This window comes from Papio anubis, chromosome 8, assembly GCF_008728515.1.
Source record: "Papio anubis isolate 15944 chromosome 8, Panubis1.0, whole genome shotgun sequence".
Lineage (NCBI taxonomy): Eukaryota > Metazoa > Chordata > Mammalia > Primates > Cercopithecidae > Papio > Papio anubis.
In genome coordinates this window covers 1,714,410-1,858,588 of record NC_044983.1, presented here as the reverse complement: position 1 = coordinate 1,858,588, position 144,179 = coordinate 1,714,410, and the positions used below count along the sequence as shown (strand labels likewise).

Sequence of the window (144,179 nt, the reverse complement as noted above, 5' to 3'; positions counted from 1 at the left end):
TACCATGCTGCCATCACCAGCATCACTACCATCACCAGCATCACTACCATCACCAGCATCATCATCATCACCATCATCACCACCATTACCATCACCATCATCACCATCATCATCATCGCCATTCAGTAATTGCGCCGTCGTCACCGTTGCCATCATCGTAGGTACCATCATCTGCCATTACCGTCACCGTCATCGCCATCGTCGTCGTAAAGCAATCATCATCGCCGTTATTCGTCGCCGCCGGTGTCTTCGCGAGTATTAGCGCGTAAAGTCATGCGTGCCAGAATAAATCGCTGCCAGCCCGGCGTCGCTGCCGTCGCCGGTAACGCGTCGCCGAGCGTCGTCGTCGTCATAAATCGTCGCCTGCATTGCGTCGCCGTCGTCGCCGTCGTCGTCGTGTAGATTTGATAAGTTACGCCACCATTATGCCATTACCATCATCATCGTGCCATCATCATAAATTGCCATCCGCAAATCATCGCCATCATCATCCTGCCATCATCCGCCATCCGCCACCATCCGCATCGTCAATCGTCACGCCGTTGTCATCCTGCACCGTCGTCACCATCATCATCACCGCCATTCATCGCATTGCCGTCGTCGCCGTTGCCCGTCAGTGCGTCGCGGGATCGCCGTCATTCATCACCATCGCCACCGTTATCGCCGCCACCATCGTCACCATTGCCATCATCTTTCTCACCATCCGCCATCATCATCACTTAATCGTGCCACCATTATTATCACCACCATCATCATCATCATCACTCCCATTACCATCCACCAGCATCATCATCACCATCCTCCACGGCACCATCATCACTGTCATCATCATCACCTTCACCATCAACACTATCATTATCATCACCATCATCACCATTATCACCATTATTATAATCATCACTGTCATCCTTGCACCGTTGTCACTGACCCGTCACTTACCGTCGTTGTCGTCGTCGCCGTCGTTGTCATTAAGCTGATTACATCGCGTCATCGGCGCCACCGTCGTCACTTTCAATGGTAATGCCGCATAAATGCCTTCATCCGACACTATCAGGTATCGTCATCATCGCCATTATCGCCATTATTGTAATCAAGTAAGTATTCGCGCATAATGCACCCCAACCACATCACCACCATCATTATCATCATCACCATCATTATCATCATAATTATCACCATCATCAGCACCACCATCGTACGTGCTGTCGTCATCACCGCCGCCATCGCGGCTGCCGTACCTTCCTTCCTCCATTATCCATCCATCCACCCTATCCCCTCCACTTCCTCCCTACCATCCTTCCATCCATCCTTCCTTCCTTCCTTTCCTTCTTCTGTCCATTTATATCATCCTCCACCACTATTCCCCATCCACTCCCACATACATCTGTCCCTCCATTATCATCATCCACCATCACCACCACCATCACCCGTGGTAATATATGCCCGTGGCATGCCATCAGCACCAATGCCTGCCAGCATCATCATCACCATTCTCATGACCATCATCATTTTCATTATTGTCATCATCATCACCATTATCACTATCTTCATCATCAAATCCTATGCCAGGTTCTCTTAAACACTAGATATTAACTTTCTTACTATTTCTCTCAGCAACCTATGTAATAAGTACTACTGTCATCTTCAGCGAGAAAATTGAAGCTAAGGAGTTGCTAAGTAAACTTCCCAAGATTCCAGAGTTTGTTACAGGGAGCTATCAAAATTTTTTAATGTTCATAAAAGCCCAAATTACAATCACATTCACAGTATATTTCCAAATAAACAAATGACAAAAACACAAGCAGCTCACCAAAGATGACCTACATATATATCATAGGCCCTATGTAACAAATCGACAAGCAAATATAACAGCCCCATTAAAAAGTATCAAAAGGACAGAAACAGACACTTCTTAAAAGAAGCCATACAAGCAGCCAACAAGAATATGAACAAAATGCTCCACATCACTAATCATCAGAAAAAAATGCAAATCAAAACCATAAGATACCATCTCACATCAGAATGGCTATTATTAAAAAGTAAAAAAATAAAATAAAATAAAATAAAAAGATGCTGGCAGAGAAAAGGGAACGCTTACACACCAGTGTTGGGAATGTAAATTAGTTCTGCCATGGTGGAAAGCAGTTTGGAAATTTCTCAAAGAAGTAAGAATTGAACTAGCATTTAACCCAGCAATCTCATTGCTGAGTATACATTCATAAAAAAAAAATAATTCTACCAAAAGGATACATGCACTCTTATGTGCATCGCAGCACAATTCACGATACCAAAGACCTAGAGTCAAACTTGGTGCCTACCAATGGTGGACTGGATAAAGAAAATGTGGTGCATATATACCACAGAATACTACACAGCGCTAAAAATTGAAGAAATCATGTTCTTTGCAGCCACATGGATGCAGATGGAGGCTATCATCCTAAGTGAATTAATGCAGGAACAGAAAACCAAATAACACATTCTCATTTGTAAGGGAGCTATACATCAGGTACCCATGGATATAAAGATGGAAATAACAGACACTGGGGACTACTAGATGGTGGAGGGAAGGAAGGGAGCAAGGGTTGAAAAACTAACTGTTGGTTACTATGCTCACTTCCTGGGTGACAAGTTGAATTGTACTCCAGACCTCAGCATCATGCATATACCCATGTAACAAACTGCACAGATACCCTCTGAATTGAAAATGAAAGTCAAAATTATTTTTTAATCTACATACTGTAAACTATAGCTACCACCTGGACTAGTTATTTTGCAAATAAATTTTGCTAATTAAATAATAGAAATTTCTATTTAAATAAGTGAAAATTACCAGACTATCCCTGTTACTCTGTCAAAATCCTAAGTGTTCAGAGCAAAAAGTAAGTTTTCAAAAAACTAACTGAAAATGAATTTCCAATGGCAGAAGAAAGGCAATATAAATTATGGCACATGGAGTAGCCTGGCTCATTCTATTACATGCATGATTGTTACATCTGTAGAAAGATAGAAAAGTGTATGCACAATATTGCGATGTGAAAAAAATAGTTGGAAGCACAGAACACATACATGTTACAGTTCCCATAAAAACACAGATGACTGTACATTATGGATTCAACAATAACATTAATTGTGACATAATTGGTGGAAGAGGTGGAATTATAGATTGGTAATTCTTTTATCTTAGTAAAACTTGTCTATTTTTAAATAGCTATTATTGCAAAATTCTGGAGAATTCTGTCATCAATCTCTACTGGACCTTTTATATTTATTTTCATCCATTTTCTAAATGCCTTCTTCTTATCCTAATTCTGACCCTAGAACAGGGATCTGCCTTTCAGAAGTAAATACCAAGGTGCAAAGCTTTCTTCCATACACGATTGCAGGTGCAAGGGTGCATGAAGATCAGGTGGCCAAAATTTTCCCCCACCACACATACATGTTATCCTGGCTTACAAATGCCTTCCACACATCTTGAGAAAAGGAGCTTAGAGCTCAGATTTCTGCTTTGGTGGGATGGATGTTCCTTATGGGCACTTTGATCTTCAAGACTTCACTTGACTAGCCACGTTGTTACTGTCTAATTGCCAAATAACAGCGCATTTTCACTCTTCAGTTTAATGAAGAAGGAGCATTTTAGAGTTGGGGCTGGAGTAAGAGAAGTGCAGAACATTCAAGAGGAATAAGCTATAATGGCATGAAAGAAGTAATGCTCCCTTAGCCAAGATCATTATTTATCTGAATACCTTTCTTCCCTTTTGTTTGTCTCTGCTTACACCAGAAGTGTGGCTTTATCTGTATGTGGCTGTGTTTACAGCACAGGGCAATCAGTCACCTGCAGTTGTGGCCCTGCCAATTGACATTAATGAAGTTGCTGTTCACCCCAACCCTAGTGACCATCAACAACTTCTGTGAAGCAAAGCCCTGCTTTCCCAGAGCTGACTTTGTCAGGTGGCTTCCTAGCTCCTATGTGTCTAAATATTTTTGTTTTGTTTTTTCTTATTGTCATTGACACATTCCAACACTGTGAAATGGCTGGATGACAAGCCAGGTGGTTGTTGACTGAATCACACTGAGATATGTGCATTTCTGTATAGTGTCTTCCATTTTCTGCCTAGCAAATGTCCTCCAGGTGAGAAGGTGTCTGTCTACAGCTTCTTCAGGGGCAGGACCTTGCATTATCTAGCTTCCATTCCCAGTTCCTTTTGAATATTAGAGCCTCAGTAAAGGATGTTTACTATTCTTTTTTCATTCTTCAAAAAAGTCTGTCGCTCAACAAGGTTCAAATCAACTGAATTGATAGATGACCTTTCATTATATTCTAGTCATCTCTTTCTGACACATTATTCTGGTCTCTTGGTCTCTTGGTGTTGCCTTGCGTGTCATCTCACCCTTGCTCATGGTTAATCTCATTCTTGTGGCTGATTTTTCAGCAATTTCAATTTCAGAAGATAAACTTGTTCCCAAATTTCAGTTTAGTCACCGTGTTAGAAATCATTAACTTGCCTGTTCTCCCTGCCCTGAAAATGCTGCTCTCTCCAAAATAAAAACCATTCTCATCCAGATGTGTGCTTAGGCTCTGGAACCATTCACATCCCAGGTGAGATGGGGAAGCCAGGTCCACGCTCAGGGAATCGCTCTTGGTTGGGAGTGCTCCCAAGTCCTTGTGGCCCAGATGTAGTAAATGGTCATGGTTTTGTTCTTAGGTTGCTCCCACACCACCATCAAGTTCTGCAGGTGAGTCACATATTATTCTCTGCACTTGAGTTTCTTTATGATTGCTCTCTCAACTTCCACCAGCGGCCCCCCTCCCCCCACCCCACCAGGAATTCTTGTACTGGGATTCTGGGGCTGGGGTGCTGATATCTCCTGGCCAGTTTGTCTATTATGATCCCCTACCTGATGCATCTCTCAGTAGCCCTTGTTCCCAGTTTGCCTGTTGGGAAACCCCATGAGACATTTCCGACACTAAGTGCTTCCTGGAATCCCACCTGTCATTTGAGACCATCATTTCTGGTTTACTAAATTTTGCCTGCCTGGCTTGACATTTTTCCATCCTCAGCAGTTGGGTCTGTTCCCCGCGATAGGTGGATGAACACTAAATCCTAGCTCTTTTCACTTGGCCCAAAGCTTGCAGCCAATTAATTCCTTCACGCCTGGCCAGATCACAAAGTATACCACAGATGTGTTTCGGGAAATCAGTGATTTGCATGGTTCTGTATATCCTCTCATAAAACAGGCAAAGTTGGGCAAGGGTAGACATGGAGATACACAAGTCATATTAGTAAATATTTTAAAGTTAAAATCAAGTTAAGGAGCAGTGAAGCAGAATGATCTAGAAACTCCTGCCCTTTAAAAACATACTTTCACAATGTTCAGATATCCCATATTTTCCCTGAGAGCTGTCTGTGTCCTCGTACTCCGCCTCTGAAAGTGGTGGCTTCCTGCAGGAAAGCGGGCATGTGGCCTCACCCAGCCCCTGTGTCAATGCCCACAGCGGAACATCCAAGCTCCAGCCACCTGCCCATCCCTGCCAGCAGGTGCCTTCTGGGTGTACACTAGTAAACAGATGTGTCCCTTAACCAAGGAACCCAGGAAGAGGCCCAGAATCCCCAGAACCAGGTCCAATTCATCAGGGAGTTTCAGGGCCCAGGCACATCCCCTGGCCCTGCTGATCCCTCATCATGTGGGTCATAGGAGAGCGTGGGAGAGCCAGGGCAGAGACCAAGGCAGCTCCTGCCTGGATCCCAGGGCACAGCTGCTCTCAGAGACAGGGTTTGCTAGCAGGAAAGGTGCTAGGACCATTGAGGGTATAACCTTGCTCCGTCCCTCAAAAAGAGGAAAGGCAGCACCATAGAGATCACTAAGGGAGTCTCCTTGGAGGGAACTCACCTGAATCACTGAATATTAACTTCCATTTAAAACCAATGCACCCAAAACAGAAAGTCTATGTACTCAGACCCTTTGTGTCGGTTAAAGGGGAAGAAGGGTGTAGATTCCCGGGCTCAGAGGGAAAGGAATGGCGGATGTGGGTCCGTGTTCAGGCAGCCCTGGGTCCAGCAGGGGCTGCCTTAGCATAAAGAAGTCAACAAGAAACATTGTACCCACAGGATCCAGGAGGGAAGCTGGCCAAGGTGGCAGCAAGGACATCGAGGTCCCCCACCCACAGCAGCTCTTGCAGGCTCTCCATCAGGAAGACAGGGTTTCCAGGGTTCCCAGCCCTGGCCCATTATGAACTGAGGGAAGCAGAAACCTGTGGCTTGTGCTCATCCCAATGGTCTCCCCAGCACATGCGGGGGTCAGGAGGGTTTCCTTGGATTGCCGCAGCCTGTGGGAATCTTGAGCATTTCAGAGGGTGAGAAAACCCTCAAAGTGGAGGTAGAGAGAGGGACGTCCCTCCAGATAATCTGCTGCAGCTTTGAAGTCAGGCCAGTCATAACCCATGGGGGCAGCAGACGCTGTGGTGCCAAGAGACACACACTCTTCCTTTCCTGGATATGTGTTTCATCAAACGCTTCAAATCTTTCTCAAAGTCAGTTGAATCATCACCGACCTTGAGGATGTACGTGATGTGTGTAGATTTCGCCGAGCTGTGCACTTTGAGAGCTTGAGTTTGTTTGGTGGGGTTTGGTTTTGTAATATTTCACCCCTCACATGTGGGGTATGAAATCCTTTCTGTTCAGCACTGTGGGGACATCATTAACCGTGACACCCCGGGTAATAAGCCTCCAGCACCACTGCCATAGCCTGCCTGCCGACGTGCACTGTAGCCATGCATTTTTGCACAGATGTCCCTGTGGCACCTGTGGATGACGTACAAAGATTAAGCACAAGGTGTTCCATGAATAAAACTTGATTTTAAACCTAAAAAGATTATATATAAGAACAAAGAAGACATTAACGGTCTTTGTAAAACAGCTAAAAGAACTGCTAGCACTAACACCACATCAAATGAGCTGTGAAAAATATGTCACTTTTCACTTTTATTTCATGCTTCTGGAGCTGACATTTCATTCAATACATACTTTTGGACACCGGAATGTGGTTCAAGGGAATCCAGTCCACCGGTTTTACTGGTTTTTAAAAAAAATTTAATTAAACATATTCTGAGTTTGCCAAGATCAAACCTACTTTTCCTTTTGTTGCACTCCCCAAACCATCCAAGCACTCAGCACACAGGATCCCTTCAGCTTTTCCTTCATACCTGCTCATGTCCTTTGTTGTCTTTGGATGCTACCGAGCTCAGAAGCAAATCTGTTTTCATCTTTAGTCACTGTGTAGGATCTCACCAGGGCACTCGCTTCTGTGTGCTCAGTTTTTTACTTAACTGTCCATCTTCGTTTTCTCTTTGACTTAACTTTCCTATGCCTTATGTTACTGTACTACATACATCATTTGTAAATTTTCCTCTAAACAGTTTTGAAATGAGGGAGAGCACAGATTGACTGACTGGGCGGTTGAATAATAGATTATAGCTGATATAAATAGATAGATGATAGATAGTAGATAGATAGATGAATGGATGGATGAATAGATGGATGGATGGATGGATAATGGATAGATAGATGGATAGATGGTAGATTAGATAGATGATAGATAATAGAATATTTAAGATGTTATTAATCATCTACACCTAAGTTGAAAAAAATAAACCAAATTTTACCATTGGTTACCAAGTTTGAGAGTTGAGGAAGAGAGTACAAGAGAGAGAGTTGGAATAAAATTAAGCAGGAAATTAATTTTTATCACTCTCCAAAATTTTTTTTTACAATAAGCACTTACTACTCTCAATGTCCTAAAAATGTAAAAAAATGTCAACACATATGTTCTATAACAAGAAATTTTAAATGAAGCATTAGACATGCAAATAAATGTAAAGCAAATATGAGGCTGACATGTAATGTGTCCTTAAAATTTCCCTATAAAATGCTGTGAAACACATAAACATATGGAAATTTATGGAGGCTCAATTATTGGTTTGCTTCATGCCGAAGTAAAAGGAAGTTAATTCATTAATTCCTAACGCATGTTCGGTAGTTATACCACGCTGCTGCTGGGGATATAAGGGAGACAATGTCAAGTCCTCGCACCCAGGATGTCTCACATGTTAACATCTGTTTAAACCAAGAACTAGGATTTCAACAAGACTCATGTGAATCAGGATGAGCCAAAAGCCTACTTTCTGATCTACTGTAAGACTCCTCAATAGACACCTTCGTGATATACCAGCCTTGCATTTGGAAGACAGGAACGCGAATATGGCATCTGAGATTGGAGGTGGAGCAGAGAGTGACCGGGATGGTTTTTAACCCACTCTCCACAATATAAGCTAAACATCTACAACTTTCGGTACATTGATAATGGTACATTAATTTTAATTTATAGTGGAATATTATAGCACATTCATTAGCTGTTTCTATCAAATGATTTCATATTTGTCTGCATAGTAGATATAATCCACGGTAAATTTAAATAAAGTACAGGAGATTTTTAAACAAAATATATTAATAATGTAGAAATAGGTGCTGTATGTGTAAATAGTGAAAACTAATGAAATCTACAGGGCAAATTCAATATGCATGAAATAAAACATGGACTCTAATAATGATGCACATACACACACTTCTCGCTGCCTTCTTTTTCTCTTTTCTCCACTTTCACCTACTTTGACACAGATTCCATGAATAAAACTTGATTTTAAATATTGTTCTAAACTAAGTATTTTTTCTAAGATATGATCTTGCTATTTTGCTCAGGCTGAGCTTAAACTCCTGAGCCTCGTGCCTCAGCCTCCCAAAGTGCTGGGATTACAGGGGTGAGTCACCGCACCTGGCCTAGGAAAGCAGCTGTTAAGCAGGTAAAGCAGCTGACAAAATTATTCTTAATTTAAGGAACAACAATTATACTGAGTTGCAAAAACGACCCAGGAGGAAGAGGCTTTTGGTTTTAAAACGATGATTATCCCGGAGTTCTGAGGCCAAGCAAGGAGTCCCTCATAGGCTGGAGTGTTAGAGAACTCGAGTTCTAAAAACATTACTCCCAAATTTAAGAGTATTTATAGACTATTGAGTTTCATAAGACACATAAAGATAAATGTCATTGGGAAAGAACACTGACGGGTGTGTTATCTCCATTGGAACTGGGCAGGACACCTGCTGTGTGCAAGGATCCTTTCTGCCGGTTGCACAATTTCCAGCTACAGTCGTCAGCTACACCCTTTCCTCTCTTGGTCACTGCCACCTGTCGGCACAAAACGTCCAACACTCAGCAGTTCTTCATTATCCCTCACAACCAGGACCATCGCTGTTCTGGAGACAAAGCTCTATCACCCTTGCGTTCTGAGAAACAGACACAACAACAGCACTACACAAAGGCTCATCTCTCACAGCCACTAACATTTTCAAGAAGACAAACATCACCTTCAAAATCAAAAATATTGTTCTAACGTATTTTTTCTAAGATAGGATCTTGCTATTTTGCTCAGGCAGAGCTTAAACTCCTGAGCTGGAGTGATCCTCCTGCCTCAGCCTCCCAAAGTGCCGGGATTACGGGTGTGAGCCACCGCACCTGGCCTAGGAAAGGACTTTTCGCAGCAGGTAAAGAAGCTGACAAAATTATGCTTAAGGAACTGAATTTAAAATAAATCAGCATCTGCCCTTGGGGAAAACATTTATGCTTATTAAAAATAGAATGAAGATGACAGTCCACCAGCAGTCTAGGTAAGTCACAATTTCCCAGAAATGTTTGAAGCAGAGTTCAGTCTGAGGATGTAAAACAAAGTTCCCATTAAATCTGAAATTGATGAAGTGTGAAAATCCACAACCGGTGAGGTCCATGCCCTTCAAAGACCCGGTTGGATAGCCATCAGGTTCCACATCACACCTGCCCCAACTGTCCTCGGTGAAGGTGGGCAAGATAGTTATTTAATCTCATAATCAACCCTGTGGAAGAGCTACTGCCTCAACCTCACAAATAAGGAAGCGAAGTCAGACTGCAGAAGAGCCACTGTCTCACCCTAAGGAAGCGAAGTCAGAGAGAAGCGAGATCATTTTACTTCAGGGCTCTGGCACTGATCACGACACTGTCATGAGTAAATAATCAGCTTAGATCATTTTCATTGCTGAAACATATTGTGGTTGGAGCAAACAGGGATTGAATATTTTGTACTGAACTCTCAGTACTTGGAACTTAAATAAAATCAGCTGATTAGAGCAGCAATCAATGAACTTGAATTTATTTCACTCCACCAGCCAATGAGATGTTGATGACATGGAGACAGACCAAAATGTTTTAGGCGATCCTAGAAACAGTCCACTCCACCCAGAAACAAATAAATCTTGCCTACCAAATAGAATAATTGAGGATATTCTCTCTCCACAAGATCACTATATAACAATTTTCCTACCATCCTACTAAAAATAAGATACGAGATGTTCCAGTAACCATTGGGTACAGTAGGGAAGCTACTGGCCCTCTGATTTGGGAAGACAGCAGGTGAATGAATGAACAATAGGTCAGCGATACTTTCTGGAGAGCATCTGCTTGTTTGCTGAATGAAGCCTTGGGCCAACCGTGGAAAAATGAACCAAGTTCTAATGTTCACTTTGCCTCACAAAAGCCAACCTTTTATTATGTGGGGATAACTGTATCCTTTGTGTAAATTTAAATGCATTTCCTAAATACTAAACCTGTGCCAACATTTCCCCTCTTCTAGTTACCCTTTCCCCTTTTCATGCAAACCACGTCACTGTTCACAGAACACATCAAAGTAAATGGCTGGTGGGTCTCCCCTGCCAGCCTGCCTCAAGGTTACCACCCCTACATCCTTGCTTCTGAGGCTCTACTCTGTACCTCTGCTGTGACACCCCTCTTAGCATGTTACCTCCTTGATTTTTCACATATCTGCCTCCCAACTAGAGAGACGGGCTTTGTTATGAGGAATAAATGATAAAATGCCTCAAACAGCAACATGGTGGATACGGTCAAATGAGGCAAATAATTGACGCTATAAACACCTGTCCCAAAGCAGGACACCATGTAAGCCCGTTACTGGAGGAGGAAGGAAGAAAGGCTGCAGGTTGTCCCCTGGTTGGGGAGGGGCTGGTGGGTTAACCAGTCTCAGGAGGTCAGCAAAAGGAGGAGACCACTGGCCTCCCTTCCCCACCCCCCCACCCCCGCAGTTCCCTGGGCCACTAGAAGGAAAAGGCAAGGGGAAAATAATGGTGGGGAAGTCCCAGCTTCAAGGGAGTTTTGCAAATGTCTGCTTCCTGAAATTTCTGTTGGGGACAATGAAGCTCTGGGCTCAGGAGAGCACTTTTCCCTGAGACTGTGGGAGGGAGAGATGAGAAAACTGCATGTGGCTTATCCAGGAAGTGGCACTGTCTGCATGCTGTGGGAGGAACTGAGAGCATGCAGTGAACTTCTTTGCAGTTTTGGCTAATTTTGACATAAGCACCTATCTTCAAGTTGCTGTGCCTGTGTATAGGACAAACCACACCTCACTCCACTGAAAACTAATGTTTCAGTCGCCATGCGTGCTGGACATTCTAATGCTTGTGTTCAGCTCGTGTTTTACAGTTTAAGAATTTACTTGTCTCACCTGAAAGGATGTTTTACTTGTTTTTAACTCCTCGACCAAATAAGCCCTTGCAAATTGGGTCTCATCAGGTCTCATGTTAAAGAAATAAGATAAAGTAGCCTTTCAGAAAGACTGTTATAAACATGAGAGAGATAATTATAAGGTATCAAGCGTGAAACTGATTAGGTTAATTGTTCCAGGCAGTATACGGTGTTGCACTGTGTTTTAATTAAACTCATAATCCTAAAATGTTCTGCCGGTGGGATATGAAGTAACCAGAAGAAAAGATTCTGAAAGCTATTTAAAATCAAGAACAAAAACACATAAAGTTTCTTATCCCATAGACCCTTTAAAGAATAGTGATGTTTCAGTGCATATAATAAATACCAAATTTATATGGAAAACATACACACACACATTAAATATTTAAAAGAAGAGACAATGATTCAACAAAGAGAGATCTTGCCATGGCCAGGTGATGGTGGATGGCTTTGTGAAAGGCTAGATCCTGAACAGGCAGGTGCAGAAATTCCTCAGAATGCCAAAATATACTGCATCTGCCCATGATTACAGCCAGTTCCCAGGGACAAGGCACTGCATAGCCTTAGAGGTCCTCAATGAGTGTAGGTACTCAGAAAATAACAGTTTTTTAACCCACTGTTCTCAAATAATATGCAAACGTTTATTAAACTGAAATTGTAGAAACTTGACAAAAAGAGTGACCTGTTCAATGGAACTATGAATTAAATTGTCATAATTGACATGTAAATAATACCATAACTTTGACAAAGCACTTTCATGAATATTTTTCTTATTCTAGATATCAAATGCATTGAAGGGAATATAAATAAACTTGCTGAGACTTAGCCCAGATATCTGCTATCCTGGTGGGATTTTTCTGTCTTTGATTAGATATGATAGTATTTGATGTATTCTTTCATCCTTTTGACCTTGCAAGTAATATTAGGCAACAACCACATCTTTGTCATGTATTGACAATTTTGCTTAAACATTATTATGTACGTAAATAAGAGTCTAAGTCCCTCCTTTCCTTGGAAAGTCCTCATTTTACTTAAATTACTCAAGCAACCATCAAGTTCCACCTCTTGGGCATAGCAAACAATCTTGGCAAACTCTGGAGTGGCTAATTTTACCATCCTGCAGATGAGAAAATGAGAGTCACTGGCTCATACCTGACATTGCTGCCGTCTTTGAAACTCAAGACTTTCTGGTTCCAAGACCTCTAGACTTTGTCCTTGCCTTCACATTGGATGGCACCCAAACAACAAAAATATTAAAATATTGCAAAATGTTAATTTATACCACTCCTTAAGCTATTCTTATAAGGCAGGTCTAGTGGTGATAAGCTTCCTTAGCTTTTATCTATCTGAGAAAATCTTTATCTATCTTTCATTTTTGAATGGCAGAATTGCTGAGCGTACTATTCTTGATCAGAAGGTATTTTTTTATTTCATCAGTTTGGCTATATCATCACACTAACTTCTAGCCTGCAAAGTTTCTCCTTATAGTCTTATGAGAGTTCCTTTGTACACACCAAGTCACTTTTTCCCACTACTTTGAAAATTCTCCCTGTCTATTGGCAATTTGATTATAATGTGTGTCAGTGTGGATCTCTTTGTATTCATATGACTTGCTGTTTGACTTCTCAGATTAAGGTTTCTATTTCTTTCTCCATGTCTCAGAAGTGTTCACCCATTATTTTCATGAATCAGCTTCCTGCCCTGTTCTCTTCTCCTTCTTGAACTCCAGTAATGTGTGCATCCACTTGATGGTGTCCCACAGGTCCCTTAAGCTATCTCCACTCTTACTCCTTATTAATTTTTTCTCCTCAGATTGATTTCCAATGCACTCTCTTCAAGTTTGCTGATTCTCTCTTCTGATTGATATCATTTGCTATTGAAGCCCTCTATCGAATATATTAGTTCAGTTGTTTAGCTCTATGATTTCTGTTTAGCACTTTTCAATATTTTCTCTTTGTTGAAATTCTCACTTTGTGCATGCATTGCCCTCCTGACCCCAGTTAGCATTCTTATCACTGTTATTTCAAATTCCCTATTGGGCAAATCACTTATCTCCATTTCATAAGGGTCAGTTTCTAAAAATGTATCTTGTTCTTTTATTTGGAACATATTTCCCTGTCTCTTTATTTTCCTCAACTCTCCATGTTGGTTTCTGTGCATTGGATAAGACAACTACCTCTCCCATTCTTGTCAGAATGGCCTTTTGTAGAAGATGAACCTCACCAATCAGCCTGATCAGAGATTCTAGGTGCCTTTCAAAACTTTGTGCTTGTCTAGCTGCTCTCTTTGCTCATAATAGCCCTTATGAGATTGGTGTAGGCAACATCCTGTCAGCCCTACAATAGTCAGGAAAGAAGCTGGTCCCTCAGGACACAGCTGGGAAAGCTGGAGTGGTAGATGTGTGCTCCAGTACTTTTGATCCTCAGGGAGAAGCTGAGAGCTGGAGTTTATCTCCCACTTATTCTGCATTAAGCCTGGGAGGGGATCTGTGGCATATGGCTGCACCCTCATTCAGACCACACACTCTGATCCTAGGTGGTGTAGCCACTGGACACGCTTGCACACCTGTTTAAAACGGACACACTTGTTCTCTGTGATCTAGGGAGACTTGTGAATTCCAGGTACCTTTTGCTTCCAAAGCTAGGCAATTTAGGAGGCAGTTCCTCAGGTGGGAGCTGTAAAAGTTGGGATAACCAATCTGTGGGAAAAAAAAAAGAAAGAAAACTTCCAGGGAGAATCTGGATTTATTACTAGAATGAGCCAGGGAAGAAAATGTAAAAGTTCACCAATTCCTGTTCAGGCTCCTTCATACCCTCTTGTTTATCTGCCCTGTAGACTCTCAGATGCAGGCTAGTGAAAGCCTGACCCTCAGGTATGTGCAGAAAATCCCCTCCCAGGAAGAAAATGGGAGCCGTGCATTTTAGTCTCTTCTCTGCACTAATTCTGGGGTGCGTTGTCCCTGAAAAGTCCTCAAAATGCTCCCTTAAAACCACCTCTTTGCTCTCTGTGGTCTAGGAATGCTCACAAACGCCCAGTCCCTTTTGCTTTTAGAGCTAGGTGACTTACAAAACAAAGCCTCCAGGAGAACCACAAAAGCTGGAGCACCATATGTGTAGTTGAAGCCTTTCACTCCTCAGGAGTGGTTGGGAGCTGGGGGTTCCTTTTTGATTATATTGCGCAGGGCTTGGGGAGGGACTTGTGCCTGGATAGGGCTCATCTTTTCCTACGTGTTTTGATGCAGATGTTTTCTCAGTGACCCATGGTGTAGGAGTGTCTCAGCCAGTTTCTGAATTCTCCCAGAGGAAATGTTCCACATGTAGATGCTTATTTAGTGCACCCATGGGAGGAGGTAAAGCCAGCAGCCTCATTCTGTAACTCTCCCGACACCCTTCCTCCTGCTGTATTTTTCCATTAGTGGAATTAGGGGCCTCTAAGCAGCATTTTTGTCTGTCTGTGTGGTTTGTTGTTGATGCTGTTGTTTGTTTTTGCTTTCTTTCTGATAAGACAGGTGGTCCAACACCAGCAAACATTTAGGCAATGCCTACAGTGTGCCAAGGACTGCACTAAACCCTCATATGCTTCTTCAGCAACAGTATCTCTTTAGTATAGAAAAAGACAAGATTCAGCTGATCATTTTTTTTTCCCGTTGGGCAAGAAAATATTTAAGCCTTTATCTTCAGCTTACTCATATCTGGGAAGACTGTTATCTTAAATCTTTCTTTTCCCGGTTAAAAAAAAAAAAAAAAGTAGCCATGAAAAAGATTTCCATAACCCTTAGGTTTGATTTGTTCCCAGGTTAGTAATAGGTGTTCTGTTGAGAATCCCCTTACTAGAGTCTACCAAAAGAAACACTATTTATTACTTTCCTTCTATTTCTATGGTCAGCAAATCGGTGTTAAGAGTACCATGTAGGTGCTGGGAAAATTGGCTAGCCATAAGTAGAAAGCTGAAACTGGATCCTTTCCTTACTCCTTATACGAAAATTAATTCAAGATGGATTCGAGACTTAAATGTTAGACCTAATACCATAAAAACCCTAGAGGAAAACCTAGGTAGTACCATTCAGGACATAGGCATGGGCAAAGACTTCATGTCTAAAACACCAAAAGCAATGGCAGCCAGCAAAAGCCAAAATTGACAAATGGGATATAATTAAACTAAAAAGCATCTGCACAGCAAAAGAAACTACCATCAGAGTGAACAGGCAACCTACAGAATGGGAGAAAATTTTTGCAATCTACTCATCTGACAAAGGGCTAATACCCAGAACCTACAAAGAACTCAAACAAATTTACAAGAAAAAAACAAACAACCCCATCAAAAAGTGGGCAAAGGATATGAACCGACATTTCTGAAAAGAAGACATTCATACAGCCAACAGACACATGAAAAAATGCTCTTCATCACTGGCCATCAGAGAAATGCAAATCAAAACCACAATGAGATACCATCTCACACCAGTTAGAATGGTAGTCATTAAAAAGTCAGGAAACAACAGGTGCTGGAGAGGATGTGGAGAAATAGGAACACTTTTACACTGTTGGTGGGACTGTAAACTAGTTCAACCATTATGGAAAACAGTATGGCGATTCCTTAAGGATCTAGAACTAGATGTACCATATGACCCAGCCATCCCATTACTGGGTATATACCCAAAGGATTATAAATCATGCTGCTATAAAGACACATGCACACATATGTTTATTGCGGCACTATTCACAATAGCAAAGACTTGGAATCAACCCAAATGTCCATCAGTGACAGACTGGATTAAGAAAATGTGGCACATATACACCATGGAATGCTATGCAGCCATAAAAAAGGATGAGTTTGTGTCCTTTGTAGGGACATGGATGCAGCTGGAAACCATCATTCTTAGCAAACTATCACAAGAACAGAAAACCAAACACCGCATGTTCTCACTCATAGGTGGGAACTGAATAATGAGATCACTTGGACTCGGGAAGGGGAACATCACACACCGGGGCCTATCATGGGGAGGGGGGAGGAGGGAGGGATTGCATTGGGAGTTATACCTGATGTAAATGACGAGTTGATGGCTGCTGACAAGTTGATGGGTGCAGCACAGCAACATGGCACAAGTGTACATATGTAACAAACCTGCACGTTATGCACATGTACCCTAGAACTTAGAGTATAATAATAATAATAATAATAAAAAAGAGTACCATGTAAGGAAATATATTTTATTTGCATTAATTTAAAAAAGTTATCCAACCTCGATGTAAATGTCTGCAATAACCCATTCCTATGGCATGGAGGTGGTTTTGTGGTTAAAGGATATGAGGATATGTGGCCTCATTTTCAGTCCTCACACCAGTGACATGGAGTTGGCTTTGTGTTTGTGTAAAAGGGAGCTGATGGGAGACTGAGCAAGGTGAACCCCAGGCCTTCTCAAGGAAGCACACACTTCCCCAGAGAAGTGCCTGGACACGCAACTGATCCACTTCCAGTTTCTCAGAGGTGGAATGGGAGAACAGGTCCCATCTCATGGAGTCATGAACGCCAACCACAGAGGTGACTTAAGGCTTCCACGGCCAGCCTGTCAGTGCTGCAGCCCCTCCTGGGAGTCCCTCTGCTCTGCTGACCGCTGGACATTACCTCCCACGAGCAAAGGAGGTCCTCTGTGGTTGGCCTACCCTTTCCTTCCATTTCTTCCCTTTCTTGCTCCTATTTTCATAAGGAGCAAGTTCAATCACACACCTAGGTAAACTTGTAGTAAGCATCAACCAAATACCCTGAATCTAAAATAAAAGTATAAATATATCTAAATATTTCAGTTCTCAAGTTTCCATTCACTTTTAGCAACTAGTGACTTGTTTCTTCTAACATACAAAATGTCTGATACTCCAATCAGGATAATGATTTAAAAGCAATGTTTATGGGATCCTATCATGTGACATGCCCCGAGTTAAGTATTTTACAAACGCAATCTCATATATTCCTCATGGAAATCGGAGGAAAAGGTGACATCAGCCCCAATATACAGTAAGGAGCCCAACGAAAGCCCTTTCGAGGCCAACGAAAGGGGCCCGCAGCCCTGGTCACAAAGCCAACCAGATCAAAGCCAGCCTTGTCAACGTGAATATCCACATGCTTTCACTGAAAAGTTTTGTTTTCTCACAGATCCAACTTCCCTGACTTATATTATTGTTTTGTGCTGGGTACCTAAATCATATTTCTTCTTTGCCAAGGCCAGAGTGAATTTTCACTGAAAATAAAGACAAGTTGACTTGAGTACAAATCTTGAATCAGGTTAAGGGAAATACCACCTATTATGGTCAAAACCTTAAATATATACAATTTTTATATTTCAATTACACCTCAACAGAGCTGGAAAAATAAGATTACTACAACCTCAGCATCAATGTTTCTACCCAATTCCAGTGAAGAACACATGATCCTTTAGACAGATAAAAGGGGCACTAACTTTCTTCCTAGTAATGTTTGTTTCTCGTGTGTATTTTCCCTTTATCTCAGTTGTCTTGTTTACTTTTACACAATTTTATAATAATAGGAGCTCTTCTTGGAATAAATATATATATGACAGACATGACAGCAACAACTTCTGGGAAGCAACTTGCTGATCAAATGACTATATATTTATAGAATTCTGTTCCATTAATGCCATTTTGGTGCTTAATGTGTGTCACAGAAATATTTGAGGAAAGATGGCTGAATATCAAGGCATTTCTGTTTTCTAAAGCTCCACAGTAAATAATGAACTCACAAATTAAAGCCACCTAAGGGGAATATTTGAGTCTGAATTGAAGGCAAATGACATGTTGATTGAGAAGCACTTTCAACAAAAATCAATGAGAATAAAAGTGTTCAAGGCAGCAGAAAACTCAATGGATCCCTGGAGGACCACACCCTCCAGCTCCCTCGGAGATGGATCATTTAGCTCAAACTTCCTATCAATTACTGAGTAATATCATTGAGATACACTACGATACAGTTTCTGTCTGCTACATTAAGTATTAATGTCCCCACCCAAATCTCATATCGAATTGTAATCCCTAATGTTGGAAGAGGGGCCTGGTGGGAGGTGACTGAATCACCAAGGTGGATTTTTCCTTGCTGTTCTTGTGATAGAGTTCTCAGAGCAGCTGGTAGTTTAAAAGTATGTAGCATCCTCCCCTGCCTTCACTCTCTTCCTCCTGCTCCAGCCATGTAGGACTTGCCTGCTTCCCCTTCGCCTTCCACCATGACTGTAAGTTTCCTGAGGCCTCCCCAGCCATGCTTCCTGTACAGCCTGAGGAACCATAAGCCAATTAAACCTCTTTTCTTTATCAATTACCCAGTTTGGGGCACTGTTTGAGAGCAGTGTGAGAAAGGACTAATACAACACCTTTCATCCACCAGGTCAGCACCATTATCCAGTAGATACTTGGGACCAGCTGATCTAGTTCATTTGTGGGATTATCATTGGGTCTTTATTTTCTATCTTCACAAACTATAATAAGATTTAGCCAAATATTATATGTAACATATATTTATATAATAAATATATATTTTATATGATTAATAATATATATTTTTATAAATATATAAAATTATATTTATACAATTTTTGAAATAGATGCACTTATTGGAATATATATATATACACAAGAGCACCTATTATTTCAAAAATTATGTGAAAGTAACCAAGAAAACAGATAAAGGGAAAATAGGATAGAAGAAAAATGAACAGTACTAGGGAGAAAGTTAGTGCCCCACGTATCTAAGGGATCATGTATTCTTCACATGAATTGGGTAGAAACATTGATGCTGAGGTTATAGTAACCAAATCTTATTTTTCCAGCTTTGTTGAAGTATAATTGTATCATTGAAAAATAAAAATCATATATATTTAAGGTGAACAACTTTACATTTTATATGCATGTACTCTGTGAGGTAATTACCATGCTCAAGCCAATTAACATATCCATTCCCTCACATGGTCACCATGTCCTGGTTTTTAGGGTGAATAATTACGTTTTAAATGGCCATTTGTAAAGAAAGCAATGTCTGTGTTAGCATATTGATACACCTCAATGGAATCCATGATTACAATTTTTGGGAAAAAACCCATTTTCTTTATCAGATTAACTTGAGACAACATCATCTTAGAAAAGCTGCTAGTTGGCTTGAACATAAAAATCAAAAAGAAGTATGTTCCCGGGGGAAAAAAAAAAGGGCGATAGAAGTGAAACCTCAGGAAAATAGATTCAAAACATGGGGGAAAAGCACATATAGGAAAACCATAAATCTTCTCCAGCCCAACATGTGGGCAGGACATGAATGAGATAAGTGGGACAGGTAGAGATCGATTTGAATTCTAAGACTTTTCAGCTTCTTCGTGTTGTCCTCTAAATAGGGATCTTTTCAGGCGAGAAACCCAGTAAAATTTGGCAGACGGCATTCCAAAGACACGTGGTTCTGTGGCAGTTACATGAGGAACCAAAAGTGAGCTGAGAGCCAGGTTCTCCTGGTATGACTGACCCCTCCCAGGGGCTTTGATCCTGCCACCCTGAGGCACAGAGGATGCTCAGACAGGTCCAGAACCTCTCCCGAACTGAGTTGAGGGGAGCGGGGGATGGCATCGGGCAAGGTCCCAAACACTCTCCTGAACTGGGAGTTGCGGAGGGCGGGGATTAACATCAGACAGGTCCCCAGAACCTCTCCCGAACTGAGTTGAGGGGGCGGGGGGATAGCTGTCAGGACAGGTCCCCAGAACCTCTCCTGAACTGAGTTGAGGGGAGCGGGGGATAACATCGGACAGGTCCCCAGAACCTCTCCCGAACTGAGTTGAGGGGAGTGGGGGTAACCTACAAAGTACAGAAAAGATGCAGAATGGCAAAAAGAAGTGGGAAGATCACAGAGGTCTCTCTCCTCTGAGGTCTTCCATGCTGCTCCATCTCATGTCCCCTTAGAAAGCATGGCTCTCCCTTCAAGAAGCTCAGGGAACAGACAACCCTTGAGACCAACAGCATTATCACTGTAGAAGGGAAACTACCTAACAAGCAGAATCCTGTAGTTGAATAACGTACACTTTGATAGCTTAAAAAGTAAGCTCCATACGGAAACTGATGCTCATCTTTGGGGAGCGTCTTAGACACGTATCAGGGTTAAAGAACACACATGCCAGATATTACTACTCGTAACCATGTCTGCAGCCTAGAAAACAGAATTAACTCGACTGCTGCAAGTACCACGTCACCCATGAAGGAATCTGGACCTATGAATAAAGATGCCTCTGCCTCACCCTTCAAAAAACCATTACTTACTGAAAGACACATTCACACGGCCCTTTCCCATAAACATTCCCGATGCTTCCCCTTTGAGGAAAATGGCAGACAACGATAGACAAATTCCTCCCTACTAAAACAGCCTAGAAATACTGTTTAAACATGGTGGTTTGGTTTTGTTTTGCCTTGCTTGTGAATTCTTGAAGACCGTGGGAGAGTCCTCGATTCGCGGGAGAGAAGGTTGGAACTGGAGAAGAGCTGGGGAATGTCTGAGCACAGGCTGTAATGGCCGACGATGTGTGTGCTAACAAAGATGAGCACAGGATCTAGAGACCATAAAGGGACAGGTCCAGCATCACGCATAATTAGAATGGGGCCAGAAGTCAGGGACCTGGCAACCTCCGGCGAGGGGTTGTGGGCAACGAATCTCACTTTCCACTGTGGGAGACACAACCAGTTTGTGTAGGAAGACACTATGAAAACTGCCTAAGAATACAAATAGACTTTATTCCATACAATCTGGCAGTCAATTGTAATGAGTTGGATAAACCTATACAAAATGATCATTTTTAAAATATACAATTGTCTCAAAATAAATAAAAATAACTAGTCCTATAACCTTTTATGAAAGCAAACCACAAAAGCTCTAGATCACATTACAAGTGATTTCCACCAAACTTTCAAGGAAGACATAATCCATGATCGATACCCAAACCAGAAATGGTAGAACTTTAATCACAGGAAAGATAAATGCAAACATTTCCAATAAAACATTTGCAAGATATGTAAATAGCGTTTATTTATACACAGGTATTGGCCAATGGTTTAACAATAAAGTATTCATGAATATAATTTAATACATTAACCAGACTAAAAGAGAAAATAGGAAGATAAGTATTGCAGTAGCTCCGATAAAATATTGAAGAAATTTAACAACTATTTGTCACTTTTAAATGAACACAAGCAACTCAGCCACTTAGGGCGGGAAGGGAACACCATTACATGCAGGCGGGGGACACGAAGCTTGCCGGGAGCCTGCGCCATTGGCATTAGAGCACTTGCACCAGGGTGCTTGCTGCAATGCTCTGTCCTCTTGGCTATCGCACTGGACGTTTAACCTGAGAATGTAACACGAAAAATAAAACTCATGAGAATCGTGAAGAAGGAAAGGAAATTGTTACTTGCAGGCAAGATGGTCATCGACATAGAAAAGTAAAGCAGATCAAACGTCATTGGCCATGTGACAAGTGGCTCTTGAAACAAGGACAACGCCATCCCGGAGTCGTCAGCCGAGTCACATGCGTCCGCTGTGTTCAAGAACGCAGAGACCTCTGTGTGTGCACACAGAAGCGACAGGGAGCCCAGGAGGGCCTCCTTAGCCTTTCCAGAAACGATTACGACGTCCTGCTGAAGCAGGGAACAAAGTAGAACAGCAGTCCTGCTGAGCTGGTGCATCATTTCTTCCACCCAGCAGTTCCACGTTGACAAGCTTCTCGCGTATTCACAAAGACATTATGAAGATGTCTACTGAATTCTACTACGGTATCAAAGTGAAACGCTAAAATTACTATTTCTCAGTAGAAAAATATCAGAACTACTTGAGCAGATAAATAAAAAAGGGGCTGGGCGTGGTGGCTCAGCCTGTAATCCCAACACTGGGAGGAGGCCGAGATGGGCAGATCACTTACAGGGTCAGGAGTTCGAGACCAGCCTGAAGGCGAACAGAGGGTTCTGAGAACAAACCCGTCTGTACAAAAATACAAAAAAGAATTGAGGCCAGGAGGCGTGGTGGCTTGGGCCTGTAATCCCAGCTACTCAGGAGAATGAGGCAGAGATGTGCTTTAAACAGGGGATGGAGGGTTACGAGGTGAGCTGAGTCTGCCATGGACCCAGGCTGGGCAACAGGGCGGGGGAGAAGGAAGGAAGGAGGAAGGAGGAGGAAGGAGGGAGGAGCGTGCGCAAACTGGCTGGGCATGCCGGCGCCGGCGCGCTCGCTCGCTGCCGCTCGCTTCCAGCATCCGCCAGCTCGTCAGTCAGACGCTTGAATCAGTCGATCAAATAAAATTCTAAGTGTTTTAAATTTTTAATTATAAAACTATAAAACTGAGATAGATCAATGCATAGCAAGCACCGAAGGGAGAGAAGGAGAAATGGAGGGAAGAAAAATAAAGAGAAGAGAGTACCCCAGCAAAAATTTCCAAAATTATCCTTTAAAATTTACAAAGTGGCACAGTTGTTCTTGATTTGTCTATATATACAGAGAGAATAAGCTCATCTGGGTTGATAAATTATAATATATGCAGTCATGTTTGCTTTAATATGTATCAGGGCTGATTCACAGGTTATTTTTAACTAGATATTTCCTCAAATGTCTCTAGTCCTGCCAGGTGGACTAATAAGAACAAATCTAGCAGAGGCTCTGACGTGATTTGCTTTGATTTGTTTACACTTTAGGTAATATTGGTGAAGCACCTGTTGTGGGCCAGGCAGGACTCTCAGAGCCAAGGTGCAGCTGTGAAGAACACAGGTGTGCTGCCCTCATGGCACCACGGCACATAAATACCACGGATTCCGTGCGTTAATTGCCGCATGTTTGCAATAGTGCTGTAAGTTTACCGGAAAACAGAGTTAGTGAGTGTAAACATTTCTTCTATGACCTTGTTCACGTTCACTCTTTTGCTCAGTAAATCTTTTGCTTATGGATAATTCTAAACAAAATTTACATTGGTGCCAAACTAAGTTATCTCACACTTCACGGTAAAGGGCCCAAAGAAAGTAAGATTGTACCAGCATTGTGTAGATCCGTCAATAACGTGAACTCTTGCTGTGATAAATGCAGTGTCCACCCACTGACGGACTGCTTGATTCTATCCCCTAGTGAGCAGCTATTCTGTGCACTGACGGCACTAAGAGGCAGCGGAGCCCAGGACTGGGTGGTCTCAAATGCTCGGGGAATGAGCGATGGAATGAATGAATGGTGTCACTGCTGGATAGAGGCAGGACGTATTTTCTCAAAACACTGTAAAGCAGGTAGCAATGGTGTAGACATGGAACATTTTTTAAAAGCTTGCTTATGGCCGGGCACAGTGACTAACACCTGTAATCCTTGGGAGGTGTTACAAGGTAGCACCTTGGGAGGTCGAGGCCTGCAGATAGCTTCAGCCCAGGAGAGACCAGCCTGGGCAACATGGTGAAACCCCATCTCTACTAAAAATACAAGAACTAGCCGGGCACGGTGGTGCGTGCCTGTAATCCCAGCTACTCTGGAGGCTGAGGCATGAGGATCGCTTGAGCCTGAGAGGCAGAGGTTGCAGGGAGCCCAGACTGAGCCACTGCACTCCAGCCTGGGCAACAGAGGGAGACTCTGTCTCAAAATAAATAAGTAAATATAAAAATAAAAGCCTCCTTGTACTCAGGTAGCCTAGTTGACAGATAAATAGAAGGACGTGGGTTTTTTCTTTGTTTTAATCTTTAAAAAAAAAAAAAAAAAAAAAAACATGGAAATACATACCTGCAAGTTTTCCTCTATTTGGCCAAAAGAACTGAAGCCATACTGAAAACAGCCACTCTGTGACAGCAAACGGCAGCCTGGAGGTGGGGCTGGAAGGTGCCCACTTCTGGAGCAGGCTCTGCTGATGCAGGCCCCACCCACCTGGTGCAGCTGACCACGCCCACCTGCTGAAGCATGTCCCTGGGCTCCTGTCCCTCTGGCAGGCTGCAGCCTGGCTGAGGCTACCACAACCAGCATACACTCCCTTTCCCAGTCAAAGGGCAAGAAGGTCGGTGCTGGACCCAGGCTCCCTTCCATGCCACCAGGGAGCTTTGAGGTCGCTGGTGCCAGAGCTCTAGAAGATTTAGTCTTATTTTCCTCCTAGGTCTACACCCTGTTGCTGTCCCACTGTCCTGACATCCAGTCTGGCACTTCCTCAGCACCTGCCTGGGAGGCACTCTCTGCCTCATTAGCGAGCTCACCTGGGCTGGGTCCTGGGTGCCGCTCCCTCCTGTCTGGGCCTGATTTCTGCCAGTTGCAGGTGAGTCCTGCAGTATCAGGATTAACCTGCTCAAACACCACCTGATTCTTAGTTTCTCACTGAGTGGGGGCTTGGAGACCCGCCATCCTCATTAGTATGGTGATCTGTTTCTTTAAACGTTGTTAATGGTTTGACTAGGATATGGGAATGAAGAGGAAACAGACAAATGGTGAGGGCTGCTGTTACAGCCGTGTGTCTGAACTGATGGTGCAGCCTCTGCTATCACTGAACCAAGAGAAGATCTCTAATAGACTTGAGATTTCTGCAAAATGACTTGGACAAGGAGCCATGAGTGGTCAGTGCAGAAGGCCAAGGGCAAGGGGTGTGTTTATTTCCAGACACTCACCTGATGGGCACAGCTGCCTTCAGCCCTCAGCACATCTAAAGGTTAGGAGCAGAGATTTTGAATTTGCTAGTAATCAAAATGAGAAAGACAGAAATTGTAATGCCTTAATTTTAAGATCTGAGAAGCAGAAAACTGCTGAGCGACATGATTCTACCTGAAAACAAAGACCAGAACCTTTGGGAGAGGATTCTTGTGGGAAAAGGCAACATACAAGACAAAACAAACACGGGGGTGTGACGAGGGGGTGTGACTGGGGGGTGTGACTGGGGAGTGTGACCAAGGGGTGTGACCGGGGGGTGTGACTGGGGAGGTGTGACCAAGGGGTGTGACGGGGGCGTGACCAGGGTGTGACCAGGGGGTGTGACTGCGGGGTGTGACTGGTGAGTGTGACCAAGGGGGTGTGACTGGGGGAGTGTGACCAAGGGGGTTGTGACGGGGGTGTGACTGGGGGTGTGACCAAGGGGGTATGACTGCGGGGTGTGACTGGGGTGTGACCAGGGGTGTGACCTGGGGGTGTGACTGGGGAGAATGTAACAAAGAGTGTAACCAAAGTGTATTAAAGGCTCAAAGGTAAACAAGAGACATAAACAAAGGAAATATAACAAAATATTATCTAAAATGTAACTAAAATAAACAAAGGAAATATAACACAAAAGTGTAACAAAGGAAATGGCTCACGAAATTAACACAAAAATTAACTAAAGGAGAAGTGTAAACAAAAGTATAACTGAAATTAACTAAAAGGAAATGTAACTCAAAAGAGTATAACCAAAGGTGTAACTAAAGAGACAAACAAAAAGGAAGTATGAGAAACTAAAGTGTAACAGAGAGTATAACTAGAAATGTAACAAAATTATAACTTTCATGTCTGTTTCCTTAAATCTTAATAAAATCTCTTTCAGGAAGGTGGGGGCCACAGAGAAGAAAACAGGCTCAGAAAAAGAAAAGCCATTTGTCCAAGGGTGCAGTATTAGTCTGTTTTCATACTGCTATGAGGACTGCCTGAGACTGGGTAATTTATAAAGAGAGAGGTTTCACTGCCTCACAGCTCAGCACGTCTTGGGAGGCCTCAGGAAAGTTACAATCATGGCAGAAGGTGAAGGGGAAGCCAGGTGCCCTCTTCACAAGGCGGCAGGAAGGAGAAGTGCCGAGTGAAGGGGGAAGAGCCCCTTGCAAAACCATCAGATCTCGTGAGAACTCACTATCAGGAGAACGGCATGGGGGAAACCAACCCCGTGATTCAATCACCTCCACCTGGTCCCTCTCTTGACACGTGGGGACTATGGGCATTCTGGGGTGATAATTCAAGATGAGATTTGGGTGGGGACACAAAGGTGAACCCTATCAGGTGCACAGCCCAGGCTCCAACAGAGCCAGGACCAAAGCTGGATTCCGTGTTCTTCCTGGTGCACTTGAGGTTCACTGTTTTTTGTCAGCAATATATTAAAAGAAGTGATGTTTGTGTTCCTGGGAAGTAGACTCACATCTTAGTAACACAAAAGCAGATACGAATGAATGTGAATGATGAACCAGAGTGGACACAAGGAATTAAAGAAGCACAGGGGGTGGGGGGGGGAGCTGGGTGTTTCTTTTGGTGTCATAAAGTTCAATCAGTTTGGGATTGTCTATTTTAATTTTCACTTTAATGTACCTTTCTAATATTCCCTTTTATTATTCCCTTCAATATACCTTTTAAATATGCCTGCTTTGTTTAAAAAATATGGTCATGATCCTACAGGTAAAATGATGTCTACATAGAATATTCATCTATTTTTAAGCCAGTGAAAAATGACACTATTACATGCAATCTTTCTCTCCATTCATTATTTAACTGCAGCTCAAAAAGGCAATTTAAAAAATAAAGACCACCAGTGTTGACCACGTTTAGCCTCTACAAAACAAAGGATGAGAGAAGTTTCTAATGGCTCCCAGCCACTGCTGTATCCCAAACATGAGAAAGTCTTTTTGAAAATTGAGAGGCAGAACCACCACGGAGAAAATGTTCAAGGGCAGATCAGGACACTGGGGTGAACACAGCTCCCTGAAGACCCAGAATCTCCTGACTCAGGTCCTGCCTCGCCCTGTGATAGCTTTGCAGCATCATATGCTGAATGCGAAGTATTTCAATGCTGTAATTTACTGCTTTGAAAAATGAGTGAGCCTGCTCCCTTTGACATGCCTCTTTGAAACATGGAATATTTAAAATTCATACCCAAACTTAATGTATAGATAGACCACACATTTTTATGACTTCACTGGTGTAATAAGAGCCTTGTAATATCTCAAAAGATACGTTTTATCCCTCCTAATGTGTATCATGTGCAGATTAAGAAGCTATATTATTGCCTTCAAAATGACCTGCTATTTCCTGGAAACTGTAATTTGCTGGACCTGTCCTTGTCACTGGGGTGAGTATAATGCCTTTAATAATCTTCCATTCACTAAGTGATGTGTTTGCATCAAAAAGACGGATCTGGCTTGGCGGTGGGGCAGGCACTCCGTGTCTGTTCTCCCAGTGACATCTAGAGGCTTCACAGGGCCTGCAGCAGAGGGAAGCAGGTGGGAGGACTTTTCTCCAGGTTCACTGAATTTACTCATAAGAATGTTTTAAAGGCTGAGAATGACAGCATTTCAGGGCACAATTGCCTCACAGCATGACTCCCAAGGGGCGCAGAGAGAGCAACCGGGTGAGAGGCAGCGTCCACAGGAAGGGGTCTGGGCAAATCGTATGAAGACACAGAGAAGCCACTGAGAGCTCTCCCATAAAACGCCACCCTCAGTTGAGCTCGAAACTCCAAGCCACTGCGAACCGGCCTCGGAAGGGCTTTTATACAGAGTTCCTTTCCTAACAAGGTGGGCATCAAAGGTGATCTAAGCGAAGCAAATGTGTTTTTAAAACATCCTCATGCCTGTTTTCCCAGCACTATGGGAGCCCTGGGCAGGTGGATCACCTTAGGTCAAGAGTTCAAGACCAGCCTGGCCAACATGGTGAAATCCTATCTCTACTAAAAATACAAAAAATTAGCCAGATGTGGGGGCAGGCCCCTGTAATCCCAGCGACTTCGGAAGCTGAGGCAGAAGAATCGCTTGAACCCAGGAGGCAGAGGTTGCAGTGAGCCGAGATCAAGCACTCCAGCCTGGGCAACAGAGTGAGACTCTGTCAAAAAAAAAAAACAAAAAACAAAACAGCAACAACAACAAAAAAACCCACCCCAAGTGGCCCGTGCTTTCAGCCCGAGAGTCTCAGAAGAAAGCGCAGAGGTCCGTGTGATTGGCCAACGTCCAGCCCACCTGCCCCAGGCCACACTGTGCTTGAGAGCGAGCCGGAGCGGCCAGTAGGGGCATCTCAGCACCAGGGCTATCAGCTGGAGTTGACTGCAAGCCAAGGGCTCCACACTGAGTCACCTCCTGTGTGCTGTGGTGCGCGTGTGCCCTGATAGACAAAGGTAAACCTGGGTGTTGGTGATTTACTTTATGTGGGAATCACAAATGTCATCTATAGTTTTATCTAGACATTTGTGATGGAGATACATACTTTGACTGGTTGTGTTAATTATTGCCAGCAATGTATGCAGAAGTCAACTTTCTACTCCTAGGGGTACAAAACAATTTTGAAAGCAATGAGGAACAAGCCCAACTTTCCCACAGCCTCATTTTAAAAAGGATGTGAAGAGGAAGCCTAAGGACAGAACGGTCCCTCAACATCGGTAAGACCACATACAAGCGGGACAGGAGGAGAGACCCAGATGCCACATAAAAACTTCCATGAAGATAAATGGTAAACAGTGAAACAGGAGAGGGAGCCCCGAAACACACCCGCACACGTGTGGTTGATGGTTTTTGACAAAGGTGCCGAGAACACACAATGGAGAAGAGACAGTGTCCTCAATCAACGGTGTTGGGGAAACTGGATCTCCACAGGCACAGGGTGAAATTGGCCATTATCAGACACCACATGCAAAAATCAACTCAAAATAGATTAAAGACTTCAATGTAAGACCTGAAACTGTGAAGCTCCTAAAAGAAAACAGGGGAAAGCTCCATGACACTGGTCCAGGCAAAGATGTTTTTGGATATGACCCCAAAAGTATAGGCAATAAAAGCAAAAATAAACAAATGAGATTACATTAAACGGAAAAGCTTCTGCACAGCAATGGAAACAACAGAACAAAGAGGCCGAGGCAGTTGGATCACCTGAGGTCAGGAGTTCAAGACCAGCCTGGCCAATATGGTGAAATCCCATCTCTACTAAAAATACAAAATTTAGCCGAGCGTGGTGGCAGGTGCCTGTAGTCCCAGCTACTCGGGAGACTGAGGCAGGAGAATCACTTGAACCTGGGAGGTGGAGGTTGCAGTGAGACAAGATCGTGCCACTGTACTCCAGCCTGGTCGACAGAGTGAGACTCTGTCTCAATAAAAAAAAAGAAAGAAAGAAAGAAAGAAAAAGAAAAGAAAATATTTGCAAACCATTTATCTGACAAGGGACTATTATCCAAAAATACATAAGGAACTCAAACACCTCAGTAACAATAAAAGAAATAACTCAATTAAAAACTGGGGCAAAGGCTCTGAGCAGATATATCTCAAAAGAAGATATTGGAATGGCCAATCAGAATAAAATGCTCAACATCACTAATCATCAGGGAAATGCAAATTAAAACCATAATGCGCTGTCACTCACACACACCTGTTCAGATGCTGTTGTTGAAAAGAGACGCCACATGTTGGTGAGGGTGTGCAGAGGAGGAACCCCTTGTGCTTTGTCAGTGGGGATGTAAATTAATACAGCCATCCTGAAGAGCAGTGTGGAAATTCCTCAAAACACTACAAATAGAATTACCATACGACCCAGCCATCCCATTTCTGGCTACGTACCCAACGGAAATGAAATGAGTGTGTGGAAGAGAACCTGCACCCCCGTGTTCATGCAGCGCTGTTCACGGCACCCCAGACAGAAAATCAACCTCAGTGTCTATCAAAGGATGAGAGGATAATGGAAATGTAGAAATGGAATACCAAAGTGAGTCTTAAAAAAAGGAACTCCTGTCCTTCGCGGTAACATGGATAAGCTGGAAGACATTCCACTAGGTGAAATAAATCAGGCTGAGGAAGACAAATACCACATCTTCTCATTCATATGTGGAATCTAAAGAAGTCAGACTCATACAAGTAGAGGGTAGAATGGTGGTTAAATAGTAGTTACTGGAGGCTGAGGTGAGGGCTGGATGGAGAAAGGAGAGATGACGGTCATAGGGTACAAAGTTTCAGTAGGACAGGAGGGATAAGCTTAGAGATTGATTGCACGGAATGGCCAGTATCATAGATAATAATGCATTGTATATTTCAAAATTGCTGAAAGAGCAGAATGTCAATGTTTTCACCACAAAAAAAAAATGGCTAGTATGTGAGGTGATGGATGTGTGAATTAGCCCGATTAGTCACTCCACATGGTAAACATATAGCAAAACTTCACAGCACACCCTATAAATATATACTACAGTTATTATTTGTCAATTAAAAATATTAAAAAATAATCACATAGACACACACGCACAAAGAGGAATGGTAAAGAATGGCCTAAAATTGGAAGGGTGAGGTGGCTCACACCTGTAATCCCAGCACTTTGGGAGGCTGAGGCAGGTGGATCACTTGAGGTCAGGAGTTTGAGACCATCCTGGCTAACACGGTGAAACCCTGTCTCTACTAAAAATACAAAAATTAGCCAGGCGTGGTGGTGGATGCCTGTAATCCCAGCTATTCGGGAGGCTGAGGCAGGAGAATCGCTTGAACCCGGGAGACACAGTTTGCAGTGAGCTGAGATTGTACAACTATACTCCAGCCTGGGTGACAGAGTAAGACTTTGCCCAAGAAAAAAAAAAAAAGTATGCACAAGTATGCATCTGTTCCTTTGTTGAATATCATCATTACTGCAAGTGTACTTTTTTGAAATTTAATTCCTAAATCTGCTTATGGTTTTTAATTTTCTAAGTCCTTAAAGTTCCCATGATGACTCCCACTGTACTCCTGGGTTAAAGGTTTTGTGGGGGGAAAAAAATACACGCTTGACCGGGCGTGGTGCTTCACGTCTCTAATCCCAGCATTTTGGGAGGCTGAGGCGGGCAGATCACTTGAGGTCAGGAGTTCAAGACCAGCCTGGCCAGCATGGCAAAACCCTGTCTCTACTAAAAATATAAAAATCAGCCGGGCGTGGTGGTGGACGCCTATAGTCCCAGCTACCTGGGAGGAGAAGGCTTGAACCCGGGAGGCACAGGTTGCAGTGAGCCGAGATCAATCATGCCATTGCACTCCAGCCTGGGCAACAGGGTGAGACACCATCTCACAAAAAAAAAAAAAAAAAAAAAAAAAGAAAGAAAGAAAAAGAAAAAAAGAAAAAAAATGCATGCCCTGCCATCAGCCACATATTAGTCACCCATGGAGTGAGGCTGGCGTGTTCCATGCAAGCCCTGTCTGTGGTGTGTATTTTCACTCTCAGCCATCGAAACACATATAGAATGATCCTCCTTTTCCGAAAATGGAAGTGCAGTTGTGATACAGTATAAGGAACAGGTCTTGGCTTAACGTTTGTACAGTAAAGAAACCTTGTGTGAATCCTTCAGAAAGTAGCCAACTTTTAAATAAATGGTATAAATGCCTCTTCGTTTATCTGCAGTACATCTCCCTGTTCCATATCCATTTAACGTAAAATGAGGTCTACTTAATCCTACAAAATAAATGGTGTATGTTCCTGGGTTTCTCTCTCTCTGCTCAAAGCAGCACTTCCTCCAACATGCCCTTCTGAGGCTTGGGAAAAAAAACGTGGTTCCCAGTAAGGGATCTTGGGCTCATTTTCTAATCTTACAGTTTCATTCTGGCGAGGCCTGAGAAGGTAGAGTTGAAATGAATTAATTGGCTTCAAATTTATTTCTTAAAAATGGGATATGATCACTTCTCTGCCTTTGGCTAAAATCAAGCCTAAAAATTAGTCTATGGGCAGTCTTACTTTCTTACTTTTGTAAAATGCAAAATCCTTCTGTTTCTCATATGAGCTGAACACACTAGCACATTCTCCAGGAAATAAGCAGGAATGAGTTAGTCTGCAAAAAATGTTTGTCTCACTCTTGTTAGCCCTCGCCTCCGTTTTGGAAGCCAACGACTCCTAACATTGTCAGTTTGATGAACTATTGGGTTTTTTTTTTCATGCTGAGTCAAATTTCCACTATTTCCACTCCCACAGATACAACTTTTACTTTCTTGGGCTCAGCATCTCCCAGGAAGATCACTTCTTCAGCTGGGTGTCAGCAACTTTTATCTAACGATTCTCAAGAGGTGGCCACAGAAGTTGTTGAACTGATAGACATTTTTAGCAGATACTTGATTTATTTAAACAGCCTCACTTCCACACCCAAGCCCCACATTTCATAATCATGTGAATGCCAAACTCATCCTTTCTGTAACTGAGCTCTCAGAGTACACGTGCGGTCACACACCCGGGATACAGTCACACCCCCAGGATACGCAGCCCCGATGGAGTCAGGAGGAGCCCTCGGCAGGCCCGGGAAGGAGAACTGCTCTGTGGAACCACTGGCCTGTGCGCTCCAAAATTACCCACGTGACTAATGACAAAGAAGGATCTTCCAGAGAAAGAAAGCTGTGGCAACTAAACCCAACACGTGAGCCTAAACTGCATCCTGAACTCCAGCTGGGGAACCCCTCCAGGGACGCTGTCGGGATGACTGGCGAGGTTAGCCTATGGATTACAGATGGCGCTGCTCTGTGACGGTCAGTCCCTCAATGTTGAGAGCTGTGCTGTGGAAACACAAGGCAACGCTCTGCTCCTTGTTCCTGGGAAACAACTAAGACAGAGAAGTGTGACGCCGACGACGTATGAAATGTATTTCCAAATGGCTCTAGGAAAAGTTAATTTTTTTTTTTTCACAGAATCAAGACCTCGGCAAAGGACTCTGTACCCTCCCGGCTTCATCCTCACAGCTGTCAAATGAAACGACTCAAGCGACGAACTCCGACCACCGCCCTCCCCGTGCTGAGCCTTTGCTGCCTCCCCTGCCACATGCACGGATTCTTAACAAGCGACGAAAGGGGCCGGGCGCGGTGGCTCACGCCTGTAATCCCAGCACTTTGGGAGGCCGAGGTGGGCAGATCACCTGAGGTCAGGAGATCGAGATCATTCTGGCTAATACGGTGAAACCCCGTCTCTACTAAAAAAAAAAAAAAAAATACAAAAAACTAGCCGGGTGCGGTGGCGGCGCCCGTAGTCCCAGCTACTCGGGAGGCTGAGGCAGGAGAATGGCGGGAACCCGGGAGGCGGAGCTTGCAGTGAGCTGGCTCCAGCCACTGCACTCCAGCCTGGGCAGCAGAGCAAGACTCCATCTCAAAAAATAAAAATAAAAAAATAAAAAAATAAAAAAGCGACAAAAGGGCGGAACACTTCCTCCGAGAGAGATAAGCCCAGTATTTCCAGGGACAAGCAGTGGGCGACCTAGATGCCTTTCCAGGTGCCCAGTTCTCCGCTCTGCCCTGAGGGAGCCGTGGGTGATCCGAGTGGCATCACCTATATCTTGAGACATTCATTTGCATAAACACAGCAGCACCCAGATCTTGGCTTCTAATCCCACCCTCCAGTAAAAGGAACCAGGGGTCGTTGGAGAAATGGGTCTAGGACCAGAGCAGGGAACACACAGATGAGCCTGGGTGTCCTGCAGTGCCAGAAAATCAGGCTGTGCCCAAAGATGAAGCTGTGAACAGACGCAGGAGACTGGCAGAAAAGGGCTCCCCATGGCCAACACTGGAAAAACCTGAGCAAGAAAGTAGGCTGGGCATGGTGGCTCACGCCTGTAATCCCAGCACTTTGGGCGGCTGAGGCAGGCGGATCACCTGAGGTCAGGAGTTCAAGAACAGCCTGGCCAACAAGGTGAAACCCCATCTCTACTAAAAATACAAAAGTTAGCTGGGTGTGGTGGCAGTTGCTTGTAATCCCAGCTACTCAGGAGTCTGAGGCGGGAGAACTGCTTGAACCTGGGAGGCGGAGGTTGCAGTGAGTCGAGATTGTGCCACTGCTCTTCAGCCTGAGTAACAAAGGGAGACTCTGTCTCAAGGGGGAAAAAAAAAGGAAAGAAAGAAAAAGAAAGGAGGGAGGGAAGGAAGGAAGGAAAACGCACGGCGGAGCATGGGTCACATCTCAGAGATGAAACAGAGCACACGAGTCCATGCAGGTGTCAGTAAATGACGGGATAAATAAATAAATCGGGAGAGGAGACAATCTTTCTTGCAGAATTATAAATAACAGAGGTAGATGCTCCTGCTCCGAGAGGTGGATGTGATTCCACGCTCTTCCTTCTTTGAGGGTGGCCTGGGCTGAGACAGGCTCCCAAGGAATAGAGGGAGAAGAGGAACAAACAGGCATTTCATGGGAGACAGCAGGCAGACATCACCTGAGCCAGTGACGAAGGTCAGTGGATGTTGGGCGCCATGGTGTCATGTGACTCGTCTTCCCAAAATCACACACCCCCAATCTCACCACGGGAAGATCGTCTTCCGTGGACTGGGGACCTCGACTGGGGAACATCCTACCAGATACCCAGCAAGCCTCCTCCAAGCCAGTAAGGTCATGAAAGGCAAGGACAGGCAGAAACCGTCACACGCCGGAGGGGCTGGGAGACGTGACCAGCAAATGCATGTGGTGTCCTCGACGGGTCCTGGGACAGAGAGAGGGCACTGGGGAAACCCAGCAAGGTCCAAAGGCCGCCTGGAGGTGAGGCCATCGTCTCGCCCCACAGCGACACGAGAGGTGAACAACAGGAAGACTGTGTGGAGTCCACTGGGGCTCTCTGCACTGTTGTAAAGACACTTCGCTGCATGTCTGAGACTATTCATTAAAAAAAAAAAACTTATTTAAAAAATATTATAACTCAAAATTATGGAGGCAGTAAAATGCTCAGGGGTTGAAGGGAAGATTTTTAGGGCAGAGAAAAGACTGTGCATGATGCAACAGTGGTGGACATGAGTCCTCATCACCCAACCAAACCCACAGAGCCGACAGCGCCAGGAGCGAGCCCGGGGGAAACTCCAGCCCCCCGCAGTGGTGAGGCTTCAGTGTGGGTGCAGCGGTTGTAACAAGCGCCAGGAGTGAGCCCGGGGTAAACTCCAGCCCCCGGCAGTGGTGAGGCTTCAGTGTGGGTGCAGCGGTTGTAGCAAGCACCAAGAGCAAGCCCAGGGTAAACTCTGCCCCGTGGCGATGGTGATGTGTCAGTGTGAGTGCAGTGGGTGTAACAAGCACACCCCTCTGGTGGGAGGTGTTGGTCGTGGGGGAAGCTGTGGTTGGGGCAGGGGCTGGAGTGGAGATCTCTACCTTCCCTTTAACTTTGCTGTGAACCTAAAACTGCTCAAAAAGGGGATCTATTAAAAATAGTATATATGGCTTTAAGAAATTTACAACCATTTGAATTCTTTCCCATGAACCACAATTGCTAAACAAAAACGACTGTTTAAACTGGAAAATAAACAAAATCTGTTTACCTGAATCAAGGTCAAATGGAGACAAGTCTGTCTGTGCCTACCCTCGCCAAGCCGCTTTGGAAAATGCGGCTCCACCAGGCAGTAAGAACAAACTCTGCTAAAGTTCACCTGCTTGACAGAGAAGGGAGAAATAATAAAAATAAAATTCTTGCTGACACTCACTTTACTGCCATGGAAACCAGCTCAGCCAGCTTTGTTATTGGGGATATATTTAATTCTCAGGATTTGTATTATTACCTTAGAAAAATATAACAAAATCTCGTAAAATTTGGATTGCCCTTAATGAGACAGAAAGGTAAAACATTCTTAATTATCAAAGCTTTTCCTGTTATAAAGCAACAATAAAACTAAAATACTGAAATGGGATTTTTATGCCAGAAGAATTTCAGCCTCTTTCCAAAGGAAGAAAAAGTTCAAAGAGAGGGTATGTTCCTCCTAAACATGTTTTTTAACTTCACCAAGAGGCCTTGTGTAGGCCGCCAAGTTTTTATTTTTCCTCCATGGCTACTACAGTGATCATTCCAAACGAGTGCCTTTTTTCTTTTGATATCCCTTCCTAATTCATTAGCACACTAAAAAAGAACAGAGCCATCTATGCATTTTGTTTTCCCCGTGGTATAATCACTAGGTGACCTTTCTAAGCCTTGCACAAAACGCACACTTCTTAAGACTGGTGCTGTCTTGGGTGCCGCTTGGGGCTGGCAGCCCCGCCCCGCAGGTCGGAGGGGCTTTGGAGGTATGATTCATCATGCCCTGCCCTCTGGAGTGTGAGTGCGCCGTCTGCACCCCACCAGCCGTGAAAGTGCATGATACCCCATAATTAAACAAGCCAGGAGGGTGAGCAGGTGCAGGTAGGTGTGATTTGGTACAGGAAAACCACAACAAGGTGATTTTTAAAGTTTTATTTGCCTAAAGCAAGAAAAAACAAGCTTAACCAGGTAACACATGCTTCAAAGGCTCCGCAGCCAAGATTTCAGAGCTGCTAGATCCCGTGGCTCCCAAAGAGCAGCACGGCAGCTTCTCGGTGGCTTCACACAGACCGCCACATGCTCCACACGTCCGGGTGCCGCGCCCATGTGCCCACACCCGTGCAAATGTTAGTGTGTGATCTGCCAACCCACTCTCTGTCAGGTGCCTGCCGTCTACCCTCATGTAAACACGTTGTTCTGTCTTGTGGAAAATGTTAGCTTTCTCCCTTAGACGGGTATAATCATCACCAAACGCAAAAATCAAAAGCACAATGTGTGATCAACTACCAGCCCACACAGGACGCCACTCGGACGCCGGCTGCTCCTCTGGAACAAGCACACAGCACTCCTGTCTTTGCCAAGCATATTTTCCCCTCTCCAGGCCGGGAAAACGCCTTCACTGGCCTGGCGCCGAGGCAGACGCCGGGATGAGCTTGGGTTTGGCTTGCTGGGGTGGGGCCACGTCCGGGATCTTCTCCCCGTGTTTGTACACGCTCACCGTCACATCGATCTTCTCCCCGCCATACTTGTTCTTGACGTTGATGCTGTACTTGCCCGAGTCCTCAGAGGTCACGCCTTTGATGGTCATGCTGACGTACTTGGCCTGCTCCACCTTCACCGAGAAGTGCTCGCTGAGCTCGATGTCCTGGTCGTTCTTGAACCAAACCACTTCGGGGTCGGGGTTTCCAAACACCGTGCAGGTAAGATTCAAGGTCTTTGGAAGGAAGAGGTTGGTGGAGAAGGAAGAGTTAGAAAAGGGAAAGTCCTATCACCGCCTCAGACAGTGTGCTCCAGGTCACACTCAGTGACACGTACTGGTCCTTCAATGGTTTGTTTAGCAACAAGGCTTTATGTACATAAGCACCACTCTAGACAGAGCAGCCAGAGGACAGTAGGGAACAGGTTCACTGTGTCACAGGGGAGCTCATAAAAAAATCAGTGAGCACATGTCCTATTTATTCTCAGCTTTTATCCATAGCCTAAGTCAATTAACTAATTTGAAAGTAATTTAATTAAGCTCTATGTTTTATAGTAGATACATCCAGCCTGCTCCCAAATTCCTTTCTATTTAGACGTATGGGTCCCTCTTACCAGTTCCTCTGGCGGACCCCATGAATATATTGTCTTATAACTGGTAAACTGGAGGCAAAAAAAATGCATTCTTGAAGCTTAGTTAAAATATGCTTTCAGCCTAGGATAAAGTGAAACGATTGCTAATTTCTCAATTACATCCTAAGATGACATCTCAAGGCTCTCTAGGCTTTTCCTTTAACTGCTAAAGAAGAAGTCTATACACTTTTGTCTTCTGGCCTAATAAAATTCTCTCAAGTATCTCTGTCCCTGTGACATTGAGTTAGACCCACTGAAGCAACCAGAAAAGTATCAATTAGATATCAATAATTCTCCTGACAGGCAACAAATTACACTCCAGTAAGCGGCTTCCGCGATGTGTTCCACAGTGACCTTGAGAGTGGGAGCAGAGATTTTCTTCTTCCGTGTAGTAAAAGCTGTGTTCTCTTACACGGGAAGAGGGGGCCTGCACCTTCACACAGGCAGGCAGGCCATGGCGGGTGTGGCCGCCTCGTCCTGCACTAGCTCCTCTGGGTGAATGGCCACAGGGGCAGGTGGCACCAGACCCTGGCAGACCCTGAGGGCCTACAAACACCCATAGCCACAGCACCTGCCTTGAGGTGCCCAAGTGGCACGATGTGTTCCTGTGACCACAGGTTTGTGGATTCAGAATGTTACGCGATTCCTTCCTTGGAGAATACAGGGGTTATCCCAGGCCGTCAAGGAGGGGCAGGAAAGTGGGGGGGACTCTGGGTTCCCTGCAGGCTGAGTGAGGACACAGAAGCCCCTCGCTGGGTTCCCTCTGCTCTGCCCCAAGAGGAGGGGCTGCATGCACTGCACCGCGCTGACACCCCACCCCGGCCGAGTTTAGAATCCTCACCTTCCCTTCCATGATGGTCACCACATCAGGCAAGCCGCCAATCAACCTGCCACGATCTGCAATGGGAAAGGGAAAGCGCCTCAGTTGGGAAAACATCTGTGAGGCGTTCCCGCCGAGCGGGGGCCGTGTAAGCAGCAGCGGGTACCAAGGTGAACATGGGGAGGAGTTTATGCCCAGGAGAGAGAGCACCAAAGAAAAAGATTTATATGTTGACAGTTGAGGGATAAACCAAAGCCAAGGGAAGGTAGGTGAGGAGATAATAGACTCTGTGAAGGGGCGGGGGGTGAAACACTCCAGAGGAAATGTGAGATAGGGGCTGGTCTTGAAGGGTGAAGAATTCACCAAGGACTGAAAGCCTGGAGAGCCGCGTCTGTCCGAGTTGGGCAGAAAGTGAAGGGGTCCTGGCCGTGCGTGGTGGCTCACGCCTGTAATCCCAACATTTTGGGAGGCCAAGGTGGGCAGATCATCTGAGGTCAGGAGTTAGAGACCAGCCTGGCCAATATGGTGAAACCCTGTCTCTACTAAAACTACAAAAACTAGCCGGGCATGATGGCAGGTGCCTGTAATCTCAGCTACTCAGGAAGCTGAGGCAAGAGAATCGCTTGAACCCAGGAGGCAGAGGTTGCAGTGAGCCAAGATCACGCCACTGCACTCCCGCCTGGGTGATAGAGCAAGGCTCTGTCAAAAAAAAAGAAAAAGAGAGAAGAGAAGAGAAAAAGGGACAGGGACAGGGAGGGGAGGGAAGGGAATGGAAGGGAAGGGAAAGAAAAGTGAAAGGGCCCTGGGTGTCTGGGCTGCAGATCCTGCAAGGGAAGACAGAGGACAGGAGTGAAAGTGGGGGCCCGAGGGGTGACGGGGCTAAGGCCAAAAGCAGTGCAGGGACCAGTAGTGCAGGACGTGGGGCTCCAGGACAGGGTGCAGTGTTGCTAGCATTGTTACATCAGGGTGGGGGGTTGCTGGTTATTTAATACACAAAGTTGGTACTCTAAAATATAGACCTTTTTGCCCCACCCAAAACAATTTACCATCCTGGTTACAATCTAACAGGTACTTACTCTTCTCTGCAAAAGCAGCAGCTCTAAAAGTTAAAGGGGACAGAGAGGAGAGAACGAAAAGAGAGTATGAGAAAGTACTTCCAACAAAATGTACAGCTGAGAGACTCACTAGTGATGAGAGCAAAAGAAAGAAGGAAATACGTCTGCATTCTCTTAGAGGAACACGTTCAGATCACAGGATCCCAGCATGGATATCACTGCTTTTTCCTGATGGTTCCCACTGCCCATTTTGAGGTGGAAAATGCCCTATTATCCAGATGCTAAAACCCACAGAAAAGTTTAGCATTCCAGTTCACAGGTTGAAGAGATTTTTTTTTTTTTTCCACAAATTCACCAGAGACTTGAGATATTTTTGGAACTTGTCAGTTTCTGATCTATCTTGCTCATCCCTGTACCCAATCAACAAATGTTTATTAAATAAGCTAGCACAGGCCAAGGACTGTGGTCAGCTTTGGATGTGCGAAAACTCGATCGTGCATTTGAAAACCCTGAATTTTCCTTAAAAAGTTGTTCTGTGTAATGTGCAGACTGATGATAACTGACAGCAGCAGCATCACCATCTTGGACTAGCATCGCCATTTTAAGTTTTCCTTGATTAGAAACCACCTAAGTCCAGCTCAAAAACATCAGCTTAAAGGCTAATGTCAGCATGACCATAAACCACAAATGACACCTCCAACGAAAAACATACCAACCTTGGGATAACCTACCCTCCAATCAAAAACATTCCAACCCTTAGATAACCTCCCCTCCAAACAGAGGCATTCCAACCCCACAAAAAAACTCTCCTTCACACAGAAACATTCCTAGCCTGAACCAGAACCTTTAAATACCCTTAGTCTGTAAGAGAAAATGCTTCTGACCGAAATCTGCCAGAAGCACCACTAAGGTCTATTCTCCAAAATAAACCTGTCTTTGACTGTTAAGCTGCTTTGCGTGTTTCTTTCCTCTTTCTTCAACTCTTACAATAATGATTTTCGAAATTCATCCGGGGTTCCGATGACCCTGGACAGTCCGTTGATAAACGCATTTCTGGTTTAGGAGAATGCCCACCCCTCCACATACTGCATTGCTTAAATTGCCACTTCTGTCCCAGGAATGGCTCTTTCTTTGGGTCACCCAGGCTTCCATACAGATTCCCACATGCAGCCAAATTGACTGGGACTCAACTGCCCCCAGGATGATCTCATAGTAACCAAATACACAAATCTTACTTGAGTTGCTGGAATTCTGCAAACGCTTCATCAAAAGCTGTAAGGAAATAGTTCTTATGTTAGTAACCATTTCAGTGTTCAGATTTTATTTATTCACTCAAATATTCTACCAGTAAATCTGGTTCATGAAAACTGATATACTGAAAGAATGAATAAAGTGATTTTTTCACTTTCTCTAAATGAAAATCGTAAATTCATATTGTCTCCTGTATTCATATCGTATTCCCTCCCTTCAGCATCTAAATGGATTTCTAAATAGAGATTATTAAATGCTAAAGAAGAATTCTCTTACCTTGTCCAGACAGGTCGAGGGAGCGTTGATGGTTATCTTTGCCATCAAAAATCTCAAAAGTGTATTTTCCTTTATCCTTCTCCGTCGGCTCACATATCTGCAGCCAGGCCATCTCTTCACTCCCCCCAATTCTCATATGCTCACTGGATGAGATCTTAGCATCTCTTTAAAATAGCAACCGGAACGTATCCAAGTTAGGGTCTCCATGTCACACGCACAATGTCTACGGGGCAATGTCCTGCTGCTGTGACAGCCTTCTCTAACTTGCTGATGCCAATATCACAATAGATTATTCTGGCTGTTACGAATGTATTGACCACATCAGTAAATCAGATCTGAAAACCTTCTAACATTAAATGTATCTTAATTTTCAAAGGTATATTATTATTTAATATATACTTGTCACAACATAATGGACTTAACATTATTCTATACAGTATGGCAGTTCCTCAAAAAATTAAATCTAGAACTATTATATGATCCATTAATTGCACTTCTCCGTAGATGCCCTGAAGAATTGAATGCAGGGTCTTGGAGAGAGATTGTCACACCACATCCTTAGTAGCATCCTTCACGACAGCCCTGGTGGGGAAGCAGCCCAAGCGTCCATTGGTGATGAGTGGATCAACAGATTGTGGCCCATAAATACATGAGGGAAATCCCAACGCCTGCTGCAATGTGGATGAACCCTAAGGACATTTTGCTGAATAAAATAAGCTTGTCACAAAGAGACAAACATGTACTCCTATGAAGGGCTTAGGTAGTCAGATTCACAGAGACAGGAAGTAGAACTGTGGGTACCAGGGGCTGGGGGAGAGGAATGGAGAGTGAGGGTTTAATGGGAACAGAGTTTCGGTTTGGGAGGATGAAAAGGTCCTGGGTGGTGGTGGTGGCTACACAATGATGTGAATGTACTTAACACCACTGAACAGTACCCTTAAAGATGGTTAAAATGCTCACTTTTACAGTATGTGTATTATGCCACAATTTTTTAAAGTTTAGATAAAAACAAGGTGCTCATACCATTCCTGCCTTCTAAGATTCCCATATCTGCAACGTATAAGGCCAACCTGTTTACTGCAGACAAATGTGTATAAGTTATTTCCCAACATTACTTCAGTTTAGAGGGAGCCTGAGAGATTTGTGGAAGTTGTAGTCACGGGCGCATGAAAACAGGACTGACTCCAGGGCCACACAAGAGCTGGAATGTGGACCCGTTTCTCTCAGGCACCAGCTCCAGAACAGCTGGAGCTCAGGGAAACGGGCTGTGTTAGCTGCACAGAGAGCCAGCTGTGGTGCTTGTGGCATCTTTCATTACCCTTGCTGGCAACCCAGAATGCCTTGAGTTCCATCAGGAAAAAGAATTCTCCAGCCCTCCTCACCATCATGGCCTTTTTCTCTGTTATTCTTCCCTTCAACAAATATATCTTAAGCCTATAATAAATGCACAGCTTGGGCCAGGTGCAGTGGCTCATGCCTGTAGCCCCAGCACTTTGGGAGGCCGAGGTAGGAGGATCACATGAGCCCAGGAGTTTGAGACCACCCTGGACAACAAAGCAAGACTGTCTCTACAAAAACACAAAAATTAGCCGGGCATAGTGGCAAGCACCTGTAGTCTCAGCTACTCAGGAGACGGAGGCAGGAGGACTGCCTGAGCCAGAGAAAGTCAAGGCTGCAGTGAGCTGTGATTACACCATCACACTCCAGCCTGGCCGACAGAGTGAGACCCTGTCTCAAAAAGTATATATGTAAAAATAAATGCTTGGCTCTGTGTCCTGGTCTCTGGTGGTGGTGCTGGCAGTGTGTGTCAGAATCGAGTCTGTCCAGATAGCAAGTGGGAGCTCCATGAGGGCACAGCAGGATCCTGGTGCACACTAAGCCTGAGAGGACGGAACGGCTGCTCCCAGGGATGGTTGTGTGGGATTGGCTTCGGCCTGAGACTTAGCGTCTCGGATCCTGGACAGAGAAGGGAGGATCTAACACTGCCCATGTGGGGTTGTTTTAGGAATCCAAGAAGATATGATCAACATCTATTGAAGCAACTCTGGAACATAATTGATACACATTTGTCTACAGTCATCAGGTCGGCCTCCCCTGTTGCCGATGAGGGACAAGCTCGTGCTGCCTTAGAAGGCAGGGCAGTGTGAGCACTTGATTTCTACCTAAACTTTTAAAAACGGTGTTAGAACGCACATAATGTAAAAGGGACCCCTTTAGCCCTTCACAGTATGTTAATTATCTCCCTTTTCCCATGAGCTGCCCCTCCCCGGAAAGCGGCAGGAGAATCGGACCGGCCAATCCTTCAGGAATCTCAGTCCCACATCTGGAATTCTGTACGTTGCTGACCCGGGAGCCTCACAAAGGCTGACCCTGCAACAGAGCCCCATGCTCTGCCCAGCTGCTCTCAGTCCACAGTCAGCACGGGCTGCTTGGGGAGCAGGAGAGGGAAGGAGAAGCGATAAGGCCAGGACCCCAGGACCCCAGCACTCAGAAGCCAGAGAGGGCCAGGCGACAGTGCCATGTTTGCAAGCTGCAGGCTGGCGCTCACATTCCAGGCGACACGGACTCGCCAGGTTCTCCATCCGTGGTGTGGCCAAGGGCAGGTGAGCATCAGTGGCCACACCGGCCGTCCTGTGAGCTCACAGCAGGTCGCCAGTACTAAAGTGATTGATGGGCCATTCCAGCACTCAGACCTACTCATCCCTGTGTACAAAAGGGAAATCAGACTTTACACGGTGATTCTCAGCTCTGCAGAAAAGAAAAACCTTGCACAGAACATACACCAAGCAGCGGATTAGCCAGTCAATCCCAAACCCTGGCGTGCGAGCAGCAGCAAGAAAGCCCATCTGTGCAGAGACCTGAAGGTAAAGAGACACTGACACACTGTAGGGACCTCACAGCTTGATGAAGAAAGACTTCTTCATCCCCCCACCCCCCGCCCGTATGCACTTACAGTTGAACACTTCACAGACCAATCAGCGGATTGGAAGTTACAGATCAGTGGGGAACTGAGCCCGCTGTAATCGTTTATTGACTAAATGTACCCCATTAAAGGAAACAGGGTTCAACAAGGGTGTGGAATTCTTCTGGTGAGAGTCAGAAAAACTTGTTTTGCCAACACTGATGGGCCTTGGTCATCTTGTCACCCTCTCTTGTTGGAACTGATGAGGGTCAAAGTTCTAACAAATGCGCGCACACACACACACAACCAGGCACTGCCAACTTGGCTATATGTGCTTCCTGCACACACAAAGACCCATGGAGCAGGATTCCAGCCTGGGACTCCACACATCAATAAGGCCCTCGGTCCTGCCCGGCCCCACCCTGCTTCCCTGCCCTGCAAAGCCTGGACGCTGCTTGGGGACTTGTGATGAGCTCCCTGCTTGTGGATAAGGGGACGATTTTTGTCATGCCTGGTGTCTTGAATCCTGCACCAAACGCTGTGTTTGTGCTGACGCTGGTCAGTCTCACCGAGAGGACGCAACAATCGCTGCCGCCCTGTGTGAGCTCATCCCCCTGTGTGAGCTCATCCCCCTGTGTGAGCTCATCCTCCCACATGCCACGTGAGTGTTAGGGAGAAGACAGCGTTTTCTTGATCTCCATTAACTCAAATATGTCTTCTTCAAAGAGCTAAATTATGTGCCAAACCTGTTGCATCCTACATGTATAGACGAAGATGTTCAAACCTCTGCTCTGTGTGTGTGTATGTGTGTTTGTGTGTGTGTGAGAAAGAGAGAGAGACTAGAATTTCTTCCATGGGGTAAAACTGCAAACAGCCCCGAAATCTCACTGTTTAGACTTGGAGCCATGAAGCAAAGCTAGTGAAGTTTCCACCGTATCAGCCACGTCGTACACAGCTTTGTCCAACAGGTGAAATTCACTGGGCCGCTAAGTCACCTTGCAAATGCTTCATGAAGTGGTGACATTTTAGCCTTTGCGGCGTTTATGTTCTGCTGGACTATGTCCCATTCCGATGGTGATCCGTTCTACTCACACAATTAGTAACTTGCTTATAGACAAAAGAAAGATAATTTTATTTTTATATAGGTGACAAGGGAAAAAGGTACGCCTTCACACGAGCATTCATAAAATGGCCGTAAATGTGTCCAACCGGCCTCCTGGCTTTGGTGTAACTGGACACACTGGCTGGGCAGCAGTGAAGACAAGGGCCCCACTGCAAGCAATTGCTTCACTGGCCTCACGTTGACGGCCCTAGGCCTTTGGAGACGTATCATTCAAGTTTCACGTTTAAAAAGTGACCCTCTACTTCAATGAGGGATTCTTTACAACAGCCACACAATTTGGGGAAAGAACACTTGAACCCAAATCTCAGCCAGTGACAAAGGGTAAAAACCACTGTAATGAAGGAATGGTGTCCACTGAACACCAGATCACACATTGGCCCACTTGGTGCCCTTCTCGGAACCCACATGCTTCTGGCCCCACCTCCTTCGTCACAGCTGCGGCCTCTGCTGCCACCCTGGGATCTGGGTAAACATGCACGCATGCGAGATGCCCTGAGCCAGGACCCCATAGCCTGCAGCTGGGACACTACCCTTCCCTGAGCTGCAGCTGCAGAAAGGTAGCCGTGAGCCTGGGATCAGGAGCCTGCCTTAAACCCCAACCCCAGCCTCGAGCTGCCCATGTTGGTGTTCTGACCCTGGCTTCTCTTGCATCACACACACTTCTCTTGGACTGGGTTCTAAGTCTGTTCCCTCAATATGACTCAGACAAAGTCACTCACAGAACATGGAGAGCCATTAGCAGAGGCTCCTGCTGTCCCTGATGTCTGCAACCCTGGCTGCTCACCGTGAGGGCAAATGCTGGTTTCCAGCTTCCTACTCCCAGCTTCAGGGTCTCACCCTAGACCCCACGCCCTCTCATTTGGCTTCCCCTGAACGAGCAACTTAAAAGAGGGCCGAACACGTCCTAGTGCTCAAAAATAGCTGTTCACTTCTTTGACTATCTGGTTGCTGAATTAATTATAACTGTTGTCTTACCTAGACAATGACTTGGACATACAGGGATTTTTAAATTATTATTATTGTTGTTTGAGACATAAATGAGCCCAATATGACAAAACCTCTCCTTCGTATTACTTGATTGCAAAACATGACCAAATTCCTTCATTCCAAACTAAAGTGAAAATAGTTTGTATTAATACAAGACAGTGGAGGATAGAAGAAAGCACACGTTTCTGCTCCTTCGTGCAAAAGTAACCAGCAGTTCAGTCGCCTGTGACAGGGTAGGTGGGAAGGAGACAGGTAAGGGGCATGGGGGCAGGTGAGCAGGGAGGAGGAGGGAAGGTCTGGCCTCAAGTTCTGTAGCTCAGACTCTTGCAACCACACTGCCTTTCACATTTCCCAAAATAAATGAGGAACATCAGCGTGAAAGCAAGGGGAACCCAAAAGAAAATACGAACAGTAACAAACGAACATAACGATGTCGCAAATGAATTGCTTATCACCCAGAACACAAAGAAATACAGTAGCTTTGGAAAGCAATATTTTGATTTGATACTGTATGGCTAAAGATGAAAGGAATTAATTGCAGGAAACACTGAACTCTAGTTTGCACATTTCTTTCTCACAGAGATATGAGTTACTAATTCTAAACTGCTTGACGTAAATACTAGGATTAGGAAAAAAAAAAAAAAACAATAGATGAGAGCCAGGCTTCTCGCTGGGGAACCGAGTTACAGCTCAGGAAAGGGGCAAGGCTTGAATGAAGCCTGTGGAGTTGGACTGGACTGGGATCCTATCAGATTCTAGTACACAGATGGTGAGATGCAGAAGTGGACACGGATGTACAAGTGTGTGCCTCCGTGTGCACCCACATGTCACCCAGTCCTGTCTCCAGAGCGTGTAAGACCTGCGGCTCCCTGAGACACTGACAGTCTCTGATGCCACCCTTGGTCCAGGAGCCAGGCCTTCTGGGATTGTAGAACTGGGGCAGAAAATACAAGATGAGTTGGGAATGTTTTACGGACTCAGAAAATAAGACATTGCTGCTAAGAAGATGCAGGCACGCACGCTGGAGCAAGCAGGTGACAACCGGAAGGAGCTCCCAAAGGCCAGAGCTGGAACAATATGAGCAAAGTAACAGCTCACAAAATAAAATCAGCATCCCTGAGTCCAAACGGATGCAGCCGAGCAGCTGAATGAGGAGGTACACAGAGGAGAGGCCAGCGCCTCCCAGCAGAACAATCATAGGAGGAAGAGGGAACTAGAAGATTACCCTCTACTCAGCCCCTCAGAAATCAGTGCTGCAGGCCAGATTCACTGCTGAACCTCAAATCTCAGCACACAGGTCTGCGGGGGGACAAGAGACTTGCCAAGTCCTAAAGTATTTACTAATTACCAAAGGAAAAATAATAACGTTCCCAAGAAGAGACAGGGCAGACATTGCCTTAACCCAGTGATCAGATATCAGCATGGCTTTTGTTGTATTCCAGCTAAAACTGAGTCACCAACCCAATCATGGGAAACACCAGATAAACCCAGATGGAGGGGCATGCTTCAAAGTGACAGACAAGCTTCAAGGCACCCAGGCCAAGAGAGACGAGGAGAGCCTGAGGAACTGTCCTAGATAGGGGGAAACCAGGAGCCAGGACACCTGATTGCAACATGGGACCTGAGATTCAACACAAGAACACGGAAAAGGGCATTCCTGGAAAAACAGGTGCAATCTGAACTGGTCTGAAGCGGAGTTAATAGCATTACATCATCATTCAGCTCCTGGTTTTGATGGTTGTAAGGTGGCTAGACAAGATGTTAACCGGAGGGGAAGAGGATGGAGGATATAAGGGAACGCCATACTTCCTTCCCAACTTTTTTATGAGTCTAAAATTATTTCACAGTGAATGATTTGGAAATATTATATATTTGTAACTGAATATTATATATAGTAAAATAAATGGTTGGAACTAACACAAGTGCACAAATCTAAAAACTAAGTCTGAGATCAATAATGGCTGAGAGACCAGGCGTGGTCGCTCATGCCTGTAATCCCAGCACTTTGGGAAGCCGAAGTGGGTGGATCACCTGAGGTCAGGAGTTTCAGACCGGCCTGGCCAACATGGTGAAACCCCATCTCTACTAAAAATACAAAAATTAGCCAGGTGTGGTGGCACATGCCTGTAATCCCAGCTACTCAGGAGGCTGAGGCGGGAGAATCACTTGAACCCAGGAGGCGGAGGTTGCAGTGAGTCGAGATCACGCCACTGTACTCCAACCTGGGTGACAGAGCAAGACTCCGAATCAAAAAAATAAAAACTAAAAAATAATAATAATAACGACTGACAGAGGCAGGTAGATGGAAGCACAAGAACAGAGCTGCAGCCTCAGAGGCAGTGCTTCCGTCGAGTCCACTGAAGGTTGTTACTGATGATAGCCCTGAGGTTTCAACAGCACTGTGGTGTCGGAGCTGGAAAGGCAGACTTTAGCTCTTCTCAGTGCGGTCTGACATTCAAGCGAACTCCACCCAGATCCCGCTCCCCTTTTGAAGGGAAATGTAGATAAAACGGGAAAATTCCCAAAAGCTAGGAAATATTTGCTTCTAGGCTGGAGAAGACAGTATTGAGGAATGCAGACCTCCTTCGGGAAGAGCCCCACAAGACGGGACAGCCTGCAGGGACCTTAACATACCCAGCAGCCTTTTGCTACTGCTGTCTAAATAGTGAACATCAGAACACATGCAGAGAACGGGAGATGCCCTGCGCTTTCTGAGAGGGGACTGGACACACCTGGAACTCCCACCCCTGCAGCTGTCACAGGCCAGGACGGCAAGGCAGCCCACAGGTTGGCTGAAGCCACCCTCAGGCCAGAGCGAAGGCCCCATCACTGCCCCAGCCCTTCCAAGGACCGCAAGGCAGCCCACACATCGGCTGATGCCACACCCAGGCCACAGGGAAGGCCCCATCACAGCCCAGCCCTTCCCACTGGAGACACAGCCAGCCACGGCCCCTCCCACCCTGTGGACATAAGGACGAAAATGTGCCAGGGAAGGCGCCTGGGGTGTCAGGCAGGCCTCTCTCCTCCCAGTTAGTTCAATTTAGTTGAGATTTTAGGAGAGCATTTACAAAGCCAGGCTCTGTGTGTGGAATCTCCTGAATTGAATTAAAATACACATTTGGAGTTTGAAGCATGCTCTTATTTTTATGCCATAAAGACACTGTGGGGCATGTGAGGTGGCTCATGCGTGTAATTCCAGGGTTTTAAGAAGCCAAGGCAGGAGGATCACTTGAGCCCAGGAGTTAAAGACCAGCCTAGAAAACATAGCAAGACCCTGTCTCTACAAAAAATCTAAAACTTAGCCAGGCATGGTGGTGCGCACTTGTGATCCCAGCTACTCAGGAGGCTGAGGCAGGAGAATCACTTGATCCCAGGAAATCAAGGCTACCATGAGCTAGAATGGCACCACTGCACTCCAGCCTGGGTGACAGAGCAAGACTCTTGTCTCAAAAACAGAGAGAGAGAGAGAGAGAAAGAGAGACTGAAATTTCTTTAGTTTCTGAGATACTTTCAAGACTTCAGTGGTCAATATGTTAAGAATTTGAGATCTAGCCATGTCTAGATGATATATTAATCTCACTTTTGAGTAGGAGGACAAAATCTCTTTTCTGAAGAACATTTTTGCTGAATTCCTCTTTGCCTGCTTCTAACTCATGTTGATTAAGTTTCTAACCTTCCCTTAAAGTGACATCTTCTATAGCCTCTGATGTATTACTCAGCATTTTAAACTAAAGAACAATTGTCTTTGCTTATGTCTGCATTTCACAAAATTCTCATTGCACTCTATTGATTCCATGTCACCCATTAACACAAAATATTCCAGGACCCACAGCACCAGTCTTTGGCAGCTCCATTCCCTGGCTTCATAGGTTTTGTGAAGTGAATTATTTAGCCTCAAATGGCTAAAGTATATTTCAACAAATTTTCCAACAAATTTTCGTATTATTCTTTTTTTCCAGTTGCTATCTAGTAAGAACGCATTTAGTCATCAAGCAGTGAATTACAATCATATATAATGGCTACCTAATATAGTTTCACATTGTTTAATAGTCAAATAGTAAGAAGTTAAGGTCTTAAAGTTATAGTTTAGTTACAAAGGTGCTAAAGAAATGCCTGTTTTGTTGTATAATGAATTTGTTTGGGGAAGAGAAAAGAGAAATAATGTTACTTTTACAAGTCTGTGGAATTTACAATAACACCTCCTTCCCTTTTTGTATCTAGGGATGCTTTCTACTGATCCAGGGTCACTGAAGAGTCAGATGCATGAGCTGTGCCCCCATCTGCCTGCCTGTCCAGGACCCATCTCCTCCAATGGGCTTGGAGCTTCTCGGGAGAGCACTGATTAGAACCAGACCAGCCAGCATTCTAATCCCTGCTCTTTCACTTAGCAGGGCTGTGACTGACAAAATGACATGTTTCTCTCCCTGAACCCCAGTTTCCACATCTATAAAATGTGGGCATAAATACCTAACTCACAGGGCATTTGTGAGGAGTAGATAAAATAACAAGCATTGAATGTGTAACACAAAGTACCTGCTTGTTAACACTAACATGACCTATATCTACACACTCATTTCCTGTGTGTTCACACACATACACAGGGCGTGTGTTTAATCCTGTGTGTAGACGTGTGTTTAATCTCTGTACCTCCCAGACCCAGCACAGTGCATGGCCTGTACTACAAACCCCACAAGGCTGAAGAGGTGGGTGGCCTCTCCCAGAAGATGAACATGTTCACGACGGATGGCAGGACACACATTACAACTGTGTACAACTTACAGCAAGACAATATGCTGTAAATAACAACGAAGCTCAAAGATGCTGATGATTAATTCTCCTTTTCTAGGGGAAGGTTTGATTCAGCTAGAAACATAGATTTACTCATTGTCCTACAAAATAAATCCTGATAAACAACTATATCACAAAAATACACCAGAGTTCCAGTCCTGTAAGCTCCTGTTATCACAGTCCTTTAAAAAAAGACCCTGCCTTTAATACACTTTCCTAACAAATCCCTTAACATGGGATCTATAGTGACTTCATTTGAGTTTGAATACCAGACTAGTAAACTTAAAAGACGTGCGAGATTCCAAGCACGGATGTACTGACTCCATTACAAGATGAAAGCATAGTATGTCAAAATTGACATAGGAAAAAAAGCTAAGAACATATACGCTTTCAACACTTGAGTTTACTTGCAAATACAGTCACCTAAGCAAACCAGTGATATTAGGGCTGTTAACATTTGGGTGCCTTGGCACCATCAAATAATTGGCCTGAACACGTCATCCTTTGGAAAGCGAAGAGATCGATGAAAAGCCACCATCCCTGCTCTGTCTGTACTTCCCACCCACCTGAAGTCCACTTTTATCTGCAGGGATGTCTAAGGGGTTGGTGACCCTGATGCGAGTCCTGTTTTCGGGGACTCCTCAATTCAGCCAGCGGATTACCTGGTTGTTTCAGATGTTGGCTTGTGCTTTGGCTGGGAAGGAACCAGATCCCCGGGGCAGGGCAGCAGGGACCTGCCCAGTGCTATGGATTGCATGAGAAGTCTCTGGTAGTTTTCTCAGTGACCCGTACTAACCCAGAGAAGCATGAAATACAGAAAACCTTGCTGTGTCTTCAGACTTAGTCTTGTTTTCTTCCTTTTTTAATTTTAATGATTGGGCTTGTTTTGGTCCTTTTACTTTTAATCAAATCTAGTGGGAATCCAACAGACTGGAAATTTGGAGTCTGGTTTCTACACATTATTTATTAGTTCTGCCTCAGCTCTCTGTTCGCTTCCAGAGAAAATGTGTGTTACTAGCAAAGCCACCTTTGGTGACTGAGACATTGGAGAAATTTGTCTGTAACACTGTCAGGAATTTCGCCTCTGCCTCCTTCTTCCACGTCCTCCCCACTGCCATGAGGGACCCCTTCCCTGAGCTAAAAGTTGTCATCACTGCTCAAAATTATAAAATTTTGAGAGGAAATGGCAGTGCCTTGATGTTCCCCAGGGAACGCCTGGTCCCAGCTGTGCGCCCTGGACAGCCCCGTCTCCGGCATGGCTTCCATCGGCTGCTGTCACACTTACCTGTGTTGCCAGTTCACTTTCATTTCTTCTGTAAAATACTTCATGAAACACTGAAGTCGTATTCCTTCTGGGGTGCAGAGTATCTTCAGTGGAGAAGCAGATTTCCCTGCAGAAAATAAAACATCCTCAGATCTAGGAAAAGGAGGGCTTGCTGTGCGATCACAGAAGGCGTCGCTGCGGCAAGCCCTCCTGTCCCCACCTGCAATCCTGTTCACACGTGTGTCTCTCATAAAGTTGGCCAGGCACAAATTGTTATACTTTATTCCCATGCTGTATCCATTCATTAAACAAGCTCTTATCATGCTAGAATTTTCTGAAAAGCTCTTTGCAGAATACTGTGAAAGACATAGAATTGTCTAAAAAGATTCAGCATCTGCCCCTCAGCAGCTTTGCTTAAGAAAAGGAGGCAAAGTAACAACAGCGCATGGCAAATGCTATGTCAGTTGACCCCACGCTGAAGTATTGTAGAAAATCCGCAAAAGGATTTAGCAGGACTCTTTCAGGTGGCAGTCAAGGAGACGGGAGCACCTCGGTTGGTTCTTCAAGACCAATGAAGCTTGGGTCAGAGGAAGGAAAGCAGAAGAAAGCCCAGAGGCCACAAGAAAATGCAAGAAACGAGAACACATAAAGTGTGCTTGGAATAAAAATGTAGACTAATTCGAGAGAGGTAGGTGATCTATGGGTCAGATGTCAGAAAGGAGAAGATAAGGAAGTAGCATTGATGAACGCAGAAGCTCTGAACTGGGTAGAGATTGTTATCAGATATTCAACCTTTGGAAATTTACATTCACATACAGTTACCTAGAAAACTAGATTTACATAATTAGCACAGATAATGGAAAATAAGATGGTCACCAACTGTTGCGGAGGATATTGTAGCAAACAGCCATTTTAAATAGTATTTTTTCATTTTAGTAAGCAACTTGAAATTTATATTATGAATCTTAAAATTATTCTTAGTTTTCTACGTAGTTATTGTGCTTCTAGTTCACTCAAAGAACATACTCCTAAATATTGAAAGAGCCTTTTCTTGCCCAAAGATGTGCATTGTACAATTATTTAAAGTAACGAAAACTCATTAATTTCTCAATAGAAAAGAGCTTAAACCATGATATTGTGATTCATGAAACAATAATTATTTTCAAAAGTTAATGTGAATGTAACATCTATATAAAACAAAGAAAATTATAATAAAACATGTGGGGGAAAAAACAAAAAATGAACGCTATTTGTGAGTCCAACTATGCAAAGAAATAAAACCAAAATAAAAACGGTTGTGATGGTGAAGCTCTTTGTTTTCCTTTTATCCTTAAATGCACATGAGGAAAGAAAGAACATCAACCAAAAATAAATAAATAAAGACCCCTTCCGTGACAGAGTTGGGGAAGAATGAAGAGATCGTGCGTGAGGTTCTCTGCGGCTGCGTCACCGCGTCACGCCAGGGTACTGCCTGCCTGCGGCCGCGTCACCACGTCACGTCGAGGTACTGCCTGCCTGCGGCTGCGTCACCACCTCACACCATAGTATGCCACGTCACCGCGTCTAGCCTGGGTACTGCCTGCCTGCGGCTGCGTCACCGCGTCACACCATAGTATGCCGCCTGCGGCTGCGTTACCGCGTCATGCCGAGGTACTGCCCACCTGCGGCTGCGTCACCGCGTCTCGCTTGGGTACTGCCTGGCTGCGGTTGCGTCACCGCGTCACACCATAGTACTGCCGCCTGCAGCTGCCTCACCGCGTCAGGCCGACGTACTGCCTGCCTGCGGCTGCGTCACAGCGTCACAGCCCGGTACTGCCGCCTGCGGCTGCGTCACCGCGTCATGCCGAGGTACTGCCTGCCTGCGCCTGCGTCACCGCGTCAGGCCGACGTACTGCCTGCCTGCGGCTGCGTCACTGCGTCACACCCCAGTACTGCCGCCTGCGGCTGCGTCACAGCGTCACACCCCAGTACTGCCTGCGGCTGCGTCACCACGTCACATCCCAGTACTGCCGCCTGCGGCTGCGTCACAGCGTCACACCCCAATACTGCCTGCGGCTGCGTCACCGCGTCACACCCCAGTACTGCCGCCTGCGGCTGCGTCACCGCGTCATGCCGAGGTACTGCCTGCCTGGACCTCCACACCTCCCTAAACCCCGCTAGTCCACTGCAAGGGAGGAAAGCACCCAGGAACCCGAGGGACAACAGGGGAGGAAATGGCAGACTTTGAGCCCATCCCCAGCGCTTCCGGAGGTGGAGGGAGGGGCATGAGGTCTAGGGAACTGTGCGGGGCTAAGAAAGCCAAGAAGCGCCCAGGGAATGGAGTGAGCTCAGGACTCGGAGGGTCCCCGCATCTGGGCCGGCTGCAGACAAGAGGGTTATTGAAAATCTGTAAGAAGCAGAGATCCATGACCACCATCTCCCCTCCCCAATCAGGTGGGACTCTGTTTCCTCTACCAAGAGACAGCAGTTCACCCTTCAAGGAATCACAGCTTGAAAAACAGCTTGGGAACTGGGTGAAGTTAACAGACTGCAGAGCCGTAGTCCCCCACCCGACCCCATTCCCTCCGCTCAAATTCCCTGACACTGACTCATGAGACCACCACCACCCTATCCAGGCGGAACACGGGAGGGTCGGAGCAGCCTGAGAGCAAAGCACACAGACCAGAAGCAACTCCCCCAACCTCCATCAGCCTCTCCCAGTGCTCCCCCATCCTCCCCCAGTATTCCTCCAGCCTCTATCAGCCTCTTCCAGTGCTCCCCCAGACTTGATCAGCCTGTCCCAGGGCTCCCCCAGTTTCCATCAGCCTCTCCCAGTGCTTCTCCATCCTCCCCCAGTGCTCCCCCAGCCTCCATCAGCTTCTCCCAGTGCTCCCCCATCCTCCCCCAGTGTTCCTCCAGCCTCTATCAGCCTCTTCCAGTGCTTCCCCAGCCTCTATTAGCCTTCCCCAGGGCTCCCAGTCTCCATCAGCCTCTCCCAGTGCTTCTCCATCATCCCCCAGTGCTCCCCCAGCCTCCATCAGCCTCTCCCAGTGCTTCCCCAACCTCCCCCAGTGCTCCCCCAGCCTTCATCAGCCTTTCCCAGTGCTTCCCCAGTCTCCCCCAGGGCTTCCCCAGCCTCCATCAGCCTCTCCCAGTGCTTCCCCAGCCTCTATCAGCTTCCCCCAGTGCTCTCCCAGCCTCCCAGGGCTCCTGTGTATGAGTCTGTATGCATCGGTGTGTGAGAGTCCACATAAGTGTGTGCCCATATGAGTATGTGAGTGTGTGTATGAGTGTGTGGGCGTCAGTGTGTGAGAGTTCACATGTGAGTGCATGTATAAGTGTGTGTGTGTCGGGTGTGGGTATACTGGTGTGTGTGTGTATGAGTGTGAGTGGGAAATCGTGTGTGTGAGACTGCTGTGTGAGTGTGGGGATGTAAGTGTGTGTGTGAGTGTGTGGGTGTGAGTGTGTTGACAACGTGGCTTCCACTTCTTTCATTCTGATAAGTCAGGGAGAGACTACGGCCCACGGTGTCCGGTTTCCCATGAGAATAAAGGTTCCCTAGTGATGTGGGAAGTTCTGGGCCTGTCCCCTCTGTCCCTGTCCAACTCCCAACATAATGTGTATGTCCCCTCAGCGGCTGCATCTCTGCCTCGAGGTGACGAGCACACAGTGAGGACTCTGCCTTTTGCATTTGCCTTATACACACTCACTCTTCAAGACCTTCTGGTCAGTTCTGTTATCCATGAGTGACCCTTGGGCACATTATGAGATATTTTAACACAAAATAATTTCATGAGTATAAGAGTAAAGCCACATTTTTACTACCCAAAACAATCTAAAGATTTAATGCAATTCTTATCAAGATTTCAATGTTGTTTTTCACAGAAATAGAAAAATAATCCTTGGCCAGGCACAGTGGTTCAAGCATGTAATTGGGGAGTCTGCAGCAGGCGGATCACATGGTCAGGAAATGGAGACCATCCTGGCCAGTGTGGTGAAACCCGGACTCTACTAAAAATACAAAAAAATTAGCTGGGCGTGGTGGTGCGTGCCTGTAGTCCCAGCTACTCTGGAGGCTGAGATAGGAAAATTGCTTGAACCTGGGAGATGGAGGTTGTAGTGAGCTGAGATTGACCCACTGCACTACAGCCTGGCGACAGGGAAGGACTCCATCTCAAAAAAAAGAAAAAATAATCCTAAAAGTTATATGCAATCAGGAAAGCCTAAGTCTAAGCAATCTTGAGGACAAAGAACAAAGCTGGAGGCATCGACTCCTTGATTTCAAAATATATAGTTACAGAAACCAAAACAGCATGGCACTGACATGAGAACAGACAGATCAGCCAATGGAACAGCATAAAGAGCCCAGAAATAAAACTAAACATTGATGGTCAATTGGTTTTCAACAAAGATGCCAAGAAGACACAATAGGAAAAGACAGTCTCTTTAATAAATGGTGCTGGGAACACTGAATATCCACATGCAGAAGAGTGAAATTGGTGCTTTAACTTACGCCACAAGGGAAAATTAACTCAAATTGGATAAAAGACTTAAACGTAAGACCTGAAACTGCGAAGCCACTGGAAGGAAGCTTGGAAGAGACCCTTCACCCCATTGATCTGGGCAGTGATCGCTTGGATAGGACGCCAAAAATAAAGGCAGCAAAAGCAAAAGTAAATAAATGTGACTGCACAAAACTAAAAAAGCTTCTGCACAGCAAAGGAAACAATTGACAGAATGAAGAAAGAACCCATGGATTGGGAGAAAAAATATATTCAAGCTGTGCATTAGCTAAGGGACTAATACTTAAAATCCATAAGGAACTGAACTCCACAGGAAGAAAACAAATAACCCATTAAAAACGGGCAAAGGATCTGAATAGATATTTCTCAAAAGAAGACAGAAAAATGGCCAACAGATACATGAAAAATACTGAACATATCTAATCATCAGGGAAATGCAAATTAAAACTGCAGTGAGATATCATCTCACACCTGTTAGAATGGCTATTATCAAAAAGACAAAAGATAAAATACTGGCAAGGAGAGAAGGCTACGCTTGTGCACGGTTGGTGGCATGTAAATTAATACAGCCATTATGAAAAACAGTGTAGAGGTTCCTCCAAAAACAAGCTGAACTGACATGTGATCCAGCAATCCCACCTCTGGGCATTTACTTGTAAAGATAACATATGGTTTAACGTGTACGACGCAAAGTGAGAGGTGTAAAAATTCATTACGGCTATTCAACACGTGTACAAAGCCGCTCACAGCAATTGTGTACAAAGCAATCATGTCAGTTAACCTAAGGCAGGATAGAAGAAGTGGCTAATCAGGAAGTCCAGACAGTTTCTTAAAGTAAAACTCAAACTCCAGACAAAACTGTGGGAAGTCCTTGAAAAAGCCTCATGGGCAGCAGATCACCACCCTGCCCTTCAATCCAGGGCCTCACACAGAACACCCACCGCAGCGCCATCGTGCCCTCTTTTGCAGCAGTCACTGCTCATCTCAGGAAATAGTGATTTCGGCACCCCAAATGACTTGAAAATTAAAAGGCATTTACTTACCACAGACTCTACTCATTGCCAAAATCATATCGTCGTACACTGAAAATGAGAAGGGATACGCACCATTACGACATGTAATTTTAACAGAAAGCCGCATTTTCAATGTTTAATTAAATGGATACAGGAAATTGTGATGTTCAGTTGAAAAATGAATCATTAAAATGGCAATCTTTATCCATAAAAGGCTTATGTGTGCAATAAATCCTTCTAACTTATTCACTTTTAAACAAGGATCCAGAACGTTTTACTTAACATAAATCCAACTCTACATTTAACTGAATCACTGCCTCAGTGTTTCTATCATTTTAACTGCATTAGTAATGGGCTACTTGGCTTCTGATGATGGACCGAAATGACATTTCATATAAACCCAGAGTAATATCGTGCATTATTCTAAAACACTGAAAAAACTCTGAAGGCAACCAAAGAACAAATATATTTTCTTGTACAGTGTTGCTGCTAAAGAAACAAGGTGTGCTATAGCTGAGGCTAGAGATAGACCTGCCTTTAGAACACATCGCATCCTGTTGGTGAAAGGAATTTCTTGTTCCCAGAACAAAGGTTTTCTTTTACCTTTGCCAGCTATTTCAAGGATGGACGCATCTTGGCCTCTGTCATCTTTCAGGGTTGCCTTGTATTCACCATGGTCCTTCTTTGACAACTAAAAATAAAACACATTCCATATTTACATAAAATCAATACAGCAATAGGAAGTATAATAAACTCTAATACATTTTCTTTGCAAACCACTGAAATTCAGGATGCAAATTAGAGGAATGCAGAATTTCGAGTTATTTGAAAGTGCCATTTTTGTTTTGCTTTCGTCTTGTATTACTCAATGCCTGATACCTTTGGGATGAGCAGCTGACAGGTTCCCCTCTCCAGGTCAGGCGATGTCTCCGTTTCATATAGAACGTCATCCTTGAGCCATTTGAAAACGGTTTCTTTCTTGGTGTTTGCAACCTATGAAATAGAAATCTTAAGTTTAGTATGTAAATCATTCTGACTCATGAGAAAAAGAAAGTCTATTAGAATTTTAAATCACAGAGCCCCCTCAAAAAACCTTAATTTTTACTATAGACAGTCTCAGATGAAGGCTTATGGAAAAGCTGTCACTCGTAATAACGTCAAACACATTTCTAAATTCCAGCTTCTAAAGTTATTAAGTCCTCACAGTTGCTCACAGAAGGACAAATGATTCTCGTCATTCTAGTCCATGAAATTAGAGGGCATAAAGATCTTTGGTCTATATGAAATGTCATTAACAAAGACAAGTCTTAAGCAATATATATAGGGATTTCTAAATAATATAGAATATTCTGAGGGTCTATAAAGCTGCTTGGCTGCTGCTCTTTTAGCGGCATCACATTTCAGGTACAGGGACACAAAGGAAATGAAAACATTTTCACCTGGCCATGCAGCACTTCACTCCGAAGTCCCTCCCTGCCAGCGGCACCAAGTCATTTGCTTTCCCTCTGAACTCTCTGATGGTTTCTGCTCAATAATCCCAGAGCTGCTCTCCTCTTCTCCTCTGACAATCTGAATTTTCCAGAATGCCCCAATTGTTTGTGATGTTCCTGTCTCTAAAGGCTGTCCTTTGGCAGCTTGACTCACTTGCGTCATGTCCGCAGCCAAGCATTCCCGATACCTCATGAATCCACACCCAATATCTCATGAATCCACGTGCTCCAGTTGACTTTCCCATTGCTGCCAGGTTCACATGTCCCGTTGTGAGCTGGTTATGCCTTATTGCCCATTCCACGGATATAACTAAATCTTTGTGAAATTGAATGTATTCTCAAAACCCTAAAACTTGGCCCTCCCCATACAGTGCTGATCTCAAGTAATATCACACCCACTCAGTCCTTCCCTCTCACCCACACCCACCTACTTGCCAACTCCTGCTGGTTTTAACTGCTGGATGTTTATCCTAAATCTCCTTCTTTCTGTGGATATGAAACTGCCCTGCTGGAGTTACCCTCTCTCAGCAGCCTGCTGAAGCATCGTCCTCCAGCCCTGCCACCTCCAGCCTTCCTTGTCAACAAGCAGCCCATGTCACTGCACTCACATCCCTCAGGTGCTCTGCACCCTCTCAGACCATGGCCAGCCTCTGGGTCCTGCAGGAGAATGCCCCACTTGCCCATCAGCCTTGGATTGTTTTTTTTTATTTTTAAGTGCAGAGTTCAGCTTCTCTGTCCCTCCCTGCTTCTCTGTCCCTCCCTGCTGCTGGATCTCCCTGCTTCTCTGTCCCTCCCTGCTTCTCTGTCCCTCCTTGCTTCTCTGTCCCTCTCTGCTTCTCTGTCCTTCCCTGCTGCTCTGTCCCTCCCTGCTGCTGGATCTTCCTGGAACCATCTTTTCCCACTCACTGGCCTGCATAATTCTTAGTCCCCCTGGCACACGCAGCTCAGGAATCATCTCTTTATTGAAACTATCTGTTTACTTTTCTCTCTTATCCAGTAGACAATAAGAAACTAGTTTGGGGGTAAAAATAATGCATTATTGATATTTTTCCCCCATCCCCCCATCCTGAGACAGTCAAATACTAGGCGGTTATTAAATTGAAGGTTTGCTGCTTAAAAAACAGATTTTTATATTTAGTAATAAAACATTTCATTATTACATTGTTAAATGAAACTGAAAAAAGCATCTTGTCTCCAAAGCATGCCTTTTCTTTCCTGATGAACTCGTATGAGCAGCACCTCCAGTGTATTTCAGCAGGGCACTCTTTCTCATAAACTCAATAATGGTTTAAGTAAAATTTTTGTAATCCAACCTTCCGTTGCATCCCATAACACTGTAATCTTTTCATGAAGAAGAAAAGACAAGCACTAAAGTCCAAGTAACAAAAACTCCACAGGACCCAAAAGCCACTCTGCCCATCCGCAGTTACACAGACACCACACGTTTCATCACCAGCGTCACAGATTTGGCCACAGCTGCTCCCTGAAAGGCCCCTCTGATAGTAACCAGAATGAGACTTATTGTTTCCCTGTTAGAACCAGGTTTCTCACCTTGCAAACAAGTCGAACTTCACATTCTTCTGTGACGTCCCAGTGCAAGTACTCAGCAAAATGAGGGCCTAAGGAGGAAAAAAGGAAAAACAACTTTTTAAAAAGGAAAAAGGAAGTAAACAAATAAATATATAGCTATTATATCTATACCTACACATATATGCATGGTGTGTATATATAATACAAAAACATGTATTATATATATTTATGTAATGCATTTTTGGCAGAAGACAATAGCTGTGCAGAATGAAACTGAGATAGTTTTCAGGCGTGGGATGTCGACACGTGTTAACACTGATTCTCCACTGGAATCTGTGCTTCCTGGTAGGAGCACACCATCTGATGGCTCCTCCTTACTGACATCTCATATCTATTGCTCTTTAGAAAGGAGACTATTGAAATAATTATATTTTGTTTCCCAAAGTATATGTCTAACCGAACATTCAACAACACGGTAAATAATATCTTTAATAAGAGCATAGACATGAGATGAAGAAATAACAGTTTGACCTAGCAATTGTGTAAAACACATTTTCTTTAGATAGCATTCAAAATCAAAGATGGGTTTATGTAGGGTTTTTTTAAAATGTTAATCATTTTTATTTAAAATACATGTAGGAATAAGTCATACACTAATACCCTTTTGCCATTCAATGCAAAACTACAAAGCAGAGTTGGAAAGTATGTGTTGACTTCTTTCATATACATGAATACATCCTACAAAGTTGGCCAAAAAATGTTCATAATGCAGAAATAAGTAAAATAAAATATTTGTGACTATTAGAAATAAAAACAATGAAAAATAATAAAAATGAATGTTTTGATTTTATGTTTCATACTTCATATTCTAATTTTTTCAAGAAGTATAGAAATCCCATATATAAAAATATTATTTGAATAAACCCTTGGGGTATGTTTGAGAATCTAAAATGTATTCATTTTCCTTTGTATCTAGTTAACATGTATTTGTAAAAGCAATCTAGTTAAAATATATTGTTTGTCGTTAGAAAATTTAAAAGCTCCCACAATTTTAAGTAGAATGAACAATTTCCTGGTGATAGGAATAGCCTCTACTGCCTTCTCTACATTTCAAAGCCGAATGATGCCCCTGCCTCCTCCACCCCCATTCTTTATTCTTTTTCATTAAAATTGCTGGACTCTGTCTGGACATTAAAGCTAGAGGCACGCTTTTCTCATCACTCATGGCTATCAAGTAGGTTCCTTTCCCATGCAGTTGGTAAGCCCCACGCATCTACGGGATGCTCAGCCCCATAAGAAATATTAGGAATTCGACAAACAATGGAAGAGCCGGCCTGTCCTCTGAGTGCAGGGTAACATCCAGCCCCTCACAAAGGCTCAGAGCCCACGAAAGGAACAGCCGGGGCCCCTGCAGTCAGGGAAGGCCACAGTGGGAGGCCACAGGGAGATGGAAAGACCCACTTTGGACTTGAGATTGGAAAGACCTCAAGAGAGACAAGACCACAGAGACAGGCATGGACGCCCAGGAAGGGACAAGGTGAAGAAATCAGTCCGGCCCATCCAGGAAGTTGTCCCCATGGTGGGAAATAAGATCTGGTTAAGCAGTGGGTGCAGATTGTGGAAAGCCTGCGTTTATCTGATGCATGCTTTATGGGGCTATTAAAGCGTTTTATGCAAAGGGGCGCCTAAAAGAAATAAGTGTATCGGAAGAACCACCTCCCGGCAGCATATAGAAGAGAGTAGTTAGTCAGCAAGTCAGTCACAGATCCTGGTTAGACTGATGGTTTCTTTGACTTAAGATAGTAACAGGAAATGTGAACATTAAACAGAAGAGTCTGGGGCTTTTAAAGGTAGAAGCATTTTTTAAAATGCAGGCAAAATACATGTAAAGGACAAAGAACAGAAAAGTATACACATTTCTAGTGCTAAGAAATGGCAATGGTCTAACTTTTCTTTTCTTTTTTTTTTTTTTTTCTTTTTTTGAGACAAGATCTCACCTGTTGCCCAGGCTGAAGTGCAGTGGCATGATCATAGCTCACTCCAGCTTCAACCTTGGGATCAAGCTAGGACTACAGGCATGCGCCAACATGCCCAGCTTCTTTTGATTTTTTTTTTTTTTTTTTTTTTTTTTTTTTAAAGACAGGTTCTGCCTATGTTGCTCAGGCTGGTTTTGAACTCCCGGGTTCTGGTGATCCTCCCACCTCAGCCTCCCAAAGTACTGGGATTACGAGCATGAGCCACCATGCCTGGCCTGGCCTAACCTTTAATCATTTAGAACAGCCTTTAGGGTCGCTTGGGATCACGTAGGATCTGCTTCTGACAAATACTCCAATCGTAAGTCTTTGCTTTATGCTGGGGGCAGAGGAGCAGGTCAGTGACTCACCTTGTTTCCTGAGAAATTCTTTCCTTTGAAACTCAGCCTCTTCCAGCACAGTCCTGAATGCTAAATTCAATATTTAAAAAAAATACATATGAAACATGTTTGCTTCTCTCCAAAAGAATTTAATTTGAATTATCTTTTATGGACATATGGAAATATTCGATATAGCATACCATCTCCAATAAGGACTAGAGAAGACTGACTTTTGGCTTTTCCGTCATGAATCTGCACAGTGTAGGTCCCCTCATTGTCAATAGTAAATCGATCCATCACCATCTCAATAATGCCAGTAGCTTTGTCACATTTAATTCTGTGTATCTGCAAGCAAAACAAGGGAAATGGAGAATTAGACAAGGAAATCTCTCCTAGTTTTCCTTCTCAGCATTTAACAATTGCATCTGCCATGAGATCTTAAGGGATTATGACAGGAAGAAACCAAAATGAAATTTTATCAAGGAAACCTCCCGGTGAACACGGATCAAACTTGTGGGTATGAGCTGTCACTCACAAAGCCTGGCTGTGTGAGGAGATCTGAGAGTCCAAACCAGGTACCTTCTAGGCAGACTCCACACCTACCCAAGAATGAGTTACTAACGTGAAGCAGATAAAATTCACAGGAGAAAAAAATGATATGCAATTGATATAAATTACAACGATCGCCAGCTGATGACAAAATCCCACATGGATAGCAGCAACAGGCAATGTCCACAGCCACTGTCAGCTTCAGTTCCTGAGACATAGCACCCACAAGCCCCAACCTGCTTCTGTCCATCAGGATGCAGGGGTTTCAGGTGAGGAAAGGATAAATGGACCTCCAACAGGTGTTGACTTTTTAAATCACTTTTGATTTCTTTTATTTTTTAAATGTTTCATTTTATTCTACAGTACATGCACAGATACATATGAACACATTTTATTTAGGTAATCCTACAAGTCGAAGAACAAGTGTTTCTCTAACACACAGATGCATCAAACGAATTTGATCTTTTTTTTCCCTCTGATTTTGTGATGTTTATTAAATTTTTAACTTCACTAAAACCATTTTCCCTACCTTTATTAATGTTTATTTCTCTTTATTTCTCTTTTTTATTTTTTATTTTTATTTTTTTATTTTTATTTATTTATTTATTTATTTTTTGCTGGTTTCCTTATTTGGAGGTTTGATATTTTTACCTTTTTGTGCTTGATAATTATTAAAATTATTATAAATTAATATTAGTAGTTACATTTCACTTTTTCATTTAAATAACTCTAATTCTAATGGAATCTTTCAAAACATCAATCAGTCTGTGTAAATTTTAGAACCGTTTCAAACCAATTTCATATGATATTGGTCTTTGCCAATATATGTTCTTAATATATTCAACCATCTCTTCTTTGTAATTCTGAAAACAGGTTTTCCTTTGTAACAGTATATAAATTTGTCACATCTCTGTGATCCCAGCTACAGAGGAGGCTGGGGCAGGAGGATCGTTTGGGCGACAGAGAAAGACCCTGTCTCAAAAAAATAAAAAGAAATTTTGTTGGGCTGGGTACAGTGGCTCACACCTGTAATCCCAGCACTTTGGGAGGCCAAGGCGGGCAGATCACCTGAGGTCAGGAGTTCCAGACCAGCCTGGCCAACATGGTGAAACCCCATCTCTACTAAAAATACAAGAATTAGCCAGGCATGGTGGCGCATGCTTGTAATCCCAGCTACTCAGAAGGCTGAGGCATGAGAATCGCTTGAACTCAGGAGGCAGAGGTTGCAGTGAGCCGAGATCACACCACTGCACTCCAGCCTGGGCAACAGAGTGAGACTCTGTCTCAGAAAAAGGGGGAAAAAAGAAATTTTGTCATATATAGTGCATATGACCAAACTACAAACATTTGCCCACACAATTCCCCCTTCCTGCCTGCAGTGCAGCTATCTTATTGCTAAGATGGGAGAAAGATTGGGAGGGGAGGCTGTTGGTTGCTCTGAGAACATTAAACTGCATCGCTTCATGATTTCTAGGTTTTACTGTATGATGGGAACAGTCCACAGAAGCCTGGACTACCTGCCTCTCTGCTGCTTTGGGGATGAATGTAGGGATACATTTCATGCCTTGGAGTTCCCCGAGGGCCATGCCTCACAGTTCTGAGCTCGCAGGCCTCTCTGCAACCATGCAGCAGCTTCTGCCCATCCTTGCCGTGGCCACCTCACCCAAATGCAGCCCTTGTGACTGGCTCCAAGGGAGACTTCCCTGATGTCCCGGGGTGAGGCTTGGTGTTTTCTGGGGTTTCCACAGCCGTGCCTCCCCTCCCCCAGCAGCACCCTGCCCTTGGGAGCACCCTCCCCAGCCTACCTATCCTCCTGCCATCTGTCTCACTAGACAATGAGCCCCTAGGAGCAGGCACGGCCTTACTCATCCCTGCAGCGTCACGCCGTGCCTAGCATCACGCCTGGCAGTGAGAAACACCAAACACACGTCTGTCGAGGTCCTGATGAGAACGTCAGCTGGAGGGGGCTTAACTCATCCTGCCATCCGTGGTGTTGAGTGGCTGTGGTCTCTGACACTACTGAGTGACACTGAGCAATTTTAGAAGATAATTATCCTTCTAAGTGAGAGCCCACGGACGTGGTCAGGACCAGAGCATCCTTCCCAGTGCAGACCCAGGAAGCCTTCTTGATCAACTGAGACCTTCCCCTCCTGATCAGTCATTGGCTGAAACTACAAACCTGTCCCAGCCAGTCCTTCCTCCATCCCTGGCTGCACCTGTCACCTCCCTTCCTTCAACAGCTAACCCCCTGCGCCACCCTCTTTGACCTCCCTGCACTGGTGCAGCCATGCCTTGGGCACAGAAGCCCCAACCCAGGCAGCATCTGGGGTAGAGGCCTCCCAAGGCCATCGCCTGCTCCCAGCTCACCTTCCCCATGCCTCTGCTCGCTCAGCGTTTGGGATGCGCTAAGATACTGAAAGGTTTTATGGCTGCTAGTGGATTGCATTGTACTCTACCTGGATGATACAATGTCTGACATTGAGCAGGGTCTTGACAGTAGAAAGACCACATCCCAGTGTGTGACTTGTCCTAAATGCAGCAGTAATGCAGGGCAGAACGGCGTTGAGGGCATCCAGTGTCCAATGCGGGACTCACCCCAGCCATGCCACCGTAGAATCACGGGAGTCTGGACGCCCGGCCTCGGCTTCCTCGTGCCCAGAGTTAGCAATATGGCAGTCTCAGCTGCTGTCAATATTTTCTGCAGATCTTCATCTACCTTTGGATTGATCCCAGCTGGAATTGGGGCAAAGGCTTTGCAGCCTGAATAATGATCTTACCGAGGACCCAGAGAGGCTCTTGGAGCCTCATGAGCAAAACAAAACACCAATAGTCTGTGGCGCTCAGCAAATGAGGCAGCAAAGGAGACTCCGTCAGCCCTTAGAACCACACTCCTCTTACAACCCTTGCCTTAGCAGCAATACTACAGAGAATTTCTATCTGCAGGTGACAACGTAAGTTTGGCCAGAAAATCAGCAACCTTCTTCTGATAAATCACATGCATTTATTTTCACAATGTTCTTCTTTCTGAGTTTACATTTCTGATATTGCAAATGCCAGTGCCACCAGAAAGGCTTTAGAAGAGGAAAATTAGCAAACTAGCCACTTGGTTCAGGTTCTCTCTCTCTGTTCATTTTCTTCAGCATTGTTTCTAAGTTCTTCTGCCTGACATTCAAAGCCTGTATCTTCTGACCCATTCCATTCCCAAAAATATTTCCTAAGATCACTCAGGCAAACAGCCCCCTCTGTCGAGCCCACCCCTCCACTTCCCTGTGTCCCTATTCCCTGATCATTCCTGGCTCTCTGTGCACTTGAGCGGCTTGGAATGTCTCATTCTCTCCCTCCCATCCCCAACCCCCACCCCTCGAGCCCCGATTTCTACCTCCTTGACACCCATTTATTTCAATAACCCTCTACCCTTGAAATCCTTCCTGACTACTTCAGCCTCTTCAACTCTCTGCCTTCTCTGAATTCTGAGAGTGTTTACTGCACTGTTTTAATAGAACCTGGGTTCTATCTTTCTTCTCTGTCCTCCTCTCCTTGAAGGTGTATTTCTTTGACCCATGACAGTCTCTGTAAGGGCAGCTTCATATCTGACTATTCTGTCCCTGCTGGTGCGTTGGCCAAGCGGATATTCACCAGGTGACGTACAGGATGGGTGCTGCCATCCACTGGGAAGGGAACAGGACCGCCCAGGCTCCCAACAGCTCCCAGGGATGCTGCAATTGTTGCTTCATTGAATCTGACTTTCAGGGTTTACGTGAATAAAGTCTGCTCCACTCCTACCCCAGGTTTTGATTTCCCATAAACATAAAAATCACCTTCACAATTAGAAATTCCAATATTACATCAGAGATGTAGATCACACAATGTATACTGTGTCAGATCACTGAGACTTTTTCTAAACAGAAAACTGGCACAGGAAATTGGTACATCTAAAATGATAGAAAGAGACAGAAATGGATGAGAAGGCATGACCTCAGACTGTTTTTGAGGGAGGGAGATTATTTTAAGAAATGGCTCAGCTGGGCGCGGTGGCTCACGCCTGTAATCCCAGCACTTTGGGAGGCCGAGACGGGCGGATCACGAGGTCAGGAGTTCGAGACCATCCTGGCTAACACGGTGAAACCCCATCTCTACTAAAAATACATAAAAAAAAAATTAGCTGGGCGCGGTGGCGGCGCCTGTAGTCCCAGCTATTCGGGAGGCTGAGGCAAGAGAATGGTGTGAACCCAGGAGGCGGAGCTTGCAGTGAGCCAAGATCGCGCCACTGCACTCCAGCCTGGGTGACAGAGCGAGACTCCGTCTCAAAAAAAAAAAATGGCTCAATTGCAGGAAGCACAACAACTTTGCCCCCATCCCTGGAGACTGATGTCGCTCTTGGAGGTGCCATGAGCAGGAGAGGGACCTGCGATTCCAGTGGATACACTGTCCCATGGACCTCGAGTTTCTTTACAGTGCAGAGTGTTTACTTTCAAATATCAAAAGTAAACTTCAGGTTGATCAGACAAATGCACTGTCCTTGTTTGTACGACATTATCCTCACTTCGAACATCTATGAGAATGAATGATAGAAACTTACTCTAACTGGTTCTGAGTAAGAAAAACGTATGATTCTCATCAACTAGATTCTTAGCAATATAGCAGCTTTTTCCATTTTCTTAGCTGCTGTGCTGCAATGTCTGGGTAGGTTTTAGAAAATAATTAGGCTTCTTGCTAATGCCATTATGTGGCAAGATGAAGTTAAATGATTTTACGAGTGTCATAAATACAGGCTTTCATATGGCTTCCACAAAATAGCATCAATCTTCAAATGTAAAAGGCACCTGTGGATTGTTAATTGAAGAAGTAAAATATATTCCAAAAGATTAGCCATGGAGCCAGGGCACCCATCCTGAAAGGAAGCTCTATACAGCAGGTAGGAAATGTTCATCAAAAGATATCCCACAAATAAAGTGCACTTCCCCTAAATTCCATTTCATTTCATAGCATGGTCTCTGCTCAAAGAAGATTTCTCCAATTACCTGGATCAGAAACTAAGTCTCCCATAGGCAATAGTTATATTATTTGCTTTTTTGCAGCCCAAAGCTAGATGTTTTCTACTTTCTAGCCGGCTCTCCCATGTAGGAGTGAGTCTTAAAGTGTGTCATGATTCTCATGGAAAAGATTGACTGAAGAAGAAAATTCTATGATCCTTGTCCATGCAAGACTTCTGTCTGATCAACATTCATCTAACTGAGTCCTGCTAAATGCCCATCAGACACAAAGGCTGGACTACAATGAGGGGTCCCGCTTAGAAATATAGTAGGTGGGCTGCCTGGGAGAGTGAGAGGCTCCTGCATCCTACGGTTCCCCTAAAACTTGTGTAATGAACAAACCAATCAACACTGAGGACTTAGTAGGCAGCTAAGGTTGCCAACCAGACTCTACACTGGGCACTAAGGGAAAAAGGCAGAAGCAGTAAAGATGGGGCCTCTGAGAAAGCCCCAAGTCACCACTGAACAATAAAGTCCCCATGAAATAGGGCTGTCCTTTAACTGTGTCCCAGGCATGCTGTACTTAGAAAAGAGGAAATTTATCGAAACACAACCAATGGCTTCTCAAATATTCTCCGGACGAATAAGGAGTACCTATCATAATTGTTAGGATTCATTTTATACAATCAAAAGCAGAACCCAGGTGGTGTCTGGACCGTGACATAACATGTGCCTTTTTTGTTGTTGTTTTTGAGACAGAGCCTTGCTGTCACCCAGGCTAGAGTGCAGTAGTTCAATCGTAACTCACTGCAGCTCGGACCTCCCAGGCTCCAGTGATCCTCCCACATCAGCCTCCTAAGTAGCTGGGACTACAGGCAAGCACCACCATGCCCAACTAATTTCTTAATTTTTTGTAGAGATGGGATCTCTTTATGTTGTCCGGCTGGTCTTGAACTCCTGGGATCAAGCAATCCTCCCACCTTGGCCTCCCAAAGTGCCGAGGTTACAAGTGAGAGCCGCCGTGCCTGGCCAGAACATCGCTCTTGACAGCCACACTGTCAGATCAGTCTGCCACACCAAGATTACTGCCCAAACAGGTAGGGAAGCCACAGAAACTTATTCCTCAGGGATGCCTTCCATGGGAAGCTGTCAGCAGGGGGAGAATGCAGGGAGGCCTCTCTCACAATGGAGCAAAAAATAGATACCTTCAAAACCATTATCAAGAATAAGTGGACTGATTCATCAAGGATATTTTCCCCACCTGACCTGAACCTTTTTCACAAAAACAAGCTCAAAGTCATTTTTAATTCCAACGGGCTCAGATTTTAAAGACTCCTGATGTCTCCTGTCACCCAGACCAAACCTTTGAACATTGTAAGAATCAACCATCTCCATTCATCTTGTCAACCTTCCACGCCCCAACCTTAAAGGCTCAAAAAGGGATGGAAACAGACAGAGTGTTGACACTCAGTAACTGACCTACCACAACAAAGGTGGGCTCCCTGCAAGGCCACAGATCACTCACACAGGAACTCACCTCACTGTCAGAGACTTCTCTGTCGTTAATAATAAATCGGTAGCTGGCGTCTGGTGATAAGTGCTCAGCCTGGAGCCAGAAGCGAACCTGCCCCTTATCAAAAATCTCATAAGCTAATTCTGATTTCAGAGGAATTGCTACAGGAAGAAAAGAAATCGCAAGTCAATAATGCATGAATCCTTGTGAGGAAGAATAGCTGCAAATTGTAGGGAAATATCAATCCTAGTTATTAAATTTTTTGAGAACGCGAAACCCTGGAGTATTAGCTTATGGAAGCCAAAAATAAAACATAAAACTTGAGTTAGCCTGTTGTCGCCTCTAAAGCCTCATACCACGTGAGTTCTCAGTTAGCTTTCCGGACGTGTTTGATGAGTAAAGATGCCTGGATTATTTCTATATTTAATGCAATTCAATAACAGATTTCACTTGATAGGAAATGAAATCTTGGATTTCACTTGGATTAGGAACAGCTATACTAAACCCAAAATTCAAATCACTCTGTACGCAATGCCAAGTTTCAACAAGCTATAATATAAGCTAATATTTGTTTTAAATCAATAGGTTTCAATCCTGTGAGCTGGGATCAGGAAATGAGGCCATCCTTTCCCCAAAGCTGTTCCTCCAAGAGCTCATGCATTAATGAACACGGCTCTCCAGCCAGCGGCTGTAAGCAGAGGTGCAGGGCTGGAGGCTTACTTACTGGGGTTCTTTATTTCATTGCTCAATGCCATCAAACGTTCGAGCTCTGAAACAAAGAAAAAGTATTTCAATTGATTTGGACCTGCATATTGAGAGGTTTGTAGACATCAGCAAGGCTACACACGAGCAAGATTGGAAACCCCAAGGATTTAATTGGAGGACACAAAAGGAATTTAAACTACAAGTCTGAGGGACATAGAGGATAGCTTTACCAAAACTTCACCATTTTAAGAACCCACCTAGTACAGGGGCAGCTGAGGACAAGGCAGGGTACAGTCATGGGGATGAAGGAATTGGGGGCAGGGGCAGGTATATCCCTGTAATATAGGAAGACTTGGAAGACGAAAGGTTAAAGGGAGCCTTTTCCAGTTGCTTGCACTTAATGTGAGCTCTTTCCTAAAATTGATTGGACTGGCTGAGAACATGCTTGTGGCCTGTGACTTTCCTTCCCCTCTCAAGATTTCCTTCTTCAATCTCATTAAAGAAAAGTATACATACCACTCATTTCATCACCATAGTGTATTACCATGAATTTAAAAAAAAGGAAGGAAGGAAGAAATAAAGCAAAAAAATAAATAAATAAACAAAATACACTGCATTCCTGAGAAAGTCCCAAGAGCAAGGTAAGAAAATCTGAGGCTCCAAGCCACTTCATTTTTTCTCCTTCCTTCCTAAAATTAGAATTGGAAACAAGATGGTGGTCTCCAAGGCCTTCAAGAACATGTCTCTTCAAAATGGAAAAATGGAGTCAGATTTTTCTGACCAAAAGTAAATTCACAGGTTTGACAGGGAGGACAGGTTTTCCCAGTTAAATCTTCTGGTAGGAATTTCCATACATGGAATGAGCTAAATCTTCAACTGCAAAGTTTCGCCTCAAATATATTTGAAGTCTATACATGATATAAGAGAGGCAGAAATTTTATCTTTTGCAAATACTTAAAATTAAGATGGAAATTTTGAAATGGTGGGAGGAATGCATAGCTTTTCGGAATTCTTCAGGATGTCGTGAAGGTACAAAACTGTGCTGACCCTGGAGGCGGGGCCAGCAGAGGCTGCTTTAAAAGCATGCAAGTAGATTTTGGGTCCTTCCTTCCCCGCCCTGCCTGTGAGCAGTGAACTGAGGACCCCAGAAAGGCCTCCTCATTTGTCCGGCTGTGTCTTGTTAAATGTGCATGAGTTTTCCCGAATTTAACCAACATTGAGCCAGACCTGCACACTCAAGAAGCTGGGAGTGTGATTCTGGCTGCGCCCGCCATGGGTCCCTGCCCATCCTCCTGCCCAGCCCACAGCACCCATCCTGAGTCAGATGTTCTCAGATCACAGCCTCTGCATGATATCAACCAGGACAGTGATTGCTAACTAAAGGATCTGCTTGTCAATCGTAGGGCATCCCTGGAGATCATTTATGCCATCTGTGGAGAGCATTTTAATAGAAAACTTTTGGAAACTCACATGCCTTAAAGACCCAAAGAAACCCAGAGATCTGAGGATACCATCCAGCCCTACAAGGTCACGCTGCATCACTGCCCCTTCATTTTAAAATGTCTAAGGCTGACACTGCCCTGCGAGTGGGGTAGATGAGGGGCCACACAAATACACGTGATACCAGACAGTTAAAAAAAATCAGCCCTGCCTGCCTGAGACTGTGTGCCTGGTGAACTCAGATCTGTGAACCTACCTAAGAAAACTATTATTTTTCCCCTTGATTACTAAACAGACTTTTCTCACTTCTCTCTGCTGTCTTCCATTTGTAAGAGAACAGCAGGTTTTCACTATGGCAGTTAAACATTATTTCACGCATAAAAAAATTTTTCTTTGATCATCCAGATTTCTTGTGTTGGAAGGAAGGGAAGACTCTTCCATCCATAGGTCTCATTAATTTCATGGATTTCTTAGCTAATATGTTACCTTCTGCATACCAAACTATTAAAATGTGACTAAGATTCAACTTTAAAAGTACAAGTTGAAGGCTGTACAAGCAATATATCAGGACCAGAAACTATTTGGTGGAAACAGTATAAACTTTAGAGTTTGTTTAATTTCTAAAGTAAGTTTTGGCTTACATACATAGCCCCCACCGCCAGCCTCCTGCAAACATACATCTTTTTTATAAGCAAGTAAGTCTTTTCTATGTTGGCGTCAATCTTTAAAAGTGTGATAAAACCAAAACAGGCAAGGTTCTGCCATATAAATATTACCTTCTGGGTCCAGAACAAAACTGGAGGACACTCCGTCTGTATCACTTACAGACACAGAGTAAGTCCCTAAATCCTCCTTATCCGGATTCTTTAAGTACAGCTTGGAGCTAAAAAGGAAGAAGAGTAGGTGAATGTCGATCATTTCTGTTGGCAGGAACTTCTAAAAGTTTCCAATATCCAACTTCCAGGCTTGACTTACTGATCCCCCACGGTTTCGATTTTAAACCTCTCATTATCTGCAATCTCCTCGTAGGATTTACACCAGGTGAACTGAGATGCGTCTGTCATTTCCTGGCAGTCGAAGGCCAGGTAGATGTTGCCTTGCTCGTCGACACCAGCACTGATTTCCTTGGTGCCTGCGTAAGAAGAGCATGAGGTGAGTGGCTCAGGGACACGGTGTTCTTTCAACTCTTTTTTGGGAGAGGGTGATATGGTTTGGCTCTGTGTCTACACCCAGATCTCATCTCGAATTGTAATCCCCAAGTGTCAAGGGAGTGAGGTGATTGGATCATGGGGTGGTTTCCCTCATGCTGTCCTCATGAGAGTGAGTGAGTCTCACGAGATCTGACGGTTTTAGAAGCACCTGGCATTTCCCCTGCTGGCACTCACTCCATCCTCCCGCCCTGTGAAGAGGTACCTTCTGCCATGACTGTAAGCTTCCTGAGGACTCCCCAGCCATGAGGAACTGTGAGTCAATTAAACCTCTTTTCTTTATAAAGCACCCAGTCTCCAATATTTCTTCATAGCGGCATGAGAATTGCCTACTACACAGAGGTTAGCCAAAGCAGAGACCCCATCTCACACCAAATCATCCGTTGCATTTAATGACCCAGGGCTGATCAGAGAGTCCTGAGATAGAAAACACTTAGGGAGGACCCGGAGGGCTTTGGTTGTTTTGTGGTTGCTGATTTTTTTAATTTATCACATTTCTGCCCACGTCCTCCTCTGCATCTCATACGACCGCGGAAAACCTATCAGGGCTGCCTCTCCAGGCCCTGAAGATCCTGTTCTCTCTGGAATCTCCTCCTCTGACCCTCAGGAGAAGCCCAGCAGCCATGTGCCCACCACGGAGCTCCCCCTTCACACAGCTCTGCCTTCTGCAAGGGGCCTTGCCTTGTCTTGTTTGGGAGTAGGGGTTGTTTGTGGTTTATTTGCTTCTTTTTGACCCAGGTGAACATCTGGCCATGTGCAAGGCAGAATCTACGTCTTAGGAAGTAGATGTGTCCAATGACAAGACACATCTCAGCCTCTGCTGGTGAGTGGAACTGAGGCCATGAAGTATCAATGCTCTCGGGTTATGAAGAAGACACAGATGCAAGGAAGGCCAGGTGGCAGGGTGAGATGAAGCAACGAGAGGCCACCACAGAGAGCCATCAGGATCTTCACAGTCTGAGGCTGCACTGCTTCCTGACACTCAGGTCACATTCTGTGGCTGTGGTTTGGATGTGGTTTATCCCCTCAAAACTCATGTTGAAATGTAAAAGCCAGTGCAATGGTGTTGGGAGGTGGGGCCTTTAAGAGGTGATTAATGACTGGGGGCAGCAGCTCACGCCTGTAATCCCAGCACTTTCAGAGGCCGAGGTCAGCGGATCGCTTGAGCTCAGGAGTTCAAGACCAGCCTGGGCAACATAGTGAGACCCTGTCTCTATAAAAAATAGAAGGCCGGGTGCAGTGGCTCACGCCTGTAATCCCAGCACTTTGGGAGGCCGAGACAGGCGGATCACGAGGTCAGGAGATCGAGACCATCCTGGCTAACACGGTGAAACCCCATCTCTGCTAAAAATACAAAAAACTAGCCGGGCGAGGTGGCGGGCACCTGTAGTCCCAGCTACACGGGAGGCTGAGGCAGGAGAATGGCGGGAACCCGGGAGGCGGAGCTTGCAGTGAGCCGAGATCGCACCACTGCACTCCAGCCTGGGCGACAGAGCGAGACTCCGTCTCAATAAATAAATAAATAAATAAATAAATAAATAAATAAATAATAGAATAATAAAAATCTTTCTAAAAGAGGTGATGAGGTTGTTAAGATAGACTCATGTCTTTCTGGAAAGACTGGGTAGGTTCTTGCTAATAACTACAGATGTTGGTTAGTTAAACTGGAGTGGACTAGTTCCAGTGAGAGTAAATGTTATAAAGCAAGGCTGCCTCCGGTGCTGGCTCCATTTCCGCACACACCCAGTTCTCTGCCGTGTTGTGGGGCAGTGGGAGGCCCTCGTCACCGGAGCCTTGGGAGCCACCACCGCAGATCCCGGCGCGTGCTTCTTAGACTTCCTGCCTCCAGAATCATGAGCCAAATAAACTTTTAAAAACAAATTACCCAGCCTCAGTGTTCTGTTACAGCAACACAAAATAGACTGTGTATCCTATGAATATGTGTCCTGCCTTCAGAAGTATTCACCCCTTTAAGGTTGACTACAGGGAAGTTTTATTCATTGAAACCAAGAAAATGACCAACAGCTTTAAAATTTTCTGATAAAAATCCAGCAGTAAAATTTTTAAAATGCCCTCCTTCCTGCACATGGTTTGATCATTCCAAGAACAACCCCTGCCAACCATGAAGATGACCCAACGTGCTCTCCTTCTAACCCAGGGCCATTAGTGCACAGGCAGAGATTTAAGTGCATACTTCATTTGCCCATCCAAATCTTTTTAAAATAACGACAAGACATCCATTCATTTATCCGTACACCCATCCATACATGCACACATAACACATGCACACACTCCCATCTATTTATCCATATACCCATACATACATACACATGTACACATAATACGTGCACACTTTCCCACTCATTTATCCATATACCCATGCATACATACACATGTACACATAACATATGCATACTCTCCCACTTATTTATCCATATACCCATCCATATATACACATAATACATGCACACTCTCCCATTCATTTATCTATACACCCATCCATACATGTATACATAATACATGCACTCTCTCCCATTAATTTATCCACATGCCCATCCCATTCATGCATGCATAATACATGTACACTCTCCCATTAATTTATCTACACACCCATACATAAACACATAATATATGCACAGTCTTCCATTCATTTATCCACACATCCATACATACATACATACACAGTACATGCACACTCTCCCACTCATTTATCCATACACCCATCCACACATCCACACATAATACATGTACACTCTCCCATTAATTTATCTACACACCCATACATAAACACATAATATATGCACACTCTCCGACTCATCTATCCACACACCCATCCATACATACATAATACATGCACACTCTCCCCCCAAATCCTTGCTGTTCTGTAATTTTTGTTGTTTTGAATGACTGACAGCAAAGCCTTACCTGGTCTCGCCTCTACCAGCACGGGCTCTGACATGTCCGAGGGCTTCCCCACGCCGTTTGCATTGACTGCCCGGACCCTGAAGACATAGGTCTTACCTTGCTGCAGGTCACAGACCTTGAAACAACAGAGGAAACACCAGATGTGTGGAGGTAAAATAAAGATGACTTTGGAGTTTTGCAGATTGTATTATGAATAGACCTTTTCAAAAATAGCTTATTTTTCCAGTTGGAAAAACGATACTTAATGAGCTAGAAAAGGAGGGAAGAAGAGATTCACAGTGGTGCAGAATTTGACTTTGGAGGAATAAACACATTCGCAAGCAATCTGATAGAACCTCTTTCATTTTCTTATCTCTGCATATTTTAAAGCAGAAGTAAAATCATACTGACTAGTTTATAATCTGGTGTTTATGTTTAACATAATTCTATGGAACTAATACAATTTTAAGTGTGATATTTAACTGTGTAAAATCATCATTGGGACATCAAAATTAAATCTATCTCTACTTGTACATACCTGGGTTATTCCTATTAAAACCTGCTTGGATAAACATCAATATATAGTTACTAAGCTTCTAGTTGATTTATGTAGCTGATTCTTAGAAGCTGATTCCTCCATTCTAAAGAAACTGGCTGTTTCCTGTCGTCAAAGGGTTTCCAGAAGGTGTCACCCGTGGAAGCCCCTCTCGGCCTGTGCTCGGGCACCGGACCCAGACGTGACTGTGCTTTAGGGAAGGACGCAGGCCCGCCCCACCACAGGGCCCAGCACCCAGAGAAGAAAACCTCTGGGTTAAGGCAGTTGGCAACTCAGCTGGAGCATGTAGGCCTCCTGGGGCTCAGTCCTTACACCTGACCCAGTTACTGAGGAACCGCAAGTGCTGAAAACCGAAACATTTGGAGAAAGAGAGGCTGGCGGAAGTGCCACATTATAGTTTTGCTCCATGTAGGAAAACTGTGTGTATATCTGTGTGTGATGTTTATCAAATGGACTTTAGTGATCACATGAATTAAGTAAATTCAATGCAGGGCATGAAGTGGAAGGACATAACACAAAATGCATCATCCCTGTGGAAAGCACACAGACGTAGCCCATGAACAGACAATTAACAGCTATTAGACTGCAATGTGGAAGAACACAGGCGTGTCTGCGCAGCTCCCCAGGAGCGAACAGCATGTTGGTGTGAATGGAAGGAGGGCTCTGCGTCCTCAGGGCGCTGCTCCCCATCTGCTGGGACCCACGATGCGTGGCGGCTGCACCCTCCGCAGCCACGCCCCTGTCCTTGGAACAGATTCACCTTGGGGCTCAGTGCTGGCTTGCACAGAGATCGACAGCACTTTCACACACAGGGAAACTCCAAGACAAAAGACTTACCTTTATTTTTTGTTGTTTGTTTTGTTTTGTTTTTGAGACAGAGTCTCGCTCTGTCACCCAGGCTGGAGTGCAGAGGCTCAATCTCAGCGCACTTCAACCTCTGCCTCCCAGGTTCAAGTGATTCTCCTGCCTCAGCTCCCCAAGTAGCTGGGATTACAGACACCTGCCATGGTGCCATGCCTGGCTAATTTTTTTTGTATTTTTAGTAGAGACGGGGATTCTCCATGTTGGCCAGGCTGGTTTTGAACTCCTGACGTCAAGTGACTGGCCCGCCTCTGCCTCCCAAAGTGCTGGGATTGCAGGCATGAGCCACCACAGCCAGCCAAGACTCACCTTTAAATAACGGTTGGCCGTTGTCGTCTGATTGACAGTGATCCACTCTCCAGCATCCTCCTCCCTGAAGTCCACGAAATATCCAGAAACAGGGCTGCTGCCGGAGTACACGGGGGCCTTCCACAGCATGACCAAGGACGTGTCCCTGACCTCACAGAACGTCAAGTCATAGGCAGGACCTGCGAAGTCAGATGCCACCTTGCTTCTCTGCACACAGCCAGCCCAGCACACCCACCGCCTGACCCAGCCCCGGGGACCTACTGCTCCTCCAGGACGCCCCCCACCAGGACCATCCGCATCTGTTCCCCATCTGATGTTCATCAGCCTCTCTTGGAGAGCGGGGTAAGGAGGGTGCTCAGCGTGATGTTGGGGGTCAGGGAGGAGGGCCCAGCCTCATGCTCCTGCCACCCCCTCTTTGGGCATCGGGGCCATTGTGGATCTACATAGAATCATTCAGAAGTCCACCCTGCATCGTCGGGACCAGCAGATGCTATCACAGAGAGGAACGGTGTGCAGAAAAGGACGGGTTCTCAAGTTACCCTCCAAGGGGCTGGACACCTGTCAGTCATAGTCACTTAGGCAAGCACCTGGCCAGAAGCACAGCGCTGCATCCCTGTCCTCTACGAACACCCACGGCAACTCTGAGGGCGTGTGGTGCAGAGGCCCAGGTCCAGGCAAGCACCAAGCGGTGCAGGGGAACAGAGAGGCAGCCCCGCCCCATCCTCAGCCAGTCTCGCTGCGGCCTTGAGCCTTGAGAGGCCGTCTCCTATTAACCCTCAAAAAAGGCTCGGGAAACTAGAACGGCTTTTTCTTCTGCTGGTTTTCTAAGGTCCAAAATTTAATTTCATTAAAACCAGAAAGGCAGGAAGGCAGGAAAGAAGGTGGGAGGGAGGGAAGGAGAAAGGGAAGGAAAGAAGGAAAAAAGAAGGAAGGAAGGAAGGAAGGAAGGAAGGAAGGAAGGAAGGAAGGAAGGAAGGAAGGAAGGAAGGAAGGAAGGGAGGGAGGAAGGAAGGAAGGGAGGGAGGGAGGGATTTTCTAATTGACTTATTTATCTGGATTCTTGGCAGCTGATTCTTGGCAGTCAAAAGACGCTGACTGAAAGGAAAAAGGCAGTATACTCCGGCCATAACATCGGAAAACACTCTGAACTTTGATCTTTTTCAGCTTCAACTTTCAGGATTTACTTTGTCAAAGTATGAGCATATTATCCATTGCATTTGATTCCTGATAGGTTAGAAGCAAAGAAATCAACATCTGGTACTTGAGAACTTGTGAAAACAAAGAGAAAATGTTAGCGGGGCACAGTGGGTGACGTGAACCTGTGATCCCGGCTATTCATGAGGCTGAGGTAGGACGATGGCTTGAGGCCAGGAGTTCAAGACCAGCCTGGGCAACGTAGAGACCTCATCTCAGAACAAAAAATCAGTAGAGTACTAGCTAAATAAATGCAGATCTGCAACAATTGGCCTTTTAGAACTGGAAGCCCCGAGATCCCCAAATGGCATGAGAGGACAGCAGGAGCTAACCCACGAATGAGAACCCTGTTGTGCCTCCCAGCTGGGGCCCGGGCTCGCACCTTCCCCTCCAGCTGTGACCCTCTCTGCCTGCTCCTTTGGGGTAGGTGACCTGGGCCAAATCCTTGTCATAGGTCAGGGATGCATGGGAAGCTGTCCCTCCCCCACAGTCTGGATCCTCCTGTGCTCCCTCCCACCTCACCCTCAGGGCCTCCTACTCTGCCCTCATCACTGGCCTGTGGACCATGCACAGTCCAAACTAGACGCTGGGCCTGCCTGATTCACAGCCCTGCACTGCACCTGGCACACGGTGGCTCTGCGGCTGCGGGTGTCAGAGGAACAGCATGCCGTGAAGGCTGGCGAGGCCTGAGCCACAGCCACAGAGGCCCCTTCCCAGCCAGCCTGTGTGCTAGAAGGCAGGTGTCCTGGGGGCAGCGACTCACCGGGCTCTGGCATGGTCCAGGCCTCACACTTGAAGTGCTCACTGGGGTCCGAGGGCTCCCCGATGCCAGCCAGGTTGATGGCAGCAATTTTGAACTCGTAGAGTGAGCCTTCTGTCAAGCCGTCCACCTATTTGGATTTTGTTTAAATTAATACATGAGATAAAGGATGCATTACAGTCCACTGAGGCGGAGGATTTGTTATAACTGGTTTGTGAAATAAAATATAAGAGGAAGGAACCGTGTCGGGAAATTGGACCAAATATTTCAGGAAGGCCCTTGATGGAGCCCGACAAGCAGCAGCCACGTGAAACCTTACGTGTCCCTCACTCAATCCCCAAAGGCTCCTACGGGGGTCGGGGACAGGTGATACCCCAGCGGCAGGTAAGGAAACTGAGGCACAGAGAGGCGACGGTCACCCAGGGCCAATGCAAGGGCAGAGGCCTGGAGGAGACAGGCACTCAGGCCACGTACTGGCCCCTGAGCAGGCCCTGCCCTGGAACCAAGGGGGGGTCACCCTGGAGACAGAGCCCACCACGTCCCCCACACTCAGACTCTACAGGACAAGAGCCCCTGGGCTGCCCAGGTCCCTGGGGTGCTGCAGTCCAGGGCCACCCACCAAGCCCTCAGGGACACTGTCTGGCTGGAGGACAAAGCACTAGGGAGGCCTTTGGCCAGCACTACAAGCCTCGACTCCACAGGGCTAGTGGGACAAAAACACTATCTGGGTAAACACTGTCTCGAAAAATAGCTTCCAAAGTAAGATATCTGAGGATAAACGGCTTCGGTCCATGGTGACAGCCTTCATCCTCCTCACTGGACGAGCTGCGAAGCATTCAGAAAGTAAGCAGGTACTTTTCTCAGGAATCTCGTACCGAGTAAAGAACTGTTGTGCCGAGCGAGATGACCCCAGGACAAAAGGACAGACACTCTGCGATCTCGCTCAGATGTGGAATCTGAAACAGTAGCACTCACAAAGACAGAGAGCGAAAGGGCAGTTGCCGGCTGGCGGGGGCGCTGGACAGAGGGACAAAGTTCCAGCAGGAACAGGAGGGGCGAGTCCTGGTGCTTCCTGCACAGCTTGGGGATGAGTTAGCCCATAATAACATGTTGTAGACACATTTCAAAAACATTTTTTAAATAGATTTTAAGCTGAGCATGGTGGTTCATGCCTGTAATCCCTGCACTTTGGGAGGCCAAGGCGGGCAGATCACCTGAGGTCAGGAGTTCCAGACCAACCTGGGCAACATGGTGAAACCCTGTCTCTACTAAAATAATACAAAAATTAGCCGGATGTGGTGGCACGCGCCTATAATCCAGCTACTCGGGAGGCCGAGGCAGGAGAATTGCTTGAACCCGGGAGGTGAAGGTTACAGTGAGCCGAGATCATGCCACTGCATTCCAGCCTGGGTGACAGTGAGATTCTGTCTCAAAAAATAAATACATGCATAAATAAATAGATTTTAAATGTTCTCACCACAAAAAAATTATAAGTACTGGGAGGCAATGGAGATGTTAATAGCTTGATTTAATCATTCCATAACGTAAACATATATTAAAATATCACATTGTACCCCCTTTATACGTACAATTATTATTTGTCAATTGAAAATAAAACAATTTTTAAGTTGAGAACATTTAGACATTGTAAGGTGTAAGAACAGAGGTTGAACGCGGGTAAAATATCAGTCATGTCACAACAAACTGGGAAGTTGCCTACGTATCATAGTATGTGTATAAAATATTGAAAATATATTAAAGAGATATATTTATAAGGCAGAATTTTCTAGTAGACAAAGATTAGATCTTCTAAGGCCTTACCCCCTCCACAAAGGAAAGCCCTCCTGTTGGAGCGTAAGTGACTCCCCAGGGGTCTATGGCTCCCCAGGGTCGGGATGGGAGCTGCAGTGTGAGATGAGGGCCATTCATCCATGCTCAGATGAGGGGTCAAGGGTCGGGCAGGGAACCAGGACAATGGCTGCCAAGGGTGTGTCTGTCCTTGCTACACTCTGCACCTGAGCACCTCGGGCACCGCGGCAAGGGACTCTCTTGGAGGCTTGACATACAAGAATGTCTCAGGGAAGCGGTGGGTGACAAGCAGAGAGCCAACATCACTCTTCCTAAACAGACATTCAGCACGACTCTCCCCTCAGGCTCACACATGAGACTCCATCCCTGCCCTCCAGGCCTCAGCGTCTGGGGCAAGGAACATTACCACGGTACTGGGACCAGATGCTGGTCACACCAGAGGTCATGGACTCATTGTCAGACCCACTCCACCACTGAGCTCCCTTCTTCACTGCTTCTCAAAAAGAAAAAGAATATGATTCCTAGGATCTTTTTAGCTCCAAAACTTCATGATACTATTTCTTAATCCATTTTTGTGTCTATCAAATTATCTAATGTCATCAAACACGGAAACATTGCCCAAAAAATGTAAAGAACCACCCAGGCAAAAATAAACAAAGAAATAAAAACCAACCGACCGTTAGGATTGTCTGTTTGCTGGGTGAGGAATTGACCTCGTGCCAGTTTTCATGGTGAACTTCGCGCTTGTCCAGGTAGTAGCCCAGGATGGGCGAGCCACCGCTGAATTTCGGGACCTTCCAGCCGAGGGTCATGGAGTGGCCATCACAGTTGAGGAGTGTGATCCCATAAGGATGGGACGGGACGGCTGCAAGGAAGCACAGCCAGGGAGTTACCGAGGGCCTCAGCTGGGGGTTTTGTCCTGGGGCAGCCAGCTCTAGTGTGGCGGAGGGAGGAGGAAGCAACGTGGAGAAGGGCCTGAACACTGTGCCCTCTGATCCTTCTTAACCCACATTTAACCACCTTGGTCTTTACACCCTTTTAAAGGGGATGAGTATAAAAATAAATCAAAAGTTTATCTCCTGTATACGTATTGCTATTTCTAAGTGTATCTACTAAGATTTCCATAGGACAAGGGTGGTGAACCGTTTGAATCTGGTGTGAACATTTGACACAGCAGAAGATGGCCTGTCCACCCTGCCCCGTGAAAGAAGCTTGGAGAAGGAGCTTTCACCTTTACAACCATAAGGAATAACTACTCCGCATCTGTGGCCAGAGATGACAGATACGATTCCAGTTTGTTTTTAATTTCCTACACAGTTACAGGAGCTTCAGGTTCCTTCAAATGAGTGTGAATTTGTGTTTCCCTGTTTGAGCAGGGCATTCGAAACAGACCACCTTCTCCTAACAAGTCGAGAATGGATGGGCCTGAGTCTGCTTTGCCCAGCTCTGAGTCACCTCGGTGTGGCCATCCTCTGTTACCCGAGACACAGGTGACTAGAGTTAAGTGATTCTTATTGTAGAATAAAAACAGGTCAGGTGCGGTGGCTCATGCCTGTAGTCCCAGCACTTTGGGAGGCCGAGGCAGGAGGACTGCTTGAGCTCCTGAGCTGGAGATCAGCCTGGGCAATATGGTGAAACTCCGTCTCTACAAAAAATCAAAAAATTAGCTGGGCTTGGTGCTGCGTCCCTGTGGTCCTAGCCCATCAGGAGGCTGAGGCATGAGGATCGCTGGAGCCCAAAAGCTCCAGGTCACAGGGAGCTATGATCGCACCACTGCACTCCAGCCTGAGCAACAGAGCGAGACTCTAAGTCTAAAAAGAAAATTACGGGTTTTCCTTTAGTAGGAATGACTTAAAAAGGAAAATGGGAGGCCGGGCGCGGTGGCTCAAGCCTGTAATCCCAGCACTTTGGGAGGCCGAGACGGGCGGATCACGAGGTCAGGAGATCGAGACCATCCTGGCTAACACGGTGAAACCCCGTCTCTACTAAAAAATACAAAAAACTAGCCGGGCGAGGTGGCGGGCGCCTGTAGTCCCAGCTACTCGGGAGGCTGAGGCAGGAGAATGGCGGGAACCCGGGAGGCGGAGCTTGCAGTGAGCTGAGATCCGGCCACAGCACTCCAGCCTGGGCGACAGAGCAAGACTCCGTCTCAAAAAAAAAAAAAAAAAAAAAAAAAAGGAAAATGGGAATGTTTGAAAGTCCCTCATGGAAAAAATTGAGAGATTAATCTTAAAACAAAAGAGTCAGTGCTATGGTACCCAGCTAGGTGTTCTCAGATTTGACATTCCTTGGAAATCCAACAGCAATCTCATTAGAAGACAAATTTTAATTTCTGAAAATGTAGCAAATTTAGTCAGAGATGAAAAATCATCAAGGAGCAACACAGTTCCCTCTGAAGTGGGAAGATAATACTGCGAATCCAAGCGTGTCGTGTGTGGCCTTTGTGTTTCAACATGCTTCTGAGTATGTGCACTTACTTGGCGTGGTGCATTTCATGAGAAAGCAAAGCCAGGAGGCTGCAGCACAGCTTGACACAGCAACTGTTCTAGGGGGGGTCCCTGAGATTTAGGATCCCAATTGTCTCATTGGATCAAAATAATAAAAACTGTTAAACTATTTACCAAAAACTGTTAGACTATTTACCAACAAAGTCACAAAGTTACATAAACGTGACATTCTCTGAAGTGATTAAAGTTTCTTGAACTGAGAACAGGCCATTGATGTCGCTGTATTTTACCACATATTTTGAAAAGAGAAATGTATCCCCTATAGCACACATATACATATATACACACACATGATCGTACATATATATGTACACACACACACACATATATATATACACACACACACAAGATCGTACAATGGTGCCATCTTGGCTCACTGCAACCTCCTCCTTCCGGGTTCAAGTGATTCTCCTGCCTCAGCCTCCCGAGTAGCTGAGACCACAGGCGCCGCCACCACACCCGGCTAATTTTTATATTTTTAGTAGAGACGGGGTTTCACCATGTTGGCCAGGGTGGTCTCAATCTCTTGACCTCATGATCCAGCCACCTCAGCCTCCCAAAGTGCTGGGATTACAGGTGTGAGCCACCACGCCCGGCCTACAGCATACATTTTCACACGAGTACAGGTATTTGGCAACACATGTGACCTCTAATAATGTTTTCTATTTTTAATTTGCATTTTATTAGCCTATTATCATTTCTCCCTCATTTCTAAGATGAGCAGCCAACCGAGAGGCTTCAAAGAAATGCATGTTCTCTGTTCAACAATCGAGTCCCCTTTTTCCCTCCAATAAATTTCCGAATGGCATCATAAATGTTTATTCATGCAGAAATGACAGTGTACGGGAGCCATCGGCCCAGAACAGCCTGTGAGTGACTTACTAAGTGCAGCCTGCACTTTTATGACGTCCGATTCCTGGGAATTTTCACTCATCCCCACGGCATTGACCGCCTTGACTCGGAAGATGTACTGCTCTCCCGTGGTTAAGCCGTGCACCACGAACCTGAGAAACACAGGGATCAGGGTCAGAACTCCCAGGCTCCACTTTTTCTCTCCTGCAGCAGAAGCGAAAATCATCCTGAACGCTCCATAAAAAATATTTATGGACGACATACATCCTTCATTTTCAATTCCAGTTAATTAGCTCAACATTTAGAGTCTAAAAGTAAGGTCACAGCACCCAATTATAGCCGGAGCTGACTACACGTGGTGTCAAAGCCACTTGTTCTGTGAGTTCCCCTTTGCTTTTGCACTTTCTGGGCCTCGTCTGGATCAAAGGTCTATTATCCAACAGTATGCCATTCCTTATCTAAAAGAACCCATGTATGTAAAACTTAGTGAGCGGTAATCACACTGCAGTGGTTAGAGGCCAAGACTTGGAAGTCAGATGGACTAGACTCGAATACTGGCTTTGACACCTCACAGATCCTCACAGATTTTATGGCCTTAATCAAGCTCCTTAACCCCTGTAAGCCTTCGTTTTTCTATCTGTAAGATGGGGATAATTCCTACCCCACAGTATTGTTGCAGACACTATACGGAAAACTCTCGGTGGAGAACTCAGCACAGGTGCCTTGTGTATGGAAGGTACTCAGTCTGTGTAAGCAATTATTACTTATCATATATAGTCCATAAATACTCACTAACCGTTTCCCTGTACTGGAATCATGTTTTAAGTTTCTTTTTTTTTTTTTTTTTGAGACGGAGTCTCGCTCTGTCACCCAGGCTGGGGTGCAGTGGCGTGATCTCGGCTCACTGCAAGCTCCGCCTCCTGGGTTCACGCCATTCTCCTGCCTCAGCCTCCCGAGTAGCTGGGACTACAGGCGCCCGCCACCACGCCCGGCTAATTTTTTGTATTTTTAGTAGAGACAGGGTTTCACTGTGTTAGCCAGGATGGTCTCGATCTCCTGACCTTGTGATCCGCCCGTCTCGGCCTCCCAAAGTGCTGGGATTACAGGCGTGAGCCACCGCGCCCGGCCATGTTTTAAGTTTCTTATTCTGATCGATATTTCTGCATTTGGTGTGGGCTGTGAAGAACATCTAATTGTTATTCTTTTCGATGACATCTCTTTTTGTTAGCCACCGCTTTTTACAGTGTATTTTTTTCAGACTGTAAAAGGAGAAATGGCTGAGCCATAATTGATCATTCATCCACAAGGGTGGTTCTGACAGCTGCCAACATTTTCCTAAGACGTGTATCGCAGAGAAACCTAATACCTCAGACATCCCTGCACACACTCAGCAGGCAGCAGGAGGAAGGGTCTCCAAAGGCAGGGTCACTGGCTTTCCCCTGCAAAGCAGCCAGCATCCCCCCAAGCTGCCCCCACCCCCCAACAAGTGAAGAGTTGGCGCCCGGTGGGGTCTCCATCAGGCGCTAGAGAATAGAACTACCAGGCACGTGATCAAAGCAACTTTCAAGTTCAAAAAAATCAATATGAAAAAAATAAAACGACTTTCACATTGTAGTCGCTATTTTTAACTCTGCTATTCAAAGAAAAGGCCTAAGTGCTAATTATGTCAGGAAAAAAAAAACAGGTTCTGGAACTCTCCTTTCATCCATAAATAAATCGTTTCGGTCAAGATGAGCGAGTGCAGCAACTAGCTCATCCAAGTGGTCACACTGTAAATTATACAGTCCTCGCGCGTGGCTAACACAGACTCATTTATGCAGAGGCCTTGTGGCCGTGGTACTCCCTGTGCCAGGGCCACGGGGGCCTCAACAGTCTTGCTTCTCATGCTTTATTTCAGGACCGACTCCAGGGCTGGGGAAGGCGGCCGCACCTGTTGTATCCGATGGGCTTGTGGTTGCAGGGCTCCCAGTGGTTGGTTCCGGCCACGCAGCAGTCCACGTAGTAGCCCAGCAGGTCCTCCTCATGCTTGGGTCGGTCCCACTGCACCACCACCGACGTCTTGGTGTTCCGGGAAGCAAGAACGCGACCCGGAGCAGAAGGGACAACTTTTTGTAGGAAACAAAACGAGTGGTGAGATGGCATCAGAGCCTTGGAAGCTGCACCAGAGAACTTCCAGCCGTTTCCACAGGGAACTGGACAGCCAGGTTGGGGGCTTTGGAAGAAATTCAGACGAGGGGTCCGGGAGCAGGAGAGGAGCCCGGGGCCGACCACCCAAGGGCCATTGGGAGGTGCTGGTCTCTCCTATCTCTTCCCAAGCTCCACACAACTCCTAGAGACACAGGATGACATCTATCCTGAAGCCTCCTGTCCCCCACCAAAGCAGTTAAAAAGATCCTCTGTTGGCACTGGGGATGAGGCTACCTGGGTAATAACTATTCTTTGGACTGGAAATTAACCAATTTTAAGAAAGTAAGACTCAATTTTATCAGATCTGTTGGAATCTCCCAGGGGCACTCAAAATTCAATCATGACCTGACCATTAGATCTTCTCATCTCATGCCAGACCCCACTAGTGGACTGTGGACTGGGGTCCGGTAAGGCCTTGGGGCCACCTGTGTCCTCCGTGCTGGCCACCTGGGCCACACCCCAAGTGTTTCTCAGCGATGGACACTGTCATTTTTCACATGCGTCATAAAGCACAAGAAGGCTGGGCCCTGCTGAGAGACAGCTGGTCTCATCAGGCCTGTGGTTCTGGGTGTGAGTTCTAAGAGCTTTGATTAAAACCAGAGCCAGATAGAAACTTGAGGATGCCCTGGAGGCAGCTGGCCTCATGACCTTGTTCATTTCCATATCTGGCTTTCTCAGGAAACAGGACATAGAGAGAGAGGGAGGAGGGCACCCAGGCACTCAGAACTGTGTTCCTGACACCAACGTGCCTCCCACGAAGGCTTCTGGGGATTTCCAGGGTACCTCCGCTTACATGCTAGTTAATTGCCATCCACGAAGGAGTTATGACTCCAGGGACTGCAATTCAGAATTTCTGTAATTTGTATTTGCAACCTTCCAAGAGGGACCATCAAGCCAGATGGACAAGAAACTCTAGTGCCTGGCTGGGCACACTGGCTCATGCTGGAATCCCAACATTTCGAGAGGCCAGGGTGGGAGGATCCCTTGTGTTCGGGAGTTCAAGAGACTGGCCTGGGCAATATGGTGAAACTCTCTCTCCACAAAACAATTAAAAAAAAAAAAAAAAAACACTAATTAAAAAAAAACAAACCCTAGTGTACTTAAAATTTGAATTACTTTAAAAGTGACCATTGCAGAGAAAAGGGAGCACTTATACACGGTTGGTGGGAATGTAAATTAGTTCAACTATTGTGGAAAGCCATGTCATGATTCCACAAAGAGCTAAAAAAAAAAAAAAAAAAAAAAAAAAAAGAACTATCATTCCACGCAGCAATCCCAGGACTGGGTACACACCCAGAGGAACATAAATCATTCTACCATAAAGACATGTGGATGCAAATGTTCATTGCAGCACTGTTCACAATAGCAAAGACATGGAATCAACACAAATGCCTATCAATGACAGATTGGATAAAGAAAATGTGGTACGTATATACCATGGAATACTATGCAGCCATAAAAAAGAACGAGACCATGTCCTTTGCAGGAACGTGAGTGAAGCTGGAGGCCATTATCCTTAGCAAACTAATGCAGGAACAGAAAACCAAACACCAAATGTTCTCACTCATAAGTGGGAGCTAAATGATGAGAACACATGGACACATAGAGGGGAACAACACACACTGGGGACTATCAGAGGGTCTAGGGTGGGAGGAGGGAGAGGAGCAGGAAAAGTCACTAATGGCTACTAGGCTTGGTACCTGGGTGACAAAATAATCTTTACAACAAACCCCCAGGACACAAGTTTAACTATGTAACAAACCTACACATGGACTCCTGAACCTAAAATAAAAGTTAAAAAAAAGTTTAAATAAAACAATGAAAGTGACCATTTCCTAACCATATTTTTCAACTCACTTACTGGTTTCATGAAAAGAAGATGGAGCTTTGGAGAAATGTCAAGAACCAAACAAAACATGGCAGAGAGCTCTTAATCTCTCGTAAAGTTTTAAGTCCATTTGAACTTCAACTCGTTTATAACATGAATGTCTTTATTCACATAATTTAAGGCCATTTGGTGTCACCCCACTCTTAGCCTGTCCTGACTTGGGGCCACCCAGGGTGACAGCTCACCGGTCACGTCCTGGGCCTCAATGGGGGACGTTATCTCCGACGGCTCGCTCAGGCCATGCCGGTTGGCTGACAGCACTCGGAACACGTATGACTTCCCCTCCATGAGGTCAAACACAGCATATCTCGGGGACCTCACGGCCGTCTGGGCGTTGACTCTCTGCCAGCTGCCGCTCCCCACCACGGACTACAAAGAGAAACGAGACTGGCGGTGAAAACCAAGAGGTTCCCAGAGGCGTGTGGAGGAGGAAGAAATGCTCTGTTCTCGCTAACCCAGGTCCACCAGGCTCGCCCACCGTGTCTCGCACACAGAGGATGGCCATGCATCTTCTCTGAGTTTTATGAAACATGATGCCAATTTGGAGAAGGAAGTCACAAATTACCCAAAGTTGATCATATTTACTAATAAATATTTTTCCATTACAGTAAATGATTAAACCATAGAAAACATAAGAGAATCAATACACAGGTGGTAGTTTTAGCAAAATAGAATGAACCTGCAAATAATAAAAGATAATTTAGAAGTATATTTGCAAAATTCCATCATAACTCAGTGGTTCACATTTCAACTTAAAATTATTACCATATTGCAGCTACTTGCGGTAGTGATAAAATGACAGCAATCAAAATGACTCTCCATGCAGTAAGACACACGATGATATGTTCATAGATTAAAAACCACATAGCCAGTTAAATTACTGCAAAAAGATATTTAGTCTAATAAGAGGAATTATGTTATTTTGTGAAATGTAACACAGAATGCAAATTGTATAACAAGTACATTAAAATCTATGGAGAAAAAGACTATAACTATATGTACCACACTTTAATACGGCTATTTTATATGATGGAATTATTGTTTATTTTAATTGCGTTCCATGTAACTTCTCTGTCTTCCCCAAATTTTATATACTGCTTATTTATTTTTTATCTTTCATAATTACTTTAAAAACCTTGATTACATTCTATTTTATTTTTTCACATAGAGATAAAACTCCTTTTTTGAAAGTAGTTTTGTGGTAGTAAAAGTTGGATATACATTGACCCTGGTCAGTCTGCTGAAAATTTCAGATAGCAACCCAGACTTCTAGAAATCAGACTCATATTTGAAGGGATTTTCTCTCATTTTGGTGGAAGTGAAAAGTCGCTATTTTGCATCTGCCCCAGGCGTTCGCGGTGGGAGCCTCCAGGGCATCATGGGCCTGAGGCCCTCACAACCCCAAGCAACCGCAGTCCAGGTGTCTATAGGAGAGCTTCCTCTCCTACCTCAGAATGTGGGTCCACAGAGGGAAGGCTTATCCACGGCTGGGGGAATGTCAGTTAGCTCAGTCACTGTGGAAAGCAGTGTAGAGACTTCTCAAAGAACCTAAAGCAGAACTACCATTCCATCCAGCAATCCCATTCCTGGGTATGTGCCCAAAGGAAAATAAATCATTCACCCAGAAGATGCATGTGCTTGTATGTTCATCGCAGCGCTGTCCACAGCAGCAAAGACATGGACTCAACCCTGGGGTCCATCAACGGTGGACTGCAGAGAGAAAACGTGGTGCCTCCACACCATGGAATACTACACAGCCATAAAGAGGAAAGAAATCATGTCCTGTGCAGCCACATGGGTGCAGCTGGAGGCTGTTATCCTAAGTGAATTAACACAGGAACAGAAAACCAAATACTGCATGTTCTCACTTATAAGTGGGAGCTAAACACTGGGTACGCATGGACACAAAGATGGCAACGATAGACATCAAGACCTACCAGACAGGGCAAGGCCTGAAAAACCACCTACGGGGTACAATGCTCACTACCTGGGTGATGAGATCAATTGTACCTCGAAATCAGTATCACACAATATACCCTTGTCAGAACTTGCACAGGTACGCCCTGAAGCTAAAATAAAAGCTGAAATTACATTTTCTTAAAAATGTGTTTACTGCAAAGGCATAAGAATGACGCAATGGGCCAGGCGTGGTGGCTCAAGCCTGTAATCCCAGCACTTTGGGAGGTCGAGGCAGGCGGATCACGAGGTCAGGGGATCGAGACCATCCTGGCTAACACGGTGAAACCCCGTCTCTACTAAAAATACAAAAAACTAGCCGGGCGAGGTGGCGGGCGTCTGTAGTCCCAGCTACTCGGGAGGCTGAGGCAGGAGAATGGCGTAAACCCAGGAGGCGGAGCTTGCAGTGAGCTGAGATCTGGCCACTGCACTCCAGCCTGGGCGACAGAGCAAGACTCCGTCTCAAAAAAAAAAAAAAATGACACAATGGACTTTGGGGACTGGGGAGAAGAGTGGGAGGGCGGGCGAGGGATAAAGGACAACAAATACGGTACAGTGTATACTGCTCGGGTGACGGGGGCACCCACATCTCACAAATCACCACGGAAGAATCTACTCATGTAACCAAATACCTCCTGTACCCCAATAACTAATGGAAAAATAAAACAATAAAAATAACCAAAAAAGTGTGTCTGCCGTGTCATCAATACCGACCGCAGGTGGTTCTGCCCACACACTGGCTCCACGGCACAGTCCTCTTTCTAAAGCTGTGTTTGCAGGACAGGTGTTGTGGCTCACCTGGCCTGTCAACACATTGAAGCGCCTGTAATCCCAGCACTTTGGGAGGCTGAGGCAGGAAGATTGCTTGTGCCAAGAATTTGAGACCAGTCTGGGCAACACAGCGAGACCTCCTCTCTACACAAAAAATTAAAAATCAGCTGGGTGTGGTGGTGCACACCTGTGGTCCCAGCTACTCTAGGGGTTAGGGGGCTGGGGAAGAAGCACTGTTTGAGCCCAGGAAGTAGAGACTGTCGTTAGCCATGACTGTGCCACTGCACTCTACCCCGAGTGACAAAATGAGACCTGGCCTCAAAAATAAAAATAAAAGTGTGTTTGCAAACTTGGTGTTTCTGGGATTGGTGGAGGATGAGGGGAATGAGGGGCCTGAGAAAATACCTTCCACCCCAGGAGACCCCCACAGGGGGACTGACCACTCGTATTTTCGTAACACAAATAACGATATTTTGTCACCCAGAGTTAATAATGTAATGTTTACCCTGAAATAATTCCAGTGTCTACCCCCTAGATAGCACGCATTGCAAATAAGCAGAGAAGCCCAGAGGGCCCTCCTCCATTCTGGAGTCTGAAATATGGTTCATTTCCATTTCTGTTTCCGCCATGCTACATTGAGTGGTGCTGGATGTGATTATTGTATTAGGTAGCATAAGCGTATATATGTTATATTCTCTGTCACTTGCATACTGTCTATTGGATTACATATTATAATATAAATTTTGTATCACAAAACCATAGTTACAGCCTTTGTAGGACATTGGAGGCTTATCCAACTGTGGTCTACAACCCAATAGAGGGTCACCAAGTCAGATCTGTGGGTCACAACCTGTGTTTTTAATGTCACAGGACAGGCTAAAAAGAGAATGTGTGCTGGGTGAGGTTATCATTTGTGAAATTCTGTAGGTTACCTACATACACGTGTGTGTGATTACAGAACTGCAATATACAATGTCTTTTGTATTTCTTTGTATGCATTCAGGGAAAAAAAAAAAAAAAAAGCCTTCTATTGGATGATCTGGCAATTCTAACGCTTCTCCATCTTGTGTGAATTTCCTCTACACGATTGCCACCCAGTGGCCATACGGCTTGTGCACAAGCCCAGCCAGCGAGGAATCTGGAATCCCCAGACGTAGGTGCCTGGAATGCTGCAGCAGGAAGGAGATGGTGGAACCCTCCACGGGGCAGTGGAGAACACGGGCACCCAGAGAGGAAAGCGACTCCCTGCTCACACCAAGGTGCAACGTCGGGCTAGGGCACAGCCCAGCCCCCGGTGCCAATTTCCGCCCCGGCTGTGGGGGGCCACGCAGAGCTCACCAGTCAACGTGGAGGGTCACGCAGAGCTCATGAGAGTGGGGGGCCACGTTAAAACAGAGCTAACACGTCAGTGGGGGTCACGCAGAGCTCATGAGAGTGGGGGGCCACGCAGAGCTCACGACACTGGGGGGCCATGCAGAGATCTGCTTTTCCAGGACACAGACCGAGAGTTTACCTTCTCGATGAAGTACATGAGCGGGTCCTTGCCGCGGGGAGTGGGTGGCTCCCAGCTGAGGACGACATAGTTTCTGCTGATCTCGGAGGCGTGCACATTGGTGGGAGGCCCTGGAACCTGGACGTCACCTGGAGGAATAATAAACTCGGTGAGTGCTGGAGGACCCCCATCAGCCTCGCCGTGGCCCACCTCGGGGCACTGGAGGACGCTACCACATGGGTATTGCACTTTGCCCACCTCAGGGCACTGGAGAACGCTACCACATGGGTATCGCACTTTGTCTTATTTCCATTGGGAAAAGCAAACAAACCCCAAAGATCTGCTTCTTCGGAACCAGAGGATAAGGTACCATTAGATCATTTTTGCTTCCGATACAGATATAAGGCAGTTCATAAGAAAGGAATCTCATCTGAAAGTCTTCCAGAGATTCTGCGGGAAGAGGGGGAAGGATTTACCAGAAGAAACCAGGCATTGCATCCAAAATGGAGCCCTGACTGCACTGGGAATCTGTGCAGAGAACGTATTGGCAGTCTGTGTTCTGCAATACGAAGCACCGCGGAGCGAGGTGGCCCCACCGCTAAGGATCCCCTCCAGGTTCTTTCTTTATACCGTGTGCCCTCAGAGCACTTAAATTATGCATCCGCTTCTAAAGCACCTTGCCTGCTCCTCCCTCAGAAGCTCAGTACCATATTCACAGGCACTGTAGTCCATGTCTGTATGTTTGAATTCTGGAGTGATGTTAATAAGCCTTCTGCAAATGACTTATGCTAGAATATTTGCAGTCAGAGATGCTCCATATGCCTCTCTTCTGACATACATCTTTTTAAAATATACTATGAAGTGTGGGGATTTCTGTCTTAATTTATAGGAGATTCTCATAAGGAGTGGAGGTGGAGGTTTTTCCAGACCCACAGTTCTTGAAATTGTGATACAAAATGTTATGAACCTCCAATTAGATTAGCACATGACTAAAATGGTCTGAAACCTCCCCAGGACATCTCTGAGCCCTTCTCAAAATCCAGTTGCTCCCTCAGGACTCTGTGGCAGGCCAGGAATTGAACACAGAAATAGCACAAAGCAAGACTGGGTTTCGTTTCCTGAGCCCTATTGCACAGTGCACTGCGTGTCAGAGACAACACAGGCTGAGCTGGGGTCATTCTGGTAAGGTGCTGAATTTCACACAAGGAGTCAGCGTGTCTCCGGAAAGTGCAGAGGGTAACCGGGGCGGGGGACACTCCACAGGCCTGCTCTCCACCCATGCACCGTGTCCACACCTCGAGACCCACAGAAAAAAGCATTCCAGAGAAAAGACGCGGAAAACTCATCTTCCTGTAATACACGCCGAAATTCCAAAATGGAATCCTGGTTTATTTCAGAGGTGCTGACGAGGGAAGCAAACCAAGGGGACAGAAAGAACAAGGCAACGAACAGAAGCAGCGAGCAGATGTGAGCCGCTGACTGCAGAATCTCGTTCACACTCTCAGAACGATCTTGCCGCCTTTGCCCCTGCACGTAGCAAAAGACCAGAGAAAGCGGAGTGAGAGACAGTTCCTTTGATGACAAGGTGGGAAGAAAGAACACAGCTTTGTCAGCAGGGGATCCCCGGCTAGGGCAAGACACTTGAGTCATTCTTCACGTCGTCATCACCTCGGACAATGTGATCACAGGAGCCTTGCGGATTTGCAGATGCTCCAACCATGGGGAGAGGAGAAAAGGGTTCAAAAGGGTCCCACAAGCCAGGGAGAGGGAAGCACAGGGGTGGGCATGAGCAATGACCCTGCAGCTGAGAGGGGAGCCGAGGGAAAGCAAAGGAACGTTAAACACACACGAGACACTGCTAGGTACATGTGAGATACCGCTAAGCACATGAGAGACACTACTAAGCACACGCAAGACACCATTAGGCACATGCAGGATGCTGCTAAGCACATGTGAGATGCCGCTAGTCACACGCGAGATACCACGAAGCACACATGAGACACCACTAAGCACACGTGAGATGCCACTAGGCATATCTGATGCCGCTAAGCACACACAAGACACTGCTAAGCACACGTGACACACTGCTAAGCACACACGAGATACCACTAAGCACACATGAGATGCCACTAGGCACACGCAAGATGCCGCTAAGCACAGGTTAGATGCCACTAAGCACACACAAGACACCACTAAGCACACGAGACACTGATAAGCACACATGAGATACCACTAAGCACACATAAGACGCTGCTAAGCTCACTGGAGATACCGCTAAGCACAGGCGAGACACTGGCCAACGGTTCTACCCCCAGGGCACTGACACTGCCCTCACCTCTGCTTCAACCCTGAAGGCTCCCAAGCCCTGTTGCAATGGGCCAAGTCAATACTCAATGAAAACAGTAAGAGATAAACACACACATACTTCTCGTATTGTTATGTTATATACATTATTAATATATAATATATATTATTGTTGTAAAATGCTTTCACATCCAATATCTTATTTTGGGTTCTGTTCATGTATGGAGGAAGATACTATTGGTTTCCTCCACTTAAAAATCCAGAAATTGAGGCCGGGTGCGGTGGCTCAAGCCTGTAATCCCAGCACTTTGGGAGGCCGAGGCAGGCGGATCACGAGGTCAGGAGATCGAGACCATCCTGGCTAACACGGTGAAACCCCGTCTCTACTAAAAAATACAAAAAACTAGCCAGGCGAGGTGGTGGGCGCCTGTAGTCCCAGCTACTCGGGAGGCTGAGGCAGGAGAATGGCGGGAACCCGGGAGGCGGAGCTTGCAGTGAGCTGAGATCTGGCCACTGCACTCCAGCCTGGGCGACAGAGCGAGACTCCATCTCAAAAAAAAATCCAGAAATTGAACTCATAAAAACATAACATTTTCCTAAGATCGCACAGCTACTGGGTGGCTGAATTGGGGTCCAGACTTAGGTCTTCTGGTTCCAACTTCTGCATTTTGTTCCCTCATCCACCTAAGGAAACCACAACCTCCCCAGGAGATTTTTCTCTAAGTAAATGAAACGCCGAGTTTATTTTAGATTTGACAGAATTCTAGGGTCCTGCAGAGCACAGAGCAAGTGACTGAGCACGTGGGCTGCAGATGACCCAGCCCAGGACAGCACAGCCAATGCTTGCATGCATAATTAGGAGAGAAAAACATAGTAAAACAGTAGAGTAAAAACGCTCTCATTAAATTCTGCGAGAGTCTATTCTGGCCTTTCCAAGAATACGGTGTCCATTTTTCAACGAAGCAATTCAAGAAATACTGGGCAAGTTGGGTTTGTGTTAAGGGAAGAGCATGGATAGCCATTTAAATGTTTGAAGGAAGACATTGCCCAAGATTAAAACGATACGGAAAACTTAGCAAAAAGTCAAAAATAGCAGAGGAGCCATTTTTAGCCAACAACAGTACTGAGTTTCTGTTTCATTAAAACAAGTGGCATTTACCAAGTGTTTTCTAGCTAAAGCAATGGTAAAAGAAAAAAAAAATCAGCTGAAGAAAAAAGACACAGGTAGAAAAGGGAACTTCCTAATAGCAAATTCTTGAACCCCGAAATGGTTCGCTTCGAAACATTACAGATATCTTTCTTCGGATAAAGATTTTTTAAGATACAGGAGTTACTCCTTGTTTAAAACGGCTGAGGTGAACAGATGAACTTTCCAAACCCCCATATCAACGAAGCAGAATTTCAATTTCATACCCACTTTGTTTCTGACCGTGGAAATTGCCTGTTCACTGTACACAGAGAACTGAAGCCCGGGAGGCTGAGCCTCAGGCAGTGTCCACGTACCAAGTCAAGCAATTTTCCATCCGAGAGTCTCACCCTCAGCCTCCCATGACCCACCACATAAACACAGCCTTGGAAAAGTCCCCTGAGGATGAATAAATCCTGCCGCGTTCACAACCGCCTCCAACAGAGGAGGGCACAGGCCCCACCAGCCAGAAACCTGCCTTGCTGAAAGCAAGGAAAACACGAGACCATGGAAAATAGCATCTGTGTCTTTACTCCAGCAAGAAATGAGAGCTACTGTTTCTGGACACCAAACTTGCATTTTATCAACTGGCAAACCAAGCCTCAGGACACCTGCTCTTTCTTCCTTTGACACATCATGAACAGCAGGTTACGTCTATCCCACCACAATCACGTCTCACTAGAAAGATAGACTGTCCCTCCAAAAAGGCAGGGCTTCCGCCTGGGGAAGCTTCATTCCATTACATGATTTCCCTTCCCCAGTGCTCTTCACAATGGCCTTGACAGAAGGCAAATCTCATCACAGATATGTGACGTTTACAAAGCAAGTTACACCTTCTCACCGTGGCTCATTTTTGCCAGGCTGGAATCCTACATATCCACTCAGCATGGTCCGGGCTGCCCGTCTCCTCCCTGAATCTGTCTGCCTGTGAGGAGTGAGAAGGGAGACTACCTGTTCCTCCCGCAGGCCAGAACCAGACCTCATTCTACACAGGCTAGACTGCCTGTTCCTCCCACAGGCCAGAACCAGACCTCATTCTACACAGGCTAGACTGCCTGTTCCTCCCACAGGCCAGAACCAGACCTCATTCCACACAACCTGGGCTGACTGTTCCTCCCGCAGGCCAGAACCAGACCTCATTCCACACAGCCTGGGCTGACTGTTCCTCCCATAGGCCAGAACCAGATCTCATTCTACACAGCCTGGGCTGACTGTTCCTCCCGCAGGCCAGGACCAGACCTCATTCTACACAGGCTGGTCAGCCTCAAGCATGCCTTCTCTTCCAAAAGAATTTGGAGCCATTTGAAACATCATTCAAATATCCATGTTTTAATCATCTGAAAAATGGAGAGAGTTTACCATGCATGAGACAGAATACTAGGCTGAGTCAAAAAACCAGATGCCCAGGAAGCTGCAAGAAGTTGCCCTCCCCAAAGCCCTCACTTTCATTCCTTACGTATGGAGTGTCCGTCCTGAGTTCTAGGTCCTTCTGGAGCCAGAGGGTTTGACTAAGGCTCAAAGGTTACCTTGGCTTGACCAGAACTCTTAAGGTCTTCTTTTGGGAGTTTGTGTCCCTCATGGGACACATTGGGACATACGTTTGTTTTGAGATCCTGGAGAAAAATCTTCGCAGAAAATGCCATGTGTGGATACTAGGTGGGGACCTATCTGCTTCAGACGTAGAAAACCGATCCAGAAAACGTTTTTGAGACCGCAGCTCTGGGAGAGAGAGCACGGCTGTGATTTTAAAGAGCAGCTCAAAATCACCGCTTCTTAGCCAGTGGCTCCAAACTAATTCGAAATCTTTCTTTTTAAGTTTTCACCCATGGCACTCCACGAACTCTAGTTATAAGTCCAATTAAAATCTTTTGATTTATGGTTAATAATGTTGGATTCTCCTTAACACATCATTCTTTCTAAAGCTCTTTAAAAGGAATATCAGGGAGAAGAAATGTCCACAAAATCCAATATAAATAAGGACCAAGAACACCCTTTGGCAGGAAAGACTCAATCCATTTCAGTTAAAATGTCAGGAACAAAATTTTTGCTTAGAAAATGTAAAATGAAATCGATTTCACAACGCAATTCATGAGAACGGATCTTACGTCATCCAGGAACCAAGTCTTAGCTTTAGTTGGGTTTCTTCTCTACGAGTCCCCGAAAGAATGCCTTTGTAAACCCCAAATGAAAGGTGAGTCTAAGACTCACTACTCCTTCACCCTTTCTCCCACCCTCTCACTCTGTCTTGTTTTTTTTCTTAGGGCTTGCAGGCCTGACCTGCAGTTTTCATTTTTCCATGCAGAGGCTGTGCCCAGTAGGGGGCGTTTTCTGTCCATCTAGCCCATCTCTAATTACAACTCCAAATCCCCAGGGGACGAGCAGCTGGAGTGATGAGGAGTGACTTACCTTCAAGGTCATCCTGATAAATGACAATCTCCTTCTCTCCTTCCAAATGAACGGCTGCGGAGAGAAAGGTTGACACTTGATTTGACACGTGAAGGTTTCCCAAAAAGCCCCCATCTTTCCTAATTCTGTGCTAGCTCTGCATCTCCTCTGCATTAGGACTACAGCCTGTGAGTCCTCTGGGGGCATCCGAGCTGTTTCTGGAAGTGTCCTGGTAACAGCACTTCTCCGCTCTTGGTGGTGGATGCAAAGGACCATGTGGGTAAGGAAAATACAGTGGCTCACCTAGAACCATAACAAAGGGCCCAGTCCCCTTGAGGAATCTGTGTCATGCAAAATTAAAACTCAGAAATAGGATGGCCTTCTAAGTGTCATTATGTGTTGAAATTATATCACCAATGGAATTTTTAAAAAAGGTCTAATTCTGAGCCAATTTGACTGGATTCCAGCAAAGAGCTTTCTGGAGGTGAGGCACAATCATTTTAGAGTGTACATGTCATCCTGTTCCCATTCCTGCAGTGATGTTGGCAGAGACTTTGGAGAACAGTGAAACAGCCTGTGCTACACTCTGCACACAGGGCGTTCTCTCGGCTCCAACGAGTTGGGAGGGAAAGAGAGAATAGATCACACACAAAACAGCCAAAGCTTCCTGGGCACAGTGGATACTGAGGCGTAAGCGGCTTACCTTGTAACCTTCTGAGGTCCAAGGGGTCAAGTGCGGCCACCGCATCAGAGACCCTGGAGGGGCGGCTGATGCCCGCACTGTTCACCGCCCTCACTCGGAATATGTAAGACCTTCCTTCAAAAAGCCCCGTGACTGGGTATTTGCAGATTTTCACTGGTGCATCATTGCACTGAACCCAGTTGTTCGTTCCTACTTCACATCTTCAAGTTAATAAAAGAAAAACAACAGAGAATAACAAATGTGGCAACCTACTAAATATATATAGGCATATACATATATGCACACACCGATTATAACAGGAAAATATCTCATGCCAGTAAAATCTGTGCTGCTAAAATATTGTCTTGTATAGGTAAACTTTAAAAGACAGAGCTATTTAGAAAATTCAATATATATATAATATGTATTATCTATTATATGTGTAATATATACCCATGAATCTTAATAATTTATAGTTGAAGATCAATTCCTGTCATCAAACACATTTAGGCAAAAATCTCCTCAAAAAGTTATTTTAGACATATCCTGGACAGTTCTTTTTCCGAATTATGTGACATGGTCAAGGCACCCCTAAGCTGTGGCGTGACCTGTCTGAGGCCGAGGCTGGGGAAACAGGCTCAGGCCCGCTCTGCCTCCAGCTCCCGCCCTACTCTGTGGGACCAAGAGCCCGGGTCCCCGGGAAAGCTGGCTTCCAGTCTCCTGGAATAACATTAGGGCATTTCTTTCTAGAATGCTTCTCAAGTGGAATGTAGAAGTCTCTTGAAAATATTAATTCCTGACCAGAAACCTGGAAATACAGGAAAGATTAACCTCCATTTTTCACAGGTTGAAAAATGTAAGAAAAAAACCTTCATGTTAAATCCCCAGGAGAAAAGAGCCAGTTCAGAAAATCAGTCTTGGGAGGGAGCACTTCAACCCCAGAGTGGTGCCTTCATCTGGGAAAGAACCAGCTCTCCCGCGAAGGATCTAGCACTTTCAATGAAAGCTCTCTGATCCACAAGTCATGGGCTGTTTTAGCCAAAGAGAACAACAAGGTCAAAACCAAAAGTCTGGTGGGAAAACCTTCAACTTCAAGCAACAGCTGGCAAGTTGTAAGCCTGAAGGAAGGACAGAGGAGTAGCTGCACCCCCCACTTCCAAATGCACCCCCATTCCCAAAACGTTCGGTTGCTTTGATGTTCACGTTTGCTCTTTTTGTAATGAGGGGAGGAATGCGGATTGTTAACTGAGACAGTGCAGGAAATGGTTTGTGTCAACATGGCCAGAGAAGTTATCAGCTGTCCCAGGAGAAAAGAAGATCACTTTGAGGGTTTGTTTTTCTTGCTGTTGTTGCTTAATTCAAGGTAAGCCCTGAACAGCAGTCCCTGCAGAACTGTCTCTAGCACATCAAAATATTACTTTGATGGGGAATGTTTAAGCCAAACAAGTAGCTTTGTTGGAAGAGAATTTAATCAACGTAAAAAAAAATTAAGCCAATTCCCTCTTTTTTTCCTGAGCTAATCACCTTATTTTTCTGTTTAATATACATGTAAAATTTTGCATTTCTAGCAGGAACCATCCTCTTTTTTTTTTTTTTTTTTTTTGAGAAGGAGTCTCACTCTGTCGCCAGGCTGGAGTGCAGTGGCTCAATCTCATCTCACTGCAACCTCCGCCTCCCCAGCTCAAGAGATTCTCCTGCCTCAGCCTCCTAAGTAGCTGGGATTATAAGCACACACCACCACACCCAGCTAATTTTTGTATTTTTAGTAGAGACAGGGTTTCACCATATTGGCCAGGATGGTCTTGATCTCCTGAACTCGTGATCCACCTGCCTTGGCCTCCCAAAGTGCTGGGATTACAGGCGTGAGCCAACGTACCTGGCCAGAACCATCCTCTTATACTCTCTAATTTCTAAATTCATTTTCTCAACTAGAATTTACTCCAATAACCGGAATTTGTATTTAGGGCATAAACTGCATATCCAGTAAACCCACTGGCTCTGCTCAGTATACTTCCCAGCCTCCGAGTGCTGTCCCCAATACGGGAAGTCAAAGAGTTCAAACTCCACTGGCTCCAATGATGACCTAAACGTAAGTTATCAACTAAAACACAAACCCAATATTTCAAAGCTCAAGATTTCTCCCTTGGAAACAAGAAGAACACATATTCCTCAGAAGAGAAAAGGAAAGAACTTCGGTAGAAATGAGCTGGCATTTCTCACACCACTTTGTCTCTCAGGAGGGAAGGACAGTTCCAGACCTGAATTCTGCTAGAGCCAGGGCCCTCTCCAGCATGAGGCACAGCCCGTACCTCAACAGAAGCACAGCACGAGGCTCAGAGCAAGCCTGAAGACATTGGTGCGATTGGTTACTGGCAATTGGTTACTGTGCAACAGGCAAATGAGGCCCCACTTTCAACAAAAAGAAACCCAGTGTGGTTACGCTGGGCTCAGCCTACTTGGCCGTCTTTACCAATTGCCTAAACAGGACCTTATACGACCAATTAGCCATGGACCTAGAGCCAATCAAAAAATGGGAACGTCAACCTGTGTTGAGAAAGACTTCTCAATATATCGTCCATGGTAAGATTCCATGCAGAAGACACTCACCGGTCCACAAAATAGCCCATGACGGGGCTCTCGGTGGTGGTGTTGGGCGGCTTCCAGGTCACGATGACGTAGTCTCGGTTGGCATCATGGCACTGCAAGTCCATGGGTGCGCCAGGGGCCCCTGTGACCAGTGGGTCAGCATCTTGGGGCAGGGAGAGAAAAGGCACACAGCTGTCATTTAAAGGCTGGGGTCACTGCAAAGCCTATTTACAGCTCCTCCAAGCTCCAATTCTATCCCCTTGATTTGATCCACTGTTTAATCCTCAAGTTCCAAGTACTAGAATATTTCTTACTCTGGTGGAAATTGGTGACAAGAAATACAAAATTATTTATGAATTAAAAAGTTTCAAAACATAGAATCCTCGATAAAACACTTAAGTCTACAAATTTTTGTCGTTAGATCCCGAATTCGGTTCATCTTCTCTTGGTGATGCTATGTTGCATAACGGCACGTGGCCAGAAAGGTGTGGATGAAACAGTGACAACAATTCAGCATTTCTAACACCTGAGAAATATCACCTGAGATACTCTTCTATTTCAAAATCCTTAGGAAATTGGGTGATTTACTCTTTGGGCCAATTTTGAGCCAATGTTTGGGACAATATTGTATCATTCATTTCTCAGTCTATTGATGACCATGTTGCAATTAGGTTTAATTACAGCTGCATGAAAACCAACAGAGCAACTTAGAAAGTTAATACACAGAATGTTAACCCTCTTATCTGAACTATGTATTTATTCAGTAGCCATGGCTGTCCTGTGACGCATCCTTAGCAGTGTAAGCACTATCCAGTTTCCTGCTCACATATCCTCAGGGTATTAAAAGCTGAGAATTTCCTGACATTGAGCCAAGTAGTTTCCTCTCACATTCAAAAGCCTCAGAAAGCGATTGAAAATGGTTAAACTCCCCACCCTCGCCTTAATTTCTTCCCATTGTTGTTGCTGAGTGAGCAAGGCAATTTGAACCATGTTGCATGTATTGCCTTTTTATGGGGTGGAGCGTCATAGCAGCAGGCACATGCAGAGGATGGAAGGGACATTTAACGCCCACCTAATAATAGCAGTGAAACGTGGTGGAAGTGTCTAACCTCACAGACTTGCAAGCTTAGGCTATCGTGTGGGAAGTGAGGAGGGTGAGATACGTTTGGTCAACATTTCTTCTATTTCTTTTCAGATGAAATATTCTTTAATGATAGAGTCCTTCCTTTAAGCTCTGATCTAATGGATGCAATGGAAAAAATAATCATGACGATGTATAGATGCATCCTGCACCCCGCTGGAGCTGGAGGCAGGTGGGAAGGTGAGAACCTGAGCAGCAGGTAAGGACACCGGGCTGATCAGGATGGAGCCAGGAGCCCGGGGACCTGGAGAGGAGCAGCAGCCACATGGCGCAGGAGCACTCCGACGCCTTCCTTGTAGGTCAGCTGTGCCTCAGCAAGGAGGCTGCCCCTAAACCCGGAGACTGCCGAGATGCTGCCCAGGGCAGAAGCGGGAGGGGAGTGAAATAGACACTGATAAAAATGTAGGTGAGGCCAGGCAGGGTGGTTCATGCCTGTCATCCCAACGCTTGGAAGGCCAAGGCGGGGCTGATCACTTATGGTCAAGAGTTCGAGACCAGCCTGACCAACATGGTGAAATCCCGTCTCTACTAAAAATACAAAAATTATCCTGGCATGGTGGTACACGCCTGTAGTCCCAGCTGCTCAGGAGGCTGAAGCAGGAGAATCGCTTGAACCCAGGAGGCAGAGGTTTCAGTGAGTCAAGATAGCGCCATTGCACTCCAGCCTGGGCAACAAGGACTCCGTCTCAAAAAATAAATGAATAAATAAATAATAAAAATACAAAAAATAATCAGGGCACGGTGGCGGGCACCTGTAGTCCCAGCTGCTCGGGAGGCTGAGGCAGGAGAATGGCTTGAACCCGGGAGGCGGAGTTTGCAGTGAGCTGAGATCGCACCACTGCACTCCAGCCCGGGCGATAGAGTGAGAATCCGTCTCAAAAGCAAAATGAAACAAAAAAAAAGGGTTGGGGGGTAGGTGGCCCCTCCTTCTCAGTCACATGATGCCAAAAACACTACAACTGTATAGCAGGAGCTCAGGCTCCAACAAAATTTAAATCCCAGCTTCCCCAGCCTAGAGATATCTCTCCCGCCTCTGAGCCTCAACGGATTCATCTGGAAAACGGAGAACGGTATTTCCTTTTGCTGTTATTGTAAGAATTCTAGCTTATGTATACACGGATGTTTACGTAAGTACAGACACATACATGCACACCTATAGGATGTATACAATAGGCATTTTATAAATATATACATGTATATCACAAATTTTGTCTTTCTTTTCATAAAATGGAATGAGTGAAGCCTCCATAGTGAGTCTGTCGTGAAGACTAAATCCGTGTAGGACCCCAGCACACTGCCTGACAGAAAGCCTCCAGTGGTGATGGCTGTTGTGGCCACAAACGTCTTTTTTTTTTTTTTTTTTTTTTTTTTGAGACGGAGTCTCGCTCTGTGGCCCAGGCTGGAGTGAGTGGCCGGATCTCAGCTCACTGCAAGCTCCGCCTCCCGGGTTCCCGCCATTCTCCTGCCTCAGCCTCCCGAGTAGCTGGGACTACAGGAGCTGCCACCACGCCCGGCTCATTTTTTTGTATTTTTAGTAGAGACAGGGTTTCACCATGTTAGCCAGGATGGTCTCGATCTCCTGACCTCGTGATTCGCCTGTCTTGGCCTCCCAAAGTGCTGGAATTACAGGCGTGAGCCACAGCGCCCGGCCACAAACGTCTTAAGCACAAGTTTCATTAAAGCGGTTGGTGGAGGTCACAGCACTGGCTGTCATCCTCACGTCTGTTTCTCTTAAGCCAAAGTCCAGAGGGAGTGAGTCGCTGGCAGGAGAGGAAGGAAGCTCTTCCCTGGGACTCCAACACTGTGCCCCTCTTTGTCCTCGGGCTACCTTCCCTGAGAATCAGTAAATCTGGTGCACTTACTCTTGGGAGCCATTTGTCAAATGCTCATGAGTATATGAACGAATGACGATTCTGGTCTATTCTGGATTGTGTCCTGATTCCTCTGTCTGCTCATCGGCAGGAAGCGCCTGGTGTGCCCGTGCACCGAGGGAAAGTCGGTGCCACACGGAGGTCTCCAAGGATCAAAGTGGTCTCACACCCTCCTGACTCCTTTTCCCAGTGCCTCACTCCTCCCAGGGCCGCCTCCCCTCCCCGGGCACACACAAGGTCTGCACCCTGACAACCCTGCCACACCTCTGACAAACAGGAAGGCGCTGTGGTCACTGACGCCGCCCCGAGACACAATGCGCAGGGTGTACAGGCCCTCGTCGTCCTTGTGCAGGTGGCTGAAGGACAGGGAGGCCTGGCCTTCTCCAAAGAACATCTTCGTCCACTTAGACTCTTTCACCAGCACATCTGAAAGAAAAAGCGTTTACATGGAAGGTTTGCATCCGAAATCACCCCAGCAGGGAAAGAAAGCCTGAGGACACCAGCGTCGTCTCAGCAGGACAGGACAGTGGAGCTGCACACCACGGAAGGCAGAGCCTCAACCTGGTAAAATCCCAACAGCTGTACTTCATGGAAGCACATACATGAATGGAGCAGCCACAGCCCAGAACACGGGCTGCCACCCCACAGCCCAGAGCACAGGCTGCCACCCCACAGCCCAGAGCGCGGGCTGCCACCCCACAGCCCAGAGCACGGGCTGCCACTTGAGTGGGTAAAGATGGAACATGCTGCGAGCGGCCGCCAGCTTTGTCCTCAGGTAAGCTGCGTTCACCTGGGGGCTCCCTGCTTCTCTGCTGGGTGGACACTGCCCCAACCAGCTTCCTCATGCCCGTAGGGAATCACAGGGGCGTGGGGCTACTGTCACATCTCCAAAGAACCCAGCATAGACCCTCCGCATCACCAAACTCTAAAAACAAAATGACTGGACTGGAAGGAAGAAAAGAATCGCAATAGGACTAAGGTAGCATTTCTGTCTAGAGATAGTACACAAGCTGCTAACCAGCCCCTTCCATGCAGTAATGTGCATTAAACTCAATCTCAATAGCACGAGATCATTCTGTCTGTCGTCATACGAGCGATCGGTCTCTAAGTGGCTGCTCTAGATTTGAGGTTTCTGTTCAAAGTCAACGGTGGGGCGCCAAGTTCTCTACAGTCCCTCAGTTTGTTCGGCTGTCTGGAGCTGACCCAGTGGTAGAGACAAAAGCCACATTGACACCCACATTTAAAGGATATTTCGACCCAAATCCTCCTGGCGTGTGCCCAGATCTGGGCTGTGTCCTACTCACCATCACGGTACCACTCGGCTCGCGGCTGTACCCGCTTCAGGTCCGGCGTCACCAGCATGGTGCACTTGAGAGTGACCGTCTCACCTTCCCTCCTGAAGGTGACCCCAAACTTCTCCAAAAACTGGACGTCGAAGTGCGTGTACGGAATCACTGATGACAGGGGCACTGCACAGAAACGATGGAGGCTTTCAGGGCCAAAGGGCAGAGAGCATCTTTGAAAGCAGACACGCTCAGGCCGTCACCACAAAAACATATCTTTGTCACCGCCCCACAGCATGGAACACCCCAGCCAGGTCTGTGCTCCAGACGGAATATCTGTGTCCCAAATTCTAGGGTTGAATCCCTGACCTTCAGTGGGACGGTGTGAGGAAGTGAGGCCTTTGGAAGGCAATGAGGGTGGGATGAGATGATGAGAGCTGGGCCCCAGGGCGGGGATGAGCGCCCTTGAAAGAGGAGGAAGAGGCCAGACCTTCTTCCCTTCCACGTGAGGACACCGTGAGCAGGTGCCGTCAGCAACTCAGGAGGAGGGTTCTCACCAGAAGCTACGCCTGCTGAGTGTCAGGCTTCTGCCTCCAGAACAGAGAGGATAAGTGCTTATTGTTCGTAAACTGCCCCGGCCAAGGCGTGTTGTTCCAGCAGCCAGAGCTGAGACAAGCCACTGCTGAAGAATTAAATGTCACAAAGTCGACCTTGTGGTGTCGTTAGAGGCAGGGCTGAGAACCTGATCGTGTGTGAAGACTAAAGGTTTAAGTCCAACCTCAGCCCCAGACTGTGGCTTCTGGCAAGTCACATGGACTTGGAGGCCACGGCTGCCTCCTCTTCAAAACAAACGGTGGTGTTTGCATCCATAGAGTTTAGAGTTCACCCAAATGAAGCAACTAGATCCAGAAGTGTCAGCCTGGTTAAATTTCAAAAATATGTGTGGTAGGGGGAGTACATACGTGTCAGGAAAAAATCTATACTGAATTTTTAAAACCAAAAAAACCTGTATGATTTACAGATATATGCACGCAGGGAAGTTTAAACAATAACTGCAGGCCGGGTACGGTGGCTCATGCCTATAATCCCAGCAATTTGGGAGGCCAAGGCAGGAGGATCACTTGAGCCCAGTAGTTTAAGACCAACATGGGCAACCTGGTGAAACTGCATCTCTACAAAATACAAAAAAAAAACCAAATGAGCCAGGTTTGGTGACACACGCCTGTAGTCCCAGCTACTTGGGAGGTTGATTTCTTGAGCCAGGGAGATCAAGGCTGCAGTGAGCCAAGATTGCACCACTGCACTCCAGCCTGGGTGACAGAGTGAGACCCTGTCTCAAAAATAAATAAATAAATAATAAAAATAAAAAATTTTAAAAGCCACTGCAAATGCCAGGACGGTGTGGGAGACGGACAGGAGCAGCATTGGGTGCTTTCATCATCTGTGATTGTCTCAGCTCTTGGAAAACAACTGAAGCTACCCTGAATGGTACACTGTACAATGGCTAATGTTGTGTTATGCAAATTGGACTTTGATGAAAAACAAGTGAAGCAAAAATAGCAAGATATTTCCCCCGTCAAACACGGGTGGTGAACACACGAGCATTCTTACATGGTGATCTATGCTGTAACTGCACCACGGTTCTTGTTTAGGAAGATAAAATGTTCATAGGTAGGAGAAACCCTGGGATGGGACCAGGTGACCGCCAGGACCTGCCCAGCTCATCAGTGCCTGGGGCACCTCTCCACACAGACTCCGTGCTGTCCTGAGGGCCAGAACTGCACACAGACGCCCAGATCTCCCGGCCTCCCCAGGCTCACCTTGGCCTGGTCCCTGCCTGCCCTTTGGTGGTCTTGGAGGCTCACCGAGTGTTGAATGTAGCCCAGCAATAAAAGTCACACAGAAATAGCAAGCGGAGGCCACGCCCACAGTGTCCAGCAGCTGCCAGGAGGCTCCACCCTCCATCGTCACTTTGGTCAACTCTCCACTCCCAGCACGTGGCCCGGAGCATCTAAGCCTTGCATTACAGTAAAATCAGTGCTTCCATCGGAATGTACGGTTCCTTCCTGGGAAGTTCAGGCCAATTCTAAAACTCACTCCCAAGCCATAAACAAGCTGCATTGAAAGTGCATCCATCATGTCCCAATTCTCAGATGCCCTCATGGGGACCTCCTCACCTCACCCAGCATGGGTCACCCAGCACCACGGGACTGCGAGGGTGAAGCCAGCCCAGGGCCAGAGACGGCTTCGCCTCATTACAGGGCCACGGCAGGTCCCAGGCCTGGGGCGGGTTTCTGGGCCAAAGCCTGCTGCACTGCCCTCATTTTGACCTCAAGTTTTTTGTTACAAGGACCAAGAGACTTTTGGAGGAAAAAAAAAACAAAAAACACCACCTCTCCTTAAACACAAAACAGCAACGGGATGCATTCAGGTCAAGAATTTGAATGTGTCTCTTTTTTTCCAATTCAAAAATGTAGTCTCTCCAAGCGATGTTTTCACCAGTCTAAAAATACCACCTAGCCATAGAATGACATGGGAACAAATTGTCAGCACACTAACACCGGTCAGGAGAAACTTGGAGGAGTTTTCTGAAATATGATTTTTGTAAAAAAGAGTTGGCCCTTAGGTGTGAACCCGGGAGGCGGGGCTTGCAGTGAGCCGAGATGGCACCACTGCACTCCAGCCTGGGTGACAGAGCGAGACTCCGTCCCAGAAAAAAAAAAAAAAAAAAAAGTTTGGCCCTTAGGAAACCATGTTTTCAAATTGTCTGCTATGTCACTAAACATTTCACCACACAGAAAGGAAACGAAAACCCACTTACATCCTATCGGGAGTCCCACCGAACGGAACGGTTCCTCGTCTCCCCGGAACCCTGCAAGACAGTGAAGTGAGCGCAGCAAGAAAGAGAAAAGCAGGAGGAAGGCGCTCCGTGAAAGCCCACCCGACACTCACTTCTCACCACCACCGCCGCGTTAGTAGACACCTGTCCGTGGGCGTTGGTGGCCACTGCTGAGTACGTCGCGGTGTCATCAAAGTCTACCCTTGGAGAGAAAAAGCGAGAGAAAGTCTGCGGGACCGTCCTGTAAAAGTCAGTGACCCGGATTGCACAAAAGCATTCCTCGAAAGCAAATCACATGGCGTGGGTTATTTGTTCATGAGTGATTTGTACAAGAACAATGCCAGCTCTGTCCTTGGAAAGGTGAGGCAGCAACTCGGTATTAATTATAGACACAGATGAAGGCCTGATCCCAGACGATGGTGCAGCTTTGGCCTTCAGAATAAAATGGTACTGGCACTCCTGAAAATCCTTTGTTCATTCTCAAGGAGAAGTCTCTATTCCATTCTGGTCCATTTTTACTACCTCTATAGAATGTGAGGCTTCATCTTGTCAGTGGACAGCCTCCCGCGACCTCAAGCTCCAGCAGAACCACTGGCGATGGGATGATACAGAGCCTGTGGGGGAAAGCCTTGGACCCGCTCCGTGTAGGAGCGAGGGTGCTGCCAGAGAAGAGGGCAGAGCGCTGCTTCAGGGAGGCCCTGAACCATGGCGGCGGGTCCATTCCATGAGGGAGCTGTTCCCATGCAGGGAGTTGTTCCCAGGTGGGCAATCCATCCCATGACAGTTCTAAGGTAGTCCAGGAGCTTGAGCTTTGCTCCACTCTCCCAGGCGATCCTGGTGCACAGGGGCATTGAGGGGCTGCCCTCGGAATGCTCTCCGCCTGGTGCACACGGACATTGAGAAGCTGCACCTGGGATGCTGTGCGTCTCCGCCTGGTGCACACGGGCACTGAGGGGCTGCCCTCGGAATGCTCTCCGCCTGGTGCAAACGGGCACTGAAGAACTGCGCCCGGGATGCTCCCCACCTGTGCATGCAGGCATTGAGAAGCTGCACCTGGGATGCTCCCCACCCTTTAATGTTCCTGGGATGAGAATCCTGGAATCAAGCCGCTGAGAACCCATCAAAGCCCTCAACACAGCTTGTGCCTGGCACACACAAAGGGTTCCAAGGTGCAAACAGAGACCGATTAACTCCTAAGTGACAAGCTCCCTGTTCCAAAAGCCAATTCTACAGCCCGACCCGGCTCCCCAGCAGGATCCCATGCTCATAAGAAGCTATGTCCAGAATCCCAAAGTAATATGATCCCCAGATACGAATCACCCACTCAAGGGTGTATTGAAATGTCTGAGTTGGACTCTACCTGAGACACTGATGTATGTTTACCCCTGGGGAAAAAACAAACAAACAAACAAAACATGACTTAGGAATAGCCAGAGACCCCAGGCTCACAAACCCCAAGTCCCTGTGGGGGTGGGTCTTCCGCTTCCCCATATCCATGGCACTAAAGCTAAAACTTCTTCTCTTGGCTGTGAACTGTCTTCCCACCAGCTTCCCCAGGAAATGGAGACAAGAGGGGGTAAGGAAGAGGCGCTGAGATCAGCTGAGCTTTTACTCAACACTAAGCCCTCTTCAGGTCACGTTACGTCAGCATTTCCATGTTCATCCTCAAGTAGCCTTGAAATAGACGTCATTATCCCACTAGGATGGTGAGCAAGCAACATGGCAGCTAAGAAGCTAGGTTAACAAGGTCCACGTGACTCCAAAATTGCATTCTTTCTGGCAGCTCCTTTCCAAGCCATGGACACCTGAGCAGAATCTTAATCTGGGAATAGAAACAACACAAAAAGTCCCCACTTTTGAGAAAAGCAAGAGTTACTCAAGTCTGACTTTTCAAATGCATCAAGAAGCCAGTGCCTCCAGAGACAAAATCCATTCCTGCAAAGTCATCAGTAATTTTATTTTCTTCTCTGTTCCACTAGGAGCTGAACATATTTTCTTAGACCAAAAATTTCCATTTCTCCAACAAAAGGGAAACAGCATGTCTGAGACCTGTGCTATTACCAAGAATTCTTTCCCCTCCTCCTGAAGTTCAAATCCAGCCTCAATATGTCAGAGAAAGCCATCCGGTCTCCCTGGCTGCCACTGCTCAAGGGACAGAGGACACCTCAGAGCCCGGTCCGGGTAGATCTTCAAACCAAGAGCATTACCTTCTAGTTCACCTTGGAGGAATACAAGCCGAACTACAAAATCATCAGCAAAGCTACAATTCCAGCCTGAACTCATTAGAAGCTACACTGCTATGCAATTTCCAGATTCACCGCAAGTACAGCCGTGTCTCCGGGGCAAAGTAACAGTGTGTGTAAAACACATAAAAATCCCATAAGTAGAGGCTTTCTCCAGTGCTAAGTGTTAACAACCTGTGCTGATCTACCCATATAATTCACACATAATACTCGTATACACATTCCCACAGGGAGTGCAACCTGCCGCTGCCTCTCGGAACATGCCTGGGACTGGGTTCCGGGGTGGAAGGAGGAGCTGCTTCCCTGCGGAACCCATGGGCATTTCTCCATTTTGTTTGTTTGTTTGTTTTGTGCTCGTGTTACTTCTTCTAAATAATAAAACCATTATGTTTTCATAAATGCATTCTCCAAACCCAAAGATATTCTTTTGGGATTCGCCCTAACCCTTCCTCTCCAACAATCCCACCCCCACTAGCAATAACACAACAGATGAGAGAAACAAGGGCGACAGCCTCCCACAGGCACTGCTGGAAGGATTCGAATGCCAGCGTATATGGAAGTGAGCAAGGCGGTCTGTAAAAATCTGCTTGATCAGAATCTGCTGACCTGGAGCCTGTCCTGCGAATGCACAATCCAGGTGGACTCAGACTCGCAAGGAGGGAGCCATTAAACCAGAGAAGCACAGAGCAGGTGCACGGGCAGTTCCCATGCAGGAACCGCCGGACGTGACCCTGCTGGACCAGGGCAGGACTCATGGGACGTGACCTGGCTGGACAAGGGCACGGGCTGTCCCCAAGCCCAGCAGGTCACCATCATGACCAGTTCCTGAGTGAGGAGGGGTGAATGTCTTGACCCACCCTTGCCCTCGAGGAGTGGGAGTATGGGCTGCATGGACGGGGCTCCAGCCAGTCCCCTCAAAAACCCTGCTGCTGCCTGTTACGTAACATCGACGGCATTCACGCTGCGCCCCACGGCTCTCAACTCAAAACTCCCCTGTGTGCTGCACATTCCTTCTTCCGTGTGTTTTAGCCGTTTTTAAACTGTGGTGTCAGTGTAGACTCAGCACATCACACACCGGTCAGGCATCGAAGCCCAACTTGAACCTCACGCAGTCACTTAACTCACAGGTACCGGGGCCTTGGGCAGAGCTTCTCCTACCACCTCTGTGTAATCAGATAATATTCTGAGATGTCAAGGTAAAAATGTTTTCACTTGCAACTACTTGTCTGGGATTCAGGATTTTTTTCAATATGAGGCAATAAGAAGAAGAGAGAATAAGAAGAAACATTGAGCAATAAGAAGAAATAAAAAAACTCAGGGCACAAATAGTTACCGAGGCTCTTTTTTCTGAGACGGAGTCTCACTCTGTCGCCAGGGCTGAAGTGCAGTGGCGCGATCTTGGCTCAATGCAATCTCCGCTTCCCAGGTTCAAGCAATTCTCCTGCCTCAGCCTCCCGAGTAGCTGGGATTACAGGTGAGTGCCACCACACCCAGCTAATTTTTTGTATTTTTAGTAGAGACGGGGTTTCACCATGTTGGCCAGGCTGGTCTCAAACTCCTGACCTCGTGATTCACCTGCCTCGACCTCCCAAAGCGCTGGGATTACAGGCATGAGCCACCATGCCCAGCCTGCCAAGGTTCTTACACACCAGCAGCTGCCAGCCTCAAATTCTTCTTCCAAATCGGTGCCTTCACGAGACCAGCCCAATCATTCTTATCTATTGACTTTCCAAGAAACACATCGAGGGTGTTTTAGACTTCTAGAGTACATGTATTGAGCACCCACAGCTTACTAGGTTGACTTTGGTGATTAAATAAAACAATGTATTTGCAAACACTTTGTAGTTTCATCATGTAATGTTCATCTTACGTATCAGTAATTAAGAGACAGTAGCTGAATTCCTGATCCAAAAGTTCAAAGATGATTCCTTCTGGCCTCTCCTACACGGAAATCCCTCCTTGCCCTTATAGTCCTATATAGCAGCACAATTTCCAAGTCTTTTGAGAACTGCCACAAATTGCTGTTTCACAGCTCCTTGGCAGGGGATAGCTGGGAGGGGCCCAGGAACGGGATAAAGCTTGTCTTAGAATGGAGGAAATAGGATCACTGGTGCCAGGAGAGGAGGAGGAGGAGGGGGATGTGTCTCCCAGGCCAGCAGCCTCTCCCAGGGCAGGGAGCTTGTTTTTCAATTGACTTAAGGCATTAAGATCCCAGGGGAGTGCAGCCTCACGCATTAGCACTGATTAGCTCGTCAAATCACCAATTAGCACTTGGTGCTCAAAGGCAGCAGCCACTGGGGAAGAAGCCCTCCATCCACTTCGCCACCCGCAGCGACTGATGCAAAATGCTGGGGCTCCTGAGCATGGATTCCGAAGAGAATTGATTCTGAAGACAGTGCTCTCCTTCCTTCTGTAAGGAAACCCATCACCCCAGCAAAGATCCCGACCCACTGACGATGGCGGTGGCCCCAGTCCATCCAGAGTGTGCCCCACTAAGGAGCTTGCAGTCACCCCCAGGGTGGGCACGGGTGAGTTAGGCCTTCTGTTTATGGTCCCCGCTATCTCACCCTTTTCTATTTCTCTTTCGTCCTTGTTTCATGCTGTGTGATGTGTGTTGGAACACAGGTCCCTGTGTAGATTATAAACAAACGCACAGACCTGCCCTGGGAGGGAGGTAAGGGTGAAACGGGGTTTGGCGGGTTTGCCCCCTGGCTGCCCCGAGGCCGGGAAACAGGGGGCCTGGGCGGAGGACGGAGCAGACCCAGGAGGAAGGTCAGCCACTCTCAGGTGGAGACTTCCTCAGTTTAGCCTTTGTCCACTCGGGATTTGGAGGCAAATCACAGCTTTGGTCCATGGGCAGTTCCCAAAGGACCCCAGTCTTCCTTCCCTTCCCGAGGCCCCACACAAGCACTCGGCTCACCCTCAGTCTAATTCCAGCCTTTGCTTCATGCTGTGAGAACTTGCAAGCAAGTGAGGGAGAGGCAAGGGTTTTATTTTCTGTTCGGACAGGTTCCCAGAATAGACGGAGAGAGTCTTCTCTGGTCTCAATTTATACAAACGTCCGTGGGGCCCTTTGCCATCCCAGAGTCTCTGTTTAAAGGCCCCCAAAACAACCCCCTGGGAGAAGTGGTTCTGTCCTGTCTTGAAGATGAGCAGACATGAGGTTAAGTGCCATATCAATTCTCATGGGCCTGATGTTCTCACATTGTTAGCGGTGATGACACTGGATTTGTAATTTAATTAAATCAAAATTTAAATAGCAAACTCTACAAATAAAGTACAAGAAGTGTTTCACCCTAAAATAATTCAGCAAGGAGTGAGTGGGGAGTGAGCCTGTTACTTATGGAAAACCAGATAGATTGTTCTATTATAAATATTTTTATAAAAATATAAGAACATCATATTCTTTGAAGAATGAGGGCTCACATCCTGAGTCCCATGAGAAAATCTTGCGCGCGTATAAAACATTGCCAATTACAAATTTAAAATCAAATAGTGCCAAGGGGGAGCTGCTTTTTCGGCACTTGAAGAATTCAGCTTACAGCGGCCAAAGAATATTCATAGGAATAAATGTTACTCATCTCACAGATGGAAAAGCTCATTCCTGAGCCAATGAAGACGTGGGTGCCAACACATTCCGCCCCTGAAAATGGCCACAGATCCGATGACCGGCGGCTCAGCAGTTTGGAATGAATAGCTGAGACAAGCTGTAATTTGTGGGCTTATCTCATTGCTCTTTTCCTGAAGCATATTAACATTTCATTTGTTTGGAGCTTCCCAGGACCAAGAAGAATACTGAGAGAAAAGTTGGTCTTGGAAATTTCCTTTTCCCAAGTTTCCCAAATATTTGCATATTCAGGCAAAATCCAAGTCCGTCAGAGGAGACCTATATTTGGGGATCATGGAGTCGTGGTGTTCCCGGGGCGGATTAAACAACTTTAGCTCACAAATGAGTCCATTCCGTTCAAAGCCCATACGGTTCCCAAGGTAAAGTTTGAATGTTGCCAACACCAGAGTCAATGTGACATTTTTCATTCTTGAGAAAGGAATATCGTTATTTTCTTTTTAAAACGATTATCGGAACACAGCTTGGGAACAAGCTGATCTGGAACTCAGACCGACCTACTTACCCCTAAACAGTCACGGCACACACAGGGTAGAAAGCAGACAGCCCCACACACCCACGAGCTGTCCGAAATGAAGGCAGATGGTCTCTTGCCAGACATGACGGCCTATGGTCTATTAAAACTCCCACAACTTTTGGAAATCCAAGGAGAGAAAGTTTCTCTCTGAAAAACTTGGAGAGGTTGCCGGGTGAGGCATCTCGTGCAGCCTGTGCCTAACTCCCCTGCCCACGCCAGGGCTCACCCCACTGTGATGGCCACAGCTCTGAGAATACTTGGACCCCTCTCTTCACTAATGTCCAGTCGAGCCCAGCAGCAAATCCTGCTGGTTCTACCCTCAAAATCTGCCCAGAGCACCCACTTCTTCCCGCTCCCCTGTGCCCTCCTGCTCCCAGGCCTGTGGTCCTTCCTGGATTCTGGCAAGGGCTCCCCACCAGGCCTGCCAGGCCCTGCAGCCTGTCTGCAGTCAGAGTGATCCTCTCGAGGTGAAGGTCACATCCTTCCTTCTCCCCTCAGCCCTCTGGGGTCTCCTTGCCTCCTTCCAGCAAAACCAATGTCCTTACAGTGCCCCACGGGGTCCCCTGATCTGCAGGGCCACTGGCTATGCCTGTGACAGCTTGTCCCCTGCCAACCCTCTAGCCCGGGACCCCTGATGCACCTCTCAGAGCCTCTGTGCCAGGGGCCCACCCACTCCACAGCTCTGGGTCCTCTACTGGCCTTCAAGCCTTGCTCACGTGACATCTCCATGAAGGTCCACCTGGCATCTATTTCACACCACAACGGGCCGCAGCCCCTCCCCGTGCCCAGCACTGCTGCTGTGGCTGGCTCTGTCCTTCACTCACAATTGCCTCCTGATGCCAGAGAGTGGGACCTGGAAGGCGGTATCCGGGTCTTGACCCCTGAATCCTCCCGAGCCTCCAGGACAGCACCAGGCACAGAGCAGGCTCTCTGTGAGCAGGGCCGAGGAGCCTGCCAGAGGGAGAGCTTTCCTAGAGAAACGCGGATTTATCTGGGGAAACGAGGCAGGATGCCCTGCAAATTTCAATCTCAACTATCGCCTTTCAACAACCAACTCTAGTGAATCTGCAGCGGGTGGACAGTTCCAGCAGGAGAAAGGCCGCAGGCCTCATGCAGACTCCTTGGAAGAGGGGGCAGGAGGGAGCCTCACCCAGAGGAGCTGGCGGACCCCCGACTCAGGGAGGGCACCACTGGGCAGACGCCATGCTCAGGCCACCCTCACCCAGAGGAGCTGGCGGACCCCCGACTCAGGGAGGGCACCACCGGGCAGACGCCATGCTCAGGCCACCGGGGCGAGCATCAGGAAGAACTGGCTCAAGCCACGGCCCCAGGCAGAATCAGAAACAGGAGGAAGGGAAGGCAGGAAGAGGAAGAGTTGGTGAGGATGCTGGGCGAGGGCACAGGGCAGGAGCCAGACTTTCCGCCAGGCTGGAGGGGACAAAGACCAGTCTCTTACTAAACACCAGGCTGGAGGGGACAGAGACGCCCTCCCTCACTAAACACCGGGCTGGAGGGGACAGGAGCGCCCTCCCTCACTAAACACCCGGGCTGGAGGGGACAGGGGAGGCGCCCTCCTCACTAAGCCTTACCCGGGCTGGAGGGACAGGGGCGCCCTCCCTCACTAAACAGACGGAGGGACCAGAGGCGGCCCTCCCTCACTAAACACCAGGCTGGATGGGAATGGAGGCGCCCTCCCTCACTAAACACTGAGCGGAGGGACAGAGACGCCCTCCTCACTAGAGCTTACGGGCTGGACAGGCACAGAGGCGCCCTCCTCACTGGCACCAAAGCTGGATGGGGCGGAGGCGCTCTCACTAAACCTGGGCAGACAGGGACAGGAGCGCCCTCCCTCACTAAACACTGGGCTGGTCAGGGACAGAGACACCCTCCCTCCCTCGGCTTACTGGGACTGGGTGGGGACAGAGAGCCCTCCCTCACAGGAAGGCGCCAGGCTGGAGGGGCTGGAGGCGCCTCCCTCACTAAACACCGGGCTGGACAGGCACAGAGACGCCCTCCCTCACTAAACACCAAGCTGGATGGGGACGGAGACGCCCTCCCTCACTAAACACCAGGCTGGACAGGGACAGAGACGCCCTCCCTCACTAAACACTGAGCTGGTCAGGGACAGAGACGCCCTCCCTCACTAAACACTGGGCTGGACGGGGACAGAGACACCCTCCCTCACGAAACCGGAGACAACCCATTGGAACCCTCTTCTGAACCAGTCCCCATGCTCGGTGGGCCCTCAAGAGTAAGAATCCCACCAGCTCAGCCAAGCTCAAGCCCCTCCCTTGACAGCAGATGGGCTCCTCACCCCTCCATCCCCAGGGATGTCTGACGGCCCCAGCCTGCCTTCAGCCGGAACCCTGCCGGGGAGGCTCGGCGTGAACCCCGCCACCCCCGTCTCTCTGAGTAATTTCCCATCCACCCTACCCTGCTCCCTGGTCTCACTCCCACTTTCCTGCTGTACTGAGCCCGGTTTCTCTCCCCCAGGGCAAGAATCCCTCCCTGTGGTCCTGGAAGAAAGTCTTTCTTAACGTCCTGAACAAGTGTCAAGATAACTTTTTAACAGGATCCAATGTGTAAAAGCTTTAAAAACAAACAACAAACAAACAGAAAAACCAAGACTTCCACTCTAAGCAGCCTTCTGGGGAGGAGGCAGGGACGGCCACCTTCTGAGCTCCTCCGAGCTCCCTCTGGGCATCATGGGCACCTTTTCCTCTGAAGAAACGAGGCCTAACAATGACACACTCACTGCTTTACAGTTTAGTCAGAATAAAATCAATCAAATCGTATATTCCAATGTCTCGCTTACTTTTTACCTTATTAATATCCCTCATGTTTTCCTAGAAGGGATTTGATATAACTGACCACACACACAAGCACACACCCCCCAAACATCCCGTTATATATATAATCATATATATAAAAACATATATAAACACAAAGTGCATCTTCTTGTAGTAACTCTGTGAGTCCTATAGCAAAGATAAAATTGTTACTGTCTCTTGATAATTGTTTTCAGGAGACGTTAATGGCTTATCCAAAGTCACACGGTAAATGGGGCCTTCTGGCTCCTGGACAAGGGTGTGCTCCTTAAGTTCTATAACAGGCTGTCAGGTTCACTGGAAAAAATTAACATTAGAGCCATGGGAAGGTGCCATGATATACTACTCGTGAAAAAAGCTGACTTGTGTAATGTCAGGGTCTTTTGTGAAAAGTAAAAACCGTGTATACAGAGAAACAGAAAAAGAACAGCAGGGTCTCGCTTTTATTTAAAAAATGCAATGTGTGGGCGGGGGGCAGTGGCTCAAGCCTGTAATCCCAGCACTTTGGGAGGCTGAGGTGGGCAGATCACCTGAGGTCGGGAGTTCGAGACCAGCCTGACCGACATGGAGAAACCACATCTCTACTAAAAATACAAAATTAGTTGGGTGTGGTGGCCCATGCCTGTCATCCCCACTACTCGGGAGGCTGAGGCAGGGGAATCGCTTGAATCTGGGAGGTGGAGGTTGTGGTGAGCCGAGACCGTGCCACTGCACTCCAGCCTGGGCAACAAGAGTGAAACTCTGTCTCAAAAAAAAAGAAGTGTGTGTGTCACGTGAGAAAAGAAGAAATGCCAGCTATACAGCAACATACTGGGTGCTGGATGTACAGATGATTGTCTTTCTTTTGTCTACATTTCATATACTGTTTTGATTTGCTATAAGAAAATCAAGGTTATTATTTTTTGAACAGTCTGAACTTAGGGTGTGTTACTCGAACCTGGCAGTAGGTGTCGATGAAACCTTCTTGCACTACATGGCGGCCTTTCCACCCAGATGCCGTTACCTTTCCCTAAACTATCCACTGTCTTTATTCCCAGAGTTTGCATTCCTCTGGCCAGACACTAAGGAAAAACAAAGGGAAGCTTCCAGCACCAGTACCATTAACTCATAAATGCTATTTAAAGTCACCCGGGGTGCAAACAGACAGGTGTGATTTGGCCTCCAGTTACCCATCTGACTTCTTCTTTGGGGTCTGCAATGCTGATTACTGGACACCAGCATCCAGAGCCCCCACCGCGGCCATACCTGTTGATCTGCAACGTGTGCACGCCATAGTTGCTCTCAATTCTGTACTTTCCCGGTTCAGCCGCCTGGCAAATCAGACTGCCATCTTTGTACCTAAATGAGGAAAACACGTGTTTAGTTTAAAGGCAGAGTTGTTATTTTGTGTGTGTGCAATTCTGCCCCAGCTCCCCCGCGCCCCTCGGACGTGCTGCTGCCCATTTCTGCATGTTTCCCTTAGAGCCTCAGGTGGAAGGAGGACACAGCCCTGAGGGTGAGGCCCAGAGCTTGCACTGGTTTTGATTTCTAAGGCGAGAGCAGCACTTGCCTCATTCAGACTCTCAGGGGATTCCCCACCTGGCAGCTCCAACACCTGCTTGACTTTTGTTGGGAATTCAGGACTTGTCATTCCATGAGGAAAACTGGGGTGCTGGGTCCCAGACCCGCCTACTTAAGCTGCAGTGGAGCTAGTGTTTCGGGGAGTTCTGCGGGACCTAACGCACTGACCCTGGGGAAGGGAAGCTGGCTTCATGGCTCCATCCAGAAGGCAGGACCACATCCACCCTGGCATCTCCACATCACGAGCAGGCGAGCCTCGGCCTCCCAAGCCTGCCTTCCAGAGAACCTCAGCATCCAGCCATCAGCCACAATGCGCCCAGTCTGTGGCTCAGAGTCTCAACCCCGCGTATAAATGCACATAGATCTAGGTATAACTTTAGCAATACATGTTGATACAAAAAGGGTCTCGAGGGCTTAAAGATGTAATTCTTCAATTATCACAGCTTGATTAACTGCAGCCCTGCGGTCCCAAAGCTTCAGAGTTTACACTTTCCACTTATGAGTTTTCCACATTGAAAAGCAGACTCTCCAGCTCCGTGTACCTTCAGCAATCACGCGTGTGCTCTTGCAAACAGGACGACAGCCAGGCTCATTTCGGGGCAGTGACTTTTAAATAAAACCCTCTGGCCAGGCACATGGCTCACGCCTGTCATCCCAGCACTTTGGGAGGCCAAGGCAGGTAGATCACTTGAGGTCAGGAGTTCAAGATCAGCCTGGCCAACATGATGAAAACCCATCTCTACTAAAAATACAAAAATTAGCCAGGCATGGTGGCGTACACCTGTGGCCCCAGCTACTTAGGAGACTGAGGCAGGAGAATCACTCAAACCAGGGAAGTGGAGGTTGCAATGAGCTGAGATTGCACCATCTTATTCCAGCCTGGGCAACAGAGCAAGACTCCATATCAAAAAAAAAAAAAAAGCCTTTAAAAATGTGTTGACTCAATGTCATGAAAATAAAAATGTTTGCATATTAGTTAAAGTGGACGTTCAGAGTTTCTATAAACATATTTCTGCATAAAGTTTCAACGCAAGCAGCCTCCAGCACAGGCTCAATGGCATTTGTCTCCTTAACTAGGGTCTTTCTTAACGAAAACGCAGAACGGACTTCTTAACCCCCTAGGAACAGAGCCCCTCACCACTGCACCACGGGTGTGGGAAATCCTTGCACGGTAAAACAGAGCGTCACAGACATCCTCTCCCAGACGGTGTGGGATCGCAGCCGCACCAGGATCTCAGGAGCCCTGCTTATCCGCTCTTCGAATGTGTGTCTCTCCCAGGCCAGCTTGTCCTCCATCTGCCCCGAGAAGCAAGGATGGTCAGGTTCCCAGGCAGCGAGCCACGCTCCGCCCTCGGCCCTTTGAGCACCATGCAAACAAGCTAAGATCTAGTCCACGCATCCCAGAGACCCAGCCACCCTGAGACCCTCCTACCATCTGCTGAATGGCGTATTTGTCCAGCTTGTCGCGGGCCTGGGAGCGTGCCAGGTGGACGTTCTCCTCCATGTGGGCCAGCTCGCTGAGGAAGCGCTGTCGCTTGGCCTCGCCATAGGCGGCCACCAGGGATTGGTACCTGCAGGAGCCAAGAAGCAGCCTCAGTTTCAGGAGTCGCAGAGAAAACCACGGGGCCCCTGGAGGCTAGAAAGAGCAGGCCGTTCGCTCCCCTGGGGTTTCCTTAAGTGCGTTCAAGAAGAGAACAGGAGAAATGCTACTTCTGCTCATCTGTATCTATCGTCAAGAGTATATTTTGGTGTGTGAATGCCATGCATGATGAAGTTGTAAAGAAGAACGTGTATGTGATTTATTAATAAAAAAGAAAATACAGGAGGTGCCGGCCCCAACTTTCTTTCACCACCGAGAGTGCACAATTGCAACCGCTTGGAGGCCCTCAGAGATGCTTTGGAGAATTGCTGTGAGCCGCAAAAGACAACAGGCACCCACTCAGAGTGGGGAAGTTAATCTGGTCTCTTAAAAACAGAGACACCGTTCCTCATCTTCACGTGCCCAGAAACTCGCATGCCGCAAGTGCTCGGTAAAGACAGGGCACCTCGGGAAATCAGGGAAGCTTTGTGGATTTATCAGACAAAGGGCTTGATGCTTTCCCAGCTCTGAGACTCAAAACTGTTAGGTGCTGCTGGGCTAGGGGTGCTTCTGAAGTCAGTTCCATGATTTGAAAATTTAGGAAAATGGTGATGTCCCTTTGTGTGAGTTTTCCTCTGCAGGGCAGCAAATAAAAGCTATGTGTTTTCCTGGGAAGGATGCAGTTTCTGAGGGATTTTAAGACTGAATTAAAGTATTTTGAGTTCAAAAAACAGATAAGAAATGTCTGAATGCTAAAAATAATAATAAATAAAGGATTAAGTAAAGGATTCAGCATCTTCAATCCGTAGGGACTGAGTAATGTCCGCATCCTCACAGCTCACGTGCCATCTTGTGAACCCCACAAATCGCACCCCAACACTGCCAGGCCCGGGCTGCCTCCATGCTCTGAGATGCTCCGGAAACCCTGCGGCACCTCTTTCAGCCTCATCTCCCTCCCTCACTGTCATGTTCCCAAAGTCTCCCTGAAATTAGGACGCTCGCTGTTCTGCTGCCGTCTTGGGATTCTGTCCCACTCGCGAGAAAAGTCGCGCTGCCATCCCTTTCAATCAAAAGTCTATCCTTCCTTCAAGGCCCATCTCAAATGCCATCTGTCCCGTGGAGCCATTCCTAATTCTCCCCGCTCTGCCTTAAACACCAGACCCCTTTTTATTTCTCTTAGGGCCTTTATGATCATAATTTGCATACATTTCATCCTTCCCGGGAGAAAGGATTGGCTACTTCTCACCTCTGTATTCCCCAGATTCAGTACACAGAGGACTCATAAATACTCAGTAGTCTAAGCTAGGCTGGGGGAGGTTGGTTCCCGAGTGGCAGGGACGGGAAGCTGCACAGACTGCCTGGGAAGGAGGCGGTGGAGGGAAAGGTGGTGGAGCCGGAGCGCTGCCTGCGGTACTGTGTGAGCCACCAAGAGGCTGTTCGGCCAGGGCCACACCGCACAGAAAGTCCCAGTGTCGAAGCTGGAGCAGACCACAGGGTCACGGCTGTCCAGAGACATGGGGAGGGCTGTCCGAGACCCGCTGCAGGTCGGCGGTAAGGGCTGTCGGAGGCCCAGGGTGCAGGGCCTCTGTCTGAGGTGCTTCCACACCCCACACAGCTCCCATGGACCAGCGCTTCCCCTGCAGCAAATAAGACTAAGGCCTGGTGTGAGGCATTTGGGAAATTCGCAATCAGAATTGCAGAAAAGTCTGCAGCCTCTTCGTACAGAAACAGGGTGGGAGGAACACTAAAATCTAACCATAAAAGGAATGTGGATTTCCTTCTTAGGAATCTGGGATCTCACCTCCCACCTCCCTGTCCCCACTCAGATCCGACACACCGCCTTTCCCTCCAACGTTTAGGGAACAGTCTCTTTGGGCCTCCGCTGTCCTGCATGCCCTCTGCCTGGGGCAGATTCCTCCCAACCCCTAATGGGCTGGCTTCTGCTCCTCCTGCTTTCAATACACGGGTCTCTCCCTCAGAGACTCTCCCCTGGGGCCACCCTCAAATCACAGCCCTGCTGGTCTCTTTCATACGTCCTCATCCTCCTCCTGCAGAGCACGTGCCACTGCTGTAAGCACATGCATGTGCGTGTTAAATGACACCAGCCCTGTACTGTGACTCTGAATCCCAACCAAGTGGGAAAATGCCCACTTCGTTCCCCCAGGCTTATCCGGTGCCTTGGTTCCCCAGTATCCATGCCCAGTTTCCCCAGTATCGGTACTTCATTCCCCAGTATCCCAGTACTTGGTTCCCCCAGTATCCATGTACTTGGTTCCCCCAGTATCCATGTACTTGGTTCCCCCAGTATCCATGTACTTGGTTCCCCTGGTATCCAGGTGCCAGATGCCAGGGGGAATTCTAGGAATATGTGTCCAAGAAATGAGCTACAGCGTCAGACGTCCTGCATGGAACAAGCCTTCTTACGGGGAGTGAATCCCACTGACTTGCAGGGATCGAGAAGACAAAGTTTGGTCTGTGCCCCGCAGCGCCGTGAACGTCTTCTCTTGATGCCGTTTACATTTCTATGGGCTCTTTATGTTTGAGTTACAAGAGCCTCAGCTTATTCTTAAGTCAACAGCACCACTATCCTCTAACTCTCTATGATTCAGAATAACTAATTGGTCTGGAATTCCTCCCACACCCAACCCCAAGTCAGGTCATTGAGGAAATATTTCTGCCAGTTGATGATCAGTTGACCGTGACTTCAGCCCACATGTGCAAAGTAATGTCATTTGTCATGTACTGATTGCAGACGACAAGCCCTGGGACAGGTTGCTTGCAAGATTTGGGGAGGCCCATTTTTCCCTGGAACTGAAGGAAGATGTCAGAGGGACATTTCCAACAGGCCATATCTTCCAGAAGGATGTGTTTAGTGCCTTCAGAGCGCGGACGTCTCTTCAGTATTTATTTTATACAGGGACATCAGCAGTAACTCACATCAGTGAGCCCACAATTTCATCTTTTGCAAAGGACCCACTTGTCCAGTGCATTAAACTAATATCCACCTTGGGAGGCCGGGGATAAATACATGCTTGCAATGATGCTTGCAGCCCATGAGAGTGGTGAATTCTAATAAGGGCTGGAATCCACGGAGCTGCTCACATCACTCAGCACGGGGCTCACTCATCCCTCCCGGGCCCTTCTGCGTGACGGTAATAGAAGAGGCTTCACAATAAATCTCAATTAGTGCTTGCCCAACTCACTGAGATCCCCACGACTTATGTTTACCTTTAAAGGAGGAAAGAACTGGTTTCAAAACCACCTTGCCCGTGGAAGACATGCGCATGGGTTAGGAGAATACAACACTGGGGGGCAGCTGAAGAAAATCTCATGGAGAGCGTGAGCCGTGGGCTCCGCACAAAGCTGGGACAGCCCCTGGGCTTCGTCCCCTGTCTCTACTATGTACAAGAGAGACTGGCATTTAACGTGAGCATCAGAGGTGCAGTGAGAACATAACCCATCACCAGTCATTCAGATCCCTTCTTTGAGTCAGATTTGGTATTGCAAGAGCATAGCCCAATGGGTTTTAGGACAATATCCAACAGCCAAGGCTGTCATGAAAGTCCTTGCTGCCGAAACCATATGAATCACAGTAAGCCACTCACTGTTACCGTTTTACCAGCGGGGAAATTGAGCGATAGGAAGTTTATGCAATACGTTCAAGGCCACATCAATGTTTAAATGATAAAAAATAAAATGATAAGCTCAAGTATTCTATTGTGGCCCCCAAAACCTAAATATAGGTGGAAGAACCCTTTAATCCAATCCGTAAAAATCTGGATGGTGTTAACGTCTACATTTCAAACAGATTCTTTCACAAAAGAAATCTTCACTTTAGAATTCATTTACATGGCAAAATTATCCTATGACATTTTTAAAAATTCAAATTTTTAAAAATAAAGGTTAACCTCCTTGGCTATACATTGTTTATATTCAACAGATGGCTTCATCATTCTGAAACTTTCAAAGTGAAAGATGTTTACTCGAATCTCATTTTTCCTTCAGGTTTTAAGTGCTTTGAAGCTATAGATAAAATTCCCAGAAGTAGCAGGGGGAGATGAGGGAAAAAATATAGCAGACATAAAACAAGGCATCCGTGAACATTTAACTGTTCACTTCGTCCTTAAAAGATCAAAGCAATATCACCACCTGTTTCTCCGTCATCTGGAAATAATTTTAAGACTGGCATTTTTATTAATCCATCCCGTTCCTATGACATTTAGCCCCATGAGCTGCCTCTGTTGAAATGTAAAGCATGACAATTTATAGAATCGCTTCCCAACTCTTTAGTTTCCACACAACAACTGTTTAAAACCCTGGCTCCCGCTCAGGAAGATGACCTTGCTCGAATCTCAGCCCTCCGCGGCTGCTCCTGCATAGCTGCAGAGGTTGCAAGTGGAAATTCAGAATTAATCTCACGCTGCTAGGTTTTGATGTTTTCAAGCGTGCTTATCCTGGTCTGTGTGGAGAGGGGCTGAGCTTGGCTTAGAAGCCGCAGACCCTGGAGCTCTAAGCCCGGCTGGGACGTGCGTGAGACATGGAACCCTGAACAGTGGCATGAGCGCTCTGGACAGCAACGCTCTCTTCTGCAAAACGGTGGGAAGCTTGTGCCCAGTGGTTTTCTTGTTCGGATTGAGATAATGATGGTAAAGAGAAGCAGGTGATTGGGAACCAGCAGGGTTCTCCCTCGCCCCAGGTATGGCCTGTGTTCCTCCGTCTTCCCTCTCAGCTAAGGTCGCTCTTCCCTTCCCTCCTCACTGTCCCTCCACTGCGACACCACGCGGGGCACAGGCAGAGTCAGCGAAGCCACGTGCTCACCTGCTTCTGTTCTCCTGCTCCTCCTCTTCCTGCGTGCTCACCCGCTTCGCACAGACTCTGCAGGTGGTTCCTCCCAGGGACGTCTGGCTGGAGGCTCTCTGCGAAGATGACCGTTGACTCAGGGACTTCTGGGAAGATGCCTGGGTGGAGGTTCGCCTTCAGGAACATGGACACAATTAGGAGATGCACGCGCAGGCACAGTACAGAAATTTATCCTGACACACATCACTTTCTCTCTACACACCCCAAACCACTCATATACGCAGAGCACACACAAGTACACACATGCGCAGGCATATGAGAGCCATGCACCTAAACACATATATGCACATGCCCACACACACGTGTGCGGCCACACACGCACGCATATGCACATACAATACACACATACACACGTGTATGCAAATAAATGCATAAATGCAAGGACGTGCCTTCCCACAAGCACATGCACACGCATACACACACTCGTGTGCACACATAAACACACCTACACAAGTGCACACATGCTTGCACACAGGCATACCAAGCCTGTGTCCCTGTGTGCCCACACCCACACCCACACACACCCGCCCTGGGGTGCTTTCTCCCTGAGCTCCCTGTGGCTGGTGCCACCTCCCCTCAGAGCCAGCCAGTGCCGGCCACAGTCCTTCTGGCTCCATGCCAGGATTATATATATCTTGAGGGATTTGAGACACCCCAAGGCTGCTGGGAGGGGCTGCAAATGTTTGGCTTTGTTTGGTACAGGGGATGGCAACTAAATAAAAGTACCCTAAGCGTTTCTAAATATAGGGTGTGGGTGACATGAGGCAGGCACCTGGGCCACAGAACGCCTGCCTGTGGTCCCTCCCACTCTTCACCACAGCCTTCCAATCAGCCCATTAAGATTGCAGATTTGCTGCTAGACAGTGTCCATGGGGGCGTGAGCTGCCATCCTGGATGAGGCCATCCCCAGGAAGCTTCCGGAAGGTGCGGCTGCACACCGGCCCCAGAGGCAGAGATTCTTGATCTTGGCATATCCATGATCAATGTAGCAAAATCACTAATATTGCCTCCCATTCCGTCTTTACTTTGCCACCCATTAATTTCTCTCCTACCGACAGCCTTTCCCACTAGTTTCAACCTCATTTATCTTTATCTTGGGTGGCTTTTTAGATCCTAGTTCTGGAAGGCATGCGATGAGCAGTAAAATCAATTAGCTTATACAAAGGACTTCCTGCCTCCCCACCTCAACCAGGAGCTCAGAGCCCGGCCAGCAGGACCTGCCAGGACACGGCGCCAGCTCCACACAATGCGGCTGCATGGCGGGACCTGGGCACGGGAGAGGCTGCCATCCCTGCTCTCTGACTCCTGCACACCCGTGCCTCTGCAGGGCTGACAGGACTGGAAAAGCCGTTAAATGTCAGACCCCCATAATCAAAGCCCTGCGTGTCTCATCAGCCAACGTCAGCTTACTTTTTTGACGCATATTCATCCAGCAGGTACCGAGTTTGAATATTACGGTAGGACTGGTCGAAGTGCCTGTGTCTCTTCTGGTAGAAGGGGACGGCCACAAGGGACATCTTGGCGTGCTCCTACAAAGAGAGTCACACACAACACTGAGCTCCCTCGCAGGCATCATGAGGCCTCTGCAATTTCTGCATCATTCCCAAGGGGAAAATGAACTCCAGTTAATAAAACCCCCTTGGGAAGGGAAAAAAACGGAAGATTACGTAGCCAGAAATCACCTTAGACCAGCAGTCAGGAAGCCTATTAACTTCCCAGGGATCCAACTTTATTTTTTGTTTTCTTCCATAACAGTTGGAAGATTGGGCTGGTGTTTCATTTAACTGTGAACTCAACAAGTATTCCTAGAACCCCTGGTGTGTTCAGGGCAAAGTTCAAAGCAATGTGAGTGGGAAGGACAAAAATAATTAAAGCAGATTAGAGAAGTAAACAAACACTTACAATACAAGAGAACATACGATAAGAGCCAAGAGCCCGGGGGAGATAGAAGGTGTCCTGGGAATGGCAGGAGCCGAGGACGGCCGAGTGGCCCGCGAGGCAGGTGACATTTGAGAGGAGCCTTGGTGGACAGGCAGGACTGCCAGGCGGAGGTGGGAAAGGAGGGCAGCCCGTGAGCAAAGGTTGGGGCAGGAGAATCCAGGATCGTGGGAGATTTGCAGGGGTGTGACCAGAGATCACTGTGGAAAGATGCAGCTGCAAGCAGAGGTGGCTGGTGTCTGGCTGGGGAGCCAGGGGTTGTTCCACCACGCAAAGGGGGACATGGAAAAAGGGACTGGCTGGAGATGCCCCCTGGAATCTGCTGTCTGAAGTCTTGCTGGTTACAGTAGACGGTGTGGCAGGAGGTGAGCAGGAAAGTGAGGACGGAGCCTGGCATCAAAGCCACGAGGGTGTGGGGAAATTCGAGAGCGTGGATGAAATTCTCCCCAAACAAGAAATCATCGAGTTCCATCCTTTTCTCTAGGAACTTGCAGCATTACAGGTATTAGACATGGCAATCTGTTGTACATGTTCACCCAGAATACGTAAAATGCCAACATGCTGAGTGACTCGATCATCGCTACAAAGTGATGCAGGGACCGTATTGCTAAATCTCTGCAGTCATTAGTTTCCCAAACAAGGTGCGAAAGGACTCACAACCTGAGCTCCATTTTTGACTCTTCTGTTTAAACGAGGAGAATCTGTCCTTATTTAAAGACAGAACTCCTCGGTAAGGCCCCATGGCACAGCCGCAGGGAGGCCACCCACATCCCGGCCCAAGGGAATGGGACTTGGGTGGAAAATGCCAAGGGCTGCTGGGAGATGAATGTGTCATTGTTCGGATCTCCAGGGTACATGCTAGAAAACCTACCACAACACATAAATTGCCCCAAGGACACTCCTTACGATCTGTTTCCTTTGAACTCTGTGATCTCCGAGAACGACAGTATTGTAGAACTTGGAAAGATCACTAGGGATTATCCAAACTCCTGTTCTACAAGAAAGAAAACAGGACACAGGGGCCAGGAAGGAGAAATTCTTCCTCGAAGGCACGTAGAAGAGGCTACCCCTGCCCCGAGGCCATCCTTATTCTGGGCCTTTATTACTCTGCCACACTAACTCTCTCAATATTGCCTCTTAAAACTCAACTAGTCAACCAACCACCCCACCCCGGGAGGGCCCAGCCGTGTTTCAGAGTGCGTCAGCATGCATTCTACTCCAGGGATATAACAGAATGTGGCACCTGACGGAACACAGTAAAAGCACATCTCCTCCGCCCGCCCCAATACTGAGGGCGGCATCATCGCGCAGAGGTCAGGCACCCAGGTTTTGACGTCTGGTAGACCTGGGATCGAATTCTGACTCCAGCATTCGGATGAGGCCTGGGTAGCTTTTAGCTCCTCTAGCTCTGGTGTTCCATATTGAACCTGCACCACGCCTGGCACTGGCCCTGGTACCGAGATCGGTAGCTGTCTCTGTTACACTGCGACTGTTATCGTGGTTCAAGAACTCTGCAGACAGGAAAAGGTATCTGAGAAAGTCTATGTATTGCTTTACTATTTGAAATCTCCCCCGATGCAGCTCACTGGGATTTTCCAATGAGTTCATCAAGGTGGATCTTCAAGAAACGCTTCCTGCTCGGAAACCCATTTACTCTCTCTGGGGTTCACCAGCAGGGTGCTGGGAAGAGCTCTCTGAACTGAAGTTGGAGCAAGGTTGGCGAAGATGTTTCAGCTTCCATCCAGTGTCCTACCCAAGGTTCTTCTGGGATTGGCCTGACGAATACCAGGCAGTTCCACTCCAGCAGACACGTGAGCCATCCCCAGTACCTGCTATTGCAGCACAGGCTCAAGTGTCATCACAGCATTTACTTACATTTATGTTGAGTTACACTTCAGATGTGTTTGTACTTCTTGGCAAAGGGAAGAGTAAAAATACGACCTATTAGGTCAAAGGAGAAAAAAGAGGAGAATCGCCCTGGATGGAAATCGTCCTCCTTAGACCTAAGACGTGGAACAACGTGAAACGGCTCAGGCCTTGAGAGCTCACAGACTAGCTATCCTTCAACTAGTCTGGAACGTCCTGTCCAGTGTGTGTGCAGAACCAGCAGCCCACGTATCACTGACTTGACACCCAGTCCTCTGGGCCTGGAAGTCTTCAAACACTTCATGTGTGAGGGGCTACACTTTGTAGTGCTTAGCAACGCAGAGCTGGGATCAAGTGTGCACACTTCCTGCACTCCTCACTCCGATGGTACCGTACTGTGGAAGTCTCCCTGGGGCGTCTTTGGATGGGGGTCGTAGGCACTTTGCTGCATTTATCCCCACGTGTATTCCCTGCTCACTTCATGCTCAGGACCACCAAAATCAGGAGGTGTCAGAGGCTTTGCAGAATCCATCAGCCTCAGTTCATTCCACAAGAATGGCAATTGCCATGTGCCAGCCAAGCCTGAATCAAAACCCTTGGATTTCAACAATGAAAACATCTTAGAGCTCCTGGCTCAGAGGAGTAGCAGCCTCAAGTCTTCCGTGCATTTGACTCCCAGTGCCAGTGTGCCCTCAATTCCACCTTTATCAATCTCATGCCCAACCCAGAAAACCAGCAGGACGGCACGTCCAGCCTCACCCACCCGGAATGTGTGTCCCATTGCAATCTCCACTCCTCGGGGGACGTCCTACGTTAGAACTTCCCCAGTGTCCCTCACGCAGCCTGGGCCACCACCTCCTGGCCGGGCGTGATGGCCCTGCTGAGTCAGTGCGGAAGCAAATTCTCACGGACTCATTGCGTGCTGGGTGCCTGCAGCCCTGGCAGCACAGGGCCCTTCTGCGTGCAGGGAACCCTGGAGAGGACCTGCCAAGTGCACCCTACAGGTCCAGCATCCCTTATCCAGAATGCTGGATCTGTAATCCATGGACCAGAAGTGTTTCCAATGTCTGATTTGTTTTTCAGACTGTGGAATATTTGCATTTATACTTACTGGTTGAGCAACTCAAATCCAAAAATCAGAAACCTGAGACGCTCACATAAGCATTTTCTTTGAGAGTCACGCCAGCGCTCAGAAAGTTTCAGAATTTAGAGCATTTTGGATTTCTGATCTTCAGATTTGGAATGATCAACCTGTACTATTTATGACACTATAAAGAAAATGGCAGGACCTAGGTCAATCAGCACCCCAATGTCCCTCCACTGCCTACGCAGAAAGCTATTTTCCTTTTTAAGGAACTATCTCAGACATGTGTTAAATATCCCCTACACACACCAAAAAAGAGAGAGAGAGAGAGAGAGAGAGAACAAACAGCCTTTCCTGGCAGGGCAGTTTCCGGTGTGAGTCCCTGGGGCTCAGGGGCATTGGGAGGCTGCGACTCCAGTGGGGACCTGCTGACCTTGAGCTCAGGGGCCTCCACCTGCTCCGCTGTAAAACCAGGAGGCTGAGCAAGGTGGCAGCTAACAGTCCAGCGGCTCGGACAGTGTGTGTGTAGGTAATCTTGGAGCCACACTGCGCTGTTAGCACAGACCGTCCCCAGGGAAATATGACTCGCCCGGGTCACCGGCAGGGCCACGGCCGAACCCAGGCGCCAGCTGAGTCTCCTGACGGCATCCAGCCCACTTTCCACCACAGCCCGGCTCCCCGGCCACTCCCGGAATGCTCCTGACACGTTTAGGAATCATGACACCAGGATGAAACGTGAGCCTGTCCTCCAGTGCAGGGCACTGTGTGTCTGATATCCCCATCCTAATCCTCCTGCGAACAGAATGTGGAGCCCATTCCTCATGTCACCAGATGTGTTTTAATTTGCAAAAAATGTTTGAAATACAAAACATTGACTTCCACTTAATGAAGGAAATTGTTGTTTGTACAGTTAAAAATGTCAAAGTCAATAAATACACCAAATTAAAGCATTTCTAGAGGGGAAATGGACTCCCAAACACACAGCGTTGGCCTGTGCCCCAAGTGGCTAAGTCCTTGGCTCCCAAGACAAGTTTTAGCTCAGGACTTGGTTTATTAAATAACGCCTTAAATTATCTTTGTTCTACGCTTTCTTTGAGTCCTGTTTTACTTCTACTTAGAAAGGAATGTGAAACGGAGAATTAGAAAAAGCCAGGTGTTCCCAGCGATGGCAAACCCCTTCCTTCCGTGTCACCTCTGGTGCCTTCCACATGCAACCACCCAGCCCCACCGGCTTTCTCCAGCAGGTTTCATCAAGAGCGCACCCTGAGAAGGCACAGCCTCTATCAGCAGAAGTCTGCAGGTTCACAGCACACCCAACGGCACCAAGAAGAAAACAGCCATGAGAACGCTGTCATTTTTGGGCAAGGATTATTCTCTTTCCCATACCCTGGATAATATAGACTAGGTCTAAGCTGAATGACTCTCAACTCTTTTTTCCCCTAAGAAAATGTCCAGTTTTATTATTTCACACTTTTATAAGCCAGCTCTCTCCTCTGGGGAGGCTTTCATTTCTGAGAATCTCATGAAAATTGCAGACATCAGTCCCCTGACTGGGGGGCCCCTGGGGCCATGCTGAGACCAGGGTTAAAATCCAAAGCACACGCTGCAGGGTGCTGGACGCACTTAGCAAAGACCACGGCTGTGGGAAATAAACTGTTAGTTGAGCATAAACTTTTGTCAAAGAAATACAGAGCCCAGAACTAATTGCTCTGTTTTCCGCGGTGAAGGGTGCCTGCGAGGGGGTGCACTGGCTCTCTCTGCTTGACCCTGAAGAAGAGCCACTTAGAAAACGTGAGTGCAGAAGTTACCAGTCCTCCCCTTAAAGCCACAAATTAGAAAAGGAAAGAAGAGAAAGACACTTACCCAGACAGAAAGGAAAATTGCAAGGAGGAGAGAGAAGCCCTGGCCACCAGCTCACCAAGCCACCCACACTCCAGCCAAGGAAGGCAGAGCTGACTCCTGCAGGCGCCTGTGCCTCCCTCTAGTTTAAGGTCTGAGGAGCTGCTATATATAGACGCCCGGGCCTGCCTCTCCCCACATCGATGCCTGCATCATAAATCACCAGCCTGACCTCAGGAGGAAAAGCTTCTTACTCAAATGGAGGGCGGTGGAAATCACAATTCAAAACTGGAACGTGTCCCTTCTGAGTCCCAAAGTGCACTTTTCGCAGGAAACCGGGTGTGACACTTCAGCCCCTGACCCAGAAAGAGAGGGCAGGACGCTGACTTCCCACGCTCCCTCCCGCGACTCTCCTCCATGAGTTCTAATCCTTAGGTGTGAATCCTCAGACATATCTCCAACCCTTTCGAGCTACAGGTTCCCTGGCACATAAACTGATACCCCCGAAGGATTCTTTAATAATGACGGGGATTTCAGTGAGCATGTGGGCCATTCGCAGGCCTGGACTCCCGAGTTGGGGTCAGCTGTGGCGGAAGCAGGTGTGCAAGCCTGTGGGTTTGTGTGCGCGCGCGTGTGTGTGTGTTTGTGTGTTTGTTCGTTTTTTCATTTCAAGAACGACTCAGGTCTTCACTCGATTGCATCTTAGGGCTATTTTAGCAAGAACTGCCGACCCAGAAGAGGAGCAGTGCCTACTGGGCAAGTCGTGGCTTATTTATAGCCATTACCACAGATGCCCACGGCGTCTACACCACACTGATAACCGCAGGGTGCCCGTCGTTTCGCACAGCGTGTGTCCAAATATAAATAACACACTCCTGGCACGGTCCTGGGCTGCAGCCTGGCCAAGAGGCGGGGCCTCAACGGGACGCCCCCATCTGAGAACCCGGACAGTCACACTCGGGCTGCACCTCCCCACAGGGGCTGAGGACTTGGGCCAGCTGCTCCGCCCACGGGGGCTCTGCTCCCCAGCTCCAAAATGCGTGTAATAACAACTTTCCTGTCAGTTTGTTGTGACGATTAGGGAAAATATGATATGAGAATTGCCTAGGAGCCTTAAGAAACTCCACGTTCTCACACTGGGGCATCAGGGGCACAGCCAAGAACCAGGGAGCAGGTGGATGGAGGCAAAGATCAGATATGAGAAAGATGCGAGCACAGCCTCTTGCTGGGCCCCAGTGCGTCCTGGACGCTGGATCAGGAGGCGAGTGTTTCTGTCTTCTTCTCCTTCATATTCCGGTGGCCTAGCATTTAATTTAATTAGTGTTTGTTGAGTGGCTTTTTAGCCTATTCAGGCTGCTTTAACAAAACACCATAGTCCCTGGAGCTTATAAAACACTGGAGCTTCTTTCCCACAGTTCTGGGGGCTGGAAGTCCAAGACCCAGGTGCCAGCAGACACTGTCTAGTGACAGCCTTCTGGTTCTGGAACGGTGCCGTCCCCGAGTCCTCACTGCGTCCAGGGCCGAGGCCGCTCTTGGGGCCTCTGTGTGAGGACACTGATCCCACCCGGGAGGTTCTACCTCCCTGACCTTGTCACCTCCCTAAGGCGCCACCTCCTCACACTATCATTTTGGGATTAGGGTTTTAACCCACATATTTTTGGGGGGGTGCAAACAGCAAGACCAGAGCAAGCAATGTTTCCTTCCCGTTTATCAGCATCTACTTCCCTAGGGAATGCAGTTCTCAGGGACCTGGGGGACTTTCCTTCAGCCCCTCTGACTTCCTGCCTCTGAGTGTGGCCAACACGGGAGGGGCAGTAATGGTGCCCTGTCCCCTCAGGTGGCATCTCCGTCCTCTGGGTCCCAGTCCTAGCATCTCAGGAGGGGAAAATCTCATCCCGGAGAGGGGCCTCTCCTGAGAGAAGGAAAGGCCAGCACACTCCTCCTTATCTGACATTTCACGGTTGCTGTGCCCTCCTCCTGTGATATAGAAATTGAGTTTCCTACAGTGCCACATCTAAGAAAGCCTGGATCTTTCAGCCTCACCACCCAGAGAGCAGAGTGTGACCTGGGACACAGACAGGCTCCTGATGGGGACACAGCTTTGCCTTCTGCTGGGGACAGGAGACCCTTTCCTGCCCTCCTCATAGGCCCCTATCTCCCTGAGCCGTGTCTGCCCCTGCCCTCCCGGGACTAGCTGCCAAAACTCCCTGGGTGAGGTGCACCTGCAGGAAGCCTGGAGCCAAGAAGGGACAAAGGACAGAGGGAGGTGGTGGGACCAGGCACGGGCCCTGTGTTCTCCACCAGACACACCAGCTCTGGGGCAGACAGGCTCCTTCTTGCCGAAGCTCCTTGGGCTGGCTTTCTATCATCTGCCATCAAGAGAATACTAAGACAAAAGAAGAGTCCAGCAATCTCATTTCCACAGCTCAAATTGGCAGCCTGTGAATGGAAAACAGTTGACCTCACTGAGGATGTCCCATGACATAGAAAAGAAGATCAAAATGCAAAGAGTGACATTTTAAAACCACATGCCTTCAATCCTGTGGAATCCCAGGCCAGATCGTTCATGGGTGAAGTTACATTCTATAAAGCAACAGTCCCCAACCTTTCTGGCACCAGGGTTCAGTTTTGACAATTTTTCCAAGAACAGTGGGGAGGGGGGATAATTTCGGGATGAAACCGTTGCACCTCAGATCATCAGGCATTAGATTCTCATAAGAAGTGTCCAGCCTAGGTCCCTCACACGCAGGTCACAGTAGGGTTTGCACTCCTGTGAGAATCTAAGGCCGCGGCTCTTACAAGAGCTGGAGCTCGGGCGAGAAGAACACCAGCTGCTGTTCACCCTGCCATGCAGCTCCTCACAGGCCACGGACCCCGAGGCTGGGGTTCGGGACCCCTGTTACGTTGCACAGAGCCAAAACTGACATTCGATTCAGGAAAATCAGTTTGGATATTTGAAAGAAATAAAATTATTCTTAAGATATTTTGTTCACTTCCATGCATTCCATCTCAGAAAACAAAAAGTGCTCCTGTGTATTTTAGAAATTATCCATTCAACAGGCCAAACATTCAGTTTTGTGATTCAAAGGAGGACGGCTCACCGGAAAGAGGCTTCACAGTTGCAGCCACAGCACAGAGGGGAAGGGGCAGGGGGTCACCCTCCATGTTCTCCCAAACCAGGGGGCAATGAGGCCAACAACCAAGGCATCTGGTCGCCACAGAGCACGTGTGCACAGGCCGCAGAAGGGAGACCGGAAAATCTGGAGGCAGAAAACTCCCTGGAGGGCATCAACCCCCATCAGCACTGCCTCTCATTCCCAAACCCTGAAAACCTGAATCTCAGAAAACAGGCCCACTTTAAAGAAAAGTGTTTTTTTGTTGTTGTTTGTTTGTTTGTTTGTTTGTTTGTTTTTTTATTGATTGATTGATTGAGATGGAGTCTGGCTCTGTTGCCCAGGCTGGAGTGCAGTGGTAACCTCCAACTCCTGGGTTCAAGTGATCCTCCCACCTCAGCCTCCCGAGTAGCTGGGATTACAAGTGTGTGCCACCATACCCGGCCTTTTTTTTTTTTTTTGGTATTTTTAGTAGAGACAAGGCTTCACCATATTGGTGAACAGGCTGGTCTTGAACTCCTGTCCTCAAGTGACCTACCCATCTCGGCCTCCCAAAGTGCTGGGATTACAAGCATGAGCCACCATACCCAGCCTTGTTCCTTTTTTCTGTCTTTAGAATGTCTTTCTTCCTATCTATGCTTGTGCAGTTCTTTTTTTTTTTTTTTTTTTTTTGAGACGGAGTCTCGCCCTGCCGCCCAGGCTGGAGTGCAGTGGCCGGATCTCAGCTCACTGCAAGCTCCGCCTCCCGGGTTCACGCCATTCTCCTGCCTCAGCCTCCCGAGTAGCTGGGACTACAGGCGCCGCCACCTCGCCCGGCTAGTTTTTTGTATTTTTTAGTAGAGACGGGGTTTCACCGTATTAGCCAGGATGGTCTCGATCTCCTGACCTCGTGATCCGCCCGTCTCAGCCTCCCAAAGTGCTGGGATTACAGGCTTGAGCCACCGCGCCTGGCCTCTTGTGCAGTTCTTATTTAGAATTCAAACCTCAAGAAAATCACATCCACTTAGATGAGTTAACTGCAAAGTCTAAATGTGAACCTTCTGAAAATGCTGATTGTGAGGGTAACCTTGTTTAGAGAAATACAACTGTCACCTTCTTAATTTCCAAGAAGTTCAATAGATGTCTCTTTGAGGCCATGCTTAATCCACTAATTGACGAAATAGGTCGCTAACATTCAGAGGAAGCACCTTCCTTCTAACATTTCACTAAGTCAGTTAAACACGTGTCCACAGAAAGCAGCAGCTCAGTAATGAGGAACCCTTTACCGACGTGAATCACTACAGATTCCCAATGTTTCCACCATTTCTGAACCATTTTCCAGGAAAGTAGGAAAAGAAATGCTTAGGTTTCCTTAGCTTGTTTTTTCTTTTCTGTATAATTTTGACTTTATTTTATACTCCCTAGTAAGTTTACCTGCTACCTCTTTTGAAGCCAACATTAATGTAACTACACATCAATTTCTGAGTGAAGATTTCCCCAACTGCACCATCTTACTCTTCCCCAGACACTCTCGCCACAGCAGCCACCAAAGTGTTGGCTTCTTCTCCCCAAACATAGCACATTCTCTGTGCTTAATAAAGGAGTTCTGAATTAACTACCCAATGAATGGATTCGAGAGACATGAAGAACTTACTATTGTTAAGTATAATAGTTAATAGTGGCTCAGAACTAAACAGAAATATACAGCATTGACAAAGCTAGGCTATATTTAGTAATTCTTTACCTCAGCTTAAAAATATATATGGTAGACAGACAGACAGACAGATAGATAGATATTGATATAGATAGATATAGACACTTTAAATATATATATACTTTTAAATACATTTAAATTAATATTTATGGAATGTTTACTATGTCTCATAGTACCTGCATGCCTTAATACTCTAACTCTATGTAGTGGGTAATATATAAGACATGCGATGGCTGAAGTAGACTTTCACTTTTATCTGTGATACAGTTGCTTCTAGTAGGACAACATTCTTACCCAGAACAAGTAACAATCCAGACAAAATACAGAGAGTGAGAGATGGAGAAAGAGTAATGAAAGAAAGAGAGAAAAACAGAGAAGTGAATGGACACATGAGCTGATGGGCAGATGAATAGATAGATGATGATGATGATGATGATAGGTTAGATTGACAGATTGATTGATAAAGAGATTGATGATATATAAGCTACATGATAGATAATAGATGATAGAGTGATAGAAAGATAGAAAGATATTTACCTTTAATAGATATATTAATATCTATTAATATTAAGAGAAAAAACACTGAATGAATAAAAAATAAAAACACCTTTCTTTTCTATTTTTGAGTTCTAGGATTATCTTGGATATCTTCACTCTTTTCTTCTACAGTAACATGCTATCAATCCCACCAGTGCATTAAAAAATTCTCAGGCATTATATTGATTGATATAGATGTAAATAGATAATATATGATAAAGTGATAGAGTGATGATAGAGATGACAGATAGATAGAGATAGATGAATGATGGAAATAGATAGATAGATAGATAGATAGATAGATAGATAGATAGATAGGATACTAAGACAGACAGATGATACACAAGAGAGCTGTGAGAGCAGCCAGTGGTTCGAGGCCCAGTCCTAGTGAGAATTGTGCCTCCTAAAGTGGGCACTGTCTCTGCACATCACTTTCTATCTCTGAGCACTTTGCTGATTTGTGGCTGGGTTGAAGGTAAGGAAGAGGAAAGAGTGCTGCTATTGAGAAGCAGAGGAAACAGCAGAGCTTCCCGCAATACTGTGAGGCTGGGGAGAGAAGCATTGGAGTCTGGGCCTGACAATGCATCCAGGATTTGAGAGGCCAAGATCCTGAAGAGAGGGAAGGCTCAAAGATCAGAGCCCAAATCTCAGCACCAGGTTTCACCTCAAAGTACTCCATGAGCATAAGGAGGCAAGCAAAAAGTGGTGAGAAACCAAAGCAGAGCTGCTGTTGGTTTTCCAGTGCTCTTGAGTCGGGGTTTAGGACCCCCAAGAAAGGTGGGGCTGTGTTAAACGAGGCAGACTCTCCATTTGCCAATGGTGTATATTCTTCGGTGAGTTGTCCGTCCAGACCTTTCGCCCATTTTTTCACTGGGTTGTTTCTTTTCTTATTGTTGAGATATAAGAGTTTTTTGGGCAGCAGTGCTTTAATGGATGTATATTTGCAAGTATTTTCTTCCAGTCTGTGGCTTGCCTTCCCATTCTGTTGATCATGTCTTTTGTAGAGCAGACGTATTTAATTTTATTGATGTCTGGCTTATCATTACTTTTTTCATCGATTGTGTCTTTTGGGTTATTTCTAAAAACTCATTGCCATACACAAAGTCATCTAGATGCTCTCCTAGAATGTGTTTCTGAAAACATTAAAACACAAATGGAAATTCTAGAACTGAAAAATATAACTAATGAAGTTAAGAACTTGACAGTTTTCATAACACTTACTGTCTCTCCTTTTTCCCTAAAGCCAATATGACCCCCATGCTGTGGGTCACATTCCCTCACGTGGAATAATCCCAGCTCACACAGTGTCTGGAACACTTTGTGTGACCATTAGCTGGAAAGGAAAACCTCAGAATTCATGGAACAGCTGAAAAATACTCAAAAGGGCATGGACTCAGTAGTGGATCAAAACCAGCCCTGTGTTAAAGGCTGATCTCATGTCAACTAAAAAACTTAAAAGCAAGCTTTGAAATAATCAAACTGTTTGGGAAAAAAAAACCCTTCACTGTATTAGAGCCAAGCTCAAAAATATTTCTAGAATACAAAAATATCCAGCAACCAAGAAGTTAAAGTTCACAATATCTGATATTCAATTAAACATACCAGAAAAATGCAACATATAATGAGGAGAAAAATAATAGTAACATGTCCATAAAATTGGTAAACAAAGACATTAAAACAGTTGTAACTATGTCCCATGCACTGAAGAAGACAGAGAATAGATTGAACATACTAAATAAAGACACAGAAGATATTAAAAAGATCCAAATCAAACTTTTTGAGATGAGAAATATAATGCCCAAGAATCTTTTAATGCACTGGTGGGATTGATAACATGTTACTGCAGAAGAAAAGAGTGAAGATAGCCCAGATAACCCTAGAACTCAAAAATAGAAAATAAAGGTGTTTTTATTTTTTATTCATTCAGTGTTTTTTCTCTTAATATTTTATTTTAATAACTAATGAAAATAAATCAAAAATAAAATAGTAAGAGAAAAAAACACTGAATGAATGAAAAGAGCATTGAGGAAAACTTGAAGCAGACAAATACACATGCAGTGTCCCCAAAGAAAGAACTCAGACAAAAGAAAACAGTTGAAAAAATAATGTCCACATTTTTTCTAAATTTTCTGAGAAATATGACTGTGCAAGCACAAGAGGCTCAACAAACATCAAGCTCAAAACACATAAACCACACTGCACCAAGTCACATCATAATCAAATTGCTTAAAGCCAGTGATTAAACAGGAAACCTTAAAACAGGGCAAGAAAAAGAAACACAGTGTATGTATAGAGAAGTGAAGATAAGAATGACAGCAGACTTCCCATCAGAAATGATGCAAACAGGAAGACAGTGACACAGTATCTTTAAAACGCTTGAAGAAAAGACCGTCAACCTAGAATCCTATACCCAGAAAAAAAAAAAAAAAAAAAAAAAAAAAAAAAAAAGATTCTTTCAAAAACGAAAGTGACGCAGCCCAGGTGGCGTCAATGGACACTTAGTGGGGATCCCAGCAGAAAGAAGGTGTCCCTGCCACACACACCTCTGATAAGGGAATCGGGACTTGTAGCCCACCTGATCATGCTCCTGCAGTAATAAGACAGCACCTCTTTCCTCTGCCAGTATGGTGCCTACTAAAATATAACAATATATATAAGACCCAGAGTCTCTTAACATAATACGCAAAATGTCTAGGTTTCAATAAAAAATCACTCACTCCTACTTTATGCAAATAACTTCCTCTCCTAATCCACAAAGTCATCTAAAGCCAAACATAGGAGATCCGTCAACTTCCCATTATCCCAACTACCTTCCCTCCCTGAAGCCAGCATCCCCGAGCTGTAGACCCCACTCCCTCATGGTGCTTAGGATGGGGATACGGTCAGTCCCTCACACCTATGTCCTCCACAACTGCATCTCTGTTGCTCAGTTGGGCCCTTTCCCATCATTATTGGAACATTTTTCAGGTCTCTCCTAAACTTAAAAACAACAAACAGTAAAAATCCTTTCTCAGACCCACTTTCTCCTCCAGCTGCTGCTCTGTCCTTCACAAGCAGTGTTCTTGAAAGAGTTGTGTATAGTCACATTTTTTCCATTTCTTCACTTTCCACTAACCCTATTCCAACCTCCCTTCCACTCATATCACATCACTAACCAAAATAGCTCTAAGCCACCAATGACCTCTGTGTCACCAAATCCACAGGACATTGTCAGCTCTCAGGTTACCTGATCTCTCCCCATTAGTTGGTCCACTTGACCCCCACCCCTTCCTGAAGCACAGTTTCCTTAGCCTCCGTCATGCCACACTCATCTCGTTTTCTTTCTGTACCTGTTTTCTTCTTCCCCCTTGGCTGGCTCTATCTTCTTCAGCCCACCATTAAGTATGGAAGTTGCTCCCACGCACTTCTCAAATCACTCTTCCTGTCTAATCCCCTGCTCCTTCCTAGGCAACCCCAAACACATGCTGTGTAGGAATGGCTTTAATTACTCTCACCTCCCTGATGGCTTCCAGAGGGAGGCTGGGCTCATGTTGAGTTGTCCCTCACACCTCCTTTGAATGATAAAATGGAACCTTAAACTCAACAGGTCAAAGACTAAACTCAGGAGCCCACCTGATCTGTTTATCCATACCATGGGCCATACCATTCCCTCCATCCATACCATTCCACTCCATTCACCACCACTTCATCCATTGTGCTCCGTCCAACAGTCCCCCTCCCCCACACTCCACCCCATCCCTTAGGATAAGGCCTAAGCCACCCCCCACCACACTCATCCATAGAGCTAGGCTGAGTCCTGCACCCGACACCCACTCATCCTCCAGGCTGAGGCTAGAGGCCGGCCATCCACACCACACTCATCCATAGGCTAAGGCTGAGGTCCTGCACCCCTCACACCCACACACACTCATCTGTAGGCTAAGGCTGAGGCCCTGCACCCTCACACCCACACTCATCCTCCAGGCTGAGGGCTGAGAGCCCTGCCCCACACCCACACTGTCCTCCAGGGCTGGCTAGGGGCCTCACACCCCCACCCACACTCATCCGTGAGCTAAGGCTGAGTCCTGTGCTCACCACTTATCCCACTGAAGCTAAGGCCCAGATGAATATCTCAGAGTGCAGATCAGAGCAGCTGCCACCAGTGCAGAAAGCCACACTGGTGTTTTAACAAGCAGCAGACGTACTGTGTGAAGCCCTGCATGGTCTGGCGGCCACACCACTCTTCACAACGCTCTGCATGTCCGTGGAGCTAAGCTCCTTTCTCCGCCAGTCCCCTGACCTGCACAGGCTCTTTCCCACCCTTTGCATTCTGCACACACGGTCCTGCTCCCTACACAAACTTCAGCAGAAGCCCCAACATTTCAGATGCCTTTTCTGACCCCGGTCAAGGTAAGGTTCCCTTGTGGCGGATTCGCCAAGAGCTGGGTTTCTCTCCGGCAGAGACCTCCTTTGTGTCTGCAGGGTAGCTCATGGCAGGGATGTCTGGCCGGCCTGCGTTGCCCACTGAACCATGAGCACTGGGGGTTCCTCTGACCGGGGAGGTCCCAGGACCCCACTCAAAGTCCACCACACAAAATACACTCAACAAATACTTGCTTACTAGACAAACCAACCAAATAAACTAGCTAACCTGCCTCCTGTAATCGCAGCAAGACATTTAGCGGTGATAAAACCGATATTCTTCCCAAACAGCAAGGCAATTAGATTTCTTGGAGTTGGGCATTACTCAGCATCTCTGTAATACGGTGCAAAGTTTTCCATATTGTGTTAATCAAAACATATCCTAGGAGACCTGGCAGCAGGCCATGGCTATGTGCCTGGCAGATATCATACGAGCATCTGCTTGCATGACCCCCCTTGTATCCATTCACGGGGGTGTAGAGGGTGCCGTGACTACACACTGGGGCCTGAGGAACACAAAGTCCAGCTCAGGGTGGTCAGAAGTTTCCTCTCCAACCAGCAACGTTCGTCTGG

At 46.5% G+C, this 144,179-nt stretch overlaps 1 protein-coding gene across 1 annotated transcript; it reads right to left on the bottom strand.

The window, feature by feature from the left end:
* Positions 1–36,667: 36,667 nt before the first annotated feature.
* On the bottom strand, positions 36,668–134,078 carry MYOM2 (myomesin 2). Its single transcript, XM_003902379.4, has 37 exons — positions 133,887–134,078; positions 128,546–128,664; positions 127,094–127,249; positions 122,129–122,267; positions 121,835–121,992; positions 120,382–120,474; positions 110,037–110,125; positions 109,906–109,956; positions 107,106–107,270; positions 106,066–106,227; positions 102,811–102,952; positions 100,225–100,424; positions 99,543–99,596; positions 93,668–93,795; positions 89,613–89,796; positions 87,283–87,457; positions 85,383–85,504; positions 82,671–82,858; positions 80,188–80,314; positions 78,231–78,409; positions 76,526–76,640; positions 73,368–73,524; positions 73,169–73,275; positions 70,972–71,016; positions 70,272–70,408; positions 63,413–63,557; positions 63,243–63,302; positions 60,881–60,948; positions 58,719–58,832; positions 58,443–58,530; positions 57,870–57,908; positions 52,346–52,451; positions 41,261–41,424; positions 40,969–41,005; positions 39,755–39,777; positions 38,700–38,755; positions 36,668–37,463 (listed from the first exon to the last, which is right to left on the bottom strand). The coding sequence occupies exons 2-37, from the start codon at positions 128,650–128,652 to the stop codon at positions 37,146–37,148; spliced, it is 4,398 nt and encodes a 1,465-aa protein (XP_003902428.1). The 5' UTR covers positions 128,653–128,664; positions 133,887–134,078; the 3' UTR covers positions 36,668–37,145.
* Positions 134,079–144,179: the final 10,101 nt, after the last annotated feature.

What these genes read in the sequence shown, in the direction of transcription:
- MYOM2 (XM_003902379.4), bottom strand. Translation starts at nt 128,652, where the DNA reads ATGTCCCTTGTGGCCGTCCCCTTCTACCAGAAGAGACACAGGCACTTC. An exon ending in GAGCAGGAGAACAGAAGCAG is followed by an intron (nt 122,268 to 127,093) that starts GTGAGCACGTGG and finishes TGGCTCCTGCAG; the next exon opens with GTACCAATCCCTGGTGGCCG. An exon ending in TGACCATCATGGAAGGGAAG is followed by an intron (nt 37,464 to 38,699) that starts GTGAGGATTCTA and finishes TTCCTTCCAAAG; the next exon opens with ACCTTGAATCTTACCTGCAC.